This window comes from Saccopteryx leptura, chromosome 6, assembly GCF_036850995.1.
Source record: "Saccopteryx leptura isolate mSacLep1 chromosome 6, mSacLep1_pri_phased_curated, whole genome shotgun sequence".
NCBI lineage: Eukaryota > Metazoa > Chordata > Mammalia > Chiroptera > Emballonuridae > Saccopteryx > Saccopteryx leptura.
Window position 1 is genome coordinate 195,561,777 of NC_089508.1, and position 121,896 is coordinate 195,683,672.

The 121,896-nt window shown below is 59.5% G+C and overlaps 5 protein-coding genes across 14 annotated transcripts; 2 read left to right on the forward strand and 3 right to left on the reverse strand.

Annotated features, from left to right (window-relative positions):
• The first annotated feature begins 6,250 nt into the window (after nt 1-6,250).
• Nucleotides 6,251-102,204, forward strand: C6H7orf50 (chromosome 6 C7orf50 homolog). 4 transcript variants are annotated; one of them, XM_066343897.1, is made up of 5 exons: nt 6,251-6,291; nt 12,317-12,449; nt 93,863-94,044; nt 99,083-99,164; nt 101,425-102,204. In XM_066343897.1, the coding sequence occupies exons 2-5, from the start codon at nt 12,318-12,320 to the stop codon at nt 101,611-101,613; spliced, it is 585 nt and encodes a 194-aa protein (XP_066199994.1). In that variant the 5' UTR covers nt 6,251-6,291; nt 12,317; the 3' UTR covers nt 101,614-102,204. The 4 variants fall into 4 exon arrangements, with proteins under 4 accessions (XP_066199994.1, XP_066199993.1, XP_066199991.1 ...); XM_066343896.1 differs by lacking the exon at nt 6,251-6,291 and adding an exon at nt 6,311-6,524; XM_066343894.1 differs by lacking the exon at nt 6,251-6,291 and adding an exon at nt 6,673-6,783.
• Nucleotides 38,029-41,564, reverse strand: GPER1 (G protein-coupled estrogen receptor 1). The gene is made up of 2 exons (XM_066341839.1): nt 41,438-41,564; nt 38,029-39,547 (listed from the first exon to the last, which is right to left on the reverse strand). The coding sequence occupies exon 2, from the start codon at nt 39,289-39,291 to the stop codon at nt 38,179-38,181; it is 1,113 nt and encodes a 370-aa protein (XP_066197936.1). The 5' UTR covers nt 39,292-39,547; nt 41,438-41,564; the 3' UTR covers nt 38,029-38,178.
• GPR146 (G protein-coupled receptor 146) lies at nt 61,568-77,705 on the reverse strand. Of its 3 annotated transcripts, none has more exons than XM_066343893.1 (2): nt 77,058-77,705; nt 61,568-66,708 (listed from the first exon to the last, which is right to left on the reverse strand). In XM_066343893.1, exon 2 carries the CDS (start codon nt 66,687-66,689, stop codon nt 65,688-65,690), a length of 1,002 nt encoding a protein of 333 aa, XP_066199990.1. In that variant the 5' UTR covers nt 66,690-66,708; nt 77,058-77,705; the 3' UTR covers nt 61,568-65,687. The 3 variants fall into 3 exon arrangements, with proteins under 3 accessions (XP_066199990.1, XP_066199989.1, XP_066199988.1); XM_066343892.1 differs by lacking the exon at nt 77,058-77,705 and adding an exon at nt 70,692-70,853; XM_066343891.1 differs by lacking the exon at nt 77,058-77,705 and adding an exon at nt 68,367-68,843.
• A 2,103-nt stretch (nt 102,205-104,307) lies between the features above and the next one.
• CYP2W1 (cytochrome P450 family 2 subfamily W member 1) lies at nt 104,308-114,082 on the reverse strand. 5 transcript variants are annotated; one of them, XM_066342262.1, is made up of 9 exons: nt 113,783-114,082; nt 107,801-107,963; nt 107,440-107,589; nt 107,213-107,370; nt 105,931-106,104; nt 105,543-105,681; nt 105,265-105,449; nt 104,811-104,952; nt 104,308-104,587 (listed from the first exon to the last, which is right to left on the reverse strand). In XM_066342262.1, the coding sequence occupies exons 2-9, from the start codon at nt 107,925-107,927 to the stop codon at nt 104,352-104,354; spliced, it is 1,311 nt and encodes a 436-aa protein (XP_066198359.1). In that variant the 5' UTR covers nt 107,928-107,963; nt 113,783-114,082; the 3' UTR covers nt 104,308-104,351. The 5 variants fall into 5 exon arrangements, with proteins under 5 accessions (XP_066198359.1, XP_066198358.1, XP_066198357.1 ...); XM_066342261.1 differs by lacking the exon at nt 113,783-114,082 and adding an exon at nt 109,566-109,767 and having other exon boundaries at nt 107,213-107,299; nt 107,440-107,522; XM_066342260.1 differs by lacking the exon at nt 113,783-114,082 and adding an exon at nt 109,566-109,767 and having other exon boundaries at nt 107,440-107,565.
• A 2-nt stretch (nt 114,083-114,084) lies between these two features.
• On the forward strand, nt 114,085-120,467 carry COX19 (cytochrome c oxidase assembly factor COX19). The gene is made up of 3 exons (XM_066342264.1): nt 114,085-114,306; nt 114,618-114,729; nt 118,247-120,467. Exons 1-3 carry the CDS (start codon nt 114,225-114,227, stop codon nt 118,320-118,322), a joined length of 270 nt encoding a protein of 89 aa, XP_066198361.1. The 5' UTR covers nt 114,085-114,224; the 3' UTR covers nt 118,323-120,467.
• The last annotated feature ends 1,429 nt before the right edge of the window (nt 120,468-121,896 follow it).

The following is a 121,896-nucleotide window of genomic DNA, read 5'->3' on the forward strand; positions in this document are numbered from 1 at the left end:
TAGAATAACAAACACTGGGCCCTGAAAACAAATGTTATAGTGATCCCATCGGTGACTTCTGGCTGTTGCGTGAGGTGCAGAGTGGATTAGAAGGGCGGGTGGAAGTGGGGTCAGTTACAGGCTGTCCAGGTGACCCCGTGAGAGACCTCCCCTCAGCCAGGCGGCAGGAGGGGAGTGGTGCGTCCACTGCACCGTCTGCTGTCGGATGAATAACATGCGCGGGATGAGGGACAGAGGACGGCGGAGGACACCTGGCTTTCCTTGGTGCTGCCTGTGAGGATGGGGAGGGCGGGGTGGGGCGTGAGGAGGAGAGGAGCAGGTCTGGAGGGAGCCCCGGGAGCTGGACGTGAGCACGTTGAGTTGAGACGTCGATGAGGCTGCCGCGTAGGGAAGCCAGGCAGGCAGGGGCACGTGCAGGCCCAGCGCCCAGTGGCAGCCGTCTCAACCAGAAATGGAACATGCAGTCATGAGCATGTAGTTGGATGGAAAGCCGTGACAACAGATGAAATCACAGGAGAGGGAGAGAGACGGGCAGACAAGGAGAGCTAGTCCCGGGCCCGAGGCTGAGCTCTACGGAAAGTTAACGCCGAGGACGGAAACCAGGAGGGCAGTGGCTCCTGAACAACTCGGCTACATACGCAGGTTTTTCTCCGTAAATACTATAAATGTATTTTCCTTGTGGTTTTCTTCATAATGTTTTCTCTAGCTTAGTTTATTGTAAGAATTTGGTGTAATGTACAAAGTATGTGTTAACCAGCTGCGTATGTTATTGCTAAGGCTTCCAGTCACCATAAGTTATCAGTAGCTAAGTTCTGGGGAGTCAAGTTGATTGCAGTGTTAGGACTGAGCAGGATCCCCTAACGCCTTGCTGTTCGGGGTCACCTTGTGCAGTATCTCAGGTATCAGTGTCACAATGTTCAGTAAAGTAGGAGGTGAGAGCGAGTTCCTTACGATCATGGAATGTGCTCACCTCCTCAAACCACACAAGAATGTCATAAGGTAGGCCCTGGCCGGGTCTGGTTCCGTGGGTAAAGCACCACCCCGCACACCAAGGTCATGGGTTCAGTTCCCAGTCAGGGCACAACTAAATGGAACAACTGAGTGGAACAACAAGTTGATGTGCCCCTCTCTCTCTCACCAATGGAAATTTGAAAAAAAAATTTTTCATAAGGTGATGATATAAAACTAGTACACAGGCATCAACAGCCTTCATTCCCATACACGATGATCAGAAGATATAATGGAAGAGAAAATTCCCATTTACAATGGCAATAAAGATAAAATATTCAGGAATAAACCAGATATACAGAGGTGGGCAAACGTAGGTTTACAGTTGGGAGTACATGAAACAGTTTATTCTTGTATTATTATTATTAACCTACTTTTTTCCCACCCCTGTATGCCTCAGGCAAAACTTAAACACACTCATGAAAGACACAAAAGCCCTGGCGGGGTAGCTCAGCTGGTTAGAGCATCATCCTGATACACAAAGGTTGTGGGTTCAATCCAGGTCAGGGCACATACAGAAACAGATCGATGTTTCTGTCTTTCTCTCCCTTCCTCTCTAAAACCAATACATTAAAAATAATAAAGATATTATAAAAGTAGACACAAGTGCAAAAAAAAAAAAAAAAAGTAGACACAAGTGCATGAAAAGACAGCTTGTACTTAGAAAAGATCCAGTATCATAAACATGAACATTTTGTTTAAGGTAATTTTAAATTGGAGAGGATTCTAATAGAAATACCAACAAGCTTTTCTTCTGAAACTGGACAAGCTGTTACTCGAGTTCATCTGGAAAACTAAGCATGAAATAATAGCAGAGGGAACACGAAGAAAGGGCTGCGGAGAGCTGGCCCTACCTGATGTGCCAGCATACCACGGGACCTCTGTCGTTACAGCAGTGTTGTGCTGCACAGGGGCAGAGGGGCCCGAAGGGGATGGAAAATTCAGAAACAGACCAGGTGCTTGGGAACTTAGTACATGACGAAAGGCATATCAGCAGTGGTCCAAGAGAGACTGGTGTTGCTTCATCTGGTAGCCATTTAAAAAACGGTAAGATTGGATCTAGACCTGAGATCATCGAGTTTCCGTCTTCATACGTCAGGGTGGTTAATTCTTTCGTGAACTGGTGTGCAGGTTCTATGGCAGATTGACACCCGTCTGGGGCTGGCAATTGAGAAACACTGCCTTAGCTCACACACAGAAAAGGACTCATATCAGAAACCTGAATGTAAGAAATGAAACCCAGTGCTCTGGTCAGATAGCTCAGTTGGTTGGAGCGTTGTCCTGATAACGCCAGAGTTGCAGGTTCGATCCCCGGTCAGGGCACATACAGACACAGATTGATGTTTCTGTCTCTCTCCCAAATCAAATTTTAAAAAAGTGAAAACCCAGTAAGTACTAGAAGAAAACACGGGTTGAGTTTCTATAACTGGGGATGGAGAATGGTTTTGCAGCAAAGAAGCATCATAAGCAACATCAAAGGACAAGCTTGGAGAAAGTGTTGCAACATACACCACAGATAAAGGTTGATGTCTCTGATGTATAAAGAGCTTAAACCCCAAGGGAAAAAGATCAGACATCAATAGAAAGACGGGTGAAGGGCATGAGCTGAGACACTAAAGTATCTAAGGATGACCCTTTGATATAAAGGCATGTTGAAGCCTCACTCATGTTAGCAGAGATGCAAAATACAGTGTGTTCGTAAAGTCATGGTGCACTTTTGACCGGTCACAGGAAAGCAACAAAAGACGATAGAAACGTGAAATCTGTACCAAATAAAAGGAAAACTCTCCCAGTTTCATACTTGTTCAGTGCAGTTTGATGTGGGCTCACGCATAGATTTTTTTTAGAGCTCCCTAGGTAGCTATCCCGTATAGCCTCTACAGACTCATCACTGACTGATGGCCTACCAGAATGGGGTTTCTCCACCAAACTGCCGGTTTCCTTCAACTGCTTATCCCACCGAGTCATGTTATTCCTATGTGGTGGCGCTTCGTTATAAACGCGCCGATATTCACGTTGCACTTTGGTCACGGATTCGAATTTAGTGAGCCACAGAACACACTGAACTTTCCTCTGTACCGTCCACATCTCGACTGGCATGGCCGTGGGCTGCTCCGCTGTATACACGGTGTTACATCATCATCTGCGCATGCGCACATGCTGCCACATCATCCTACAGAAACTGGGAGGGTTTTCCTTTAATTTGGTGCAGATTTCACATTTCTATCGTCTTTTGTTGCTTTCCTGTGACCAGTCAAAAGTGCACCATGACTTTACGGACACACTGTATAATCACGCCGAGTTCCCATTTCTGGGGTAGACGAGCAGCAATGCAGATGTGGACAGCCTAACCTGTGGGCGAGGCTGTGCGATCAGGGTCCAACTTCATTCTTCTGTATGTGGGAGGCCAGTTGTCCCAGCGCCGTTCCTCTGTTCCTATGTCACAATCGCTTCCTTTATAACTGGCCAGAGGACCTCTGCCAAGCACGTCTTGCACTTTCTCTGCCCCAGCCCTGGAATCAGCCATCTCTCCCAGGAGCCCTGGTTTTTGTCTGCAGGGGTGCTATTTAGAAACCAGGATCTCGCTGACCTGAGGTGGTCCAGTGGATAAAGCATCGACCTGGAACGCTGAGGTCGCCAGTTCAAATCCCTGGGCTTGCCTGGTCAAGGCACATACAGGAAGCAACTACTAATTGTAGATGCTTCCTGCTTCTCCCCTATCTTTCTCACTCTCCCACTCTTTCTCTCTCTGTCTCCCTCCTCTATCCAAAAATCAATAAATAAAATCTAAAAAATAAAATAAAATAAAGAAAGAAACTAGGATCTCTCTGGGTACTAGGAGTGCTCAGTGCTACCAAATATCATTGCCTCTAAGCCTTTCAGCATTCAGAGATACTTTACACTCCTACATCCTCCCTCAGTTACTTGAGATGACTTTTGGGGGGCTTGGATGTAATGGTGGTCATCAAAAAATAAGTGGAGCCCTGGCCGGTTGGCTCAGCGGTAGAGCGTCGGCCTAGCGTGCGGAGGACCCGGGTTCGATTCCCGGCCAGGGCACACAGGAGAAGCGCCCATTTGCTTCTCCACCCCTCCGCCGCGCTTTCCTCTCTGTCTCTCTCTTCCCCTCCTGCAGCTAAGGCTCCATTGGAGCAAAGATGGCCCGGGCGCTGGGGATGGCTCTGTGGCCTCTGCCTCAGGCGCTAGAGTGGCTCTGGTCGCAACATGGCGACGCCCAGGATGGGCAGAGCATCGCCCCCTGGTGGGCAGAGCGTAGCCCCTGGTGGGCGTGCCGGGTAGGATCCCGGTCGGGCGCATGCGGGAGTCTGTCTGACTGTCTCTCCCTGTTTCCAGCTTCAGAAAAATGAAAAAAGAAAAAATAAGTGGAGATGCCAGATCTGCCTTGATAGGGGCCAGGATGCATGGAGAGGTGAGCTTGTTAGTACACATTTATTACCAAGAGAGCAGAGGACCCATCACTGATTATGATCCTTAGAGGGCCCAAAGGACCTGCTTTTCACTAGTGGTAAGGGACATGCTGGCGAGGGAAACCTTGCCTAGTTGAGCAGCTCAGTGGTGGCTGTCCTCTGTGGGAGGGAGCAGCAGAAGACACTCACTGCCTTGGGGCTGAGCTGAGCAGTGTCGAATGGGACATTAGAGTTTGGAATAGCAGAGACTGGCAAGTGGCACCTTCCTGTCACAGGCACAGTGGATGATCTGGCCTTGCAGGTTTTCGACATTTACAAGTACCTTCTGCCTTAGCCACAAAGCTGTCAAAACCTCTGTTCAGGTTCTCAGCCTTGCAGTTGCTTCTTCTAGAACTAACTGATCCCTGAGTAAAAAATAGCCCTGAATGTAAGGCTTACTTCTTTGGGTTTCCCTTTTTTTTCCTTCCTGTTTATCGGTCCCATATATCATTTCACTGTCATACTAATGCCATAGAACAGGATTTAAAAAAATATATTTTGACCAGCTTTTAAAAATCGGCTCTCAATAGGAGGGTGATCTGAATCACCTATTCCTGCATTACCAGAGCTAAAATGAAAAGCACAAGTAAATTATATTATTTGAGTTTATGGATGGATAAAACCTTTTTTTTTTCTTTTTCTTATTTGTGTGTGTGTGTGTGTGTGTGTGTGTGTGTGTGTAGTCGTGAGGCCCAGTGGAACCAGTTTGAATAGTTTCTCCTACAGTCAGTAAAGTTGGACATGCTCATACCTGGGGCCCAGAAATTCTGAGTACCTGCCTTGCAGAAACTCTCACATATGTGGCCAAGAGACAGGCAGAATGTTTTTTTTTTTTAAGATTTTATTTATTTATTATAGAGAGGGAAGAGAGAGAGAGAGAGAGAGAGAGAAGGAAGAGGGGAGGAGCAGGAAGCATCAACTCCCATATGTGCCTTGACCAGGCAAACCCAGGGTTTTGAACCATCAACCTCAGCGTTTCCAGGTTGACGCCTTTATCCACTGCGCCACCACAGATCAGGCCAGGATGTTTATTGTAAATTGTAACACCTCACAATTAGGAACAAGCTAGTTAATTATCCACAGAGAGTGACACTAGAGAATACTACTAGCTTGCTATCATTTCCCATCTAAGCACCTCCCCACGAGCTGCTGCCTCGCTTCACTGTCCTCACCTTAGCAGTGAGCCACAGAGGCTATCCTCTCCACCCGGCCCAGTTCCCTAAGTGTCACGACTGTTAAATATCTCTAAGAACCGAACACGGATTTAACTCAGGTATCTGCCACTCATCTGGTTAATTTTACCAGTTTTGAATCAGAGACACCTCTATCCTTTACCTCCAACCTGAGGTGACCACTAGTCTGAATTTACAAAATTCTTGAAGATAGGACTCTAGAAAACCTTCGTACACGTGTAACGTTGGTGACATTTAAACATCGTGAGCAGTTTAAATTACAGCATTTATAATTTATATAAATTTATTACGTTTGAGACGAATCCTCGTAGATCACAAGAGGCGTCGTCCATTCAAGCCCACCGAACCCCAGAATAGCAGCCTCAGCCAAGGCCAGAAACCTCGGTGTGGGGCTGGAACCCTGACGGCCACACGTGAGGAGGGGTTGCCTGGCAACCGGCGGCTCTCAGCGACTGGCGGCATCTAGAGATGACGTCACTTTCCGGCCCCGCGCAACCGCTGCTTGTTATTGGTCATTAGGGAGACGGAGGCGGTCCCCGGCCAATGGGCGGCGCCGCTCCGGAGGGCGGGACGGCGTTACCTGGGCACCGCCCCTGCCGGAAGCCGGAGTTGGCGGCCACGCGCAGGTAGGCGAGCGCGGTGGAGTCTGTGAGTGGCGGGGTGGCGGCGGTGCAGGAGCGTCGGCGGGGCTGGAGGCCCTCCGGGGGCGGCGGGAGGGACACGCGGAGGGCCTTGGCGTCCTTCGCCTCCGGGCAGCCCTGCGGAACCCCAGGACTGAGCCATCGGCCGCCTGGATCTTCCTGTCACCGCGCTTCGCGGGCTCCCAGCGCTCCAGGCCCCGCGCGACTGCCGTGCACAGGTCTGGCGCGCGTGCATGCACCAGGGAAGGACCCGGCGGGGCCGAAGGGGCGGTGATGAGCACCGGGGAGAAACATCCCGCGTGGTAGCTGGCGGAGCAGCGGGTGCGGGAGCACGCGTGCGGGGGACCTGCAGGAGCGCGGCGTGGCCCGGCCACGTGGGCACAGGGGCGGGATGGGGAGGACACGGACCCGGAGCGCCGCGGCGGGCGGCCGTGGCTGGGACCTGCAGGCCCGGGGGAGGACGCCCGCTTTCCCCTGGTGAGTGGGGGCCGGGGGCCGGGCGGGGCCGTGGAACGGGGCTGGGAGACCGGCCCTGTCTTTAGGGGTCGGCTGGGTTATTTTTGGCGGCCTTGAGTTTTCTCCGGCAGGCGGTTTTAGGGGGGATTGGGGTCATTATAAAGGTGTGGCCTTGAGCTGTTAGAAACTGTGTGCTTTATTCAGGTCTTTGCAGGGAAAAGGCTGAGGTCTAGGTGGGGAGAGGGCTCAGAGGGGCCTGGCCGCCGTGTGGCCAGGAGAGGACCTTTGTTATGAGAACACATTTGGTAGCGTGGTTGGAAGCGGGGACAAGGGGGAATGGCAGGAGGGGAATTCGACAGTGCAAGTGGACCCCTCTTGAGGGTTTTTCCAGAGATGGAAGCGGGCGCGGGGTGAGGAGCGCATGGAATGAGGAGTTTGCAAGATGTGGGACCTTGTGGTTGATTCGCTGGAAGGGATGGAGAAATGATTTTAGGAAGGGAAGGGCCTAGTGCGCTGCCGCGGGGTAGGCAGGGGGGATGGGCCCCAGCGCACAAGAAAAGGGTTTGGCCTTGATGTGGGAGTGTGGACAGTTGCCATCGCAACAGCGGAGAAGGACAGATGATCCGTGGGTGTGGGAGCTTGTGAAAGTTCAGTGATCGGGAATTGAAGTCTTCCGCGGAGAATGGAGAAGGGGAGGCGATGCTGGAGCTTGAGGGATGAGGAGAAGTGAAAGAAGGGCGGGTGGTCGGTCGTCCAGACGAGAGGCTGCAGGTGGGAAGAGTGGTGGAACTACTGGTCAGCCCTAGAGATCCCCCTTGAGGCTAGTGAGACCAATCACCCTGGTCCTGAGGGTTTCTCGCCAGCAGGAGCAGGTAGGAGAGTTGGGGTTTTGCCAGAGAAGGAGCTGAGAGTGTGTGTAAAGGTGAGTTGAACTAATGGACCATGGACATGAAGTGCATGAAGAGGGGTGAGGGTCTTGGTGAAGTTGGGTTATTGGACCCCACGGTGCCAAGAGGTGGTGAGCAAGAAAGAGCTAGAAGGATGGGAGGTGGGCTTGGAGGTAGGATGCTTCTTGTAACAGAGTTCAGAGTTTGGTGTGTGTGTGGTGGAGTAGGGTCAGGGAGCGGAGGAGCAGAAGCTGGAGGCTGTTTGTCCAGGTGGGCAGGTCAGCCCTGGAATAGTCCTGCATCAAAGTGGACAGGAGCAAAGCACAGCCCTGGGTCCAGGAACTGGGACTCCGCTCATGTGCTGCTGGGACTGGTCTCCTAGAGGGCTGTGGATTGTGAGGGCCCAGACCCTCCTTCTGGGGGGGCTCTGCCCAGTGAGTCGGGAGGTGCCTTTCCCTATTACCTGCCGAGACATCAGAAGTAACTTCGATACACTGGGTGAGAGGGGCCATCTGGACTAGAAGGGATTATTTTCAGATTTTAAAAAAAGATTTTTCTTCCTAGAGCTGATTTTAATTTTTTACGGTCCTGTGCTGTGGCTCTTCAGCTGTGGCTCTCTGGCAGCCTGCTGGCTTTGACTTGTCCTGATCGGTAATTGCAGCCCAGACCAGCCCAGCCCAGACCTTTAGCAGCCTCTCCTGTCTGTCTGACCTGGGCTGTCAGCTTTGTGCTGATGGAATGGTTTCCTTCACTGAGCATTTTTTTTCTCTTATTGCAGAAATTACAAGAAAATATAAGGGGGGGGGGTATTTTATATGTCTAATTTCTTTTCTTTTCTTTTTTTTTTTTGTATTTTTCTGAAGCTGGAAACGGGGAGAGACAGTCAGACAGACTCCCGCATGCGCCCGACCGGGATCCACCCGGCTCACCCACCAGGGGCGACGCTCTGCCCACCAGGGGGCGATGCTCTGCCCCTCCGGGGCGTCGCTCTGTCGCGACCAGAGCCACTCTAGGGCCTGGGGCAGAGGCCAAGGAGCCATCCCCAGCGCCCGGGCCATCTTTGCTCCAGTGGAGCCTTGGCTGCGGGAGGGGAAGAAAGAGACAGAGAGGAAGGAGAGGGGGAGGAGTGGAGAAGCAGATGGGTGCTTCTCCTATGTGCCCTGGCCGGGAATCGAACCTGGGTCCCCCGCACACCAGGCCGACACTCTACCGCTGAGCCAACTGGCCAGGGCCTATATGTCTAATTTCTAAAAATGCATTTCCTTCTAGTTTTTTCCTGTGTACATATTTGTATAGAATTTTTCTTACAACATAAGGGTTATATTGTATCTAGTCCATCCTTTTTTTTTTTTTAATTTTTTTTCTTTTTCTTTTATTTATTCATTTTAGAAAGGAGGGAGAGAGGGAGAGAGAGGAGAGACAGAGAGGGAGAGAGAGAGAAGGGGGAGGAGCAGGAAGCATCAACTCCCATATGTGCCTTGACCAGGCAAGCCCAGGGTTTCGAGCCGGCGACCTCAGCATTTCCAGGTCGACGCTTTATCCACTGCACCACCACAGGTCAGGCCATGTGTGTATCTTCTTTAGAAAAATGTATATTCAGATCTCTGCCCATTTTAAAATGAGGTTATTTGTCTTTTTTTTTTTTTTTGGTTGAGTTGCAAAGGCTGATACATTCTGTGTACAAGCCTCTTGTCAGATGCAGACTTGCAGGTGTTGCTCCAGGTCTGTGTGCAGGATGCCTTTTTACTTTCTTGCTGGCGTCATTTGTAGTACAGACATTTGTTGTTGTTTGTATTTTTCCAAAGTGAGAAGCGGGGTGGGGAGGTTGGGGGGAGAGGCAAACACTCTCACATGCAACCGACCAGGATCCACTTGGCACGCCCACCAGGGCGTGCTCTGCCCATCTGGGGCGTTGTTCCGTTGCAAGTGGGGCCATTCTAGCGCCTGAGGCGGAGGCCATGGAGCCATCCCCAGCGCCCGGGCCAACTTTGCTCCAGTGGAGCCTCGGCTGCGGGAGGGGAAGAGAGAGACAGAGAGGAAGGAGAGGGGGAGGGGTGGAGAAGCAGATGGGCGCTTCTCCTGTGTGGCCTGGCCGGGAATCAAACCCGGGACTTCTGCACGCTGGGCTGACGCTCTACCGCTGAGCCATCCGGCCAGGGCCAGCTCAGACATTTTTAATTATGATGAGTCAAATTTGCCTGCTCTTTTGCTGCTTATGTTTTTGGTGTATAGCTGAGAAACCATTGTCTAATGCAAGGGCATGAAGAGTTACTGCAGTGTTTTCTTCTTAGACTTTCATAGTTCAGCTCTGACATTTAGGTTTTTTATCCTTTCTGAGTTAAGTTTGTGTATGGTGTGAGGTGGGGTTCCAATGCGGATGTTCAGTTGTCCCAGCTCCATTCTTGAAAAGACTGCTCTTTTCAATCAGGTGGTCTCAGCCTCTTGTCAATAGTCAATTAACTATAAATGTAAGGAATGGTCTTCTATACAAACATTGCCTCGAAATTAGAAGTCACCATCCCTTGGAACTGTTAAAAGCAACCTTTTTATAATTTGGCAGTCTCACTACCCCCCCCCCCCCCCTTTAGCAAGCAGGCTTAGTGATTAAACTTTTAAATAACTTACAGAGCGAATATAGATTTAACTTAATTTTTATGGTAACTGTTAGGTAAATAATAAGCTTTTATTATTTCTCCAAGGTAATTTGCTGGCAGAGTTCTCTGTCTTTTCAAAGTCTTGAAAAAAGCAAAATAAAACTGAGCTATGAAAAATAGTTTCTTGAAATACCACCCCCTTACGTAAAGGCTTTGTTTGTATCCTTCAGACGTTGTTATATGTGTGTGACTGTGTGTACACAAATGGAACTTTCTCTGTTATTCTCTTAAAAATAAAATTGGATAACAGTACACATAGTGTTGTGTATTTTTCATCCTCTGTCTGTATGTAGCACAGTCTCATTTGTTGGAATTATTGAATGGGTCCCCTTGTGTTGGTTTGCCCTGGTTTTTCTATGTCGCCTTTTGTTTGTGTGTGATGGGTTGTGCCTTACAAGAACAGAAAGCAGCCTGACCAGGCGTTGGCGCAGTGGATAGAATGTCGGACTGGGATGCAGAGGACCCAGGTTCGAGACCCCGAGGTCACCAGCTTGAGCGCGGGCTCATCTGGTTTGAGCAAGAGCCCACCAGCTTGAACCCAAGGTCGCTGGCTCCAGCAAGGGGTCACTCGGTCTGCTGAAGGCCTGCGGTCAAGGCACATATGAAAAAGCAATCAATGAACAACTAAGGTGTTGCAACACGCAATGAAAAACTAATGATTGATGCTTCTCATCTCTCTCCGTTCCTGTCTATCCCTCTCTCTGACTCTCGCTGTCTCTGTAAAAAAAACAAAAACAAAACAGAAAGCAATGTGTGTTTGCACACACTGGTCATCACACTGTCTCAGTCCAGGGGCACCATTTCCTTCCGCATGGGGGTGCCCGCATGGCCACTTCTGGGACTATGGGAAATGCTCTTCTGTTTCCAGCTCCCTGTTAGGCTCCACCCAGAGGGGCTGGAGCCGTCCAGGGGTGGGCTTCAGCCTGCTCCTGCCGTTCTGCCAGGGCCAGCCTGGCCTGCACTGCCGCAGCTGGAGTCGATTCCCTTCCTGCTCCTCCCGCCAAGGGTCGGCCTGGCCCCCTCAGATGGCCGCCCCGAGCCCTCCGACCTGCCTTCAGGACCCTGACCTCCATCTTGTCTCTGGGTTCCCCATCACATGGTCCCACGAAGGCACTTGGTATTAGAATTCGTGGGCTTTTCTGTTACCACACTCGGAGCTCTAGCTCCTCAGGTTACGTGGCAGCCCGTCGTGTGGCCCCAGCTGCTGCTGCTCCTCCCTCCAAGGAGGCCACCCCAGACACACTGTGAGCCTCCAGTGTTGGCAACCCAGCACCCTGCTGACGGTGCGTGTGGCCAAGGGCAGCCTCCCTCGCTGGTGGGGAAGCGTGAGTCAGTCCATAAGAGCAGAAAATAAAAATAACCTCAAATTGTCAAAAATTAGGAAATAGACAAATTTTTATAATTTTCACTTCGGGAAAATTTTGACGGTCATTAAGCTGATGTTTCTGCTTTGGCTCAAATAAAACCATAAAAAAATTTTAAAATTATATTTCTCTTAATGTTCAACAGCTTCCTGTTGATGTTTTGTTAGAAATACAGAGTGTACAGTGTGCTAAAACACTCAGAAAAGAGAAGACATTCAGTTGTCTAAGGCAATGGTCCCCAACCCCCGGGCTGCGGACCGGTACTGGTCTGGGGGCCATTTGGTACCAGTCCGCAGAGAAAGAATAAGTAACTTACATTATTTCCGTTTTATTTATATTTAAGTCTGAACGATGTTTTATTTTTTTTAAATGACCAGATTCCCTCTGTTACATCCGTCTAAGACTCACTCTGGACGCTTGTCTCGATCACGTGATACATTTATCCGTCCCACCCTAAAGGCCGGTCCGTGGCCCAAAAAAGGTTGGGGATCACCTGGCCTAAGGTGATGAGCCTAGAGGTCTGAGTCTTCCCACCTTTTATGTAGTCTCCTAGTTTCTGAGACACCTTTGTGTTTCTCTCACGCGGGAGAATACGAAAAGACTGTGGCTCAAGACCTCTCATTCCCCGCTCGCCGTCTGTCTGTTGCAGGATGGCGAAGCAGAAGAGGGCCACCCGCGTGCCCGAGAGAAGGGACAAAAAGGTGAAGACCGCATCCGCTTCGGAGCCAAGGCCGCTGCCGGCGCCTGACTCCGCGCAGGGCTCCACGGAGGAGCGTCCTGAGGTAGGTGCTGCGCTCCCGCGGGCCTCCCCTCGTGTCCTGGCCTGGAGGGACAGTGAAGGGTCACATCGCCGCGTCTGTCCGCGTGATGCAGAGGGTGGAACGAGTCACACGTGGACATACTCAGTGCTCACCAAAGCAGCTTAGGACAAATAAGCATTTCACCACTCTTGGGTGGGAACACCATGGCTGTCTTTCTTCAGCCACCCAATCTATGATTTCAAGGGGCTGTTCATGGCTCGGGAGGTGCCAGGGTGGCGACGGCTGGAGCTGGGCCTCTAGGCTGTGCCCTGGGGAATGGGTGGCCTGGCGCACAGAGGGAGGCGGAGAAATGCCGCCCGGGAACTGCACTGATGTGTGTGGAAGTTCGCATCTAAAAATCTCATCTCGAGCTTAACGTAAATTCACCACAAAAATACCTGTACAGGCCCTGGCCGGTTGGCTCAGCGGTAGAGCGTCGGCCTAGCGTGCGGAGGACCCGGGTTCGATTCCCGGCCAGGGCACACAGGAGAAGCGCCCATTTGCTTCTCCACCCCTCCGCCGCGCCTTCCTCTCTGTCTCTCTCTTCCCCTCCCGCAGCCAAGGCTCCATTGGAGCAAAGATGGCCCAGGCGCTGGGGATGGCTCCTTGGCCTCTGCCTCAGGCGCTAGAGTGGCTCTGGTCACAACATGGCGACGCCCAGGATGGGCAGAGCATCGCCCCCTGGTGGGCAGAGCATCGCCCCTGGTGGGCGTGCCGGGTGGATCCCGGTCGGGCGCATGCGGGAGTCTGTCTGACTGTCTCTCCGTTTCCAGCTTCAGAAAAATGCAAAAAAAAAAAAAAAAAAAAAATACCTGTACACATTTCAGTTTGTCGTCTGTTACCACCAAGTTCTGAGCATTAACGTTTTTCTCTGTCTCAAGCTCTTTGTAATTCCTGGTGTGCGGCAGTCAGAGCAGCAGAAGACAGTACACACTGTTCACCGTGTAGTCAGGTGGGACGAGGCGTGCAGCACTGGCTGCGCTGGGGAGACGGGGATCAGCACTGCTCTGTCCCGTCCCCCCACTTCTCGTGCCTGCAGCAAGCCCTCCTGAGCCTCTCAGAGCAGGTGTGAGCTTGAGTACGTGTGGCAGCAGGGTCCAGGAGTGGGATCCCTGAGACCACCATGTTGGGGACACCTTGAGAGTCTGGAGGTCCCACCCGGCCTGATGGCTGCTGGTCCGGACCACTCCAGGCCTCCATCCAGGAAGGCAGCTCTGCTCTTGGGAGGCGGCATGCACTGATTCATCTGTCTGGCTGGGCAGACAAGTGCAGGGTGTGTGTACAGAGGGCACTCACTGTGTCGGGGCACCTCCTCTCAGCTGCCACTGCCCAGGGCTTGGGGGAGGAAGCCCCCTAGTCCTGGGCACTGCAAGAACCTGCAAGGTTTGGGGGGTGCACAAGAGCCCAGGCACCTTTCCTCCTGTTTCCGTGGCTCCTAGGTCAGGAGGCCCCGCCGATGCGGCCGCCTGCCTTTCTGTGAACGCAGACTCTCGCAAACCTGTCCCCGGCTGACTCCCTGCTCTCCCTTTCTCCACCGCTTGTCCCGGGCGTCTGCTCTGTGGCCCGTATTCCTGCTGAAGCTGGTTTGTAGAGTGACCAGCGCTCCCATGGTCCAGAGCCGCGCAGGCCCTGCGGAGCCTCGGCCGCACGTGGTTTCCTCGGACCGTTTCTCTCGGCCGCACGTGGTTTCCTCGGACCGTTTCTCTCGGCCGCACGTGGTTTCCTCGGACCGTTTCTCTCGGCCGCACGTGGTTTCCTCGGACCGTTTCTCTCGGCGGCACGTGTTTCCTCGGACCGTTTCTCTCGGCCGCACGTGGTTTCCTTGGCCGCACGAGGTTTCCTCGGCCGCACGAGGTTTCCTCCGACCGTTTCTCTCTGCCGCACGTGGTTTCCTTGGCCGCACGTGGTTTCTCTCGGCCGCACGTGTTTCCTCGGACCGTTTCTCTCGGCCGCACGTGGTTTCCTCGGACCGTTTCTCTCGCACTTCCCTGCTTTCTAGACTCGCCAGTTTCTTCAGAGTGAACTCGACACGATCACCTCGGTGACTTTTAATTTTGTCATTAACTCACAATTTTCCTTTCTTCGTGATCTCTGCTTATTGCTGCTGGTCTCTGGTGGGACCACAGAGCAGTGTGGCCTAATGGGAAATACTGGCACAGTCTTTTTTGTTAAAAGTGATTGTTTTTTGTTATTAAAATACATGTTGATTAAAAGAAATTTGGAAAACAAAGGGGAAAAGCAAGCCTTTGGCTGTTTCTCTCCAGGCTGCTGTGTTGCCCAGGAGCGCATTAGGTCTGGGTCAGTGGACGGGTCCCTAGAGAGTCCCGTGCACTTCTGGTCAGTGTTCTTTCTGCCCAGGTGCTGAGCTAGGAGGGGCAGGACCTGCCCTGCGAGCCCCGGCACCGCCCTGACTGGCCAGCAGGGGGCGCTCTGGTTTCCTTTCAGGTGCTGGGAAGCCCAGACAGTCGGGGACTTCCAGGGTTTTCAGGTGGGTCTTGGTGAGTTGGGTGCTGACTTGTGTTCCCAAGATCCCTCTTGTCTTGTGGGGTCAGTCTCCCGTGGAAGAGGAGAGGCTCTTCCTGGGAGCACAGCCTGCTCTCTGCTGGTACAGGGTTTCCTCACTCACACTCTTGTTCTCACGGGAAACAGGAAAAGAGGTGCCAGTGTCATAAAGGACAGAGTGTTGACCACCGCGCCTCAACTCACTGAGGGTGGGCCTGCTGGGCCGGAGCATTGTCCTGCCCCAGGAGCTGTGGAAAAGTACTGTGCTGTCCTCGCCACCCCAGCTTGCAGGAGCCTCTGGAACCCAGTGGAGAGTGGAGACGCCTCTGTCCCCTGGGGGTCACTGTGTTGTCCTCCCGGAAATGTCCGTCTGGGGAGGCCTGCAGGTCCCTGTGTGGTCATATCCCATAGCACAAGCTTGTGCCAGGATGGCTGAAGTATCCCCAACCAGTGACCCTTCGACTCCCCAGGGGGTGTCCCCAAGTTAGAGTCCCCACCCCCGCTAGGGCCCGGCTGTGTCTGCTGTCTCTCTGGTCCAGCTTCCGCCATGTTCCATTCAGGGGCCATTTGTGCTGCTCGGGGGTCGTGAGGGCCCCTGGCCACTCCTCACCGCTGGGTGTGCCTCGCTCACTAGCCGTCAGCCTGTGCTGACCCTGTGGGCCTGACTCTGGGGTCGTGAGAGCCCTGGCCACTCCTCACCGCTGGGTGTGCCTTGCTCACTAGCCGTCAGCCTGTGCTGACCCTGTGGGCCTGACTCTGGGGTCGTGAGAGCCCTGGCCACTCCTCACCGCTGGGTGTGCCTTGCTCACTAGCCGTCAGCCTGTGCTGACCCTGTGGGCCTGAACTGGTGGAGAAGAAGGGTGCTTTGTGAAGTCCCGCGTCCACCGCGTGGTTGTCATGGTGACCGCTTAGCGAGGACCCCGGTGGGATAGAGAGGGCATTCAGAGATGGGCTTCCAGGTCTCTCCTCTGAGGGTGATGCCCTCCACCAGGGGCTCAGTGTGCCCTGTCCCTGCCCTTCTCATTTATAGCTTCTTGAACCTTCCTCATGAGCCTGTGCTTCGGGGCTGGACGAACCAGGTCCCGTCCTGTTTCTTCTAAGACCAGTTTCTTACTTGAAAGAAGGGGTTGCGAGGAGTTAATGTTAGATCAGTGCGTGTTCAGACAGGGCTGCTGGCTCTGGTGCACGTGGCTGGTTGGAAGGGCAAGCTGGGCTGTGGGTTCTGCAGGCCTCTGCGTCCCCTCTGCCCTTGCTGGGGGCGGGGTCTCTGTTCCGCCCTCGACCCCCAGCCCCACGAGGCACACTGCCACCACAGCCTGGCCTATCAGGTGTCTGCACGCTTTGGAGGGCACCTGGGCTGGCTGGCCGCCTCTCTGCTGCTGTAAGTGCACGTCAGCTGCCTGCAGACGGGAGGGGCTCTCGGCCACGGTTCCGGAGCTTGCCTCACTGGTCTCCGTCGGAGGCTCCCTGTGTGCAGAGCACTCCTCCATCACAGATCACCTCAGTCCTGGGTGCTCGGGGGCCTTGAGGTCTCGTGGCCAAGTGCACGTGCTGGGCTTCACAGACGAGTCCATCAGAGAGGCTGGGTCACCCGCAGTCACCTCCGTCCAACTGGTGGTGGAGAAGACTCACTCGACGGGTTTCCAGTCTCTGGCTACCTTCCGGGCCACACGCGGAGGGACAGTACGGCGCATTGCCTGCCCTGGTTCCTGGTGTACTGCTGAGCACTGTCAGCGAGTGGCGTGGCTCCTGGGTCAGCCTTGCAAGCCCCATATAAGGAACTCACATACCTCATTTATCTTCTTGATGGTAGTGTTGGGAGAAAGGCCTGTCATGTGCTGACCACACTGTCCTTCTCAGGGGGGAGTCTGGAGTGCACAGTGACAGGTCACCTCTGGAAGGGTCATGACCCCTTTTCTTCCTTCAGAGTATCACGTGTGCTCTCCATAGGCAGTTGGTCCCAAGTGCCCAGTGTAGTCTCGGTTCATGGGCTTGGCTGACATGCGACCAGTGGACAGCTGTGCTGGGAAGCCAGTGCTTTGCCCGTGGACTCCTTGGATCCTGGGTGCGGTTTATTCGGGGAAGAAGCAAAGCTGCCTCCTGCAGACCATCTTTTCCTTTGTAATCGTGACAGCCCACCAGGAACCTCCAGCGTCTGCTCCGAGCCAGGGTGCTCCACAGCAGTGCTGTTCGCCTGGTCCGGCAGCGGACTGCTTGTCCTTACACCAGTGGGGGCGGGCCGCTCATCTTGCAAGCAGTTCCCTGGGAGCCTGGGTGGTTTTTCTCCGTAGAATGTCCCCTCTTGCATTGTTCTTGCTTTCTCCTCTGTGACTGCTGAGAGCTGGGTTGCCAGCACTGGAATTGTAGTTGATGGACTGGTGGGCTGAACGGGAACCGGAGACAGTGATCAAGTACATATGAGAGACCAGAGATGCTCAGCGACTTCCCGGAGGTCCCAGCAGCTCCCCGGGAGAGTTCGTGTGTCGCTGCGCTCCTGTGTGACCGTGCTCTGGGACGCCCCTGGGAAGGGAGGGCTGGCAGGGCAGGGGCCGTGCGGAGTTGAAAGGAGGTGCCCCGGGCCCCACTCGACTTCCCAGGGTGCCTATTTATTTGCCTTTTGTCTTTTTCCCATAAGTTTTCTCGTCGCATCTTTTGCCTATTTTCTTGTTGAAATACCTTTTTTCAATAAGGACTTGAGCCCTGGCTGGACAGCTCAGTTGGTTAGAGCATTATCCTGAAGCACAGAGGTTGCCGGTTCAATCCCCGATCAAGAACATCAATCTGTTTCTCTGTCTCTGCTCTCTCTTTTCCTCTCTCTAAAAATCAATAAAACATTTAAAAAAAAAGAGACAAAAATGATTTTTTGGTGTGTATCTTTTTTTTTTCTTCTTTTGTATTTTTCTGAAGCTGGAAATGGGGAGACAGTCAGACAGACTCCCGCATGCGCCCGACCGGGATCCACCCGGCACGCCCACCAGGGGCAACGCTCTGCCCACCAGGGGGCGATGCTCTACCCCTCCGGGGCGTCACTCTGCCGCGACCAGAGCCACTCCAGCGCCTGGGGCAGAGGCCAAGGAGCCATCCCCAGCGCCCGGGCCATCCTTGCTCCAATGGAGCCCTGGCTGCGGGAGGGGAAGAGAGAGACAGAGAGGAAGGGGCGGGGGAGAGAAGCAAATGGGCGCTTCTCCTATGTGCCCTGGCCGGGAATCGAACCCGGGTCCCCCGCACGCCAGGCCGACGCTCCACCGCTGAGCCAACCGGCCAGGGCCTTGGTGTATATCTTATGCATACATTTTTCCAATTTGTTTCATGGTTTTTGATGATATTAATTTTAAATTTTTAACTTTTTTTAAAACTGAAGTTTGACATATGACATTAGTTTCATGTGTACAACAATTATTAACAAGTCTTTTTTCCAGTTAATTAAAAACATTTTCTTATATACTTTTCTCCAAATTTGGAGTCTTGATTTTTATATCTTGCTTTCTAAACTAATTGAAATATATGTCTGTGTTTCATGTAAGGTAGCAGTCTGACTTAATTTTTTTCGAAAGGAAAGATACAGTTATCCCGTGGCACTTAGTGGACGTTCTGCCCTTGTTAAACATTTTTAACCCTTCTCTGGGCTTGCATTCCATTCCAGTGGTTGGTCTGTTCTTCTGTTTTGTGTACAGTGCTTAAAAGTTGTGCTTTGATTAGGTAACACGGGCGTGATGGCAGAGTCCAAAGATATCGAAGGGTCCCGGGGAGATGCCGGAGCTCACCCTTCCGGCACCGGCACACGGCCCCAGGGCTCAGTGCCTGCCTGTCTGTTCTGGGCGCCCACAGTCTGGGCCTGAAGTGTCCTGCCCCCGTCAGCTGTCATGTTTTATGAAGTAGTTGTTTACAGTTCGGTCAGTGTTTTTGGTCACTATCCATCTCCCCCCTCATCAGAGAGCTGGTCCTAATCACATGCGTGTTTGGTAGATTTCTCCTGTCAGGCCAGCTCGGAAGGGCCTTGGGCTTGGTGGGCCACGGGGTCTCCGTCACACGGCTCAGGGCTGCAGACGTGCATAAGCGAGTGGACGTGGTTGTGCCGACAAGTGTGTTTACCGAAGCTGCTGGTGGCGGGGCAGGGGCTGTGGTTTGCTGTCTCCTGGTCTGAGCCGCCCAGCCCACCAGAGTGGAACGGGAATTGGCTGGGCTCACAGCTGTGGCGGTGTGGCCTCCAGTCAGTCTGGCCCCGAGTCTGGACTGTCAGCTTCAACCAGCCCCCCCGGCGAGCTCTGGTCGCTCAGGCAGCAGACCCCGTGCCCCACCTTGCTGGGAGTCCTTTCCTCCTGAAAGAAAGCCGGGGTTGTACTTGGAGTCAAGGACACAAGCCCTCTCCTGGGCCCGTGGCCTTCCTGAGCGGATGCTGGGTTTGTGGCAGGCGCTGGTGAGGCATGTGTCATCGCTGCAGTGACACAGGTTGCCATGGGCACCGCTGCATGGAGGGCTAATTAGGGAAAGAGTACGGCTTCTGTGAGCTGCAAGAGAACATTTGGTTTGAAATATAAAATTAGCATCTAGATAGATGGGAAGTTCAACCACCAGAGATTTGTGCTGTGGTCACTTTTTCCTGAGCTTGGGCTCGTACGTGCTGTCTCAGGACAGAGGCCCCCGTGTCCCGAGCCTAGGTGAGGGCCCCCAGCTCTCCTGTCTTACAGGAGGCTGTTGAGGGGCGTCGCTGCAGTGGCCAGGCCTGGCAGGCACACACACAGAGCTGCAGTGGACAGGACTGGCAGGCACACACACAGAGCTGCAGTGGACAGGCCTGGCAGGCACACACACAGAGCTGCAGTGGCCAGGCCTGGCAGGCACACACACGGAGCTGCAGTGGACAGGACTGGCAGGCACACACACGGAGCTGCAGTGGACAGGCCTGGCAGGCACACACACGGAGCTGCAGTGGACAGGACTGGCAGGCACACACACGGAGCTGCAGTGGACAGGCCTGGCAGGCACACACACGGAGCTGCAGTGGACAGGCCTGGCAGGCACACACACAGAGCTGCAGTGGACAGGCCTGGCAGGCACACACACAGAGCTGCAGTGGACAGGACTGGCAGGCACACACACAGAGCTGCAGTGGACAGGACTGGCAGGCACACACACAGAGCTGCAGTGGACAGGACTGGCAGGCACACACACAGAGCTGCAGTGGACAGGACTGGCAGGCACACACACGGAGCTGCAGTGGACAGGACTGGCAGGCACACACACGGAGCTGCAGTGGCCAGGCCTGGCAGGCACACACACGGAGCTGCAGTGGACAGGCCTGGCAGGCACACACACGGAGCTGCAGTGGACAGGACTGGCAGGCACACACACGGAGCTGCAGTGGACAGGACTGGCAGGCACACACACGGAGCTGCAGTGGACAGGACTGGCAGGCACACACACGGAGCTGCAGTGGACAGGACTGGCAGGCACACACACAGAGCTGCAGTGGACAGGACTGGCAGGCACACACACGGAGCTGCAGTGGACAGGCCTGGCAGGCACACACACGGAGCTGCAGTGGACAGGACTGGCAGGCACACACACGGAGCTGCAGTGGCCAGGCCTGGCAGGCACACACACGGAGCTGCAGTGGACAGGACTGGCAGGCACACACACGGAGCTGCAGTGGACAGGCCTGGCAGGCACACACACGGAGCTGCAGTGGACAGGCCTGGCAGGCACACACACGGAGCTGCAGTGGACAGGACTGGCAGGCACACACACGGAGCTGCAGTGGACAGGACTGGCAGGCACACACACGGAGCTGCAGTGGACAGGACTGGCAGGCACACACACGGAGCTGCAGTGGACAGGACTGGCAGGCACACACACGGAGCTGCAGTGGCCAGGCCTGGCAGGCACACACACAGAGCTGCAGTGGACAGGACTGGCAGGCACACACACAGAGCTGCAGTGGACAGGACTGGCAGGCACACACACGGAGCTGCAGTGGACAGGACTGGCAGGCACACACACGGAGCTGCAGTGGACAGGCCTGGCAGGCACACACACAGAGCTGCAGTGGACAGGACTGGCAGGCACACACACAGAGCTGCAGTGGACAGGACTGGCAGGCACACACACAGAGCTGCAGTGGACAGGACTGGCAGGCACACACACGGAGCTGCAGTGGACAGGCCTGGCAGGCACACACACGGAGCTGCAGTGGACAGGACTGGCAGGCACACACACGGAGCTGCAGTGGCCAGGCCTGGCAGGCACACACACGGAGCTGCAGTGGACAGGACTGGCAGGCACACACACGGAGCTGCAGTGGACAGGCCTGGCAGGCACACACACGGAGCTGCAGTGGACAGGACTGGCAGGCACACACACGGAGCTGCAGTGGACAGGACTGGCAGGCACACACACAGAGCTGCAGTGGACAGGCCTGGCAGGCACACACACAGAGCTGCAGTGGCCAGGCCTGGCAGGCACACACACAGAGCTGCAGTGGACAGGACTGGCAGGCACACACACAGAGCTGCAGTGGACAGGACTGGCAGGCACACACACAGAGCTGCAGTGGACAGGACTGGCAGGCACACACACAGAGCTGCAGTGGACAGGACTGGCAGGCACACACACGGAGCTGCAGTGGACAGGACTGGCAGGCACACACACGGAGCTGCAGTGGACAGGCCTGGCAGGCACACACACGGAGCTGCAGTGGACAGGACTGGCAGGCACACACACGGAGCTGCAGTGGCCAGGCCTGGCAGGCACACACACGGAGCTGCAGTGGACAGGACTGGCAGGCACACACACGGAGCTGCAGTGGACAGGCCTGGCAGGCACACACACAGAGCTGCAGTGGACAGGACTGGCAGGCACACACACAGAGCTGCAGTGGACAGGACTGGCAGGCACACACACAGAGCTGCAGTGGACAGGCCTGGCAGGCACACACACGGAGCTGCAGTGGACAGGACTGGCAGGCACACACACGGAGCTGCAGTGGCCAGGCCTGGCAGGCACACACACGGAGCACAGAAGCCCTGACGGGGACTCCAGACGGAGCCTTGTTCCAGGACTCAGGCTGATGTGCTGGGGTCACCCCGGCCCTGCTGCCAGGCTCCACGTGGGGACGGCCAGCGCAGGGCTGAACTCGGTGGGGAGAGCTGTGTGCTGTGTCCCAGGCATGGCCATTTAGTTCTCGAGGGGCCGTGTTGTCTGGTGGGCTCTGCACTGCTCTCTCTGGAGGTGTCAGAACCAGGAGCAGTGAGAAGTCACAGGGAGGAAGTGCTGGCTTGCAGCAAGGTGGCGCTTCCTAAAACCCAGCCTCTGGGACAAGTGGAAGAGGGTTTGCCTGTGCCGGAGTTGCTCTGCTGAGACAGGGACGGTGTTTCTGGGGTGCACAGACGGATTCAGGCGTGTGTGGGAAGTGGGTGACTTCTGAGCCCCCTCACCCCCACCCCCGCACTCCACATTCTGTCCCATCCACTGTGGTCCCCTAGGCGTGACAGAGACGGGTCTCACGAGCCGTGTGTCGAGCTTCTGTGTTCTGAACGTTGGTCTAAGCGCTTGGCCTGCACCTGGAGCCCCTGGGCCGGTGGACGTGGTGGGCGGAGCCTTTGGGTAAACAGGTCACCCTGTGACAGCGCACATAGGAAGGGGCTGGGGGACGTGTCACCCTGTGACAGCGCGCACAGGAAGGGCTGGGGACGTGTGCCATGGTGTACTTGCTTTTGTTTCCTTAAAGAAATTTATTTTTGAAATTATTGTAGATACATAGTAAGTTGTAAAACAGTTATAAGGAGGTCTTTGCCTGTGTGTCCTTTGCCTGGTTCCATGTTGATAACAGGCTATGGTGTCAGAATCGGAAAGTGTCCTGACCAGGTGGTGGCGCAGTGGATAGAGCGTCGGACTGGGATGCAGAGGACCCAGGTTTGCGACCCCGAGGTCGCCAGCTTGAGCGCGGGCTCATCTGGTTTGAGCAAAAGCCCACCAGCTTGGAATCCAAGGTCACTGGCTCCAGCAAGGGGTTACTCGGTCTGCTGAAGGCCCATGGTCAAGGCACATATGACAAAGCAATCAATGAACAAGTAAGGTGTTGCAACGCACAATGAAAAACTGATTGATGCTTCTCATCTCTCTCCGTTCCTGTCTGTCTGTCCCTGTCTATCCCTCTCTCTGACTCACTCTCTGTAAAAAATAAATAAATTAAAAAAAAAAAAAAGAGCCGGAAAGTGGACACGGTGCTACCCCAGCCCTCATTCCGAGGTCACTGGCTTTGCATGCACCTGTGTGTGTGTGTGTGTGTGTGTGTGGGGGGGGTTCTGTGACCACCATCACAGTCAAGATACAGAAATGTTCAGTCAGCACAGGGCTCCCTCAGGCCCCACCCCAGCCTCTCGCCCGGGGATGAAGGACATTTGGGTTGTTTTCAGGGCTCTGCTTTAACGAATAAAGTGGTGAGAAGCATCCTGCCTCGCGAGAATGCCTAGGAGTCGCGCTGCTGGGTGACTTCGTATGTGCCTGTTTCGTTTCTTAAGAAACTTCCAGATTCCAGAGTGGCTGTCCCGTCTTACCTCCTGCCGTCCTTGTGTGAGAGAGCCAGCCTCCAGCCTCCCTGCCTCCTCACCAGCACTGGTGTCTCACTGTTTTGTATGTTAGTCATCTGATCACAGGGCTCACATTTGGAAGAAGGTAGCCAAAATTGTCCTCGGAATCTGGAGAAGCATAATTGGAACTCTGCTGTTCCGGGCCCTGGGGATGTGCGATTGGCTCTTTTGACTGGGGTGGGCTGGTGTTGGGGAATTTCCTGGCTTTGTGGCAGGGCTGTCCTGCTGGGTCCATGTTTGCTGTGGCCTTCGTGGGCCCTGCCTGTGTGTGACATCCGTGTCTTTCTCCAGGAGCTTTTGGGGCATCGTTCAGAAGCAGAGGTGGAGGCTGGGGCCCATGCTTTGTGAGCAGGCGGGCCACGCGCGCGTGTGCCGCTCAGACTCCGGAAGGGCGCTCAGCTCCCGTTAACCCTGCAGACCTGTAGGAGCACTGGGAGCCGAGCTGCTTTTTCCCACTGCTGCAGGGACCCGGTGTCCCCATCGGGCCAAAGAAAACAGGCTCCTCCAGCTGTCCTCATGCCGACATCTGAGGCTGTAATTGCTGCTGCGGTCAGCCGGGGAGATATTTGTGAGCTTTGCTTCCTTGTGGTAAGCAGAAAATAACTCGGCAAAATATAATTTTAAAAGAGTGATGTTTTTGTTTTTCCTGAGCTATACATGACCAGTGTTGAGAGAGAGAGAGAGAGAGAGAACAGAGAGAGAGAGAGAGAGAGAGAGAACACGGAGAGACATCCGGAAGGAGCCACCGCGCACATCTCACTCCATCCGTGAGGGTGCCCACGTCGACCTGCGCACAGTGTTCTTCGTGTCTTCCAGGGTGGCAGAGAAAGTGGCTCACGGTTGTTCTAATGCAGTTTCCTTGATTCCCACCGTGAACAGTCCTTCTCCACACGCGTGTGCTGGTCATCTGTGTGCTTTTCATCTGTGACTGTCATCTGTTTCATGGGTTCTGGTGCAAAGCTGGTCCTCTGGGGTGACATGCAGACACACCTTTACACTAACAGCTCTTTGTCTTTCTTTATGAATCAAGCATTTCCCCAGTCAGGTTATTTTTGTTTGTGGCTTTGCACTAAACAGCTCCCAGGCTGTGGGGCCCTCTGCTCACTCGGGGCCCTGCCCCAAGAGCCAGGAGCCACTGTCTTCAAGTGTGAATTAGAAAATCCTGTCCTCTGGGCAGACAGAGCAGGAAGCTGGTCAGCAGTGTGATAGTCACTCAGGGCAGCAGGCCCAGGTTCACGCCAACCCACTGTGGGAGCCCCAGTCAAGAAATTAGCCCACAGTGTTGTTCGATTGTTTGGACCGGTGAGTTCATGGGCTCTCCAGCAGAGACAAACACAGAACCACCCACAGGGACTCCTGAGAGTGACCGTCACGGTGTCAGGGTGGTTAACTTGTTCCCAGCCGGCACGGCATTTCTGGCCGACTGTCACTGGCCCAGAGACCGGTGGTGGAAAGACCTCGCTGTAGGGCCCAGCTGGAAGTTAGAGGGTGCAGTGTCTCTGTTTGAGTCCGGCAGCAGGCTCTGCGCTGGGGCCCAGGCCCGTCACACTGAGGATTAAAGAGATTGTCAACAACATGTCAGTTCCGTGCAGTTTGGAGAGAGCATTTCATCTGAGTTTCCTGGGGGCGTGCCTGTGGGCCTGGGGCTGTGGACGGCCAGCAGGAGGCTCTGCTCCACAGTTGTGTCCTCTGTGAGGTGGACACAGAGCCTCCCTCCTGGTGTGGGAGGCTCAGGCACAGCTCCCAGGTCAGAGCTCAGTGCCGTCCACTTCTGCACCTCAGGCTCTGAGGAAACAGCCCTCCCTTTGTTTCTGTGGGTGGCTGTGACCATCCATGGAGCCCCGCGGTCAGGGCAGCCTCCCGGGGACGTGCACCCAGGGCCCCCACAGCAGCTGCTCTCCTCCTGGTTCTGTGTGCCCCCCTCTCCCCTGACGACGGGGCTGCCTCCCCCAGGCGTCTCGGCAGAGCCGACACCAGTGCCACGTGGGTGCTGGGCTCCTGCCCTGCTCCTCCTGGGGCAGAGGCAAACGTCTCAGCCGTCCTGTACGGGGAACTCGTGTTTCTGTAAGGACTCGACATGTGAGTGCTCACCGCTAACATCACGGTCAATTTAATTCTTTTTTTTTTTACAGAGACAGAAAGAGAGAGGGATAGATAAGGATAGACAGACAGGAGTGGAGAGAGATGAGAAGCATCAATCTTTAATTTTTTGTTGCAACACCTTAGTTGTTCATTGATTGCTTTCTCATATGTGCCTTGACCGGGGGGCTACAGCAGACCGAGTAACCCCTTGCTCTAGCCAGCGACCTTGGGTCCAAGCTGGTGAACTTTTGCTCAAACCAGATGAGCCCGCGCTCAAGCTGGAGACCTCGGGGTCTCGAACCTGGGTCCTCTGTGTCCCAGTCTGACACTCTATCCACTGCACCACCGTCTGGTCAGGCTCGATTTAATTCTTGAAAACAAAGCTCCCCCTTCGTGGAGTAAACATACCATTGTGAAAAATCCAGAAAACGCGGGAAGCCTGGCGAGAGGAACGTGTGGCCGTTGGCACGTGTGCCGTTTTTCCCTGTTTTTAAGAGCATGTTTGGCTCTCAGCCCTCACATGTCTGTCGCCTTCTCTTAAATAACTTTGAACTAATGAATGAGGAACTCACTTTTTTTAGTCCCTTTGCCATTTTTGAGATTGAACTGGGTTTGGGAGGTCCATCCTTCCCAGGCGTTCCCAGAGGCCAGGGGCCGGGACTGTCCTCTTCCGCCCCGAGCTGAGTCCCTCACGTGGCCGACGGAGGAGCCGGCCAGGACCCCTGCCCTCTGGAGTGAGTCTGTTTCAGTGGTCTGCTTTTTCTCTTTCTTTAGAAGAGGGAGGTGGTGTCGTCTGGGTCTCGAGATTGTGGGTCATGGTCGAATTTGGGCATTTTAAAGCTTACAGGAAATTTTGCCCCAGAAGTGCCAGGAGCTGACTTGGGGTTTGTGTAGGTCCTCTCCCAGGTAGTTCTGCCCTGTGCCATCCAGTGTGTCCTCGATTGTGACTGCTGAGTGTTTCCCTGCCACTGGACAGGACATGCTCATGAGACACAGACACAGCGAGCTCCCTGTCGCATCCATTCTTCTGTGAGGTTGTCTCCACTTCTGAGCCATTCAAAGGAGCCCCAGAATTGGCTATTCCCGTGGAGGGGAGCAGACACCACGTTTATGTAGGGAAGCTTATGTCATTGTAACAGTCACTCTGACGGTCATGAGGAGCATTAGTCACTGCCTGATCAGACAGTAGACACAAGAAACCTCCAGTTCAGGGTCTAAAATACCAGAATGGGCAGATCAGGCTGAATATTTGTTCAGTCTCTTCAGAATTATTTTTGTAATGATATGAAAAGATTTCCCAGGATGGAGTCTTCACAGCTGGGAAAACAGTTGCTGCTTTGAAGCTGTTTTCCCAGGCACAGAGCTCGTCTCCTGCTGTTCACAGCGTAAACAGTGGCTAGTTTAGCTCCCCGTTCTTGTGGTCAGTTGCAGTGGCACGGAGCCTTTCTCGTCTGCCTGGTCCCCTCAGGACGCCACTCTGGTTGGCCCCACACACCCGAGCGGCTCGGACGGTGTGGCCGCTGGGGCATGAGCAGCAGAGGCCCCTCTGCAGAACACTAAAGGCTGAAGATAACTGAGGTGGAGGGCCTGCTCACCACTGACCGTCCGGCGCTGTGTGAACAGTGCTGCCCACCAGGATCGCTGTGGCAGGCCCCCACCAGTGCAGTTCTGGGGCAGGGACTGCGTCAGCCATGACCAGGAACGTGGCAGATGACCAGCACGGGGCCCCACGTAGAACGTGCACTCAGCAGACGTGTGGGAATGAACCAAATAGGGTCTGAGACCCAGGTCTACAGACACCTCCAGTTAGGGCAGGGGCCAGCCACTGGAACATGGATATAGAGCCTGACGTCCAGAGCCTCACGTCGGGGGAACATTACTTCACAGTCCAGAGGGAGAGGAGGGCTCAGACAGCTGTTGTGGGTTGTTGAGGGGCCTGGCTGTGTGGTCAGAGCCCCCCTTCCCCATGTGATTTGTTGTTGCTGTTCTGGGGCAGGGGACAGACCAAGTGATGGCCAACGGCTGCACCTTGATGGTGACCGGCACCCACAGACATGCCCTTCGTGCATGCCCACTGACCTCACCTTAGTGTTGGTCATTTCTGGCTGCAGATGCAGCCTGGGTAGCAAGAGTACAGTCAAAACCTGGGGGCGCCTCTGTCCCTGTGAGCAGGGGGAGCAGGCACGGGGACGGGTCTTTGTCTGAGGTGAGATTGCCCTGCTATCCCATCCGGAGAAGGTCTCGCGAGCAGGTAGATGCTCCAACAGGGCAGCTGGAGGGGTGGTGGCTTCTCTCTGAGACTGCCAGTGGGGGCAGTGTGTACTTCCCACGTAGGGTGACGTAGGGTGCCATGAGGGACTGTGCTGCAGTGGGTGGTAGTGACAGCTGTGCCCCCTTGGTGGTTAGACATATGGATGGGAGCTTGGGTGTGTGGCACAGAAACTTACTGGAGTGAACTGCTATGTCCAGAGCTAGCAGTTTTATTAAGTAGTCTTTGTTTACATTGTTACTGTAAAAACTGGTGAATTCTTAGTAGCGCCCTTGCTTGGGGTTAGAACCCACCCCACAGAAGTCTCCTGCCCCCCTGTGCTAGCTCTGTGGTCACCTCTGTGGAGTGGAGGTGACCACCGACCCACCACGGGCACCAGTAAGAGCACGTGAGGTAACGCACGAGACCCAGTGCTCGATGGGGGCGGCACCGGACGTGTCCCTGTGCTGTCTGCAATCAGGTCGCAGGTGGGAGCGTGGCTCCAGTGTTGGAGCTCTGGGATCTCATGCCGGGACCAGCGCCTGCACAGCTTATCAGAGATGTCTGCACCCAGGCAGCTGTGGGGACGCACAGCTCATCAGAGATGTCTGCACCCAGGCAGCTGTAGGGACGCACAGCTCATCAGAGATGTCTGAGCCAGGGCAGCCGTGGGGACGCACGGCTCATCAGAGATGTCTGAGCCAGGGCAGCCGTAGGGACGCACGGCTCATCAGAGATGTCTGAGCCAGGGCAGCCGTGGGGACGCACGGCTCCATCAGAGATGTCTGAGCCAGGACAGCTGTAGGGACGCACAGCCCATCAGAGATGTCTGAGCCAGGGCAGCCGTGGGGACGCACGGCTCCATCAGAGATGTCTGAGCCAGGACAGCTGTAGGGACGCACAGCCCATCAGAGATGTCTGAGCCAGGGCAGCCGTGGGGACGCACGGCTCCATCAGAGATGTCTGAGCCAGGACAGCTGTAGGGACGCACAGCCCATCAGAGATGTCTGAGCCAGGACAGCTGTAGGGACGCACAGCCCATCAGAGATGTCTGAGCCAGGGCAGCCGTGGGGACGCACGGCTCCATCAGAGATGTCTGAGCCAGGACAGCTGTAGGGACGCACAGCCCATCAGAGATGTCTGAGCCAGGGCAGCCGTGGGGACGCACGGCTCCATCAGAGATGTCTGAGCCAGGACAGCTGTAGGGACGCACAGCCCATCAGAGATGTCTGAGCCAGGGCAGCCGTGGGGACGCACGGCTCCATCAGAGATGTCTGAGCCAGGGCAGCCGTGGGGACGCACAGCTCATCAGAGATGTCTGAGCCAGGGCAGCCGTGGGGACGCACAGCTCATCAGAGATGTCTGAGCCAGGGCAGCTGTAGGGACGCACAGCTCATCAGAGATGTCTGAGCCAGGGCAGCCGTGGGGACGCACAGCCCATCAGAGATGTCTGAGCCAGGGCAGCTGTGGGGACGCACAGCTCATCAGAGATGTCTGAGCCAGGGCAGCCGTGGGGACGCACAGCTCATCAGAGATGTCTGAGCCAGGGCAGCCGTGGGGACGCACAGCTCATCAGAGATGTCTGAGCCAGGGCAGCCGTGGGGACGCACAGCCCATCAGAGATGTCTGAGCCAGGGCAGCCGTGGGGACGCACAGCTCATCAGAGATGTCTGAGCCAGGGCAGCCGTGGGGACGCATAGCTCATCAGAGATGTCTGAGCCAGGGCAGCCGTGGGGACGCACGGCTCCATCAGAGATGTCTGAGCCAGGACAGCTGTGGGGACGCACAGCCCATCAGAGATGTCTGAGCCAGGGCAGCCGTGGGGACGCACAGCTCATCAGAGATGTCTGAGCCAGGGCAGCCGTGGGGACGCACAGCCCATCAGAGATGTCTGAGTCAGGACAGCTGTGGGGACGCACAGCGCAGACGTTCCCACTGCCCGTGTGCTTCTGTGTGCTCCTGTCACCCTGATGGTCCCTGCTGTCCCCGAGAGCCCAGGGTGATTGTCACAGGGCTGTCTGCTTCTCCACTCTGACCTGGGAGAGGTCTCAGCCCAGAGGAGGCGCTGCTCCTGGCCCCACGTGGACTCTGGGTTTTGCCACACAGGCTGAAATGTCATCATTACTCTGACGCCTGAGTGCAAGTCAGTTGTGAGTACAGTCGGCATAGAGACCGCTGGTGCTGGGCTGTCTGAGCTGACAGCACCTTCCTGAGGACTCGCGACAGGCTTTTGGGGCGTGTCACTTTGGCAGTGACTTGAGTGCCTCCCTTTTGTGTATACAGGTGTCTGCCACCTCCAGACGGAACAGGCTGGGTGGTCCCAGTCTGGCTCGGGTAGGCCAGGCCAGCCAAGACGTGAGGGCACGCGGGGAGTGTGTGTGAGCACATGTATGAGTGTGCGTGCACGTGTACGAGTGCGCGAGCACGTGTATGAGTGCACGCACGTGTGTGTGTGCGAGCACGTGTATGAGTGTGTGAGCCCGTGTATGAGTGTGTGTGAGCACATGTGTGAGTGTGCGTGCCCATCTGTCCCCTCCCCCCCAGTGGCCTGGCACTTGGTGGCGTCCTCAGGCTTGAGTCTGCGTCCTGCCCCCTCTCACTGAGCCTGGCTTCCTGGACCGAGATCCCGTCAGAACATGTCCTCGCTGTCGAAGTCCAGCCCCAACCAGGCTGAAAAGCAAGTGTTGCTAAGCGGTTAGTTTTCTGTCCCTGGGTCTGCTGGTGCTGGACACACGAGCCTCCCAGAGCGCCCGTGCTGTCTTCCCTTGCGACATGGTTGACGCCAGCATGTCTGAGGAGGGAGCAGGAACTTGTGATGAGGGTGGAGGTTGGAGATGTGCCCGTGCATCCAGATGAAGTCTCTCCGTCGTGTGTTGTGTGGGAAAGAAGCCCAGATGCCCGTTTTCTTCCTTCCTCACCACCTGCCCCTCTGGGCCTGGCAGCCCGGCCTGGGTCTCAGCTGCCTGTCTGTGCTCACGGCCTCAGCGACCTGGGTCTCGGCCCTCCTTGCCCCGCTGCCCACTCTGCTGTGGTCAGGAGTGGGATGACTGGGATTCCGAGAGGCCACAGTGGGCTTTCTGGTGGATTTGGGGGTTGCTCTGAACGCGGGTCTCCCAGTTCAGGGACACACACGGCTGCCCTGGGAGAGAGTTCAGTGCTGGGACTTCAAGGGGAGGACCTTCTGCATTGCAGCTGCTGAGGGATGGGGCCAGCTGGGCCCTCACCCTTGTTTCTTGGAAGGAAGAGGCTGAAACCAATGTCCTCCCTGAGACAGTGGCCTGGTGGGGTTTTCATTCCTGTGTGATGGACATTTTTGAGTCGGCAAAGAAAAATGCCATGTTGGCTAAGCACAGAGTGTCTGAGCGGGCCGCTCCGTGGAGGGATGTGCGCTGCTGCTGGTGGGTCACAGCCCTGACTTCCCTGGAAGAGCCTGAGTCTCCTGGCGCTCTGGGCCACTCACCTGTGCTCCAGCTGATGGCTCAGGTCGAGACAGGTGTGAGTGCTGGCTGCCCAGCTCCAGGAAACGGGCTTCCTGCCGAGCCTGCGGCCGGGGCCACAGAACTCAAGACTGGCTCAGGACAGCACTGGATGGGGACTCCCGGGTGGCGGAGGGGGTGGGACTCATTCACAGCTGTGCAGGTGGGGGGGGAGGGGAGCTACGCTTCCCATCCGCGGTGTTCCTGCTCAACAGAACCACGCCTCGGAGGATGGCACACTGCCTTTTCTTGTGATAACTGGACGCCTTCCAGGACTCCCACAGCCGACGCCACATGATAAGGTTCACGCGGAGTCCGCCCGGTAGAAACCCTTAGAATTAGTCAAGTTTGTGGACTCTTGTTTTCTGTTCCTTTGGCTTTTAAAACCGTTGTTCTCAGACGAGATCCCCCACCCACTGGACAACGGCAGAGGTCAGATCACTTGGAGAGCAGACGTCTTTCTGGATGTGTGATGGCTAAGGCTGCAGGCCTGTGCGCACATGCTCGCTCACCCACCGGCCTGCCCGCGTGGTCTGTGTGTGGGCCCAGGAGCGTTGCGGGAAGCCTGAGACTTCTACGGGCTCTCCCAGGCCTCGGGCCTCTGGAAGCGGGTGCTGTCTGTCTCAGTGCACCCGGGCAGCCTGGCTGTCACAGGACCCGTCCTGCTCTGATGGACAGGGCTGCCCCACTTCTCTGGGCACCCCGTCTGCGGGCTCGCTGACTGACTGGGCTGCAGCTGTCCTTTCAGGGCTGTGGGCTGTGCCTGTGGTGAGAGGGGTCTGGTGCTCCCAGGGCTTTGAACAGGAGGCTGCAGGCGCACAGCCCGGGACACGCTGAGTGTGTGGTAGACAAGGCCCTTCCTCCCTCCTTCCCTTTCTCTCTGCCGTGGCTGGGCTAGCTGACTCCCTGCCCACCGAGAAACTGGGACGGCAAAGAGCTGGTTTAGTCTGCAGACGGGCCCCAGGGATGGCCTCTGGGAAGGTGCTCAGCAGTAGTTATGTCTCAGTTGACCAATCGGTTCAAGAACCTAAACCTTTCTTCCCTGGTCTCTTGTCAGTGACCACGGACGAGGGACGATAAAGTGCAGGGGACGCCTCAGCTGTTCCGACGTCTCCCCCGACCTGGGCGGAGGGCTGGGGACACCAGTGTGTTAGCAGAGCCTTGCTCTCCTTGCTGAGAGCAGGTCAGCACAGGAAGTGGCCAGGGTAAAGCTCATCCGCATCATGGGGACAGTGCCTGGGCTGCTGCACCTGCCAGCGTGTGCGGTGTCCTCAGGCCTGGGGGGTGGCTTCCTGAGCATGCCGGTCCGCTCACCTGTAATGGTCACTGAAGTTTTTTGGTTATTTTTTTCCAACTTTTAATTTAAAAGCTTATCAAAAGACACCCCAGATAATTAGTTCCCACTGTGGAAAAGAAAATAAAGTTTGAATTTCTCAGCAGTAAATAAGAAGAGAGACTTTAATTAGGAGACACAAAGTAACTGTTAGCGGCAGCTTCTAGGCCTCCATCTTCAGGGTGTAGCTGCCAGGGAAGGCCCCCGCCCCCACTCCCCTGCGTGGGGAAAATTGACAGCCTGTCTACAGTGGCGTCTATGGTAGGAAAAGTGTGCCTGGGTGTTTTCTTTTTAAATCACAGCTCCACTGAGATGTGTACCATACAATCATCCCTTCAAAGTGTGCGCTTCCGTGGTTCTCGGTACATTCACAGTAATGTCACCGTCACTGCTTTCCAGTTTTAGGAGATTTTCTCACCCCGTGCCCACTAGCCGATACTCCCGTCCCTCCCCTGACCCCTGGGGACCCCGTTTGCTTTCTGTGTCTGTGGAAGTGCCTGCTCTGTGCATTGCGTACAGATGGAGTCCCACAGCCTAGGGTCCTTTGTGTGTGGCTGTCACTCAGCATCAAGCTTTCAGGGTTCCCCCGTGTCATTCATGCACACCTGCATACTATGTCCCCTTTCCTGGCCGAGTAATATTCCACCGTGTGTGTGGACCACACTTGGTGTCTCCATTCGTCCGCTAGTGGGCATTGGGCTCGCTCCCTCTGTGCCCGTCGTGAGTGGCGCTCATGAGCATTCGTGTACAAGTGTCTGTTGGACACCTGTTCTGGGTCCCTGGGGTCGGTACCTGGGCACACAGTTGGCCTTCCGTATGTTTTGTCCCGTGTGCTCTGACATTTCTGTGAGTGCTTGAAGCATCCCCACCCTGCCTCTGTGTGCCCAGTCCCACGGGCACTGTGAGCGTGTCCCCCAGACAGAGCTTGCCCCCCGTGGCCCGGTGCTGCCCCTCCTCTGTGTGCCCAGTCCCACGGGCACTGTGAGTGTGTCCCCCAGACAGAGCTTGCCCCCCGTGGCCCGGTGCTGCCCTGCCTCTGTGTGCCCAGTCCCACGGGCACTGTGAGCGTGTCCCCCAGACAGAGCTTGCCCCCCGTGGCCCGGTGCTGCCCTGCCTCTGTGTGCCCAGTCCCACGGGCACTGTGAGCGTGTCCCCCAGACAGAGCTTGCCCCCCGTGGCCCGGTGCTGCCCCTCCTCTGTGTGCCCAGTCCCACGGGCACTGTGAGCGTGTCCCCCAGACAGAGCTTGCCCCCCCGTGGCCCGGTGCTACCCTGCCTCTGTGTGCCCAGTCCCACGGGCACTGTGAGCGTGTCCCCCAGACAGAGCTTGCCCCCCCATGGCCCGGTGTTGCCCTGCCTCTGTGTGCCCAGTCCCACGGGCACTGTGAGTGTGTCCCCCAGACAGAGCTTGCCCCCCGTGGCCCGGTGCTGCCCTGCCTCTGTGTGCCCAGTCCCACGGGCACTGTGAGTGTGTCCCCCAGACAGAGCTTGCCCCCCGTGGCCCGGTGCTGCCCTGCCTCTGTGTGCCCAGTCCCACGGGCACTGTGAGTGTGTCCCCCAGACAGAGCTTGCCCCCCGTGGCCCGGTGCTGCCCTGCCTCTGTGTGCCCAGTCCCACGGGCACTGTGAGTGTGTCCCCCAGACAGAGCTTGCCCCCCGTGGCCCGGTGCTGCCCTGCCTCTGTGTGCCCAGTCCCACGGGCAGTGTGAGTGTGTCCCCCAGACAGAGCTTGCCCCCCGTGGCCTGGGGCTGCCCTGCCTCTGTGTGCCCAGTCCCACGGGCACTGTGAGTGTGTCTCCCAGACAGAGCTTGCCCCCCCGTGGCCCGGTGTTGCCCTGCCTCTGTGTGCCCAGTCCCACGGGCACTGTGAGTGTGTCCCCCAGACAGAGCTTGCCCCCCGTGGCCTGGTGCTGCCCTGCCTCTGTGTGCCCAGTCCCACGGGCACTGTGAGTGTGTCCCCCAGACAGAGCTTGCCCCCCGTGGCCTGGGGCTGCCTGCTTCTGTCCTTTAGGACGTCGACATTTTCTGTGAGTCTCTTGGCTCCCTGTCCCCACATAGGGATTCCCGGTGTTCGCCTGATTAGATGCAGGTTTTACCCCAGAATGGGACGTGATGGCACCTCCTGGCGTCCACATCTGGACTCCCCTTCTTTCCGGGGGACTCCTCCCCAGCTCAGTTAAGAGCCATCCTCTCTCTCTGCTGTGTGGTCACTGTCCCCAGTGTGACAGCAGAGGGGAGATACAAGGCTCTGCAGGTGTCCTGTCCCTTGTCGGTGTCCCTGGGTGAGCCTGCATTCGGGTGCCTGCCTGCCCCCACGTCACAGGGGCAGTGGCAGGTCACTCTGTCCCAGTATCCTCCAGCTACGGTCAGCACCGGCCCCTCCCGTTCACGCGTCCACTGATCCAGTCCTGTGAGTTGTAAATAAATGTATGTACACCTGTTTATTTTTGGAATGGACTCCTAGATTCTTGTTTTTCAGTGCTGTATAATTACTATTCCTTATTATCTTAATGCTCAAACTGCCCCAGATCTGGCCAGGGAGCCCTTCCAAGCAGACAAGTCCCAAGGCTCATCCTGCCCCTTCTGCCCCAGCCGGTTGGCCATTTCTCCCAGGAGCCTGTTTCTTTTGAGGGCAAGGGTGTTAAAGACCAAGGGCTGGGCACAGGGGTGGGTGGGCATGGCCACTCGGGTCCTGCAGCCCTGTGAGCAGACGCAGCTGTGGGCACTGTCAGTCACGCACACGCTCCTGCACATGCTGTTGTTGGGGAAGGCTTGCATTGAGACCGATACCTTCTGTTCCGTCCGTCCCCACGGCCTCTCTGGCCGCCCTCTCCTGCGTCTGCACCAACGTCGCCCCTGTGAGGGCTTGCACACGCTCACTGGGGTGCTCAGTTCATACTCTGCCTGAACTGGTTCAGAAGTGCCCCCTGCCACAACCCCGGAGAGGCCGTGCACTGCTCCCCCGCCCTGCCCTGGACAGAGGGTCCCTGCACTGCTCCCCCGCCCTGCCCTGGACTGAGGGTCCCTGCACTGCTCCCCCGCCCTGCCCTGGACGGAGGGTCCCTGCACAGGGGCCCGGAGAGGCCGTGCACTGCTCCCCCGCCCTGCCCTGGACAGAGGGTCCCTGCACAGGGGCCCGGAGAGGCCGTGCACTGCTCCCCCGCCCTGCCCTGGACAGAGGGTCCCTGCACTGCTCCCCCGCCCTGCCCTGGACAGAGGGTCCCTGCACAGGGGTCCGGAGAGGCCGTGCACTGCTCCCCCGCCCTGCCCTGGACAGAGGGTCCCTGCACAGGGGTCCGGAGAGGCCGTGCACTGCTCCCCCGCCCTGCCCTGGACAGAGGGTCCCTGCACTGCTCCCCCTCCCTGCCCTGGACAGAGGGTCCCTGCACTGCTCCCCCGCCCTGCCCTGGACAGAGGGTCCCTGCACTGCTCCCCCACCCTGCCCTGGACAGAGGGTCCCTGCACAGGGGCCCGGAGAGGCCGTGCACTGCTCCCCCGCCCTGCCCTGGACGGAGGGTCTCTGCTCAGGGGCCCGGAGAGGCCGTGCACTGCTCCCCCGCTCTGCCCTGGACAGAGGGTCTCTGCTCAGGGGAGGTTTAGTGAGCCCAGCACCCCACTCCTGGAATAGGCAGCTCTCACAGCTGCCCCATGAGTGCTCTGACCAGTGTGATGCCACAGCCTGTGCTGACAGCCGGCCTGCTGGAGTCACACTCCTGCTCAGAGACAGAGCAGCGGTCAGATGCCTCAGATGCTGCCACATCGGCAGCTGCGTTCAGACGCTGGCCTCTGAGGTCTCTCAGGAGGGGAGGGGGCGAGCCCTGCTGCACCTGTCCTTTGTGAGGAAGCAGTGATTCTGTGGCTGAAGCTCTGAGGGCCACCCCCACCTCCTGCCCTCACCCTCACCACCCCTACCCAGGAGGGAATTGCTCAGAAAGAATCTAGAATCCACACACGCAGTTTACTGACAAATGCAGAACATTGCTGGCAACCCGTAGCTGTTATTTCTTTACATTTTAATGGGAACTGTTTACATGGTCATGTCATTGTTCCCACTGTCACCACACGTACCAGGGCATGTTGCTGGGCCATCCTCGGTGTCACTCCACACTGACATAGTGCAGAGACGCTGTGAGCAAACACAGCCCCCAGATGGGCATCTCAGAGAGACGTGGCCGACCTGTCAATGGAGAAGAGCCCCCTCGCCCAGGCAGCCTGGCACACAAGCGTCACTCACCAGGTGTGGGCAGGGCGGCCACCGGAGACAGCAGGTGTGGGAGCTCAGACGTGGAGGTGGGCACAGTGACCAGGCCCCTTTTCCCAGAGTGACAGGTTCACAGCAGATCCACCTCGGAGCTGAGACACTGCATCCAGAGCGCCCTCCCGTTGCTCTCAGTGGCCAACCTCAGAAGTGCCCTCTGCTGTGAGGTGCAGTCTGTGCAGAGAGGACGTGAGGGCCATGCCGGTCATCCTGGGGCCTGCCGTTGGGAACATGGTGGGTGGGCACAGCTCTGCGCTGGAGCCATGCGGCAGTGGGCGCTGGTGGTGTGCCCAAGCCTGACGGTGCTGAGGCCCAGGGAGGCCCCAGGGGTGCTCTGACCAGCCCTGTGCCCCTGGCCCAGGAGCGGTGCTGAGGCCCAGGGAGGCCCCCGGGGTGCTCTGACCAGCCCTGTGCCCCTGGCCCAGGAGCGGTGCTGAGGCCCAGGGAGGCCCCAGGGGTGCTCTGACCGGCCCTGTGCCCCTGGCCCAGGAGGGGTGCTGAGGCCCAGGGAGGCCCCAGGGGTGCTCTGACCGGCCCTGTGCCCCTGGCCCAGGAGCGGTGCTGAGGCCCAGGGAGGCCCCAGGGGTGCTCTGACCGGCCCTGTGCCCCTGGCCCAGGAGCGGTGCTGAGGCCCAGGGAGGCCCCAGGGGTGCTCTGACCGGCCCTGTGCCCCTGGCCCAGGAGCGGTGCTGAGGCCCAGGGAGGCCCCAGGGGTGCTCTGACCAGCCCTGTGCCCCTGGCCCAGGAGCGGTGCTGAGGCCCAGGGAGGCCCCAGGGGTGCTCTGACCGGCCCTGTGCCCCTGGCCCAGGAGCGGTGCTGAGGCCCAGGGAGGCCCCAGGGGTGCTCTGACCGGCCCTGTGCCCCCGGCCCAGGAGCAGTGCTGAGGCCCAGGGAGGCCCCCGTGGTGCTCTGACCGGCCCTGTGCCCCTGGCCCAGGAGCGGTGCTGAGGCCCAGGGAGGCCCCAGGGGTGCTCTGTCCGGCCCTGTGCCCCAGCCTGGCTGACGGTGCTGAGGCCCAGGGAGGCCCCCGTAGTGCTCTGACCAGCCCTGTGCCCCTGGCCCAGGAGCAGTGCTGAGGCCCAGGGAGGCCCCAGGGGTGCTCTGACCGGCCCTGTGCCCCTGGCCCAGGAGCAGTGCTGAGGCCCAGGGAGGCCCCCGTAGTGCTCTGACCAGCCCTGTGCCCCTGGCCCAGGAGCACTGCTGAGTCGCTGGAGCAGCTTGCTGTCTAGGCCGCGCTGCTGAACTTCACCTCTGGCTGCTCCGCGCTGTCTGGGATGACTGCCTTGAGGGCCGAGTGGCAGAAGCGGTTCAGAGCCGACATGTTTGTTTTCTGCGCGATGTACAGCCTCAGCTTGTCCCTGAAGGTCTCCCCGAGGAAGCTGTAGATGAGGGGGTTCAGGCAGCTGTTGGAGAAGGCCGCGAGGTTGACGATGTGGCCGGTGAGGGGGTAGGCGTGGCGGAAGGACTGCTGGCAGGGCGCGGCCCCTGGCTGGGTGCGCCGCAGCAGGTGCACGCTGATGAAGACGTTCTCGGGCAGCCAGCAGACGAAGAAGACGAGGACGACGGCCAGGATCATCCGCAGGGCCTTCTGCCGGCGGGGGCGCAGGCCCCGGTGCCGGTGGGCCGTGACCAGCGCCCGCACGATGAGCGAGTAGCAGAGGCCAATGATGGCGAAGGGGATGACGAAGCCCAGGGTGACCTCCAGCCACTGGATCTCCTTGACGTCCGCGAAGCAGAAGCAGACGTCCCCCGTGTGCTGCAGGTGCACCGCGGTGAAGGGCACCAGCGTGGCGGAGACCGAGGCCATCCAGATGAGGCCGCAGCTGAGCCTGGCGTGCTGCTTGGTGCGGAACAGGCTGCAGCGCATGGCCCTCGCCAGCGCCAGGTAGCGGTCGAAGCTCATCCAGGTGAGGAAGAAGACGCTGCTGTACATGTTGATCTGCAGGAAGAGGGACATGAAGGTGCACAGCACGGCGATGTCGTAGTACTGCTCGTCCAGGTTGAACACCTCGATCAGGGAGTCAGCCACCAGGATGAGGTCCGCCGCCGCCAGGTTGATGAAGTACAGGTCGGGGATGGTCATCTTCTCCCGGAAGCTGATGTTCACCACCAGGATCAGCAGGTTCCCCACGAAGCCGATGGGGAAGAGGAAGACGGTGTAGAGGCAGGACAGGAAGAGCCCGATGGCGTACTGCTGGTGCGCCGAGAGCTCGCCCGTCTGGTTCGCCAGCGCCCAGCTGGCCAGGGTGTGGGACAGGTTGAGTGCCGCTGGGGTGCCGTTGTAGGTGGTAGTGCTCATCTCCATGCCGAAGACGGGCTCTGGAGAATTCACACCCATACCTCCACACGCGTGACCTTCAGGATCTGCCGCGGGGCTCCCGGAAACCCGTGCTGAACAGCAAGCCCGTCCTTAGGAAGAAAGCTGCTGCCTTTGGAAGTGAGCTGGACATTTGTCCAGGTGGAGCCGGTCCCCAGCAGCCCTTGCAGCAGCAGTGTCTGTTTTGCACAGAGAGCGCGGGGGATGAGGTGAGCGTCCTCTCCACGTAGCCCCAGCCCGAGCTCCGACGCCTGCCCGACGCCCCTCTGCGGGGCACCTGGAGAAACAGAGAGGAATAGTCGTCATTGACACTCAGACGCCAGGCCAGGTGGCCGCAGAGCTACGGGGCGGCACCTGCGTGTGCCGGGAAGGGCCACCCTGGAGGGACCGCGGTCGCTGACGGGGGCAGAGTTAAATGTGGAAACTGCCTGTTTCCTCCGCACGGGCTCCCGGAGACGCAGAGTCCGTGTTGCAGACGGACGTGAGTCCCCCTCACCCCTGGCTGCCCGTGTGTTTAATTGTCGAGTGGCTGCTGGTGGCCACGGGGACGGGAAAGCCGCTGTGTCAGGAGGGGAAAGGAGGTCCTCTCAGCGGCTGTGGGAGGAGGACTGCGCGGGGAGGGGGAGCCAGTGCCCGACGCCCTCGGGAGACCAGGCAGGACTGTTCCTGACCCCAGGGATCGAGGAAATCTAGCTTCTCTGCTAATTCCAGTACCAAGCTTAGATACTGAAATGAAAATGTTTTCATGTGGCAAAAAAAGACTAAGGAATAAAAAATGGTAATTGTCTTATGAAGTACTATTGATATTTTGTTTAATATTTTGACAAATATTGTCAAACCTAATATATTTTTGTAGTGCTGTTTGTCGCCTAGAAACTCGGTGACCAGGAAGGGGAAAGGAAGCCGTCCTCGCGGCTTGCTTCTGCGGGGCTGGCGTCCGCGCTGCTCGCCCCGGACGGGCGCTGCTCTGCTGGACGGGGCCTCTGTCCTGCTGCTTGTCACCATGCTCCCAGTTCCATGTGGCCTCAGCCAGGGGCACATGTGTGCTGAGGCATCTGGGTCTCCACAGTGGGGAGGGTGCCCCTGGCCCTGAGGACTTCCCGCAGGCACGGGACGGCCCTGCCCAGGAGGGAGCCGGCCGTGGGACAGCAGCACAGGGCTCAGAAGCCCAGGGGCCCGGCGACTGGACAGGTCGCATGGCAGTGGATTTGATTTGGTTTTTAAGAGTTTTCTTTTCACCCCATGAGGTCATTAGTAACCATTTTTGAAGTGCTGCCAACCAGTGGCTGTGGCTTGAGAATACCACTTAAAAAAAAAAAAAGGAAAAGATTGATCATGACTGGGGTGATTATTCTAACGTGTTCAATACCCTTTGCTTAGCTGGGGTGGATAAATTTGACTTGAGTAGCATTTTCTTTAAAGCCTCTGTATTTTATTTCTCTGTAAAAACTGCCCAGACTCTTTGTTGTGCCCTGGAAAGTTCTAGATTGGCCACATTTAGAGGAAAACTTAGAGGTGAGAGAACACACAGTTCCGCCTGGTCTTGTGCCCGTAGTGGCTACACAGGCTGCAAGGGAGGACCTCCGTCTGCGTCCCTTACTTCTCTCCGAGTGGCTGGAGTCTCTGGTCCGTGATGAGTGTTGTCCGTGGTCTCATGGGAAGATGCAGGGACTCAGGGTTAAACCCTCTGCTGACCCGGCATCCTTGTGAGAACTGACCGCGGATGTATCAGCGTAAAGGTGAGCATTGAACAGCCCGCAGGTGTTTTGTGTCAGATGCCCACTGCTTGTCCAGATCTAGAGAAGTACGACCGCATTTCTGGCCGCTCCACTAGGCGTGTGCCTCCGCGCAGGAGCGTGACCGTCTGCACTTCCTGGGCCGGGCGGGCGTTTTTGCTGGAAGAGGACAAGGGCTGTGCCCGAGGGCAGAGCGGGTGGCCTTGCTGCCCGTAGCGCACAGTGTGGACACCGCATCGTGGGCACGCAGTGAGAGGCGAGCCTGCCGCTCCGCCTCCCTCCTCCAGCCGCGCCGCGTGTGAGAGCTGAGCCGGGTCCCCCCTGAGAGCAGCTCAGCCCGCGGTGCCGTCTCCCCGTGTCTGCGTCTGCACCCTCTGCCACAGGGTGCTGGCACGGCCCAAAGGCAGAGCCAGGAACCCCGACACACTTACCTGGGCTGCACGGGTGTCCCAGCCTGCTGTCCTCCTGGGCTCATGGCGGGCTGGCTGGGTGGATGGAGGCATGCTGGGGCCTTCTTGGGCGTGGAGACTTGCCTGTCATTGTCACTGGGAGCCGGCTGTCCCCGCAGCAGCAGCAGCAGCAGCAGCAGCAGCAGCAGCGCAGGGAGCAGAGGGAGCAGAGGGAGCAGGGGGAGCTGGCTTTATAGGCTTCCCGGTGCCCCTCCTGCTCTGGGCGCTGCTGCGTCCCTAGAAGGCCAGTGTTAACCATTTTTTTGCTGGTCCTTTTTCTCCCACACGGGCAGTGAGCTCCGTCACACTAATGGAAGTTTCCAGTTCAACTGCTTTCTTCACCCACTGATAGAATTGTTTTTAAGTTTGGAGGCTTTGTAAGTAAGTCTTTTTTATCATTTAGGTAATAACCTACCATCATTTGTTGAAACTTTAAATATTCTTGCTTGTTTTAGCAACTGAGTAGACTTAAAACTAAACACTAAATTTTCTCAGTTTAGAGAATAGCATGTGACTATAGAGACTTTAACCTAGGAGTTTCAGGCATTCACAGAAAGAAATTGAAACCCAAGAAATAGCAGGTATTTGACAAGTAAATTAGAAACTAGAGTCACTTTTCTGCCCCCAACGTTAGTCCTGTTTCAGCTCCCCCTGTCCTTTGCTCCGGAGGCCACCTGCGTGCACTTGCCTTGCAGATGTTGGTGACAGACCTCAGAGGCTTCCCACCGAGCCCCTTGTTGCTCACTGCCTGCCTGTGTGGTCAGGATAAACTCAGTCCCGGTTCCTGGCGCCCACCTCCTGGTGGTCAGCACTGTACCACCGGCCTGGATAAGGGCTCAGAGCCCGGGCAGAGGGCCCAGGCTCCCAGACGTCCCGGCCGCGTGCGGTTCAGGACCGCAGGGACCGCGGGGCCCACGTGCCGGCTGCTCGCGCCAAGTCGCACAGTTTCACAAACAGTACATTTTAACGGATCTCGTGTTTTCTCCTCGGAGTCTTTTTTTACCTTTTCAGTTTGTTGAAACCGTGGGGTTGAACTCTGAGTGATCTTTTGTATTCCTGAATAAGCAGGTTGCTCCCTTCCGGGGGACAAGGTCGTTCCCAGCTTGAAGTCACGGCTCCTGGAGGGGCCCGGGCTCGAGGGGCGTGGGAGCACCTCAGGGCCCGCAGCCCCGGTGGCCAGAGTGGGTGCCACGAGCTTCCTGTTTTGTATGAGTCATTCGCAGAGGAGCCTGGAGATGTTCTGAGTGATAACAATTACTATCTTTCAGAGATATGTTTCGGGAAATACACACATTTTTCAACAGAGAATTCTGAATAAATTTTTTATGGAAAAACACTACGTTCAGGGTTCCTTCCAGCTCTCGAATTCCAGCCATGGCCCTAGCGCGTCAGCCTCCTAAACATCTGAGTGACGCGGGGCGTGAGCAGGGTGCCGAGATTCCAGACATGCTCTGGCCAGCTGCACACAAGTTGGCTTCAGTTCCGACAGGACTGAGCCACCGTTTTGAAAGAAATGAGCCATGAGAAAGTCCAGCTTCCTCATCAGCTAAATAAATAAGACGAAGTCCTGACCTTAAATAGTCAAACATGTCACTTAAAAATAGCCGCTCATGCCTGACCAAGCAGTGGTGCAGTGGATCGAGCGTTGACCTGTGGATGAAGAGGACTCAGTTTCGAAACCCCAAGGTTGCCAGCTTGAGCGTGGAGTCGCTGGCTTGAGCGTGGGATTACAGACATGACCCCATGGTCACTGGCTTGAGCAATGGGTCACTTGCTCTGCTGTAGCCTCCCCCCTCCCCACAGTCAAGGCACATATGAGAAAGCAATCAGTGAACAACTGAAGTGCTGCAATGAAAAACTGATGCTTCTCATCTCTCCCTTTGTGTGTGTGTGTGTGTGTGTGTGTGTGTGTGTCTCTCTCTCTCTCTCTCTCTCTCTCTCAATAACAGTTGCTCACCCCTGGCACGCCCTGGCCTGTCCCACTGTCACCCCGGTGGCAGCTCTGGAGTAGCTGCCGTATCTTTGTGTTTGCTGCTGGGTTTGCTCTGAGACAGCGGTATCTTTGTGTTTGCTGCTGGGTCTGCTCAGAGACCGCGGTGCTGTGGCTGGTCCCCCAGGTTTGTGCTGTGGCTTATTCTTCGCTGAACGGGGCTGCCGGGTCTCGGGCCCCTCCATCTCTCGCTGGGTGGCCAGTGACTCGTCAGCCCGCACAGCAGTGTCAGCGTGCGGTACAGGACCCTTGTTGCAGGGGGTTCAGTCCAGTGAAACCTGGTTCCGTTGGCGTGAGTGCGCACAGCGGCACACACCAGGCTCTGCCCTGGGGAGGGCCACCGAGTTCCCAGGGGGGGAGTGTGGGAGGAATGTTCTGAATGTCAGGCTGAACAGGGTCCTTGTCCCAGCCCACGTTACAGGATCTGCAAGCTGTGTCCTCAGGGAGAGGCGAGGCTCAGGAGCCACAGGAAATGGCCTCCCCCTCTCCCAGGCAGATCTGATTTGTGCCTTTACAGTTAAGTTTTCTCGCCCCCGTTCTTCGGGACTGAAGGGTCCTCCCATGCTGAAGAGCCCGCTCCTGCCTGTTCTTGGTTCCCTGTCGGCTCCACCGCTTGCTCTTGGCTCTGTGCTCAGTGTGTCCGGTCTGCGCAGGGTGAGGGGTCACTGGACCGGAGTCCCTCGGTGCTCCCGGCAGCAGCCCCAGGCCCACAGGCCTACCGCGGGGCTGGTGGCTGGGGTCCTAGAGCCTGGATGTGCTGGCTGTCGGCCCCCCACCCGTCGGTCCATTCCAGTCAGCAGTGCCTCCTGTGGGGCTCAGTGTAAAGAAAGGACCCCCCCCCCCCCCCCGCCAAAGGGAAAAGTTTGAGAGCATACCTTTCCATTCTTTTTTTTTTAATATTTTATTTATTGATTTTTTAGAGAGAGAGGAGTGAGAGAGAGAGACAGAGAGAGAGAGAAGGGGGAGGAGCAGGAAGCATCAACTCCCATGTGCCTTGACCAGGCAAGTCCAAGTACCTTTCCATTCTTGCAGTTGGTTTTGAAAGTTACTTCTTTAGCTGAAATACGTACTTAGAAACTCTGGGATCCGTTCTCCAGGCTCAGCTTGCACGTCTGCTGTCCCGTTCCTGGAGTCGGCCGTTCCCGGGCGGCCTGCGTGCCCGTGAGTTGGCAGTCACCTTCACTTCTGAAACTGCCAAGTTGTTGGCATCTGCTGTTGTGTTTTTATAAGTTAACTTAGGCCCTCTGCTTCCAGCCATGCATGAGATGCGGAGGGCAGCTTGCACTCTTGCTGTAAATTGTTAAGTCAGATAAAACACAGGAGACAATGGTTTCAGACATTGGAGCGATAGACAGCCGGGAGCTCTGTGCCACCTGGGCCTGTCCCAGCCCTGGAGAGGAAGGGGCCACCTCGCAGAAGAGCTCCCGAGATCAGTGGCCGTCCCTGGAGCCTTGGGCTGAGTCTGTGGGTCTGTGCTCACACAGCATGAAGATGCTTCTGGCGGGGCCGAGCTGCGGTGTGGCCTGCTGTGAGCAGGGCAACCCCAGAGCTTACAGGAGGCTGGCCCGAGATTCAGGTCCGTCAGCCGGACAGCAGGACACTCTGAGGCCCCAGAACAGGGAGGCGACAGCAAAGCCTAACGGCAGCTCAGAAGGACCGCGCTGCCCCCAGGCCGCCTGCCGCGTGGGCTTCAGGAGACTCACAGTTCAGACGCGAGCCGGGAGCCTCTGCACCCAGCCTGACACAGTGTGACTCTGTCGTGTGAAGAAGTGGCTCCACGTGTCGACCCGGCTGCTGCTGGTCCGCGCTGGACCACCCTGGCGGGAGGGCGTCCTCGCCACCAGGCCCCAGCCTGACACAGCGTGACTGTCGTGTGAAGAAGGGAGGGCGTCCTCGCCACCAGGCCCCAGCCTGACACAGCGTGACTCTGTCATATGAGGAAGTGGCTCCACGTGTCGACCCGGCTGCTGCTGGTCCGCGCTGGACCACCCTGGTGGGGGGGCGTCCTCGCCACCAGGCCCCAGCCTGACAAAGCGTGACTCTGTTGTGTGAAGAAGTGGCTCCATGTGTCGACCTTGCTGCTGCTGGTCCGCGCTGGACCACCCTGGCGGGAGGGCGTCCTCGCCACCAGGCCCCAGCCTGACACAGCGTGACTGTCGTGTGAAGAAGGGAGGGCGTCCTCGCCACCAGGCCCCAGCCTGTCCCGCTCCTTCTCAGCCGGCGCAGGCACGCGGGGCGCAGACTCGCTCCTGCTCACGACTCACGGGGAGGTTTTGTGGGTGTGTGAGGGAATGAAGGAGAGCACATGGGAGCTGTGGGGGCCTTTCCACATGTCTGTGTAGATGGGTTTGGATTTTGGTTTTTTAGTGAGAGGCGAGAAGGAAGAGAGATAAGAAGCAGTAACTCATAGTTGGGGCACTCTAGTTGTTCATGGATAGCTTCTCATATGGACCTTGTTGAGGGGCGGGAGGCTACCTGAGCCAGTGACCCCTTGCTCAAGCAGGTGACCTTGGGCATGAAGCCAGCGCCCATGGGATCATGTCGATGATCTCACACTCAAGCTGGCAACCTTGGGGTTTGAACCTGGGACCTCAGCGTCCCAGGTCAACACTCTTTATCCACCGTGCCACCACTGGCCAGGCAGGAAGCATTTGTATTTTAACGTATGTTACAGAGCCACTTAAATGACTGAGATCCAAATCCTTCTTCAACAGAAATAATGCAGACACACAGATGTGGAAACAGTGGGCATGCAGAGGCACACCCTTGTCTGTATTTTTCAGGTTGATATTAACATAGACAGCCCAGACAGGGGAATACTGTTCAGCGGTGAAAAGGCACAAGCTGTCAAGCCATGAAAAGACGTGGAAGAACCCAAAATGCATACAACCGAGTCACAAGCCCGTCTGACAAGGCGACATGCTGTGTGATTCCACCTCTGACGCTGGACTGGGAGGGTGGGGGTGGGGGTGGGGGGTAGACAAGTGGAGAACAGAGACAGGGCTGCGAGTACCTGTGTGACATCGGGCTGGTGGACGCGTGTCACTGCACATCAGTCTGAACCTGTGGAAGTTCAGCACCGAGGGTGGCCACATGCAGCTCTGGACTCTGGGTGATAGTGCGAGCTCACGGACCACCACAGACGCACCATCTGGTGGAGGTGCATGTCAGGGCAGGAAGTACCTGGGGATTCTCCCAATTCCTCTTAATTTTATTGTGAACCTAAAAATCCTCTGATAAGGTCGTCTTTTTTTGTGTGACAGAGACAGAAAGATGGACAGGGTCAGACAGACAGGAAGGGAGAGAGATGAGAAGCATCAGTTCTTTGTTGTGGCACCTTAGTTCATTGATTGATTTCTCATATGTGCCTTGACCGTGACCCCTTGCTCAAGCCAGCGACCTTGGGCTCAAGCTGGTGACCTCGGATTTCGAACCCAGGTCCTCCACGTCCCAGTCCAACGCTCTATGTACTGCACTACTGCCTAGTCAGGCGATAAAGTCATAATTTTTTTTAAAATAAAGAAGCTCTGAAGGCAGGTCTCACAGAGCCAGAGAGACGCTGTTTCTGGCTTTTCTCTTCTCTGTTCAACCAAGTCAGTTTCAAAATATTGTAAATGCAGTGGGAATGACGAGTGTATTTTGGAGTAAGACTGGCTGCTGAGCCTTGTGTTTCCACATGTCCTCTGGCCTGGCCCTCCTGCCGATGCGGTCACGCCCCCAGGTGGGCTTCCGGGGCAGAGCTCCTCCCTGGCCAGCCTGGAGCGCCCGGGAAGAGGGGGGCGGGGGGGCAGAGGGGGCAGCGTCAGACCTGCAGGGGGGGGCGTCAGACCGGCAGTGATGGCGGCAGCCTGCGTGGGTCTTGGCCTGGTCGATGTGCCCAAACCCCAGGCGCTGGGAATCAACCAGCGACGACGTTGAAGACAAGATTCTAATGTGGGCATGAGCTTATGTGAAGAATGTCTTTATCTTCAAGATTCCTTCTTTGTCGTTGGCTGGGGCCAGGGCGGAGGGCGGTGCCAGCGGCAGCGGACGACGCGTGGGTCCCTGTCACCGTTGAGAACACGGCCACCCACTCACACCTGGGCTGCACCAGCTTCCCCCACGTTCACCGTGTCCCAGACTCGCAGGGTGTCAGTGCTGGTTTGGGTCAAGGTGTCGTACTTTTGCACAGATCGGCTTGAATGCCAGGAAGCTCGTTTCTAGTAAGTGCTTCCTAAGCAGTCCCATCAGCTCTCCACTGGCAGACCGGAGTTTCGGCAGGCGCCTGGTGTCCCGTCCCTGCCAGGAAGGCATCCGCTCGAGTCCGGCGGCCCCCAGCAGGCAGGACTCGCCTCAGCTCCCTACCCGCTGTAAGGAGAAGCCACCACGGGCCTCTCCTCTGTGGCAGCTCCGGGCGAGCCGCCCGGGGAGGGTCCGCAGTGCCAGCCTGCAGGGTTGGTGCAGCAGCAGGGTGGCCAGGGCGTTCACACAGCCCTCCCCCCCCAGCACCAGCTCCGCCAGGCTCATGAGCAGCTCGTCCCTGGGGGAGCCGATGTCCTGCTGCAGCTTCAGCCGGGCCCGCCGCAGGAGCGCCGCGTTGTAGAGGAGACGGCAGGTGAACGTGGTCAGGGCGATGGCCAGCACTGCTGGGTGGGCAGAGCCCGGGCCCCTCTGGGGTGGGGCGGCCCGCCGGGTTCGCCAAATGACCAGCAGGGCAGAGAACGCCAGCTCCAGGATGAGCGCAAACCCAAAGCCCAGGCTGACCTTCACGATTTCGTACTCGGGCCAGGCGGTCAGCGGGTCCAGCTGGCACAGGATGGTTCTGTGCAGCTCCCCGGACATGCCCAGCAGGACCACCACGGCCAGGGAGCTGCAGAGGGCGCAGGCTGCAAGGGCAGCCAGGCCCAGCGCGGGCCCCCAGGCCCCTGTGGTCGCCGGGCACAAGCAGGACGGGGGGCCCTGCGGCAGGAACACGGAGAGCGTGGCCAGCTGCACGTACTGACCGTTGAAGTAGCAGAGGTTGGACAGGAAGGAGAGCGCCGTGCAGCTCAGGTGGGTGGTGGCCAGGTAGTCGGGGCGGCTGGCGGCGGAGAGCGAGAGCAGTGTCCCCAGCAGGTTGGTGACGGTGAGGTCTAAGAGGAGGGCATCCAGGCCCCCTAGCCTGGCGCAGCCCCGTAGGAAGATGCTCAGGTTGAAGAGTCCAGCCACCAAGCTCAGCGGGACAAACAGGGCCACGTAGACGTGCACGCACCTGGCGATGACGCTCTGTGCTGCAATGACGTCCTCCACGGCCGGGGAGACACGGCTCGGGTACTGCACCCAGGACATGTTGTGGGGGGCCATCTCGGGCAGTGTGGCTGCAACAATACCGCAGGGTTACCAGGGTCACGTGGCTGGGTCACCCTCTGCTGGGGGTCCACCGCCCCCCACACCCCTGAGCATATGGCTCAGAAGCTGAGACCCGTCCCAGCGCGCGTGGTGTCTAGGTGCTGCCCCGGAGTGTGTGTAGAGGCCTTGCCCCCCTCCCAGGCTTGGTGAGGGATTGGTGGGGGTGGGGTTCTAGGTGCCCCCCCGCAGGCTTGGTGAGGGATTGGTGGGGGTGGGGTTCTAGGTGCCCCCCCCGCAGGCTTGGTGAGGGATTGGTGGGGGTGGGGTTCTAGGTGCCCCCCCCCGCAGGCTTGGTGGGGGTGGGGTTCTAGGTGCCCCCCCCCGCAGGCTTGGTGAGGGATTGGTGGGGGTGGGGTTCTAGGTGCCCCCCCCGCAGGCTTGGTGAGGGATTGGTGGGGGTGGGGTTCTAGGTGCCCCCCCCGCAGGCTTGGTGAGGGATTGGTGGGGGTGGGGTTCTAGGTGCCCCCCCCGCAGGCTTGGTGAGGGATTGGTGGGGGTGGGGTTCTAGGTGCCCCCCCCCGCAGGCTTGGTGAGGGATTGGTGGGGGTGGGGTTCTAGGTGCCCCCCCCCCCGCAGGCTTGGTGGGGGTAGGGTTCCAGGACCCGGACTGTGAGCCCGTCCGGTGTGCCTGCTCCTTTCAGTCGGGCCTCTGCTGCGTGAGGGAACAGCTGGACCCCCGTTGCTGGGGGCTGGGCAGAGTCCAGTTTGCACACATTGTCAGCTTCAGACCCAGAGAGATTCTGACCGACTGGCCCGTGCGAGGGAGGCGCCCATGGGGGGTGGTGTTGCAGCCGAGCTGGGGCGTCCCAGGCCAGGGCGGACAGGCTCATACTTCCCGGCCCTTCTTGTCTCACAGCACTCAGGTCCTCGCTGTGGAGACGTCCCTGCTCCCTTAGATCTGAACTGAGGGGCAGGTGAGACTGGGCCATAGCTTCGCTGTTGATCAGAGAAAACGGAAGCCTGGATAGGAGGCTTAACTTGAAGGGAATGCTCAGAGGTGGCCTGACCCACAGCTCCTTCATCTGGGCTGCTGGGCAGCGGCGGTTCCCTGTGTCCGGTGGTCTGTAAGGGGCGCGAGGGCCCGTCCAGTGTTGAAGTGCGTTTTTGCTTTAGGCAGGCTGGCCGAGTCACACAGTGACCACAGATCACAAACATGTAATTCATAGGTAGCAGAAGTGAAAGGCCTTTCTTCCCGACATGACAACAAGAAGGGTTTGGCCACGTGTGTGTCACACACACAGACTGACCTCGTCGTGGGCTCTCCTCACTGAATTGTGGGAAATGACATTGGGGCCAGAGTGGCCATCCCAGGGGACGACCTCGAGCCTTTGGACTGGGCCAAACCTGATGGTCTCACAGTTGTATGTCAAGTGAACGGAGCCTAGCACGAGGGACTTCTGTCTGAGGACGGCAGACAGTCAGTGGCCGTTTGTGGCGGAGAGCAGCCCAGCTCGTTGGCACAGTGGGAACCTGCCCTCCTCTCGTGCCGCGTCCTTCCCCCGTCCTCAGAGCACCCGGTCTCCTCCGAGTCGGGGCATGGTTCGTTTCTGCCCGGATCTGTGCTCCCACATTGCACGTTGGTCCCAGTGACAAAGACTGACAGCGTCACAGGCAGCGCCTGGTCGACATGCACCGTGGGGTGTGGCTGTGTGTGCGTTGCTGGCACAAGAGCCGCTCCTGCCCCACAGCCCGCGGGGGCCTGGGGACCTCGTGCTCCAGGTGCTCTGGGCACTCACGCTGACGCTTCCCAGCTGCCGGCGCCCGTGGCGGTGAGCAATGGCCCGGACACCAGGCGACAGCGAAATGAAGAGTAGTGACTGGGCCAGAGGAAGTGACTCGTGACGTCTCATTAATTACAGCAAATTGGAAGGAGGCTTTTGTGAACATTCACAGCCGGTCAGGAAATAGCATCAGGCTCCCCCGGAACCCTGCGGCAGCAGAGCTGCAGGCGCCTCCTGGGGCATCCACATCAGCCACCCTGCCTGTGGCGGTCAACTCTGCCATCTGATGTGTCCAGGTGCTGGTCACCTGGCCAGTGGAGGGAAGCATGTGTCCCAACCTGGCCTCAAGGCTCTCGCCTTTCTCCAGAGGCGAGTTGGGGGCCTTTCTGGGGTGGAGGAGGTCCAGCTGTCCTGTCTCCCCTCCCCTAACTCCCCACCCCCCAGTCATGAGCCTCATGGCTCCACAGATGGGACTGGTGTTCTGGCAGAAACCTCCTGGCCACACACGGGCTCCCTAACCTCTGGGCTCTCAGCCCCCCTAGATAGTGGGCGCCAGGACGAGCACGCTGACCCAGGGTAGGTCCCGGGCGCGGTGGGCACCGGGCGCGGCTGCTGACCCGGGGTGGGCACCGGGCGCGGCTGCTGACCCAGGGTGGGCGCCAGGACGAGCACGCTGACCCAGGGTAGGTCCCGGGCGCGGTGGGCACCGGGCGCGGCTGCTGGCCCAGGGTAGGTCCCGGGGGCAGTGGGCACCGGGCGCGGCTGCTGACCCAGGGTGGGCACCGGGCGCGGCTGCTGACCCAGGGTGGGCACCGGGCGCGGCTGCTGACCCGGGGTGGGCACCGGGCGCGGCTGCTGACCCAGGGTAGGTCCCGGGCACGGTGGGCACCGGGCGCGGCTGCTGGCCCGGGGTGGGCACCGGGCGCGGCTGCAGCAGGGCTCAGCTTTCTGCTTGCCTTGCGCACCTGGCCCTGCTGTGGCCTCTTCCACCCATGTAGCCGGGCCCCTCAGAGGTGGGGTGACGCCCGGGGGTGGGCTTGGCCAGCACCTCATCTGCTGTGCCAACCACCACTTTGGGGTTTTATTTGGCAAGATAACATAACAAAGCGTAGACGACGTTCCTTGTGAAACTGGCTCCAGTCCTGGCTCTTCGCTCCAGCTCTCACCCCCGATTCCTGGCTCCTTCACGACCGGGGCTTCTCTTTGGCCTCGACAGACTCCCCTCCGGCCCCAGCGAGGGGCAGGCAGCGCACAGAGACGAGGTTGAGATGGGCTCTCGGAAGTCGGGGCCTTAGTGTTCCCCACGTGCCAGGCCCTGTGGAAGCACGTCCTGTGAGAAATCCACCCAGACTTGAGGGCTGCCCCATGAGGCAGTGCAGCTGGAAGCCACCTCGCAGCTGGGGCAGCTCAGTCACCACGCCCAGTTCCACACAAAGCAAATGACGGGGTCCAGGAGGCCCAGGGACCTAGGCACTTTAAAATTCACACACAGTAAAACGTGCTGGTCTGAGTGTGTCCCACACATGCCTCTGGTTGTGGAAACGCCAGCGCCTCCGCCCTAGCCCTGCGCACTGCCTCCTGTCCCCGTGCTCGGCTCCTCCGGGGTCCACACGTGGGGCCCTGGGTCTGGAGCTGTTCTCTCGGCGTCCTAGCCCTGCGCACTGCCTCCTGTCCCCGTGCTCGGCTCCTCCAGGGTCCACACGTGGGGCCCTGGGTCTGGAGCTGTTCTCTCGGCGTCCTAGCCCGGCACACTGCCTCCTGTCCCCGTGCTCGGCTCCTCCAGGGTCCACACGTGGGGCCCTGGGTCTGGAGCTGTTCTCTCGGCGTCCTAGCCCTGCGCACTGCCTCCTGTCCCCGTGCTCGGCTCCTCCAGGGTCCACACGTGGGGCCCTGGGTCTGGAGCTGTTCTCTCGGCGTCCTAGCCCTGCGCACTGCCTCCTGTCCCCGTGCTCGGCTCCTCCAGGGTCCACACGTGGGGCCCTGGGTCTGGAGCTGTTCTCTCGGCGTCCTAGCCCTGCGCACTGCCTCCTGTCCCCGTGCTCGGCTCCTCCGGGGTCCACACGTGGGGCCCTGGGTCTGGAGCGGTTCTCTCGGCGTCCTAGCCCTGCGCACTGCCTCCTGTCCCCGTGCTCGGCTCCTCCGGGGTCCACACGTGGGGCCCTGGGTCTGGAGCTGTTCTCTCGGGGTCCTAGCCCTGCGCACTGCCTCCTGTCCCCATGCTCGGCTCCTCCAGGGTCCACACGTGGGGCCCTGGGTCTGGAGCTGTTCTCCCGGGGTCCTAGCCCTGCGCACTGCCTCCTGTCCCCATGCTCGGCTCCTCCAGGGTCCACACGTGGGGCCCTGGGTCTGGAGCTGTTCTCTCGGCGTCCTAGCCCTGCGCACTGCCTCCTGTCCCCGTGCTCGGCTCCTCCGGGGTCCACACGTGGGGCCCTGGGTCTGGAGCTGTTCTCTCGGCGTTCTGCACGGAGACTTGCCCATGACAGGTGGGCTGAGCCTCAGTGCCCAGCAGACTGGACGGTGTGGATGTACCAGTCAGTTTGTCTGTCTGTCCTGTGAGTGACGTCTGGGTCGTTTCCAGGTCTGGGCTGTTATAAAGGAAGCTGCTTCAAGTATTTGCACACCGCTCTTACGTGAGTGTCTCCTTTTCTCGGGTCCACACGAGAGGGGCGTGTTGGCTCCTGGGTACGTGTGTGTGCTTCCCGGGGTGCATAGCCGTGCGGTGTGCGTCCCTCCCGACCAGCCCTCTGGGCCTGTGCTGTGCACGCCGGCAGAGGCTCTTACCCGAGGCTCGGGCCCGCCCGTGGCTCCTCTGGTGCCGATTGCAGGCCAAGATCCAGGGCATCTGGGGCCTCCCCTGAGCCACGCAGGGGCTGCCGGCGTCCGGCCCCAGGCTCCCCGGGGGTTCCGCAGCAGGAGCGCTGAGATTCCGTGTTCCTCGCGGCAGCTCTGGGCTGCGGCTCCTCGGTCTTTCAGGACAGGTCTAAGGGAGCGTGGCCCCTTCCCCGGGACTGCTTCCCCCACTTAGAGGGCACGGAGAGCTGTGGGCCCCGTGAGGGGTGGAGGCTGGGGGGAGGGACCCAGGCCGGGCCTTGTCCCCTGGGCCCTCCACTGTCTGGGACGGGCCTGTGTGTCCGTGGTCGAGTGTTGCAGTGTTCCTCGTGCCTCCACAGTTGTGTTGTCATCAGGAGGGGCAGGTGACTGCCTGGTGCTGAGACAGCAACTCACTCAGCACTCCCACTCTGGACCTTAGTCCTATGGTTTGTCCTTATGGTTCCTTTCCAGTCCTGTGCTGGACCTCAGGCTCACAGGTGGTGGTTTTTGTGCAAAAAGAGGTCAGGATTCTCCTTAGCGACTCTGACATGTCCTCCACTGCTGGACGGGTGCAGGCCCCCGCCAAGATCCCCTGGACACCCCGTGTCTCCGACTTGGGGCCCCGGGGGCTGTCGCCCTCACTCCTTCACCTGAGGGTCCTCAGCACACGGCCCGGGCTGGGTTTGCCACTGTGCCACCCACTCGTAGCGAAGCAGATGCGGGCGTGGTGACCGCATGGAGCACTCCCACTCAGCTGGCGGGAGTCCCAGGGACAGGGCCATGGGCGGGGCAGCCAGCTTCCTGGGCACCAGCCCTTCCTTCTGGCCAGCGCTCCCACCCCCACTCCTGGTCCCTGGCTGGACTCGGCTCTGTTAGCGCCTCTGGTCTTGGCTGTGTAAATGTTTTCAGTCCTCCCGGAGACCAGGAGCCAAACCTGATGAGTCACCACGTCAGCCATATGTGGCTGGCCCTGCGTCCTCCAGTCCTGGCGGGCTTCCTGGCCCTGCAGTGTGGGGCGTGACCTGGGCGGAGGTCATGGTCGTGTCTGGTGCTTTTCTCAGTGTCACGGACAGCGGCTCGCCCGTGACGTGCTAAGCAGTGTGGGACTATGTGGATTACACACAGCCTGTTCACCGTTTGAGTGATTTGAATTTCTTCCAAGTTTGGGCTCCATGCATCCCCACCCCATAGCCTCAGGTCTCAGGTCTGATGCCCTGAACGCAGGGCACCCATCTGTGCCTCCTTGTCACCTGTCTGCAGTCGTGCCCGAGGGTGAGAGCAGTGGTGTAAGTCATCTGCCACAGGTGACAAACCTTTTCTGGCCCCGTATTCGTGAGACAGAGCTAGGGCTACTGGTCACCCTTTCTGAGTGCGGACCCGAGCTGGCTGCCGGGGACCAGCCTGCAGCACAAACTGACTGCGTTTCAGGGGCTCAGGTCTCCCCCAGCCCCCGTTAAATACCACAAATAGAGGGGTGGGGCCGCTGTGTCCTGCGGACCACGCTCACCTGGGCTCCCTGCGCCGTCCTGTGAGGGGCTCAGGTCTCCCCCAGCCACCGTTAAATACCACAAATAGAGCGGAGGGGCACGGGGCAGGGTGGGGCCCGCTGCGTCCTGCGGACCACGCTCACCTGGGCTCCCTGTGCCGTCCTGTGAGGGGCTCAGGTCTCCCCCAGCCACCGTTAAATACCACAAATAGAGCGGAGGGGCACGGGGCAGGGTGGGGCCCGCTGCGTCCTGCGGACCACGCTCACCTGGGCTCCCTGCGCCGTCCTGTGAGGGGCTCAGGTCTCCCCCAGCCACCGTTAAATACCACAAATAGAGCGGAGGGGCACGGGGCAGGGTGGGGCCGCTGCGTCCTGCGGACCACGCTCACCTGGGCTCCCTGCGCCGTCCTGTGAGGGGCTCAGGTCTCCCCCAGCCACCGTTAAATACCACAAATAGAGCAGAGGGGCGCGGGGCAGGGGGGGGGCCGCTGCGTCCTGCGGACCACGCTCACCTGGGCTCCCTGCGCCGTCCTGTGAGGGGCTCAGGTCTCCCCCAGCCACCGTTAAATACCACAAATAGAGCAGAGGGGCGCGGGGCAGGGTGGGGCCTGCTGCGTCCTGCGGACCACGCTCATCTGGGCTCCCTGCGCCGTCCTGTGAGGGGTCTCAGGTCTCCCCCAGCCACCGTTAAATACCACAAATAGAGCAGAGGGGCACGGGGCAGGGGTGGGGCCGCTGCGTCCTGCGGACCACGCTCACCTGGGCTCCCTGCGCGGTCCTGTGAGGGGTCTCCCAGGCCTGTCTCTTCTGCTTCCAGTCTCGGCCTCTTTCAGCGGCTCTGTGCCCGGGGAAGGCTGGCAGGCACGGAAACCTTACAGTTCCGTAAGGAAAACAGGGATTCGGCCTTAATTCAAACCACACACTGTGTTTTAAGCAGAGTATGGTCTTGCCACGTGACCCAGAGGCGTGCAGACGGACCCGGGAGGGAGGTCGCTGCGCGGAGACAGGAAAGGCAGTCTCTCCCAGAGAGCGGGCTCCGTCTGAACTTAAAATAGGACCGCACACCCCACCCAGCACACAGGAGAAGTGCTCACAACCTGTCGAGCCACGCACAACCCCCAGACGCTCCCCGAGCACACCAGCTCCAGGGCCCCCACTGGCGCCACCCAGACCAGGGCTCTGCCCGCTGCCGTTCACAAGGGGTGGAGGTCGGGGCACTGGCATCCTGCACTCAGGACTGGGAGGCTCCTCCCCACCCCGGCCCTGCAGGCCTGTGCCCAGCACCCTGCTCTGTGGTTGCCTGAAGGACCGTTGGGAACCAGGTCCCCTGCGTCTGGTCACCAGCACATCCTCTCCGCACCTGGCAGGAGGCCGGGCACTGGGCAGGTAAGACTTTTGGAGGCAGTCACGAGGACAGGGTCAGTGAAGTCCCAAGCAGCGGGGAAACTGGGCACAGCCCAGAGCCCTCGGTCCCTGGAGGAGGGAGGCCCTGCCAGGCGGAGCCAAGAGCTCCCACGGTGGCTTTCTCTGGCTGGCTGGGAACTTGGAGTGCGATCGATTCCCCTTGAAGTGCCTCGCCGCTTGGCAGCCGTGTCCCGTCTGTGAAGCTAGCCCTGTGTGAGATGTGTGAGCCTGGGGGCACTTTCTGAGCAGTGCCCAGCCCCCCCCCTGCGGTCCCTGCCGGTGGCAGCACAGCCGGTGGGAGCTCTGTGGGCCGAGTCTGGGCCCAGGAGCTGCATTGGAGCTTGCTTGGGAGTGGGAAGGCCTTGCAGGGGTTTGACAACCACGAGGGTTCACCCCCCTGGGGGTGAGAGGCCTGAGGCTGGAGGGGCAGCTGGGCTCTTGTCAGTCTCTCTGTCCTGGGTATTCCCAGCTTCCAGAGGTGAGGTGCCTTGTCGTTGGGCCCCGTGGCCATCAATCTCGCCCCGACCTGTGTGCCCCAGAAGGACCCAGCCACAGGCAGGCCCTGAGAGCAAGCTCAGCCAGTGTAGGAGGAAGGGCCTCCCGCTTGACTGGCAGTCAGCCCCAGGTCTGACTGGGGGAGCCCGTCTGGGACAGGCACTCAGGAGCCCTGGGCCCCGAGCTGGCCCCTGACTCTGAGCCCAGGGCAGGAGAGGCAGGCACAGACCTGGCCAGGCTGCAGGGTTCTGCGTAGGACGTGCAGCTGCAGGCCTTGCCCTGAGCTCAGAAGCTGCTGCCTGGGGCCTCGCGTCCTCCTGTTGCTGTGCAGGCTTGCTGAGGGCGGGAGCCGGCCCGTGAGGAAGACCAGGGCACTGCCCTAGGCAGGACCTTCCTGGGGACGGGGAGGGTGGGGTCATGAGATGAGAGCGCTGCCCTGCTGCATGGTGGTGCCCGCTCTGCTCATGTCCGCTCCTGCTCGGTGGTGTGGGCCTTGTTGTGCCCCAGGAGCACGGGGCACCTGGGCTTCTGTGGGAGGAATGTGGCTTCCTGCCCTGTAGGGGTGACCCGCCCCCGCTCCTGGAGCTCAGGCCCAGGGCTTTCTTCCCTGAGCCCCGGTTCACCCTGCAGCTCCCCCTGGGACCTCTGCAGGGCTTTCTTCCCTGAGCCCCGGTTCACCCTGCAGCTCCCCCTGGGACCTCTCCAGCTTTGCAGGAGGTTTCTGGCTGGGCAGCTGCCTTTCCCCCGCCCAGCCCCCGTCTCGCTTGGTGTGTCCTGCGGCTCCTCTGGTCTCGAAGGGTGGGGGATCGGCTTCACTGGTGCTGTAGCTGCCGCCGGTGGAAGTGGAGGCTCTCCAGGCCGCCAGCTGGGCCAGCCATGGCTGTGAGGTCTCGGCCTTCCCGAGTGAAGGGGAGTGTGTACTTAGGCGCTAGGATCAGGCGGGCAGGTGCTCCTCCACCCGTGACACATCCTCTGTCCTTACTGGTGTGGTCTCCCTCCTGTGGTCGCTGCGCCCTGGGGCTGTCAGCCCTGGATGGGACGGGCTGCAGGATGACAGGTGTGCTGTGGGCCTTGTCCTGCCTGCAAAGCCCCTGTCGTGGCCCAGGCTCCCTTGACCCCAGCACAGCGTCAGGCAAGGACTCTGCAGACACCCCTGGCAGGCGGAGGCACGCAGGAGCCCCCCACATGCGACTGCACCTCGTGTCCGGAGCAGTGACGGGAGTGGACAGAAGCTGAGTTCATCCTCACTCCTGGAGCCCAGCCTGTCCTGGGACTTGGCAATGGAGCGGGCGGCACCCAGGGACCTGGTTTCCTCGGTTCTCCACTACCTGGTCTGAGCCCTGTGTCGAGAGGGCAGTGGACACCTTGTCCTAAGGAACAGGGACTCCCCTTCTGCCCACCCTTTTCCAGGACACACTGTTGGCATCTTGGCAGGAGCTCTGTACAACCAGGCTTCCTGTTCTCTGGCTCGTCCTGCGGGCACCACGCAGGCTGGGGACAGCTGCTGTGCTGTCCTGTGCGGGTCCCTAAACGGCCCTCTTCCACACAAACACTGGTGCACATGGCGCAGCAGCCAGAGTGTGGAAGCAACCCCATGCCTAGCGGCGGGTGGCGTACGGCACACACAGTGTGGTCCACGTGCACCACGGGGACGTGGTCCTGCCAGGAAAAGGGGCAAAGCCTGGCACAACCTCGCCCCGGATGGACCTGCAGACTGCTCAGTGAGAGGAGCCGACACACAAGGCCCCACGTGGCTCCACTTGCAGGAGAGGCCGTGCGAACGAAGCCAGTGCGGAGACGGGAAGCACGGTGGTTGCCAGGTGGGGGCGTTTCGTGTCAGTTGTTGTAACACCAGCACCCGTGACCTCTGTCTGTGTTGGCTTTGTCCCTTGGACGTGTTTAACAAAAGCCTTATTTGAAGTATACTCTACGTACCATATTATCCACCTGTTTTAAAAACATTATTCAGACCCGGTCCGGTTTGGTCAATGGATAGAGTGTTGGTCCAGCGTGTGGATGTCCCAGGCTTGATCAGCAGTCAGGACACACAGGAGAAGTGACCATCTGCTTCTCTGTCCCTTCTCTCCCTTTTCTCTGTCTCAGCCAGTGGCTCAGTTGGTGGAGTGTCAGCCCCAGACAGGTCTTGCCGGGTGGATTCGTTGGGGTGCATGTGGGAGTCTGTCTTCACTCCTTTCAAAATAAAAATACAGTTCAGTGTCTTTCAATAAAAATGTACACCAGGAGCACAACACACTTTAGGAACATTGCCACCATCTCAGAAGGCTCTGCCTGCCCCTCCGGCCCCTGTCACCACGTGTCACAGGCTTCTGCCCCCTCCCCCACACACACGCATTCCCGGGTCCTGCTGGAGGCCGTGGTGGAGGAAGCTGGCAGCTGGCCGTGGGTTGGCGGGCCGGGCGGGGCGGGGCGTGGGCAGGTTAGGGTCCCGCCCGGCTGGCCACAAAGCTCTGCTGCAGACTGGGATGGGCCTCTGGGTGGCGCTGGCCACGGTGCTGACAGGCCCTGCAGGTCTCCTGCTCCCAGGGAATCAAAAGGGCCCCGGAAACGGGGGCCTGCCGGAGGTCCCACAGCCCCGTGTCTTCGGCCTCATCCTGGCCTCGAGGGACCTGTGGAATCGCAGACCTGGGGGCTCTTTGGATGGACCTGTGGCGGGGAGCTGGCTGGTCCCTCGGGAGTGGGGTCTGTGCACTGCTCAAGGGGTTTTGGGGTTCTTGGACAGATGTCTTTATGAAGAGAACACTTGAGTGTTGTTGTGTGGCTCCTCCCTCCTCTTCTAGCAGCAAGCTAACAGCAGCAGCCCCAGCGCAGCAGACCCGCCAGGTCTTCCTGCGGCGTTGCCAGTGCCCGCTGCTGGGCACCTCCGAGCTGCTCCCCTCCCCGTCGAGCACAGTGCTCACAGCCCCACGCGAGCTGCACGCACCAGGCGTCTGTGGGAACCAGAGACTTGCCCTCCTCTCACTAAGCAGAAGTCGTGTGCATGTCCCTCTGCTCCTGACCTGAGGGTGTGCGGTCCTCACATGGGCAGCATGTGTATGTGCCTGTGTGTCTCTGCATCGTGTGTGTGCGTGCATTCATACATGCAGAACAGCACCGGGCGGCTGTGCATGTGTTTGTAAAAGCAGAATTCACTGAGACTTCTGAGAGTCCGTGTGGATTCTGGGCTAAGTGTCCGCAGGGGACAGTTTCTGAACAACTCGCACTTCCTCCTCCCAGTACCTCAGGAGTCCGGGATGGGTGTTCCCTTTGCTCTCCGCAGGCAGGGGAGGTGCGGTGGGGATGAAAGCCTCCTGAAGTCGTTGAATTGTGCACTGAGGCCTCATCGCCTCCATGGGCCGCTGTGAAGCCTGTGAGCAGCCTGCCTGTGGCACAGACAGGGTCTCCTCCCTCCTGCTCCGCCCCCGGGGCCGTGGGGGGCAGCTCCCTCTGCCTGTGGGTCCTGGTTGCCCCGCCCATGCTCCTGGGCTCTGAAGAGATTCCGCCCACGGCCACTGGGGGGAGCTCCACAAACGCCTGCTCAGGCTGGAAGCAGGGGACCTGGGAGGCGGCTCTCCATCACCTCCTGCTCAGAGCTTCAGGACTCACAGCTCTCAAGTCTGCAGCGTTTGGGACGTTCTTATGTTGTAGGCTCACTCAGCTCCTGAGCATGGGGTCCCCCTCATTCAGCAGAGACGCAGCCCCAGCCCTTCCAGCTGTGGCTCTGAGGGGGATCCTGGCCCTTATCACAGTTCACGGTGAGCACAGGCCATCTCCGGGAACAGAAGTCACCCTAGGTCAGCGAGGACCTTTCTTCCTCGCTGCGGCTCTAGCTTCCCGCAGAGCCAAGGGCGGAATGGTCCCCGCAGTCCGGGCACTCAGCAGCCAGGCTGCCTGGTCAGGGGAGGGCTGACCTAGGGTGCTGACCTAGGGTAGGGTGGGCTCTGGGGCAGGCCCTCAGCTTTGCGCTTCCGTCTCGTCTATGAAAAGAGGTGACAGTACCCACCCCTTGGGGAAGTTGGGGTGTTGCATTTAGGGTTATGAGAAGCTTGGGTGCAGGGCCAGGAACCTAGTGCACACTCCAAGCCCCATGCCCCTTCCTCCCTCCCCTCCCCTCCCCTCTCCCCTCCCCTCCCCTTCCTCCCTCCCCTTCCTCCCTCCCCTCCCCTCCCCTCCCCTCCCCTTCCTCCCTCCCCTCCCTTCCCCTTCCTCCCTCCCCTCCCCTCCCCTCCCCTCCCCTCCCCTCCCCTCCCCTCCTCTCCTCTCCCCAGAGCTCGGTGCTGGCTGGCTGGTTCCTGCACCTACAGCTACTCTGACTGACGTTCCCTTTGAGGGCCTGGCGTGTTGGTGCCTTGGGAGGGGGGACGATGCCTGGTTTATTCCAGAGCACATACTTTGTCAGTCTGCATTCTTGGCAGGCCTGCTCTGGGACCCTGTCTCTTCCTATGAGCAGCAGAGTTCTTAGGGCCTAGAAGTCACTCAGGATATGTGTTTGTTCCCTCCGGCAGCATGTGGCACCCACCTGCCAGGTGCCCCGTCCCCTGCAGCCTCAGCAGCTCCCAGAACCCCATGAGAGAGAGCATGAGGTGGTCCCCGTAGAGCAGTGGTCCCCAACCTTTTTTGGGCCACAGACCATTTTAATGTCAAAATATTTTCACGGGCCGGCCTTTGGGGTGGGACGGATAAATGTATCACGTGACCAAGACAAGTGTCAAGAGTGAGTCTTTTTTTTTCATTGTTGATGATTATTTATTTTTAATTAATTTTAATGGGGTGACATTGATAAATCAGGGAAGAGTGAGTCTTAGACGGATGTAACAGGGAACCATGTCATTTAAAAAAAATAAAACATCATTCAGACTTAAATATAAATAAAACAGAAATAATGTAGGTTATTTATTCTTTCTCTGCAGACCGGTACCAAATGGCCCACGGACCGGTTCCGGTCTGCGGCCGGGGGTTGGGGACCACTGCCATAGAGAGTCACTAAGCTGAGCTCAGGCTCACAGAGCAGGTGCGAGTGTCTGGCTCTCTGCCTCGTGCTTCCCAGAGTCGCCCACGTGCTCGGCAGAGGAGGGAAGGGGCAGAGCAGCGGCCGAGGCAGGTCTGGGCGCGGGGCGTCCCTGCATCTTCACCGCACAGCCTGTCCTCCAGGGCCTGGCGGGCTGAGGCAGGCAGCGTGGGCCACACAGGTGAAAAGACAAACCGTGAAGGTTCTCTGGGGTAGTAGCCTCACCTTAAGTCCAGTGGCGTCTGGAATGTAGATCTCCCAGGCCCGGGCCTCGCTTCCTGAAAGCAGACTGCACTGAGCAGGGTGGACACAGAGGGCGCTCAGCCAGGGTCCTGTGGGCACCTGTTCTGTACACACCTGGTCAGCCAAGCACAGCAAGCTCACAGAGTCCTTTGAGCTGCCCACTCTCTATTATTGTGAAATGGGTGCTTCGGGTTATCTTGTCCCTGGATGATTTGCTTCTTCACCCAGCTCTGAAATACTGAGTGCTATGCGCAGAGTGATGCTGGGCTCTGGTGAGACAGGCCCCTTGCAGAGGGGTGGGGGACACTCGGCTCCCACCCACGCTGGCTGGGGGCACCGTAGAGCTGCTGGGGTCATGGGGATGCCCTCAGTTCTGTCACACTCAGTGTGTGCAGCCAATAAGCTTCAAATTGCATCTGGAGAGGCCCTGGTCGGGTAGCTCAGGTAAGAATGTCATCCCAAAACAACAAGGTTGAGGGTTCGATCCCGGGACAAGACACATACATGAAGCAACCAATGAATGCACATCTAAGTGGAACAACAAATCTATGTTTCTCTCCCCCCGCCCCAATCAGTCAATTAAAAAAATTTAAATTGTATTCAAAGAGCTATAAGGCTCATGGATGCCATAGCCTCTGGCCAACTCTCCAGGCACATGTGGGCACTGTGTCCACATTGGAGGCTGTGGCCAAGCTGCTGTGGGTCTGACGCACAGGTTGGAGGAAGGAGGAACTGCAGAAAAGGAACTAAGGGTGAGCTTCCTGTTAGGAGAAATGCCAGCTCTCTCATACATATCACAGAACCCCGGAGATATAAAGTTAAACATTCAGGAAGTGGATAATAAGTATCAAACAATTTAAAGTCTTCAAATGTGTGGTGATTTCCTTCAGCAGTTTCTTCTTTCTTTCTTTGAGCTATAGAACTTGAGGCAAGCCCTTGGGGCAGGTGTCACAGATTACTGATGAGAAATCCCAAATTTCAACGACTTTCCATTCAAGAACTTGACATATAACTTAGCTTCTTAAATAATGAAGCATGGCAAGGCAAATGAGTTTTTGTTAACAAAAATAAGATAGCTAATTTAAAAATTACAACAGTTAAGTGTCAGCAACAGAATTAATGACCTTGGGACATAAAGTTGAGAACGCTATCCTGACAACTTGCAAACTCACAGCATGGGTCAGTTAAAAAAATAGGATTGAGCCCGGCCAGGGGTGGCACAATTCATAGAGCGTCGACCTGGGACGCTAAGGTCCGAGGCTCAAAACCCTGAAGTCGCCAGCTTGAGCCCAAAGGTCGCTGGCTAGAAGCCCAAGGTCACTGGCTTGAGCAAGGGGTCACTTGCTCGGCTAGAGCCCCTCCCTGGTCAAGGCATGTATGAGAAGCAATCAGTGAATAACTAAGGAGCTGCAACTATGAGTTGATGCTTCTCATCTCTCTCCCTTCCTGTGTCTCCTTTTCTCTCGCACACACAAAAATTAAATAGGATTTAGTTCACCAAACAGCTCCTCATTCTCCTGATAGCTCAGAATTCCTTCCATTTTTGGCAGTGCAGTGCCGGCCCTGGGAGTCAGGCATTCTGGGAGCCAGAGAAATGCACACCACTCAGACTCTTCCGGGAGGGGCAGGTGCCAAATGCAAAGTCGGTGCTGGGCGCCCTGGGAGAAGAGGAGGGCCGAGGTTTGCTCCTGCGCCAGGCAGACCTGCAGGGTTCCAGCGTGAGCAGCATAGAGGCTCTCTGTGAGAGGGGGGCGTCTGCAGGGGGGCCCAGTCTGTTGTGGTCTAGTGCCCCACCAGGAAGAGCTGCCCACATCCATGGACCTCTCTTGTCATCTGAGGTGGGCACCAGGAGAGGGCCAGGGGCCTTCCCAGACCCCCAGGAAGCCACCAAAATAGCCAGTTTGCAGCCAAAGCCTTTGAGAAATTGAAAAGGAAAAACAGTGATTCTCCCTCCCCCTCATCAGTTTGGGGACGACCAGCTGGGCTAAGGGTCGGGTTTGTTCGGGATTTCCCCTCACCCGGGCTCCTTGTGCTAGAGCAGGGGAGAAAGACGGCCAAGGGAAGGGGCTTTTATAACCCTGACACCAGCTCTCTGGCCAGCCCCGCTCTGCCCGGGGGACCTTGGCCCCAGGCTTCGGTGTCAAGAGAGCTCCCGCAGCTCTGTGCCAGGGCCTCGGGGGCTGCACTGTCACACAGCCGGCCTCAGGGTGCCCAGGTAGAGCGGGATGTGGGGTCCTTGCTGCCACCCAGGCCTGAGGCTTTGGGGACCTAGAAGCAGTGCTGGCACGGTGCAGCCCTGGGTGGCAGACAAGCTGCACCCTTGAGCAGAAGCAGCCAGTCAGCGAGGAGCTGCAGCCAGGGCCTGGTGCCCAGTGCATGTCTATGGAGCAGGCACACTGCATGCCATGGAAGAAGGGCAGCTAGCCCATGGACACTTCTGTCCTCGAGCCACGGCATCTGGGCTCCCTGGGGATAGCTTGCTGCTGGATACTGCAGAGTGCACTCTGCCTCCTGCACCACTTCCCATCAAGGTTTGCAACCGTGTGGGTTTGCTGCAAACAGAAAAATTCTGTTTATAGGGCCTTTGGGGTTTCAAAACTGGGACCAGAGGCTGGTGGGCATGTACTCAGGCCACAAGGACTTGGGGTGGGAGTTAGAGGACGAGGGAAGAGGCTCCCTCATTCCACGCGCAGCACTGCTTGTAAGCAGGCCTCCTCAGGTCACCGTGACCTGAGCTGATGGAGACCTGGGGGGTGGGGGAGGTGACCTCGGCTTGTGCTCAGGAGCAGTTACTCCTGCGTCCCTGCATCCGGACCACACGACTCTCCTGGTCGCTCCTGTGGGGAGGCCCTTCCAGCTGTATGTTGGGTTGGTTATAAGTCCTCACCGTGTTTTCTTGCCTTGTTTTTGTGCCCACTGTGGGGTCCGGTTTAGGACAGCTCTGCAGTGAACAGCGTTCCCTGTGAGGTGGCAGGGGCAATGGGCATATTTGGTGGGTAAGGGGGCACCTCAGTGCCACTCGGGCAGACCTTTCCTTGGTGATGCACTCTGTCAGCCTGCATGTGGCACAGGCACATGCCCACGTGGCTCTGGCCTCCTCCTCCGCGGACCCGTCAGTAGCCATGGCCACCCACCCCCATCAACATGTGCTCTTTGTCCTGTTTCCTTCATTTTAATACTTTGTGACTTTTCTTTCAAACATCTCTTTTTATAAACAAACATAAGAAGGGGAATCAAGTATTTAAAACAATACACACGAAGTATAAATACTGGCTTTAACTTCTATCACTTCATTTGGAAAACCCTGTCAGGGGCTGTGTGAGCAGGAGGAGGGCGTGGACCTGCAGGCTGTCCTGGGAGATGCACACGCCTCCAGGAGCCCCAGAGGGGCAGCTCTTCACAGGGGCTCCCGTGCTCTTTTCTGCACAAACACAGGAAAGGTCAAGAGCACAGGGCTTGAGCTGCTGCGCATCCTCGCCTTGGTGCGCCTCCCCTGGGGGCGAGGAGAGCAGGCCGGTGGCAAAGTGCTGTGCGTGCGGAGGCGCCTCCCTGTCCCCCAAGATAGGAGACCCAGCAGGGGACGTGCAGGCCCATACGCCCGCTGTGCGCTGTGCGTGGGCGGAGGCGCCGCCCTGTCCCCCAAGATAGGAGACCCAGGCAGGGGACGTGCAGGCCCATACGCCCGCTGTGCGCTGTGCGTGGGTGGACGCCTACGCCAGCACCTGCTGGACCCCTGCTGGGTCCGCGTGGCAGCCCCGGCGCCCACAGGGCGTCTTCTTGAGCAGCCGCCGCAGCTTGCTGGGGAAGCTTCTGTTGATGTAGCGGTACAGCAGCGGCGTCACGGAGCTGCTGGAGAAGGCCAGGCACCTTGACAGGTCCTTAGCAAAGAGCAGTATCCCCAGGGGCTGCCCGCCCACGGGCTCCTCCCGCAAGGCCAGGGAGGTGTGCCCCAGCAGGGTCAAGTAGTGCGGCGTCCAGAGCCCAAACTGCGTGCACACGGTGGCCACCAGGAGCCTGTGCACCGAGGGGTCCAGCCTCCCCGAGTCCTGGTCCAGGGGCGTGTCCTCCTTGCGGATCCGTGAGATGAGCAGGAGGGCGTAGAGCACGGCCAGGCCGGGCACCAGGTACCCGATGAACACCATGATGGCGTCGGCGGCCTCTGTGTGCTGCATCTTGGCGCACTCCACGATCCTGGCCGCCACGTGGCTGCAGATGTAGAAGAGCAGGGAGGAGAAGCTGGTGAGCAGCGCCCCGCCCCAGACGAAGCCGCACACGTGCCGGCTGTTGTAGACGCTGGACATGTAGGTGCGCGGCAGGGCCCGCTCGATGTAGTAGTCGAGGCTGAGCAGGGCCGTGGAGTACATGGTCACCAGGGAGCAGACGTTGAACAGGACCAGCAGCGTGACGTGGGCCTCGCTGCTGAAGCCCCACAGGGCCCACCCGGAGGCGCTGGGCCCCAGCAGGTACGCAGGCGCCAGGGCGCTGAGCACCAGGCCCGCGACGGCCATGTTCACGAAGTAGACATCGGGCATGGTCATGCTGCCCTGGTCATGCAGGTTGACCAGGACCAGCAGGGAGTTGTAGCCCAGGCCGACGGGGACGCCAATGACCAGGTAGAGCAGAGAGAAGACGGACAGGACCAGGTGGAAGTGCTGGCAGAGGGGCTGGTCCTCGCCCCGGCCTGTGCTGTTGAGCGAGCTGCAGCTCCACATGGCAGTGGGCTCCGCAGGGCTGGGGGGAGAGCAGAAGGTTAGCTGGGACCCGGAGCCAGAGCCCCGGGCGAGCTCAGGAACAGCCAGAGAACAGGGCCTGTTCAAACAGGAAGTTCTGTCCCCAGTTTTCTGTGACAGTGAACCTGCCATCACAGGCTGCTTATCCCAGGTTCTGAGTGCCCGGTGCCAGGAAGGTCACGGGCGACAGTGCTCCTAGTGGCCACGGCCAGTCTCCCTGACCCTGTTTCTGAGGGTGTCTGTGTCCCAGCCAGGGTGGGTATCCCTACCTGCTCACCCTCAGCAGTGGCTGGTGGGATTCAGGGGCTTCTCTCCACCAGGAGAGGGCGCTCTGCAGGGACCCTGCTGACCTGGGCCCAGAGCCCTCTGCAAGGTAGGGGCTGTGCCAGGACTCAGATCTGCTGCGTGAATGGCAGCATCTGCCCACCTGCCCCTCCCCAGCTTTCTTACTGAGGGGGGGTCACGAAGACCAAGTGCCCACAGGCCACAAGGGGGTCAGTCAGGGCAGACCTGCAGGCCACGTCAGGGACAGGTGGGACTCAGACAAGGTCAGAAGGGCCTCAGGCCTGCCCTCTCACTGCCAGCCCTGCCTCACCAGCCCCTCAGTGGCCACCTGGGGGTGGGGGGGAGCCGTCCTGCCAAGGAGGCGGCATGTGTGGGCATCGACAGCCCTTCTGCCCGCCCTCACACCTGTCCTCATGGCGCCCAGGTAGCACAGAACACCACACCCACCAAGCCCCCCTGTGGCTGGGCGTGCAGAGCCTGGTGTGCATGCCCCCAGTGCACTTGAGCCTAAGCCGTGCTGGTGAGAAGGGCCGCTTCTGGGGAGAGGCTGGGTCTGGGGACCCCCAGTGGGGAGGCCTGCAACGCTGCCCTGGTCTCCACGTGAGAGCCCTGGGTGAACCTGGGGTGCCCAGGCGGGGACGGCGAGCACCGTTGCTGGCAGCAGTGGGCGCATGCCCTGCACGCATGGAGTGCTTGGGTGGCCGGCCTGTCCTGGCGTCTGGGAGGCCTGAGCGTGGACTCGGCCTTCAGTCTGAGACTGACAGAACTAGCGCCACAGTTTAGAGGGAACCTTACGTTCAAAGTGCAGTTTGGTCCGAGCACATCTGCTCACAGACCAAGAAGAGGTCCTCTCAGCAAACGTGCGCAGAGCAGATGCCTGCTTCCCAGCCTCCAGCCACAGCGACAGGGGCGCTGGCCCCACCGCGGGAGACGGGCCAAGGGCTCTACGGCCTGTGGACAGCCTGGTCAGTCATGTCGTGTGCCCCACGGACCTCCCTGCTGTCTGCCACGTCCTGGCCCGTGGGCTGGTGTAACCAAGGAGACGGGGAGGCGGAGCTCTCCCCCACAGCAGGAGAGCGTCCTCTCCCTGCGCCCAACCAGCCGGCCACCAAGGGGCAGGCGGGAGGGGCACTGTGTCTGTGGCAATATCTTGCGACCCTTGTGAGGACCCCCCCGCAGCCCGAGACAGAGGGTGTCACAGCAAAGGGACTGGCCCAGGGCTCCACCCATGTGTCAGTGATGTCGCTATCAGGAGTGTCCACTCTGCACAGCCGGCAGACAGGTCCTGAAGTCTGGCCAGTGCTCTTCGCCTGTGGGGCCAGATTCCAGGGGAGAGGGTGCGCCAGGCAGGCAGGAAGGCGCTCCCAGACCCACGGGCAGTGCTGGTTGTCCACGGAGCTGCAGAAGCCAGGTATGGGGTCCTTCAGAGGCTCCTCCCGTGTTTCTCCCCCGGAACATCTTGGGGTGGCTGCAGGTGTTTCAGTGCCGTTGCTTCCTCCATCTCGAGGCTCCTGCTGCTGAGCCATGGGCACACAGGTTGTGGGGGTTCGTCCACCAGACCTCACTGGCCTCAAGTCCCCAGGAAACGGCATTCCTGTGGCCACTACAGACATTTTTACCTCAGGCTGTCCTGGTGTTGTCTGGCTCACATGGCCTCCAAAGACCCCTGGAGTCTACCCAGGATGTTCCTACCCATTCTCATCCACCTTCCTCCCCATGTAGGGTCAGGTGGGGCTGCGGCCCCTGAAAAGAAGGGGTGCCCTGCTGTCATCGGGACAGATGTCTTGTTGGGGGCACTTACGGGAGGGAGGCACAAGCCCTGCGCCTGCTGCCAGGAACCACGGACCTGGTCCGTCTCAGGCCTGCCCTGTCAACTTGCCTCTCACTCCGCTTGCTGACCTGGTGCCCGCTGACCCCGGGCGCAGGGCCTGCTCTCAGCTGTCCTCCCTCCTGACTTCTCAGCTTAGCCACCAGCTCCCAGCACAGCCCTGGCTTCACTGAGGTCTACACCCTCACCTTTACTCCGCACCCCTCGTGGCCTCGTGCAGGACAGAGGCTCGGGCGCCCCTGGACACCAGTCTCTTCAGCGTAGCCGTGCGGGCCTGCCAGTGCGGGCAGTGAGCTGTGCATGGGGAAGGGCACCATGCTTTCCTAGTAAATCACTCCCAGTTTCTGTCTCCCCTGGCAGGAGCCACGCCCTCCCTAGCTCTGTTCACGGCTGGGCTGGTCTCAGAGCTGGGCTGCAGGCTGTGCCTGTATAGCCAGTGCCTCAGGCTGCTGCCCTCCCCGCTGTGGCCCCGGCCCCCGCTCGCCCCGACGTTTCTCCTTGAGGAAGTAAACCCAGCAGACATTTGTGGATGGAAACTAAAGACAGACGGACATTGCAGGACTCATGTTGGACGTCAGGGGGTCCGGCGCTTTGCGGGGGGGGCGTGCACAGAGAATGCTGGCCAAGGGCAGCTCCAAACTCTTAAGGGTGTAAGGGTCACTCAAGTGACAGGAGCCAGCGGGAACGAGCTCCCCCTGCAGGCTGCGGGGCTCCCCAGCTGATGGCCGGCAGGCAGAGCCGCCGGGAGCTCCGGTGCTGGGCCCACCCTGGCTCTGTTCTCGGGAAAACATCACGTGGAACAAAATCCGCTAAGCGTTTCCTTGAGGCACTCACGTGCCTCCTGGCCCATCCTGCCGCGCGGGGGCGGGGACAGAGACTGCCCACGCCAGGCGTCGGAGCAGAAATGCAGCTTGCTGGCAGCACAGAACCAGGGCTCACAGACCGTGCTCCCGGCAGAGGCGGTGTGTGTGGCTTCCTGACATGTCCGCTGGGGGGATGACTGGTTTCTGGTGCCGGTCGCAGGCCCACAGCACGAGTGTTCATTCCCGTCCAGTCTGGAAAGGACGCACTTTGCCATGTGCCCAGCATCCTTCCTGGGGGACAGACCTCGACTCTCCAGGGATTCTTAGAGATAGGGGAGCAAGAGACAGCGGTCGGAGCTGCCTTGTGCTACAAGCACAGCTGTGTGTTTGTGGAATGGGGACCACTCACCCCCACCCCTGTGAAGTTGAGGGGTGAGGGGGGCAGGCAGGAAGTGAGAGGCAGGGCTGCTAGAATCAGCACCGACTCTCCGTGCCCGTTCCTGGTCCCCTGCAGCCACCCTCCTCCCACATCCCGGAAAGGGAGCAGTGTGGGAAGAGGGAGGGCCTGACGACCTTGCTGTGGCTCCTGCCCTCCTCCTGCCCTCCCCCCACCCCACCCCACCCCACCCCACCCCACCCCGGCACAGGCCTCTGGCACAGGCTTCCAGTTCCCGAGCTGCACCTTCCTGAGAAAGAGGAACTTGGAACTCAGCTGGGCAGACCTAGGGTTCCAGGAAGCGGCCCCCCCCCCCCCGCTTTTCTGTGCCCAGAGACACAGAACAGAAGAGGCAGCTACCTCAGCCCAGGGCTTTTCCTCCAGTGTGTTCTGTAAGTGTCCCTGCCACCTGCTATGTCCTCCGCTGAAGGAAGCCAGGTCAGCAAGGGCCCCCATGGTCCTCTCCTCTGGCCTGGCCTGAGGAACAGGATGGTGACCCGTCCTCACACACACCCCTGCCCACCTGCCTCCACCTGCCAGGCCCTCGGTGCTGCTGTGGCCTGGCAGCTGCTCCTCCCTCCCCACCCTCTTCCTCTCCTGCTGCCTCTGCAGCCACCTCCACACTCACTGACGGGTTCTCATCACTGCCTCGCCTGCTCGAGAAACTCCCCCACGATTCTTTAGGACTAGCGCCCACGTGAAATGTCCTCAGGTCCCATACCATGGTCCCAGCGACAGCCCAGTCCACGCCCCTTCCTCAGATGAGGCACCGGGAGTGGCCAGCCTGCTTGCTCTCTGTCCTGCCTCTCCCCAGGATGGCACCCCAGGGCCCCACGCTCCCCCCAGCTGTCTCACCTCGGCTGGATCCCAGCTGTTTCTGGACCTCTCCCTTCTGCCTGGTCAGGTTCTCCTTCTGACCTCACTGCACTGGAGCCTAGGGACACAGGAAGTGGCTGTGTGCTGGCTTGGGGTGCACGTGCCCCTCTCACTCTCCTCTGTCTCAGACCTTCATGGGGACACAGGAAGTGGCTGTGTGCTGGCTTGGGGTGCACGTGCCCCTCTCACTGCCCTCCGTCTCAGACCTTCATGGGGACACAGGAAGTGGCTGTGTGCTGGCTTGGGGTGCACGTGCCCCTCTCACTCCCCTCCGTCCAGACCTTCATGGGGACACAGGAAGTGGCTGTGTGCTGGCTTGGGGTGCACGTGCCCCTCTCACTCCCCTCCGTCCAGACCTTCATGGGGACCGGAGAGCAGCTCTACTGTGAGAGCGCTGCACCCCAGCTGGCCCCAGTGAGCTCCCCAATCAGGTGGGGGGCTCCTCTTTGTGATGTGACCGGGAAGTGCTCAGACCTCCTGCCATGTGCTGCCTGGGGGCCAGGGCTGTGGGCACCTTGAAAAGGAACAGAACTGTGGCATTTCCGCCGGGGGTTGGGGGTGCCTCACGGACCCCAGCAGCCCTACATTAGAGGAAAGCTAGGCGGAGGTTCGCGAGGCCAGAGTTCCACAGTCAGAAAAACTCGAGTCCCATTTGTGTCACCTGATGCCGAGGCACTGCTGTCCCGGCCTCTGCTGGCTTGCTGTGACCTTGGGTCAGCCTGTGTGAGGGGCATGATAACAGCAGCCCCTCTGACAGGGCAGGCTCAGACCGAGGCCAGTGCATGCACAGGCAGCTGCTTGTCTCTGAGCACCACTACAGGTCGTAGGGAATGGAGCCCTTCTGGGGTCCTGTGTCCTATCCCAGTGTCTAAGCACCCAGCTGTTTCCAGAGCCCACTGTCCTCCTAGACCCTCAGCTTGGGCCCTGTGCGGTCAGCTGGAGGGCCATGGCCTTGACAGATGCTCCTGAGCATGGAGGGAAAGTGGTGTTCTGCCAACACCCCCCTGGGCGCCAACCACTCCTTCCCAAAAAGGTTTGCCGCAGACCAGCAATTTCCGACCCCAGGCCTGCGCTCGCCCCTGGGCTGGCCGGGCTCTCTGGATAGGTTCTCGGGGCTCCAGGTCTGGGTGTGCAGAGTTGGAAGGGTCTGCCTCCAGAGCAGCCCAGTGCTGGCCTGCACCCCTCTGCCAGTGCCCAGGCTGGCTAGGGATTTGTGGCGGTGCTGCCCAGGTCACACGGTTCCCTGCTGGGCCCTGGGCCCTGAGCCCTGGGCAGGGACTGCTGTGCCTGTGGCTTCTCCCTCATGGGTACACGCAGGACCCTCGACCACGCAGCCTCTTTAGGAACCTCATCCTATCACACAGCCTGGAGGTCCGAGAGCAGCACACACCTGCGTGCCCGGACCCTGTACGGGCCCGCGCTGTGGCAGCAGGGGGACTGACGAGTCCGTGTGCGGGGCAGAAGGCCCTGCAGGACGTGAGTGTAGACGGGAAGCCTGCTGTGCCACGGGAAAGGTGAGCTGGCGGCCCAGGTCCCGAAAGACTGCGGGGCCAGTGTCCCGAGCAGCATGGGACACAGATGACAGCAGCCCTCCCTGAAACTGGGAGTGGGCGCCAGGTCGGCCATGGCCAGCAGGCCTGGGTGACAGTGGGACAGACAGGGCCAGGTGCACAGTGGCCAGCAGGGCCCGGGACCCACTGCATGAGGGTGTGTGAGCTGACACACCAGCACCAGGAAGCATCCTCACTGCGAGAAGGCAGCTCTGCCTCTGAGACACTTGACCCTGGGCCTACCTGCTCCTGCCCATGTGCAGGGAGCCAAGGTGACCGAGGCTGCTCTGTGAGGGCCACAGAGGCTGTCAGTGCCAGTGTGAACTGTCCCACTCCATGCTTTCAGCCTCACAGTGTCTCCACGTGGTTGAGCGTTTGGACTCTGTAGCCAGATGCTGAGACGGGCATCCAGACTCACAGCTTTGATGACGCTAGTCACTTCCTGCCTCAGTTTCCAGGTTTAGAAAAATCCTCACGAGATGGCCTGTTGGGAGGGTTTATAGACACACGCAGAGCACGGAGGATGGCCTGGCTGTCCTGGTGTGGGGAGGGGTTAGTGCAGACGCTCACCCTCCTTCCACTCAGGGAGCTGCTGTTAACCGACACCCGGAAAGGGAACCAGGGCAGGAGGGCTGTGAGCACCGTTAGAGCCATGTGTCAAGTTCTCCTGGGAGAGGACCCCCCCAAGAGAAAGGACGCGCTGGGACCCCTCCACGCGCACTGTTAGGCTGCAGAGGCTGTGCCTCTGATCTGTGGGTGCGTCAGATCAGGGCTCAGGTCATCACACAACAGCGACCTCCCGAGCGTGCCCTCGTCCAGAGGTCCTGGCCCAGTTCACAGTGGTCACAGGAATGGGACCGGGAGGGGCTGGGCTCAGGGCTGTCATTGGCCCCGTCATCAGACTCTCAGCCTGTTTTCTCCAGCCCTGGCAGGGCCACACGCCCTCAGGCTGAGGCCGCAGCTCAGGAGCTCTGGGCTTTCTTCCTGTGCCTTTCTGAACCAGCCGTTGCATATCCTTAAGCAGATAAAATGAACCTCGCTAAAATCCAGGACTAATGTAAATCGAGATCTCTATGGAAACAGTGCAGGCGTGGTCAGAGCAGCCGGCTGAGGGGATGGGGGAGCTGGGCCTGCCCCTAGGGAGGTGTGTGTGTGTGTGTGTGTGTGTGTGTGTGTGTGTGTGTGCAGGAGTGTGCAAGGCCAGCAGAAATGAGCAACCAGCAAAGACGGCCATCCTGCTCCCACGGAGCTGCACGAGCGTCACCAACCTCACCTTTCACCCCCTTGCCTCTGTGAGTCAGAGGTTCTGTCCTGTGTCCAGGGCCTCCACGGCCTCCCCGGCTGTCTGCACGCCCTTCCTCACTTCCCCTCCGTCACTCGGCCAACACAAACTCCCCCTCGAAGTTCTGCTCAGGCAGCGTCAGCACCCGGCCAGCGGGCTGGGAAGGGAAGGGAGGGCTTTCTTGGTTCGTGGCCTGCAGCCTCCTGGCGGGCTCTGTCCAAAAGGACATGCTTTGGGTGACACACAGGCTCTCCCCACGTGAGCCACAGGATATGCCGAGTACAAGGCAGAGGCCAGGAGACCCTCTGTGGTCCTGACAGCAATGTGCCCCTTGACACTTCAGAGACCTGGGAGTGGGCACAAGAGGCCAGGCCAGGCTGTGCCTCCTGAGGGGGCCGACGGCTCTGTCCGGCTGCTGGTCCTGTTGACCTGCTGTGCACCCTGAGACTCCACCTCACATGAATGTTCTGGAACAACCAAAATGCTTTGAAAATGACTCCTGAATGTTTATTTCCTTTGTACTAATGGGCAGGGAGGCGTTAGCTACAATTAGCACCCAGCTGGTAGGAGCCAGACGCTCCGGAAGGCTGGTGTTTTCATAGGTCTCTCGCTGGAGCCTACGCACACTGATTCCTATCACAAACGAGGTGCCTTCTCGGTGTGATAAGAAACGGTTCATTATATAGATGGGCTGTTTTGATTTTGTAACCCTTTTGCTTTTTACGGTTCCAGACTGCAGAGCAGTGAGAGTGAACCAGGCAGCCTGGCTCAGACGCACGAACAGAGGGCTGCGTCTCTCTTCACGGAGGACGGGCCTGTGTGCTGGCTCGGAGGGGGCTGCGGGGACTGAGGCCAGGCAGCTGGGTCCTGGCCAGTGGGTCAGCGGGTGCCTGTGCTGGCCACGGACTTCCTCTCCTTGGAGAAGATGGGACATACGCTCTTGTTTATGGAGCACTGGTTACTTGGGCTTTCTTGTTACCTGAGTACCTTGGTTTGAGGCTAAGGCGCCCCCCAGGTACACCAGGCCAAGGGGAACGGGAACAAAAAGAGGCTCAGACACTCGAGGGCCAGCTCAAGAACAGCTTGTCTCCATTTCTCTCTGGGCTCCCTGTCCACCCTGGCTTTTCACCAGGTGTGCTCTTACCTGGCCGAGTGCTCAGCCACTGTCACCACCTGTGGTTCTTTCCAAGGGCGGAGCCAGCCAGCTATTTTTACTTGAACTGTCGCTTCCTCAGTTTATGGAGCTTAATCAAACCCCGGAAGCTCCTAGGCATGCTCTGCTGATGTGTGGGAGGAGGGGGACCCAGGGTGGACCTTCTGGGGACACAGAGGACATCCGGCCCATGCCACCCTGCCCTCAGCCACTCGGGGCATTCTGTTTGCACTTGGAGGTTCCCAGTGTCGTCGCATTCCAGGGACTCAGATTAGAGAGAAGATTGCTTTTACCCTCTAAATGGCATCCTCTCTGCTCTCTGATGCCTGGGCCTGTGAGACCCCGTGAATGAATGCAGCCCGAGGCTGCCCAGTCACGCAGCAGCTTTAGCCTTAGGAGCTTAGGAGCCAGCAGTCAGCAAGAAGACAGGTTGGACCAAAGGAGCCGAGTCTCCAGGCGAAATCTCCCCACCCCAAAGACATGGCCGGCGGCAGTTCCTCTGTCAGGATTCCAGGGCTGTGCGATGGATGCAGCTTCCCCCAGAAAGCAGCAGGTCCCTCTTCCTGCCCATGAGCGTTCTTTGTAAGTTTGTCCCCTTTTCACTGTATGATAGGTACAACCAATGAGGACACTGTGACTCAAAATCTCATGTGCACCCGCAGGAGGTGGATGATCCTTGCCTTTCTCTCGTGGTCAGCCTAGCAAGGGCTTTTGAGTTACAGGGACAGCAGGTCACTGTTAATGTCTACATCCTCCCCAGAGCTGTGCACCTCTGTCCTTGGGGAATTTCTGCCACACTGGAGGCAGGACAACACGTGTGTGGACACAAGCAAGCGCCCCTCAGCAGCATGTGGCGCTGAGCGATGGGCCTCGCTGCTGTGGTGTCCTGTCTGTGCTGGTGGCACTCACAGACTAGAACCACGGTTGTTAAAAGCCAGTATCTTATCTTCAGAGGCCTCATCACTTGGGAAGATACCTGAGATTCTGGTTTGGAGAGCAGCCCGTGGAGAGTGTATTATTAGTAATAATGCCTCTCTTCACTCTCTGCGGTGCCCCAGCAGGGACCTGGTGAGGACAACAGCGGACCTGCTCACCATTATGCGTGAGCAGCCTGGGAAACATGGTCAGAGCTATTTTACTCATAGTCCGTGTGTGCAGAGGCTGTAAAACAAGCTTCTTGCCACCTGTGGGTCAATCTAGCATCCCCCAGATGCAGGAGAGGGGTGGGGGAGGGGTAGGCATCAGGCTGCTCAGTTAAGATAGGGTTATATACAGGTGGATCGGTGCCCATCAACAGACAAATGGATAAAAGTGGCTTATGCATACCATGGAATATTACTTGGCCATAACAAAGAGTGAAAGCTCACCATTTGTGACCCCATGGATGAACCTAGAGAGTATTGTGCTAGATGACAAGTCATTCAGATGAAGACAAATACGTATGGTCTCACTTATATGTGGAATCTGAAGAACAAAACTGACACGGGGTCCAGTGGGAAGGGGGAGCTGAGAGGGACGGGTGCTGTCAGGCCGTGCACCTGTGTGCCCTACAGACGAGTTAGATCCACACCGGATGGGGACCGAGCGCGGGTATGACAGTAGGGCCAGGCTGGGTCTCTGACCCCAGGGAGCCTGAGCGGCGGGCATGGCCGTCCTCGGACATCTGCAGAGCCTGTCCATGCCCAGAGAGTTAATACTTGTATCAAGTAGCAGAGACAGTTAACAACAGGCTTGATTCTCCTTTGGGCCCTAGTTCCAGAACTTACTAAACTGTTGTAATCATGAAGGGGACAAACTATTATAACCACGGTGACCCGGAGGACCCGGCCAGTCCACGAAACATGTGAGAACCAGCTGCCGCTGGCCTCCAGCTCGGGCAGAGCGCTCAGCTGCCCCTCGGCAGGTTAACGACCGCGGGGCGGCTGCCCGGCGCTGGCTGTCCTCCCGGCTCCGCGCGCAGCGTCCGGAGAGGATAGCGCCCCCACCCTGAAGGGACAGCGCAGGGCGGGGCCGCAGGACCCGGCAGTTGAGCGAAGCACCCGGACGGGGCCACCGCAACCCGGGATTCGCCCCCCGCGCGGGCCAGGACCCCCAGAGTGCCCGGCCGATCCCGACCCCACGCCCGGCCCCCACTCACCGGCTCGCTGGGCCGCGCAGTCGCCGCGGGTGGGCAGCTCGGGGCTCCGAGGAGGCGGCGGAGCTCACGGCGCGCACGCCGCGCGGGGCCTGTGTACACACGTGACCGCCGCCGGCCCCGCCCCCGCCCGCCCAGCGCGGCGCCGCCGGTCCCGCCCCCACGTGGCCCCGCCCCCTCGCGCGCGGGCCGCGGGGGGTGGCCGGGCGGGGTGGCCGGCGGGTCCGTGACGCGGGGTCAGCCGTGTGCAGGACGCAGGCCCAGTGGCGCTCCGTGCGCGGCGCCGGGGCCGTTGTGCTGAGTCAGGCGCGCTCTATCTGCAGGGGACAGACCTCCGCGCGCGGAAGGTTGTAATCTACTGCGTCCGGGCGCACCTGCTCCTCTTCCCCTGAGTGTGCGGCTCCCAGATGCCCGTAGCTCCCCGGAGTCAGGAATTTCTTTGTAAACTGAACTGGCCGCAGGAGACCGCTTAAAGAGACAGTACATCGTTTGCGGCCTGGTTAACGTAGCTGTTGCTGTAATTAAATGTTGGGAAAGTTTAAAGAACACGATCAGTCACTCTGCTATAATTCTTGCGGCGTAGTAGGGCGCATTGCAGCACGTTCACGCTCAGGATCTAAGAACCTTTTTCGAAAATCCAGGTACACAGGTTGTGGAATTTAATGCAGACTTACTCTGTGGCCAGGAGTTCAATAGAATAGGAATAATAATAGCCAAGACAGACCGGGACAGAATGGCTTCCTAACTCGGATTGGAGAGAGAATAAGGGCTCGGAACGAGGGAGGGGGCACACTCTGGTTGAAAGGCAGGGTGGAGTCTTACTCTTCCTGCAGGCCATTTGTAGACCCCTTAGGCCCCACCACCCCCATACCCCCATGCCCTGTTGTTAATACCTTAAAATATCTTAACTTGCTCCTTAGCCCAACACCAATGTTGGGGGAGGGGGGCAGACATTTACCCCAGGGCTAAGATTAGTGATTGCGAGCACTGATGTCTTGCAGATAGGGAGGACTTCTTTTCTAGTCTCTCAGAACAACCTTTCAAGGCACGTACGCCCATAATTTCTCAAATCTGCGTCCTCACTCACATAACATACACCATTATTATATGGACCTCTACAAAGAAAACAATTTGCCAGTTAAGTTCTGACACTGTCAGTTATTAGCAGCACCCTGACTTGAGAGCTGTTAAGATGAGAGATGAATGAAATGTGTTAGCATCAATGAGACGCAGTGTTTCATTTTTAATTATTTTGCATCAGAAACTTGAAGCAACTTGCCCACGGTCACAGAGTGGATAGCGGAGCAGGATATGAATCCAGATGGTCTTTGTCTTTCTAGATCAGAGTTGGGGATTTTGGCTTCTCCTAGCACGATGCCTGAACAATAGGGTTGTCTCCTTTGTATGAACTGGTTTCAGACCCTAGAATTCCTGGTTACAGTCCCTGGAATATCAGGCTGGCCAAGCCCTGCCCCACAGGGTGTCCTGTGGGAGGCACCTGACTTTTGGCTACATCAAGCCACTTAGATCTCAGGGTGCCCAGACCACCTTATCTGCAAAGAAAGACTTCCTCTGTGAGCAGGCAAACAAAGTCAGGGAGATTGGCAAGGTCGGTCTGTCTGCGAGTGTCCGGTCTGTGTGTGTCCGGAGATCTTCAAAGTCGGCCCACCCTCCCTCAGGCTGAGCTGGGATCGGCATCTCACAGTCAGGAGTACATGTGGCTCCAGAGTGCTGCAGCTGTGTACCTTGCTGCTTGCTGTCCCCCACCTGCTCAGGCCAACTCCTGAGTGAAACCCCAATGACTTCAGGGACAGCCGCACCGCCCTGGGCACACATGGACCGGGCTGTAGGAGACATGTGAAGCTGAACCTGCCTCTGGGGTGTGCGACGGCATCGTGGTCCAGTGCTGAATTTTGGAAACCACGTGAAGCTGGCATCCCCTGCCTTGCTGGTAACCCAGGAGATGGAGGCCCTCCTTGGGCACCATGCTCTGCTGTGAGAAGGGAGACTCCAGCAGGGCTCTGCTGAGGTGGCAGAGGTGCTGCTCCATGGGCTGTGGAAGCGTCACAGTTGCCATGCTGACCACAGTCCTGAGACTCGTCACCCTTCCTGTTTGTTCTGGATGACAGTTGACATGATTGGCTGCATTCCACACGGGGGATGGGAGGGTGGCTGGACGGCTGGTCAGGAACTTGAGAGAAGCCTGCTAGCCAGAGTGTTTGCATCCAGCCTTCCCCTTGGGGGGCTGGGAGGGTGACATGCGGGTTACAGCACCCTGGAGAAAAGGCAGGCTGGCTTTCCTTCTGAACGTGCACTCCAGTCACGTGCTTACTAGGTGAATGGGATCCTGTGTGTCATGTGCATCGGGGACAAGGAATGTTTAAAGTTGTTTTAGTAGCTCTGAGAGAATGGTCTGTAATAAGGCTACATTTTGACCTCTGGGTGGCCCCAGTAAGGTGTAAACTTGGGTAAAGGAAGTGCGCAGTCCCTCGCTGCTTTCCAGATTCTGTCCTTCCTGGCTTCTGCCAGCACCTCTCTGTCCTGTTAGTAACTGGGCAAGGACCCATGATGACTATGGGACTGTGTACCGAGCATTCTGGCCTAATAGTGACCTAGTGACATTTTTGTAGCTGGTGGCCATGAGACCTGCCTTTGGTTTTGTGGCCAGCAGCACCAGGTATCTATCTGCAGAGTGTTTCCCCTTCTTGGTCCTGGATGAGCCGCGCCTTCTGTGGTGTGGGTGAGCTGAGAGTACTAGAGACCAGCGGCTGTGTTTTGAGTGTTTGCTGTGACGCGGGCCCAGCCTCCAGGAGTCCCAGGCCAGGGCAGACAGGCAGGCGAGCAGGGGCTCTGGTTCCGCAGGGGCAGGGGCAGGGGTGGGGGCAGTACGGACACCAGGAGTCGGCCTGGGGGAGCAGGTGCTCCGGTTCCGCAGGGGCAGGGGTGGGGGCAGTACGGACACCAGGAGTCGGCCTGGGGAGTGTGAGTGGGAGCACACGGGGCTTTGGAGCCCATGAACCCGAAGCCATGGCTTCAGCAGTGCTCAGAGGCCTAGTTCCTCAAGGCCTCTCCCTCCCAGTACCCTTTCCAGCCCGAGGTGTCGCTCGCGTGCCAGCACCCCTGGCATGGCCTGTGGTGGTGTTGCGGGGGTCTGGGGAGCTGGCTCCTTCCTGCAGTCACCGGTGGCAGTTGGGACGTAGGGACAGGAGGCTTTCTGCTCACAGGGGGCTGTATGCCCAGCAACCCTCCCCCACCGCTGACCAGCTTCTCCCCTCCCGGTTTGCACGTGCCACTCCCCAGCAGGACCCAGAACAGGTCATGGTGTATCATTCCTTTTATATGTTGCTGAATAGGGATTTTGCATTTATAGTATATTCATGAGGGATTTGGGTTTATGCTGGTTTTGTCCTCACAGAATGCATTGGGAAGTGATCCCTCCGCTTCCATTTTCTAGAAGAGACTGTAGAGTTGGTGATGATTCTTCCTTAGGTGTTTCCTAGAATTCCAGTAAAACCACTGGGGCCATGAGGCCCTGGAGTCAGACATTGGGAGCTGGCCCTTCCTGAGGCCCTCCCCAAGTCCAGGGACAGTGAGGCCCTGCCATGCCAGTGAGAGGAAGGGGTCCAGCTGACGGAGAGAGGAGACAGCCTCGGCTCCGGACAGGTGGCCTTGTGAAGGCCTTAAGCACTGTCTTGCTTTGCTCCCTCCTGCCTGTGGCCAATAGCAGACCCCGCTCACCTGGGTCCAGGAGGCGCTTTGCTTCTGAGCAGGGCTGTTTCTGGCAGCAGGGCTGAGGGGCGGGGAGTGGTGTTGGAGGAGCCGTGTGGGCTGCGACCAGGTGTCTCTGTCCAGGCGGTGCTCCTGCAGTTTCCACAGTGACTGTTCCCCGGGAGGCAGCATGCCGGGAAAGGGGTTCAGCGTGTGTACGGAGGACACATTGAGTCTTTCAGCGGTGACTCAGAAGGCTCCACAGGACCTTGGGGTGCCAGGTGCCAGGTGTTGAAAGCTAATTCCTACTGCCCCTGGGAGGAGGTTTGGCAGCAATTCTGTGCTTCTAGAATGCCAGCCTGCCAGGTTTGCCCAACACCCCACGTGCATGTCCGCGGCCACCCTGACTTCTCCTGCCTCACAGGGGCCTCTGCACCCCTCCCCAGGACTTGGGTGGTAGTGACTCCCTCTGCCTAGATCGCCGCTCTCCCAGAGAGCCAGGTTGTGCCCTTACCTCCAGGTCTCGACTCAGGTGGCACCTTCCTGGCGCCCTTTTCTTTGACCTCCATCCTCCCACAACCATTTTAAGTTACAAAACATAAATAAACCTAACTCTGTCTAACATACCTCATTACTCTGCTCACTGTTATAGCCTTCCAGGGTAATCTCGCTGCCCGAGTCTGTTCAGGCCGCTGTGACAGACCACCACTGCCTGGGTGGCTTATAAGCCACAGACATTTATTCCTCTTGGGTGTGGAGGCTGGTGTCCTGCACCAAGGTGCCCACAGATCCCGTGTCTGCTGTGTCCTTCCATGCCAGAGGGGCCTCTTGTTATAAGGCACTAATGCCATTCATGAGGGCCCCACCCTGCCACCTAATCACCCTGTAGCCCACCTCCTGACACTGTCACAGTGGGGGCTGGGGTGCCACATGTCAGTCCGCACCAGCAACATTCGTTCTGTTCCCCACAGTATACTAGCACTCAGACAACCTAGTGAAGAGAAGATGCTTAACAAATATTTGTGCAGTGCATGCGGGTCCCTGTCATGTACCCACTCTTCCTGACTAGGAGCTGCTGAGTGAATTTGAGGTGTGGGGGTTCTAGGGTCTCTCAGTTCCCTTGGGGTGCACCTAGCCTCTGCCTCTAGGTTCATGCAGTAGGTAGGCTTCTTGGTCATGCCCTCTCATTCCACCAGCTGGACCTTGTCACCAAAGCTCTTGGGGTTGTATGAGGTACCATTCCTCTTGGGGCTCCCATACTGGAAATCCCAGGGGTACAGCGAGCAGCCCAGTGCCTTGGTCTGTGGCGTAGGGAGGGATAGAGCACATCCTGCTGACTGGTCCCAAATCAAAGGGGCCCAGGAGGGAACACTGGATCAGAAGTAGGCAGACCTGGTGCGCTTCATATCACACTCTCTCTGAGCCTCGGTTTTCTTCTCTGTAAAGTGTGGGTGACGGGGTGGCTGGGAGCATGAGTAAAAGCCCTCTCTGAGCTGCACTTCCCTGTATGTGGTGTCCGCCAGCACCTCTGTGCCTGTCCACCTGGCTGCCAAGCCAGCTATCTCCCTCATCCCCCAAGGCATCCCATTGAGCCACAGATACAGCAGTGAGGTTTAGAAAGCAAATGAGCTGGCCGGGCCCCTGGGTCAGAGGACTTGGCAGTGGAAAGGCACTAGGACGTCAGCACACGCATCCTCTGGCACTCTGAAGACCCAGAACTGAGTCCATCCCATGAAACCTGCATTCTTGGGAACTTTTAAAAACATTTCCGAATCTCAATCTTATCTGTAAAGTGGAGCCGCAGATGCCAGCGTCACAGGGATTAAACAAGGCACCAGTGAGCTCGCCTAGCAGGGAGACTGTTGCAGTGGGCAGGCGCCCACCCTGCCCTCGGTCTTCCTTGCGTCCATCTAGCTCTGGTCAAGGCCTTGGCAGTCCCTGGCTTGCCCCCGCCTCCGCCTCAGGATTGAGCAAGCCTCTGTGTGTGGCTCTCTGTGGGCAGCGGGAAATAGCCAAGAGGAAAAGCACAAAGAGACACCCGCTTGGCTCTGGACCTTGGAGATCCTTATCAGGTTGGGAAGCCTGGATACCCACACCCAAAGCGGGAAGCCCACACCCACTAGCATGCACAGCGGACAAAGGCAGAAAGGGCTTCTAGAGCTTGCTTCAGCAGCCCGAGAACAGGGTGTCCTGCGGCTGCTGGCATCTGACCTTTGCCAGAGAAGGGGTGGATGACACAGGCCCGGCCAGCCCTGGAACCCGCTTGTCCTCCAGAGCCTACTCTAGCCCTCGGGTGGGTTTGGCAGGTTCCTGGCTGCTGGAGTGTGGTTTTTCCTTGGATCACAATAATTGACGTACAGCCTTGCCTTAGGGGAGGGAACACAAGCTGTAGAAGAGGCTTAAGGTGCTCACATGGTGAGGAAACCTCATGACTCATTCGTTGGTTCCGTAAGCCTTTATTGATTGAGCGCCTGCTTTTTTGTGGGCAACGGCAGTGCAGTGGTGAGCAGCTTCCTACCCTTGTGGAACTCACAGTATGGGGGGCTGGACATTAATCAGAACTCTGGGAGGTTGTGTCGCTGCTCTGCGGAGTGCAGCGGTGACCATGGTATTGGATTGTGAGACTGGCTGTTCAGTGGGTGAAGCAGACATGTCCCAGAAGCTGTGGATGACCTGGAACCTGAAGTGATGAGGAGTTGTGAGGGTTGCAGGCACAACGGGATAATGCCCTCTGAACCCCTTTGTTAAGTAGGGAACCCGGCAGGGTGGGTGTCAGCCCGTGCCCATCACCCCCTCCGCCGTGCCTCCCCACGCTCCAGGGTAGGGTGTAGGAGTTCGTGCCCGCAAGCAGCGACTGACTCCGCCCACCGCTCTGGTCCCGCCCACCACGTGGGCCACGCCCACACCGTAAGCCACGCCCGCCTCCCGGCCCTACTCCGAGAGCGCCCGTCGGGGGCCCCGCCCACAGGCCGAGCGCGGGCGCACTGGCGTCACCTTCCAGCCGGTTGTATCTGGTTCCAGCCGCGCCGGGCTGGCCTGACATGCGCGGTGTGCGGGCGGCGCGGGCGGTGAGGGCGGGGGTGGGGCTGGGCAGACGTGAAGGCCCGGGACGCGGAGGTCAGTGCGCCGAGCGCGGGCGGGCGGCGGCGGGGGTCCGTCCTGCACCTGCGCGCGGGGGCGGGGGAGGCTCTCCCGGGGGCAGCAGGGGTCCTGGCCCGGGTGGACGTCGCAGGTGATGCCCAGACCGCGCCGGACCCGCGGCGTCACCAGGAGGGCGTGGCGCCCTTCCCCCGCGGGGTCACCGGTCCCCGTGTGCAGACGGGAGGGGTGCCTGCCCCGCGGGCTGCTGGGGAGGAAAGCAGCGGGCCTGTGACCAGCGGTCACGTCTGCCCCGCCCAGGTCGCCCGGCCATGCCGTCCCTCCCGGGAAGAGCCCGTGGTCGTGACCGGTGTCCGGGGGCCCGATTTGGAGCCCTCGCGTCTCACCTTTGGCACATTAAACCTCCGTGTTTTGGAACAAAATCCCACAAGGGTATTGACCATTTTGCTTGTGAAATTATTTGGCTGTGAGTCACTTGTTACTTAACAACGTGATCGGTTTTTTAAAAAGTTACTGTGTACACTTAACGTTGCAAGGAATTCTTGCAAAGTAAGAAAAAACCTAAGGCGCATAAATAGTTTTTGCACATGTGATGAAACCATTTTGAAAATTACATTCAACAATGAGTGAAGTTGACATAATGGTACACTTTATAGAAACTTAATGAAACATTTGATTTTGCTGTTTCTTTATCTTATAGAGCCGGTGGCCTGTTTTGTTCTGTTGTTTCCCGTAGCTCAGAGCTTCCGCAGGCCCTGGACGCCGGGAAGGCGGCAGCACAGCACCCCTTCCAGCCTGGAGTTAGGGTGGGGGAGGGCGGGGCCTGAGATGAGAACTTGTTTTGTGTGTTTGCTTTGCACTTGATCATTGCATTTTTCTCTCCTAACAGCACAGGTCACAAAAACCATTGAGGAGGAGCACAGTCCAGGGACTGCTGAGTAGAAACAGGGTGAAAATATATTTGACAATCTTATACAAATTTGTATTTTTTTGTGCGGGGGGGAGGGAGCAGCTGCTGTCAGCTTTCTTCCTGCACCTGCTCCTATAGCCACAGGTCCACCTTTGAGAGGTGGGGAGGTAGATGTCATTTCGCTTTGAGGTTATGTTTTGCCAAAATTTAGAATCAGACTGTCGCCCGACCAGGCGATGGCACAGAGGATAGAGCATCAGCCTGGTATGCAGAGGGCCCAGGTTTGAAACCCCAAAAGCGCCAACTTGAGCACGGGCTGATCTGGCCTGGGCTCGGGGTCGCTGGCTTGAGTGTAGGATCATAGACACAACCCCATGATCGCAGGACTGAGCCAAGGGTCGCTGGCTCAGCTGGAGCCCTTGGTCAAGTCACAGATGAGAAAGCGATCGATGAACGACTAAGGTGTTGCAGCAAAGAATTGATGCTTCTCATCTCTCTCCCTTTCTGTCTGTCTGTCCCTATCTGTCCTTCTCTCTGTCTCTCGTTCGCTCGCTAAAAAGAAAAAAATAATCAGATTGTTGTTAAAATGGCACAGTTAGCATTGACTCTGCTAGTTTTTGAAAGTTGAGAAGTGCGTTTTATGTCTGTTAGCTGTGATTTCTAGACTTGTTTACAGCTCTTGTGCTTCGTGCTGGCCAGCTCTGCCCATGCTGTCCGGCCAATGGCCTGCCAGAACTGCATGTCCAGATGAAGAACAAGTGCAGCCCTGGGATCCTGGTCAGTCACGTGTCTCCACAGAGGAAAGGGAGGAGGCGGGCCTGGCTGGGCCTGCAGAGCACAGCAGCCTTCAGTACAGGGAAGCAGGACGTGCCTGTGACCTTTGTCCTCCCGTATGGAGCCCTGTCACATTCCGCTTCGACTGTGGACCGTGCAGAGCTCAGATGGCTCCGGGCCTGCCTGGGCTCCTAGTAATGAAAGGAATGCCCGTGTATGTAAAGTCAGGCCGGCCACTGGGCAGCCCTGCGTGTGCGTGAATAAGACTCATGCGAAGGGGACCTCCAGGAGCCTGTTTGCTTGCCCCTGACATAGGGGAGGTCAGCCCAGCGTCCTAGCTAAGATCCCAGGGGACAGTGGGGACGTGGGGCTGGCAGCCCTGGAGACCTGGAAGTCCAGGAAGACCAAACTTGGAGCCAAGAGACTCAGCTTGGGTCCCTGCTGCTGCTGAGCATTTCGCTACCTGCTTCCCTCAGGGTGGCCGCAGTCTCTGTGCAGCTGTGAGGGGCTGCCAGGCCCGGGGCAGTGTCCTGGGGGTGTTGCCTGGTCTGCCAGGCCCGGGGCAGTGTCCTGGGGGTGTTGCCTGGTCTGCCAGGCCCGGGGCAGTGTCCTGGGGGTGTTGCCTGGTCTGCCAGGCCTGGGGCAGTGTCCTGGGGGTGTTGCCTCCTGTGCCTGGGCTGCAGAAGGGGACTCCTCCAGGGACCCCTCATGCTCTCAAGGCCTAAAGACTGGACATGAAGGAGTGGGTTTCTGCTAGAAATTGGCAAAGGAAAGGCATTCTTGCATGAATCTCTTGTAACAAGACCTGGGGCTCAGGAAAAGCAGGAGTCTCCCTAGAAGTGGAACCGCTACCAGGTGCTGAGTAGACCACGAGGCCCTCTTAGCATCTTTTTCTGTTGAGATGTGTTCTGTGGTCTCACCTAGGACCTCAGCAGAGGCCTCTCCGCAGCACCCATACTCCCTGCCTGCAGGCAGCACGGCTCCCATCTGAGCGCGGCTGTGAGCCATCCACAGCCACTGCTCCTCGTTCTTCCCCTGACCACGGTCTCCACTGTCAGAGTCACCGTCCGGGTCACCACCGTCCCGGTCACCAGCTCAGGCAGAGCCTCAGTCACAGCTCAGTGGGTTCACGTGTTGTGCCTCCAGGCCCACGCTGTGCCCTGGCCCCGGGCGGTTCTCCAAAACTGTTCTCGGGCTGTGTGCCCTTTAGTGATGATGCTGAGCTGTCCCTCCTGGGCAGGCCCACCACAGCCACCTGTGGGAGGAGCAGCGTGTTGCAATTTCTACGGGTGGGGTCTGAGCTGGCAGAGAGAGATCTGTCTGCTGACTGATGCTCCTGGGTTTACAGGGCTTAAAAGGGAGGTGCTGTGCTTTGCATTGTCGCTGACACCTGCCATTTGGCTCTCCCGGCCAGCCACAGGTCTCTGTGGGCACTCCTGCCACCTGCCCTGTCAGGGACGTGGGAGCTTTCCCCTGCTGCCCTCGTCAGCTTAGAGCTCTGAGGAGATACCTAGCCCATCTCTGGTCCTGTTCCATCTGTCCATATGTCTGTCTGCCTCCACTGGGGAGTGAGCCCTCTTAGGACAGGACCGGCATGCTGTGACTTTGAGGTGGTGAAATGTGCACTAATGAAAAATCACACCTTGCTGTACCGGAAAACTTTTTGTTTCCATAAACCCAGTTGGATCTTGGTGAAAAGCAGTCCCTTCTCAGTCAGACTAGGTTTGCCTCCTGCCCAGGGACATTCCTCATGGCTGTGGCTGAGGCACCTGCTGTGGCCAGGCTAAGGGGTGTGCTGGGTGCACTGAGTCCACACAGCCCTGTGCAGACCCTGCCCGCCTTGGCAGAGGGCAGAGCAGGTCCAGTCCAGCCCTTCTCTTGCAGGTGGGGGTGGGGTGGGAGCAGGGCCAAGCCCACCCAGTGAGCAGAGAAGTTGAGCACAGCCTTGGCAGAGCCATGGGCCCAGACGAGCGTTCCCGGCTGAAGCTCTGGGACATTGACAGGGTTGTGGAGTGCTGGTCCTCTCCCATCCAACTTTGGTACCAGAGCTGTTCATCCATGTGCCTCTGGCTTTCCCGGTGCATATTGGCAACCCTGTTTAATGGTTGGGTTAAAAGATGAGAATAAAGTTAAGATTTTGGTATTCTTTCTGAAATCCAGCCTGACTGCCAAAAGGGGGTCCTGGGGCCACCCCATCTGTAATGAGCTGGAAGCTGATGGGCTGTTTCAGGTCACCTACTGAGCACAGCTGTGCTGTGACACCCTGGGGGTGAATCTGGCCCCCCATGTGGCCTTTGTCCTAAAGCAGCTTCTGATAAGGGCCAGTGTGCCCAGTACCCGCAGGAGCTGAGACAAGGGCCCACGGGCCCACCACACTGCACAGGAGTCTCAGAGAAGCTGAGCTCTGCCAGGCAGGCCGCCCGCCTGCACAGCCCTGGACGGGGGCAGCCGCTCTCCCTGTCCTCCAGGAGCTCACTTAGGTCTGGCCGTGAGCTCCTCGGGGCCAGAGCCTGCGTCTGCCTCAGTGACTGCACCAGCCTGGGGCCCCTGAAGGGCGACATGCTTGTCCCGTGGAGTTGTCCAACTTGTGGGGGCCTGGCTGTGTTTCCATAGCAGCTTATATATGGTTCGTCAAAGCATCCTGAATTGTCCAAGTGCAGGTTCTCTGAAATAACATTTCTTTTAGTCAAGATACTAACAAATGAAGAGGGGAAAGTGTGCCATTGTTTCAACCTATAGCAGAAAGAAGGCTACTCAGTATCACTCAGTTTCCTTTAGCCATATGTTTTGGCTGAGTGAGGAAGTTAGGGGGAATTAGCCTTTAAAGAATGTAACAGTTTGTATCTGCAGATTTTGTATCATTCACTATAATAGATGTACTGAGTATTTACTGTGTATGCAATTCTGGCCTTTAAAAAGGGGGGTTATGCTGGTGGAGTCTTGGCTCTGGTTCTGCAGGTATTAGCACCAGGGAAGCTGGGTGCAGAGAACGTGGGGTGCATCTGGATATTTCTAAATAACATATATATATTTTTTTTATTTTTTTTTTCTTTAAATTTTGGGAGGCTGACCAAGTGGTGGCACAATGGATAGAGCGTCAGCCTGGGATGCAGAGGACCCAGGTTTGAAACCCCTTAGGTTGCTGGCTTGAGGCCCAAGGTCGCTGGCTTGAGCAAGGGGCCACTCACTTGGCTGTAGCGCCCCCCCACCCCCCCGCACATATGAGAAAGCAATCAATGAACAACTAAGGAGCTATCATGAAGAATTGATGCTTCTCAGCTCACTCCCTTCATGTCTGTCTGTCCTTACCTGTCCATCTCTCTGTCTCAGGAAAAATAAATATATTAGTTAAATAAAAATTGTGGGAAATGTTCTTTTTGTTCATTATTTTTAGAAAAGGAAAAAAGTAATTTGGTGCCGTGAGTTACCCTTTTGAATTTTAATACTTGGAAAATAAGTCTGGTCAAAGTTTATTCTCTGACGCACAGGTGGAGATGCAGGCTTACTACCTGCAGAACCTCTGGCTTCAAGAAGAAAAGCGGGCTTTTGAGCTGGGGAGGTGTGGTTCTGGGACCAGCCTCTCTGCTGTGGACCCCAGTCTCCAGTGTCCGTCTGTCCCTGAGCTCTGGGCTCCACGGGCTGGCTCCAGGACCCTTAGGACTCTAGGGTCAGCAGAGGACCCAGAGGCACGGCGGATGAACAGATGGTTGTGGTTAGGAACCCCTCTGCCCGAGGAGCCTCTGGCAAAGCTCTGGGGGCGGGGCTCTGTCCAGCTCAGGCCAGTGGCTGCCCTTTGGGACTGTCCACATCTGTAAACAAGGCTGAGCCCGGAGCTGTGCCTCTCCCACAGCGCAGGCGTCCACTGGCTGCCCCCCACCTCGCATCCCTTTCCTCCTCACCCCAGCCCTCGCGTGAGTGCCACATGTGCACAGCACGGTTTTGTCAGTTACTTTCTCTGCTCTTGTCTGACCCAGTAATGTCATGGGCAGTGGGTTACTGGGGTTTTTGCCTTGGTTTGGGGAGAAGGTGGGTGGAGTGCTCGGCACCCCTGCAGCAGCCCACCCCCCAGCCCTGGGCCTCCACTGTGGTCCAAGCTGTTGACAAGTAACAGGCCACCGCTCTGGGGACAGGCCCGCCGATACCACCGCAGGCCCTGCCCTCCTGGGGTAGGGTGGCCGGATGTGGCTGCGGAGCTGGCTCCAACCCCAGGCCCTCTGGCAAAGCAGCGTGCTCGCAGCCACCACCTCCTGGTGGCACTTTCTAGACGGAGGAGCAGACCCCAGAGTCCTGACACTTGTTTTGGTGTTCCTTAAGTAAAGTGTGGTTCTGCCACCATGATGAAAGGGTTCTGTGGGATAGAGAGTCTGGTCTTGGGTGGCGGGCCCTGGGCTCCCCACACCGGGTCAGCCCCTCTCCGCGCCCTCACTCCTGTGAGTGCAGGCTTTCTGGCTGCCCGTCCTGTCCCTGATCCCTCTGCCAGCATCCGGATTGTGCAAGTGGCGTGACTTCCAAGAGCTTCTAGAGCTTGCTGACTCCTGCCAAAGCCAAAGCGCTCGTCCTGGCGGGGCAGGCACCCGGCTACGGAGGAGCTCGCGAAAGCCGGTGTGCTCACAGTGTGGGTGTGCTCACGTGTGCCTGCGTGTGCCTGCACACGTGTGTGGGGTTCAGTCGGAATGTCGGAGGGTCTGGTTTGGTGGACCTTAGGGACAGCCCGGAGTCAAGGGTTTGGGTCATTATTTAAATTGGGACTAAGTTCTAGATTTCTCCTGCTGGAGTTCTTTTTCTTTTTCTTTTCTTTCTTTTTTTTTTTTTTTCTGAAGCTGGAAGCGGGGAGAGACAGGCAGACAGACTCCCGCATGCGCCCGACCGGGATCCACCCGGCACGCCCACCAGTGGCGACACTCTGCCCCTCCAGGGGGCGATGCTCTGCCCCTCCGGGGCGTTGCTCTGCCATGACCAGAGCCACTCTAGCGCCTGGGGCAGAGGCCAAGGAGCCATCCCCAGCGCCCGGGCCATCTTTGCTCCAATGGAGCCTTGGCTGCGGGAGGGGAAGAGAGAGACAGAGAGGAAGGGGGGGGGGCGGAGAAGCAAATGGGCGCTTCTCCTATGTGCCCTGGCTGGGAATCGAGCCCGGGTCCCCCGCACGCCAGGCCGACGCTCTACCGCTGAGCCAACCGGCCAGGGCCTTATTTTTCTTTTATACCACATTTTGGAAAATATGCCCAGCAAACGTGAGGCAGCGTCGCTCCAGCATGTAGACAGGCAGAGGGAGGTCCACCGTGCACCCTGGATGCTGGCCCCAGGGCTGCCTGCACCCGCCACCCACCAAGCTGTGGGCTTCCACACAGATCTCAGCAAGGAACCGCTTCTAAGTGGAAAACTCCAGAGGGTGCCATAGTTTGTCCCAGCTCTCTGCAGCTGGTGGCAGGGCCGGCATCCTGGGTTCTGACAGCGGGCACATCCAGGGACTGCAGCTTGGTCCCCTGACAGCCGGGCACATCCAGGGACTGCAGCTTGGTCCCCTGACAGCGGGCTCATCCAGGGACTGCAGCTTGGTCCCCTGTGTCCTCAGCAGGAAGCTCCTCTGCCCACGCGTCCAGGGCCAGGCTGGTGGCCTCCTTCCCCAGCTCTCCCTGTAAAGGAGAGCGCTTTATCTTTGCTCCAGGGAGCTCTGGGAAGGACAATGGGCCCTTTCTCTGGGACACACAGACCCACTGTTGACCCTCATGGAGCCTGAGCTTGGGCCAGAGGTGATTGCTGGCCAACTGCGGCTGGAGCGGCTGCTGTCCCCTCAGCCCAGGACCAGGGGCTCAGAGCCTCTCCTCCAGCCCTGTGGTTCAGAGCAGCTGGGCAGATAGTTCAGCAGGGGCACTGAGCACATTCTGTAAACTAATCCACTGGAACGCTGAGGTCGCCGGCTCAAAACCCCAGGCTTGCCCGGTCAAGGCACATAGGAGAAGCGACTATGAATCTATGAATGGATACTTCCTGCTCCTCCCCTCCTCCTCTCACTAAAATCAATAAATAAAATCTTAAAAAACAAAAAGAAAAATGTGAGGAGGGGGAAAAAATGGTAGAAACAATGTCATCCAGTGAGAAGGCACAAGGGGGTGGTGGGCAGTGTCCTGTCAGCCTGTGTCACCGAGCGTGAGCTGTGTATGACTGCAATGTGGGGAGGGGTGACAGCCCCCAGCCCCACTGAGTGAATGTGTGTGACGTCTCATGTCCCTCTCCCCAGGGGAAGCCAGGGTCCTTCTGGGGTACCCTACCTAGGCTACACTTAGAGCCACCCCCAAAAGAGGAGAGCAGAGAGATGGCACCCGGGGTGTCCTTGGTGCTGTGGGCAGCCCTCAGTCCCATTGCTACTTGACCTGAACAAGCCCGGGCCTCCCACAGATACCAGGGCCAAAGTCACAGGCCCTCAGAGCACAGACCTGGGATGGCCACACTGGGTGTGCACCAGCCAGTCACCTCCCCTCTGCCCTCAGCCACACTGCCCTCTCTGCTCCTGGTTGCCAGCAGGTGAGTGTGCTGACCCGAGCCCACCGGTGTGCTGCTTGTGACTGGCAGTCTGGCCACCCAGTGCAGAGAGTGAGTTGCAAACTGGGTGTCCCCAAAGGCTGGGAGGAAGAGTTGTGGGTGGGAGGTGCCGCCCTCCCTGCCCTGAGGGTCTGTTGCCCCCGGAGCTCCCTGGAGAACGGGCCCTGTCTGGGAACCAAAGGGCTGCACACAGCAGTGTGTCTGGAACAGCTTGGCTCACCCCTTCCCACCCCGTACAGCTTCCTTAAGCCCCTCCCATCCTTCCCACCCAGGCCCAGCCAAGCAGTGTCACTTTCTAGTCCTTTCTGCTGCCTGGTCTGCCCCCTGCAACCTTCTTCCTGTGCCCACCTCATCGGCTGGCTGGTGCTGGGCCTGCAAAGCACACAAGGAGTCCTTCGGGGAGCAGGCCAGGGCTCCCTTCTCTCATGTGACACGGCTCCTGCGGCCCTGGTAGCAGCAGCCAGTACCCTGCAGGGTCATGGGGCCAGTGGCAGGGGCTGTGTCCCGGGACAGCTGGAGCCATGGGTGGGGGCTGCCCCACTGTGGGGCAAGTGCTTCCCACTGTTCCCTGCCCCTCCCCCCCCCAGACCTTCCAACCTGCTGCCTCCCGCAGACTCAGTGTGGGCAGAGCCCAGGCAGCCCCGCCCACTACGAGTTTCTGTGCTGCCTGACTAGCTGGTCAGCCAGAGGCTTGCATGCTTGTCACCACTCCTCAGCTGCCCTGGACCTCAGCACAGCCCACTCCAAACAGATGCCCCTCAGAGCCCCTGCTGCCTCGTCCCCTGGGCCCTCTGGCCAGCAGCCAGGCTGTCTGCATCCGCCGCACGCGCACGGAGCTGTGGCCACTCCACCCAGACGGGGGAGTCCAGAGGCCCCGTCTGGACGCGCCTCCTGGGCTGGCAGGCGGTGGCTTAAGAGCCAGAGGTCGTGTTTCCTGTGCAGTCTGTCACCCGGCACAGCCCTGCTGCTGGTGAGGTCCAGCTGGTGTCCAGGGAGGAAGGGAAAGAGGACCCGGGCAGAGCTGGGTTCTGTTTGTTTGTGTAGAAGACTCCAGGAGGAGCCGGGTGTTAAGTGGGAGCACAAAGACTGTCAAAGGGGGCATGTGGGAGGGGGCAGAGGACGGGAGGGGAGAGGACGGGAGGGTCCCAGTGCGGGTCTCTGCAGGCCCCTGCCTGAATCAGACAAAAGGTGTTCTGCCTTCCTGAGGATGAAGTGTATGGCGTCACCCCCCAGAAACCCGCCCTCAAGCATGGCACTTGTTTGGTGGGTTAGTTGGGGAGGGGGCCGCAGTTGCGCTTTCTTGGCGAGGTGATTGGGGAAAGGTGGCTTCAGGGGGCCACAGCCCTGTCTGTTCCAGAGGAGAGCCGAAGGCCACCAGTGTGCCCCCTGCCCTGCAGCCCCCAGCCCAGGGAAGCGTGGGCACTCCTGCCATCCTCAGTCCAAGGGGCTCATGTGCAGAAGGGTCTCAGGAACCCTGGGCTGAAGAAACTCCGGACCCCCAGAGTGTGCTTCAGCCAGGACTGCACGCCTTGAGCGGGGGCTCCTCACGGAGCCCAGGGCGCTGGCTCTGCAGCCACTCAAGTTCGACCGTGCTGGGGTGGGTCAGCTACGCGGGTGCTGGGCTCTGGGTGCCCTGGAGCGTGGGGTCTGAGCAGCCTCTTCCTCCTCCTACCCTGGACCTCACCTAAGGGTCCTGGGGCGAGGGCGGGACCAGGAGCGCAGGGTGCAGCCTGCGGCGGCTTCCTCCAGCCCTGACAGGCCGGCCCGTGACTTTCAGGGAGGAGGAGAGACCTCAGACCCGGAGCTGTCCCCAGAGGAGAGGAGGGTCCTGGAGAGGAAGCTGAAGAAGGAACGGAAGAAAGAGGAGCGGAAGCGTCTGCGGGAGGCGGGCATGGCCACGGCCTCACACCCGCCGGCCAAGCGCTCGGGCGCCCAGCTGGCCCTGGACTACCTCTGTGGGTAAGAGGCCACAGCGGGGGGCTGGCTGGGCTGCACCCCCGGGTCCCCGGTGCCCTGGGAGGGGTGCAGGCTGTGGGCACCTGGCAGGAGTCCAGCATTCCTGGGACAGCCGGTTGTACGCCACTTCCCAGCATCACTGCGGGTGGACACAGGTGGCCTGAGACCCACAGAGGTGGAGCACCGCACGGGGACTGCCGACCCTCACCAGCACAGCGGGCAGGCAGGGAGGCCGCAGAGGACGCTGCAGCCGTGTAGGAATCTGCTGTCAAGGGGACAGGAAGGGCGTCCCAGGAGCCTTTGGCTGGGCCCCAGCATGGGTGCCTGGCATCTTCTCACCGGAACGCGGGCCCCGTGGTGGGCCCAGGGACTGGCCTGGTTGTCACATGCATGGCTGACGGCTTTGGACAAGGGTCCCAGAGGCACCCGGAGCTGGGGCCACTGTGAGATCACTAGTTCCCGTGTGCAGGGCAACATGGGAGATGTTCCAGCCAAGCCTCCTGGCTCCCTCCTGCTCTGCTGCTCGCAGAGCGAGACCAGACTCACTGCACGTGAGGTCGAGGTGGTCGCCTTCCCCGGGACGCCACCGTGGCCGCCTGCGTCACTGGTTTTGGGGGGCAGCATTGTTCCGGTGTTCGCATAGCACACATCTTGCCCATTCAGAGTGGGCAGTTCAGTGGTGGTTAGTGTGTTCAGTCACGATTCCATCATCATGGTCAGTTTTAGAACATTTTCCTCCTCCCCACCACCCCCAAGTCTGAGGCAGCCACTGATCTACCTCCCGTCTCTGGACCTTCCGTATGCACACACGGCTGGCAGCTGGCGTGCAGTGTGGCGGGGACAGAGGATTGTTCGCTCCTGGGCGGCAGGGCCCTGGGCGCCGTACAGGGCTGGGCACAGGTGTGAGCGGAAGCCCCACCTGCCGAGTGAACTGGCACACACGCTGTTCCGCTCTCCTTCCCCCCTGACGCAGGTGTCCTGTCCCGGCCACAGCACACCTGCCACGGCCCCACCCCACCCAGGTGCCCGTTGCGCCCACATTCAGGCTGACGGTGCCTCCGCCCGTGCCTGCCCCTGCCCACTGCCCTGGGTGCTGCGCTCTCGCTGGGCGCGGCCCCGAAGGGCCTGCACCTGCTCTGCTGCCGTCTCCAGCTGTGCTGGCCCCTCTGAGGGTGTGGGGCTCTGCTGCCGTCTCCAGCTGTGCTGGCCCCTCTGAGGGTGTGGGGCCTCTCCAGCTGTGCTGGCCCCTCTGAGGGTGTGGGGCTGTGCTGCCGTCTCCAGCTGTGCTGGCCCCTCTGAGGGTGTGGGGCTCTGCTGCCGTGTCCAGCTGTGCTGGCCCCTCTGAGGGTGTGGGGCTCTGCTGGCGTCTCCAGCTGTGCTGGCCCCTCTGAGGGTGTGGGGCTCTGCTGCCGTCTCCAGCTGTGCTGGCCCCTCTGAGGGTGTGGGGCTCTGCTGCCGTCTCCAGCTGTGCTGGCCCCTCTGAGGGTGTGGGGCCTCTCCAGCTGTGCTGGCCCCTCTGAGGGTGTGGGGCTGTGCTGCCGTCTCCAGCTGTGCTGGCCCCTCTGAGGGTGTGGGGCTCTGCTGCCGTGTCCAGCTGTGCTGGCCCCTCTGAGGGTGTGGGGCTCTGCTGGCGTCTCCAGCTGTGCTGGCCCCTCTGAGGGTGTGGGGCTCTGCTGCCGTCTCCAGCTGTGCTGGCCCCTCTGAGGGTGTGGGGCTCTGCTGGCCTCTCCAGCTGTGCCGGCCCCTCTGAGGGTGTGGGGCTCTGCTGCCGTGTCCAGCTGTGCTGGCCCCTCTGAGGGTGTGGGGCTCCGCTGGCATCTCCAGCTGTGCTGGCCCCTCTGAGGGTGTGGGGCTCTGCTGGCGTGTCCAGCTGTGCTGACCCCTCTGAGGGTGGGGCTCTGCTGGCGTCTCCAGCTGTGCTGGCCCCTCTGAGGGTGTGGGGCCTCTCCAGCTGTGCTGGCCCCTCTGAGGGTGTGGGGCTCTGCTGGCCTCTCCAGCTGTGCTGGCCCCTCTGAGGGTGTGGGGCTGTGCTGGCCTCTCCAGCTGTGCTGGCCTCTCCAGCTGTGCCGGCCCCTCTGAGGGCGTGGGGCTCTGCTGCCGTCTCCAGCTGTGCTGGCCCCTCTGAGGGTGTGGGGCTGTGCTGGCCTCTCCAGCTGTGCTGGCCTCTCCAGCTGTGCCGGCCCCTCTGAGGGTGTGGGGCTCTGCTGCCGTCTCCAGCTGTGCTGGCCCCTCTGAGGGTGTGGGGCTCTGCTGGCGTGTCCAGCTGTGCTGGCCCCTCTGAGGGTGTGGGGCTCTGCTGCCGTCTCCAGCTGTGCTGGCCCCTCTGAGGGCATGGGGCTCTGCTGGCGTGTCCAGCTGTGCTGACCCCTCTGAGGGTGTGGGGCTCTGCTGCCGTCTCCAGCTGTGCTGGCCCCTCTGAGGGTGTGGGGCTCTGCTGCCGTCTCCAGCTGTGCTGGCCTCTCCAGCTGTGCCGGCCCCTCTGAGGGTGTGGGGCTCTGCTGCCGTGTCCAGCTGTGCTGGCCCCTCTGAGGGTGTGGGGCTCCGCTGGCATCTCCAGCTGTGCTGGCCCCTCTGAGGGTGTGGGGCTCTGCTGGCGTGTCCAGCTGTGCTGACCCCTCTGAGGGTGGGGCTCTGCTGGCGTCTCCAGCTGTGCTGGCGTCTCCAGCTGTGCTGGCCCCTCTGAGGGTGTGGGGCTCTGCTGCCCTCTCCAGCTGTGCTGGCCCCTCTGAGGGTGTGGGGCTCTGCTGCCCTCTCCAGCTGTGCTGGCCCCTCCAGCTGTGCTGGCCCCTCTGAGGGTGGGGCTCTGCTGGTGTCTCCAGCTGTGCTGGCCCCTCTGAGGGTGTGGGGCTCTACTGGCGTCTCCAGCTGTGCTGACCCCTCTGAGGGTGTGGGGCTCTGCTGGTGTCTCCAGCTGTGCTGGCCCCTCTGAGGGTGTGGGGCCTCTCCAGCTGTGCTGGCCCCTCTGAGGGTGTGGGGCTCTGCTGCCGTCTCCAGCTGTGCTGGCCCCTCTGAGGGTGTGGAGCTCTGCTGCCCTCTCCAGCTGTGCTGGCCCCTCCAGCTGTGCTGGCCCCTCTGAGGGTGTGGGGCTCTGCTGCCGTGTCCAGCTGTGCTGGCCCCTCTGAGGGTGTGGGGCTGTGGGTGTGCACGAGTGAGGGCAGGTATTTCTCCTCAAAACCGACAATTTCCCTATAGGAAGGATGTTTTCAGATAGAGCAGGGGTAGTCAGCCTTTTTATACCTACCGGCCACTTTTGTATCTCTGTTATTAGTAAAATTTTCTAACTGCCCACTGGTTCCACAGTCATGATGATTTATAAAGTAGGGAAGTCACTTTACTTTATAAAATTTATAAAGCAAAGTTACAACATATAATAATAATTACTTACCAAGTACTTTATGTCAGATTTTCGCTAACTTTGGCAGAATAAATCTTTATAAAACAACGTACTATAGTTAAATCTATCTTTTTATTTATACTTTGGTTGCTCTGCTACCGCCCACCACGAAAGCTGGAGCGCCACTAGTGGGCGGTAGGGACCAGGCTGACCACCACCGAGTTAAAGTACGCCTTTCCTCATGGTGCAGTTCTGTGTGTCTGTCCCCAACCTGCAGAAGCCGGTTTGCCAGTTGGGCCAGATGGCAGCGGGCGCAGCATGAAGCCATCTTATGCACTGGGGTCACAGGCCTGCCCCTCAGAGGGTGGTATAAACAGACCCCAGCATGCTGTGGGGGGCCCTGTGTTTCTGGGTCAGGTCACTTTTAGGCACAATGAGGGACTCAGAACAGTGACACTGAGCCAGGGTGTCCGCTTGGGTCCTGACCTCAGAGGGACGCAGCCACCCGCCCACCACTGCCCAGGGCCCTGGCCCATTCCTCAGGCCCAGCCCAGGCACCAGGGAGGACCCGCCTGGTCTGTCAATGAGGGCACGTTCTGCAGTGACAGATGAACAAAATCGTTTCTGCCGTTGCCAGGAGAGGGAGGTCTTGCTGCAGCGGCCACGTCAGCACCCCGGGCCTCCTCTGGTGGAGACTGAAGCAGGAGCAGCCACGTATGAGGACAGCCGTGCAGGGAGGCAGAGTGGGAGACTCTGGTTAAAGGGAGTCACCCACAGCCACGCTGATAATTCCGGCTCGGGCCCTGGTGTTGGGTCCCTTGGGGGGACAGTGGTGGCTCGTTCTGGCCCAGGGCCTGCTCTGGAACTGCCAGTGAAGTGCCTGTGGTCCTGGGCAGACGGGTCTGCACTCGGTCAGCACACGTGACGAGCCATGTGCTGAGGGGCAGATGTGGCTGTGCTTCCCCCCAAGCCCCCGCCAGCTCTGGTGCAGAGCGGGTCAGTCAGGCCCTCTCCACACGTCTGAGTGTGGGCTGCAAGTCTGCAGCTCGAACAGTGCTGGGCACCCAGGCGCACGCCCCGCACCAGTCCCCCTTGACCATCCGCACCCCCGAGTCCCAGACACGCAGACCCCCCTTCACCTCAGGGGCCTCTGTCCCTGTGTTCAGGCTTCAACTCTGAGAGCCAGCCCCGCTGCCTGGGCCAGAGCACCGCCCAGCCTGGCCTTTCCTCCCCAGACTGGCACCTGGGTACCTGCTTCCTCACCCTTCAGCCCCTCCAGTGTGGGCCCACCTTGGGGTGGGTTAGCAAGGCCAGGGCATCTGAGCAGCCCAGACACGTGGCCCCTCCCAGCATCTCATCACCCTGCACGGGCGGCTCACGGTCTCTAGGTGGTGCCTGCTGCAGGGGGCGTTCTCTGCCACGGCGCCCAGCACACTTCCAGAGCAGTGACCGTTAACAAAGTTCAGGATGTTCACACAAAATCATCAAGCTGATAGGAAGTGGCCCTGGGCTTTCTAGCCCTTTCATCCTGGCCCCTCTGCTCCGTGTCTGCAGCCTTGGGCTGGGAGGGGCCCCCAGTATCCCCTGTGGACACCCAGGGGCCTGGCCAGCCCCCCAGCCAAGAAGAGGCCCCCCCACGTCAGTCAGTGCAGACAGACCCTCCTGCTCCCATCTGGTGCCTGACACATCATGTCCTCACTTTCCCAGCTGGGCCCAAAAGCACGAGAACTGGAGATTTCAGAAGACACGGCAGACCTGGCTCCTGCTGCACATGTATGACAGCGACCAGGTGTGTGCCCACGGGACGGGGTGGGGGCAGGGGTCTCGCAGCCCTGGCTGCACGGCCTGTCCAGTGCCTCTCTGGCCCCTGCAGACGGCGATGCATCCTTCCTTTCTGCCCTGGGAGCCCAGGTGAAATAGAACTGGGCGTGAAGGGCTGGCCTCCAGCAGATAAACTCTCAAACACCCCTCCCCTCCCTCACTGCACGTGGCCCAGACCTGACTCCCTGCCTCTGTCTCACTGTTTGGGAACCAGGGACAGTTGACCTGCTGATTCTAGCAGGTTAAGGTTCCACAGACCTAACCGCTCAGCTCTTAAAATTGAGATGTCATTCATATAGTGTAATACGCATCATGTTAAGTTATTAATTTGGATGAAGTCCAGTTTATCAGGGCTTTTCTAAGTTGCTTGTGCTTTTAGTGTGGAATGTAAGAAATCCTCGCCTCACCCAAGTTCACAAACGTTTTTCGTCTATGTTCTAACAATTTTATAGTTTTAACACTTGAGTTAATTTGTTTTCAATACGGTGTGAGGTAGGGGTCCCGCTTCATGCTTTTCTTTTTTTTTTTTTTACAGAGACAGAGTAAGTCAGAGAGAGGGATAGACAGGGACAGACAGACAGGAACGGAGAGAGATGAGAAGCATTAATCATTAGTTTTTCATTGCGCATTGCAACACCTTACTTGTTCATTGATTGCTTTGTCATATGTGCCTTGACCGTGGGCCTTCAGCAGACCAAGTAACCCCTTGCTGGAGCCAGAGACCTTGGGTTCAAGCTGGTGGGCTTTTCCTCAAACCAGATGAGCCTGTGCTCAAGCTGGCGACCTCAGGGTCTTGAACCTGGGTCCTCTGCATCCCAGTCCGACACTCTATCCACTGCACCACCGCCTGGTCAGGTGCTTCATGCTTTTCTACAGATGCTTTCCCCATCGAGTGGCCTTGCACCTCATGGGAAATAGCTGCCCGTAGACGAGAGGGTTTGTTCCTGGGCCCTCTGTTCTGTTCCTCGGCCTGTTGGTCTGTCTGTCTGTTTGTCCTTATGCCCGTGCCACACGTCTTCATTGCTGTAACCTTGTGGTAGGTTTTGAAACCAAGGAGTGTGAGGTACTAACTGTGTCCTAAGTGCACTTGCGGCCACTCTGGGTTTGGGGGGCGCCTGGGGCAGGGCTGGGGTGAGCGTGTCCTCAGGTCGGCTATGCAGGCGTCCTTAACCTCCCGACCCCAGGGCTGCACTGATCTCTTCTGCGCAGTTCTTCACCTTGCAGGTCTGTCTCCTTAAACATTCCTACGCAGCGTTGATTTACTGGCGTCCCAGGGGCCTGGAAACAGGGTGGTTCCAGCTCTGTAAGGCAAGCTGGAGCCTGACGGTTGGGAGGACACAGCCCCAGGCTAGTGGACTGCTCCCCGGCTGGTGGACTGCTCCCCCGGCTAGTGGACTGCTCCCCCGGCTAGTGGACTGCTCCCCCGGCTAGTGGACTGCTCCCCGGCTAGTGGACTGCCCCCCGGCTAGTGGACTGCTCCCCCGGCTAGTGGACTGCTCCCCCGGCTAGTGGACTGCTCCCCCACTAGTGGACTGCTCCCTGGCTAGTGGACTGCTCCCCCGCTAGTGGACTGCTCCCCGGCTAGTGGACTGCTCCCCCGGCTAGTGGACTGCTCCCCGGCTAGTGGACTGCTCCCCCGGCTAGTGGACTGCTCCCCCGGCTAGTGGACTGCTCCCCCACTAGTGGACTGCCCCCTGGCTAGTGGACTGCTCCCCCGGCTAGTGGACTGCTCCCCCGCTAGTGGACTGCCCCCCCGGCTAGTGGACTGCCCCCCGGCTAGTGGACTGCTCCCCCGGCTAGTGGACTGCTCCCTGGCTAGTGGACTGCTCCCCCGGCTAGTGGACTGCTCCCCCGGCTGGTGGACTGCTCCCCCGGCTAGTGGACTGCTCCCCCGGCTGGTGGACTGCTCCCCCGGCTAGTGGACTGCTCCCCCGGCTAGTGGATTGCTCCCCCGGCTAGTGGACTGCCCCCTGGCTAGTGGACTGCTCCCCCGGCTAGTGGACTGCTCCCCGGCCCTCCTCCTGTCCTGTCCTGCCCTGGAGCGAGGGGAGCAGGCAGCAGGTGTGGCGTGGGCTCTTTCCCGAGGCTGTGGGCTGGGCCTGGGACGCCGGCTGCGGGGCCAGGACCCTGGGCGCACACCGCAGGCGCCTCCTCTCCCCACTGCTCAGAGTCTACGTCCCCACGCCCCCCGCCTGGCCGCTGACCTGCGCTTGTCCCCTCCCGTCCAGGTTCCTGACGAGCACTTCTCCACCCTGCTGGCCTACCTGGAGGGGATGAGAGGCCAGGCCCGCGAGCTGACCGTGCAGAAGGCCGAAGCCCTGATGCAGGAGCTGGACAAGGCGGGTGCCGGCCACCTGGACCGCCCCCTGCGGGAGAAGACCCAGCGCATCCGGCAGGTGCTGCAGCTGCTCTCCTAGGGGCCAGGGCTGCAAGGGCCCCCTCCGGCCACAGTGCTCCTGCCGCTGACCGCCCCCTCCCGGTGTGGGGGGGGTGACTCAGGACAGCAGAGTTACAGCACCTGGGGCTCCCAGGTGCTGGGTCCGGTTCTTCCTGGTGCCAGGCCCCTGGGAGGACCACCTCTCTCTCCTGACCCTCCTCGGTCAGAGCTGCTCTCGGACAACGATGGGTTCTAACCCCTGTACAGCGGCCACGGTCACTCAGATAGCCTGGAGATGCCAGTGCCCTCGGGCCCTGCCGGGGGAGTTGCTGGGGAGGGGAATGTCTGTTTTTCTACCAGGGGATCTTAGAGATTAGCAGGAGACTGCTCCCCACCAGCTGTGGTCCATCTGTGTTAGGCTGCGGGGGACACCCCAGGTTTGGGTCCTGCACAGTGGTCTGGGCGCTCCTCCCGTGCAGGCCACGTGTTTCCTGGCCACCAGCCTGCCCTCACCGAGCTTCCCAGCTGTGGCTGTCCACCTCGCACCTCCCTCCTCAGGCCAAGCCACGCTTCACCACCTGGCTGCAGGGAAAACTGGTTACATTTTAATAAAGCGGCCTGTGCCAGCGTGTCTCTTGTCCTGTGGGGCTCGTCACCCTCACTTGTGGGTGGGGAGAGCTCTTCCTGCCTGGGACAGTGTGCAGGCCATGAGGCCATCTGCGGCCGTGGCCTCCCAGGACACAGGCGAGCTGTCAGCTGACCCTCACTCTGCAGGTGGAGGCACTGGCCACGCACAGCCCCTCCGGGTCACACCTGCCATCTGTCTGCACAGAGACAGGACCTGCTCTCCTGTTCTCAGAGCAGCGCACACATCGGACCCGTGGGACTCAGCGCTGAGTGCTGGGGGCTACACTCGGGGCGAGTGGACAAAGCCGCAGGCAGCAGGCCCTCGGGACCGTGGAGGGTTGGGAGGGTGGGTGCTGGACGCGTGGTCATTGTAACACTTGCTCACCAGGTCTCTGCACCCCCCCCCTTGAACGTGGTCAGCTGTTGGCATGGGAGGAGGCAGAAATGGGGCCCTGTGACTTCTGAGGGGAGGGCAGAGGACACCGCTGTCACCTGGTGCTCAGAACAGTCGCCTTTGGGTCACGGCCGCGTGGGGAGGTCATGTGTAGAGGTCACGTGGGGTCATGGCCATGTGGGGAGGTCACGTGGGGGTGCTTGGGTGGTGGTGAGCCCCGGATGGCTGCGGCCCCAGTCTCAAGCACCCCAGGTGACAGAGTGGAGCAGAGGGGACCTGTCCCCACTGAGTGTTGCTCACCTGTCAGGTCTATGAGCCACACTGTTGGGGTGCAGTGGGTCGCAGAACACAGACTGCATGATGTGAACTGGTCACATTGTTGGCAACAGTATGACAGGCCTGTGCATAAACTTTTTATTCCAGAGGACAGTCGGGCCTTCCTGCGGATGTTCTGAGCTGGGACAGGCCTCCCAGCGCAGAGCAGGGTCCCAGTCTTGGCTTGAGCCCTGCAGGCCCCTGTGCTCCAGCCTCGGTTGCCCTGAAACACCGTGCTGAGGGCGTGTCTGAGAGATGAGGGTAGGAGGGACCCTGAGGAGGCGTGACCCCAGCCCAGGCGGGGCCCAGCGTCCAGAGGGGTCTGGGCAGGTTCCTCGCTGACTACTTGGGGTCTTGGACTTCTACTCACCTGCAACCCAGAGCCCTCGTCTCTGAGGATCACAGCACCCCTCCCTCCGACATCCAGGTCTCGCCAGCACCCCCATGGCGCTGTGAGGCAACTTGGGAGGAGCCTCCCCTGCCTACTGGTGCAGCTGAAGTCCTGATGACACACACTCACAACATGCACACCTGCTCACACATGGTCACACGTGCACATACACGCCAGGCAGAGAACCAGAGGGGCTTTGGGACTGAGACAGCCGCTGCACCAGGCCCTGGAGGGTTTGTTCCCAGTCGGGGGGTGTGGTCACGGTGTTTGTGGGCTCAGGAGGCACCTGCAGTGTGGCTGGGCCAGGGCTGGAGCCAAAGGCAGCTCTGGGGCAGCAGCCACCCCCCAGCCTCGAAGGCCGTCCCCTCCAGGCCTGGAGCAGGAAGGGGTGTGAGCACAGACGCCCGGAGAGCCTGTCTGCCCACCGTCTCAGTCCTGCATCCAGCACTTCTGGCTCCTGACCCACAGTCAACGCCGTGGGGGGCCGTTTTGGTGCGCCTGGTCGGGGCCAGACCGCATGCCGTCCCGAGGGTTGGTGGGTGGCCGAGTCACGTCTGGCCGGTGGACGGCCTGCATCCCAGGTCTCGGTGGTGAGTGAGATGAAGCCCAGCACCTGCTCGCTGTTCTATTCAACTGTTCTGCACCTGAGGTGGCGCTTTGGTGCTGCGCTGGGGGCCCTGGCAGCCCCGCTCGGACGCCCCTGTGCCTCGACGGCCCTTTCTTCACGAGGGGAGATGGGGGGAGGGCACAGAGCCGGGCCAGTGGGGCCTGGGGTGGTGGGGGTGAGGGTTCTGTGGATCAGACACTTCAAGGAGGAGAGGTTGCCGACACCAGTGGGCCATGGGGGACCCGGACGGGGCTGGTGGGGGTCCTGGTGCAGACGCAGGCAGCAGCTGGAACCCAGGGGCTGGGGGTAGGAGGGGCAGATGAGAGGTGGGGACCTTGGCTGCCCTGGGGGGAAGGAGGGAGGGGTCGAGTACTGGGGTGCCGGAGCCTGCCTCCACGGGTCCACAGTCAGTCACACTTGTCCCTGGAACTGGCTAACATGAGGCTAGGGGCCTGGTGAGGGACCATCTGTCTTCAGGCTGCAAGCCAGGGTCCGGGGCCTGGGTACTGCACACAGGACTTGGGCCGGTGGCCGCATGGTGAAGGCAGGGGCTGGCCTAGTGTCCAGCCCACCAGGGCTGAGGCCAGGCGGGGGCAGCAGACGGAACCGGTAGAGGAGGCCGGCGAACAGCAGGAACAGCTCCGTCCTGGCCAGGCTCTCCCCAACGCAGACGCGGCGGCCTGTGGGAAAACCAAGGCCGGGCGGGATGTGTGCCCGGCGAGAGCGAGGGAGGGCAACTTGAGAGCAAGGCCTGAAGTGACCGGGACGGGGTCAGCTCCAAGCAGGCAGCAGCAGCGGAGGTGGGAGCTGGGAGGTCCCTGCAGGCCGGTGAGCCTGAGCTCCCGAGGCCCCTGGCGAGCAAGCCACCAGAGGGGGGTGAGACCCCAGTGAGGGCCGCCATACCTGCAGAGAAAGGCAGGAAGGCTTCCCGCTTCACGAAGTGCCCCTGGGCATCCAGGAAGTGTCCTGGGTTGAACTGGTGGGGGGTCTCCCACTGCGTCTTGTCCAGGAGCACAGAGCTCAGCAACGGGACCACAGGTGTGCCCTGTGCGGGGGGGAGGGGGGCAGCAGGTGGGCCCGGCTGGGGCACCCTGTCCACCTGGGCAGGCCCCAGGTCAGAGCACAGAGAGGGTCCCCGAGGAGGACAGGAAGGTGGTGGACACCCTCTTGGCCCTGCCTGGTGGAGACCTGCTCCAGGACGGATCCCCGGTGCACAGGTGACCCTCAGGCCACACAGCAAGGACTCAGGTCTGCTCCAACACCCCCTCCTGCATCAGCACGCCAGGGTCCCCCTCCCCCAAGCGAGAGGAAAGAGCCAGTGAGGGTCCAGGGCTGGGGCGAGGCCTGGCCACCCCACCTTGGGGAGCAGATAGCCGCCCAGCCGGGTGTCGGCCGCTGTGCAGCGGGGCACGTGGGGCAGGAGGGTGATGAACCTCTGCACCTCGTGCAGCACGGCGTTGGTGTAGGGCAGTGACCGCTGGTCCTCCGGCCGGGGTGGCCGCCCGGGCCCCAGCACACGGTCCAGCTCCTCCTGCACCCGGCCTGTGGGCAGGAGGGGGGGCACCAGCCAGCGTCCCCAGGAGCCTCCACCCCCCCACTGGGTGTGGAACGCGAGCGGCACAGCTGCACACTCACCCTGGACGTGCGGGTGCCTGCCCATCAGGAGGGCGGCCCACTGCAGGGTGGCGGAGGTGGTCTCCGTGCCAGCCATGACCATGTCCAGCACACAGGCCACCACGTTGTCCTCGCCAAACAAGCCATCAGGGTCTCCCCCCTGCAGAGGCAGGGGGGGCAGGGCTCAGTGGGAGGCTGTGCCCCGTGGGGTCCCCCACCAGCCCTGGGCTCAAGACAACGGGTAGAAGACAGACTTGGCGGAAAGGGCAGAGCCAGGGTCCACCGAGCCCCAGCTGTGTTCCGGCCTGAGGCAGGCAACATGAAGCCCCATTTTACAAGTGAGGAGACTAGAGGGATTTGTCCTGCAGCGGGGCCCCCAGACCTCTTAGGGGGTGGGTCTCGCCCACACCTGCCCTTGCTGGAGCAGGGCGTCCACGTAGCTGTGCACAGGGCCTGGCCCGGGGGCAGGGGGCCGCCGGGCCTCCAGTAGGGTCCTCAGGATGGCTCGCACCTCCTCGATCTTCCTCAGGACAGGCTGGTGCAGCTGGAGGAGGGCCCCGAGCCGGGGGTAGATGTTGAACAGCTGGGGGGCAGGGGGCAGGGGGAGGTCAGGCCCTACGACCCCACCTGGCAAGGGGGTGGGTCCAGCCTCCACGAGGTTGGTTTGCTTGTCAGGCTGGCACGAGTGCCACCTGCAGCCACAAGAGGGCACCAGGCATGAGGCCCCACAGCCCTACCAGGTGGGACCAGCTACCCAGGGCTCAGAGGAAACCCTCAGACTGAGGGCAGGAAGGAGGGGCCTGGGGACAGGTGACACACCGGGAGTTTCTTGCAGGTCACAGCAGGCCCTGCTCTCCATGGAGAAGGGGGAGGGTTGCTGCAGCTGGAATAACTGAGTGCTGCAGCTGTTAAAAAAAGAATTTGCCCACCTCTGTGAGTGGGCCAGCAGGGTTGGCATGCAGTCGGTGCTCAGGAGATGCTGGCTACACCTGCACAGCTGTGTCCCAGGGACGTGATTGACCCCTGGGAGCACCCTATGGGGCACCTTGGTGGTGAGGAGCCGGCACAGGGACAGAAGGCCGCGTAGAACATTTTGCTGCCCTGGGAGCTGCCAGCCCCCACCCTTCTGAGGCTCCCCCGTGGGACAGGGTCAGCCTGGCCTTCCAAGGGGACCGACTCCACCTGCCCAGGAGACACGGAGGCTCCTCCACCCGCTCCCCTGTCTCCAGGAATAGCAGCTGTGACTTATGTTGGAGGGGTGAGTATGGGAGGGACCTGTGAGCTGTGACCCCACTGTAAGCACATTCACACATAGACATGGGCTCACGTGAGGTATAGTCAGAAATGGTACTGACGTTTGCAAACATGAGGATCAGGACCTTTGTGATTCCTCTGACTATAAAGGACCCCCGGGCCTGGGAGGGCTGGTGGGGGGGAGGGCCTGGAGGCATCCAGCCCCAGATCCTGGCCCCTCTCCCTGACTCTGAGCTGATGGGAGGGTGTGGGGTGGAGGAGGACCCCTGCCCCAGACTCCCTCACTTCCCAGGTTGCTCAAGGGCCTGGTGATGTGGACACAGGACCCACATGGGTCCTGTGCCACCTTGGTAAGCCGGAGCTCACCTCTCCCAGCTGGGAGCCACTGAGACACCCCACCACCACCTGTCTCAGGCTGGGCAGCAGGGACCTCTCACCTGCAAGCCGGGAGTCCCCAGGAGGACCATGACCTCATCAATGAGGCCCAGCAGGGACACAAACACAGGGTCCCGGTAGTCAAACCGCTGGCCGAAGAGGAGCGTGAACGTGACGTTGGAGGGAGCCCAGCCGAGCAGGGCCAGGGGGAAGGGCTGGCCTGGGGGGAGGAGACAGGCCTCAGCGGGGAGGGGCCCCCAGGAAGGGGGCAGCCCTGGCCCCCACTCACCTCTGTACTGCTCCAGCTGGTCCACCAGGCACCTGAGCTCCTGCAGGGTTTTGTTGGCCATGGGCTCCCTGCCTGCCCCCAGGCTGTGGAGGGTGCGCACGGTGAACTGGCGGGCCCTCTTCCAGCCTGCCCCCGAGGAGAAGAAGATGCCTGTGGCCGACAGGGTGAGAGGGACCCCAGGAGATGCAGGAGGGCTGCTCACCTCGGTCCCAGGAGACTGGCCCCATGCCCTCCTGCTGTGCTGTGGTCCCCTGGGCACCCCCCACCACCACCACCAGCCACATGGACACCTTCCTTCTCCCCAAGAGCAGAGCCGGTGACTGCCCCTCCCCACCTGGTGGGACCCCTGCCACAAACCTACCCCTGCCTCCCTGGATGAGCTGGAAGATGGCGATGGGGGGCCGGTCAGCCAGCCGCTGCCCTGTGCCCACCAGGGCCTCCCTCACTGCCTCATAGCCGGTCAGCACCACTGTCTTCTGGAGTCCCATGTGGACAGTGAACACTGGCCCGTACTGTTCTGAGAGCTGGTGGGGGGGTAGTCAGGGATCACCCAGGGCCCCCCCCAGTCCAGCCCCTCAGGTCACCCAGGGCCCCCCCCAGTCCAGCCCTTCAGGTCACCCAGGGACCCCCCCAGTCCAGCCCCTCAGGTCACCCAGGGACCCCCCCAGTCCAGCCCTTCAGGTCACCCAGGGACCCCCCCAGTCCAGCCCCTCAGGTCACCCAGGGCCCCCCCAGTCCAGCCCTTCAGGTCACCCAGGGACCCCCCCAGTCCAGCCCCTCAGGTCACCCAGGGCCCCCCTCAGATCACCCAGGGCCTCCCCAGTCCAGCCCCTCAGGTCACCCAGGGCCCCCCTCAGATCACCCAGGGCCCCCCCAGTCCAGCCCCTCAGGTCACCCAGGGCCCCCCCAGTCCAGCCCCTCAGGTCACCCAGGGCCCCCCTCAGATCACCCAGGGCCCCCCCAGTCCAGCCCCTCAGGTCACCCAGGGCCCCCCTCAGATCACCCAGGGCCCCCCCAGTCCAGCCCCTCAGGGATCATCCAGGGCCCCCCCAGTCCAGCCCCTCAGGGATCACCCAGGGCCCCCCCCAGTCCAGCCCCTCAGGTCACCCAGGGCCCCCCCTCAGGTCATGCGTGCAGGTGGGGCCCAGGCAGGGCCTGTGGAAACCAGCGGGCAGTCAGGCAGGCGGAAGCAGTGTCCAGTAGGCCCCTAGGAGCCCTCCCTCCCAGTGGGGCACTGCCTCTGTGCTGGGTGTGGCTGTCATGGGCTCTATTTTTCAGAGCAAATACTCCAGGGGGCCACAGAGTTGGAGGGCCCTGTACTGGGGCAGCCACGCCAGAGCTTGGGTCTGCACAGGAGTGGTCTCCAGGCCTCATCCCTCGCAAGCCCAGTCTGTCTCACTCTGACCTCCCCTGGCCAGCCTGAGGGCCCAGAATGACAATGCCAGCAAGTGCTGGCCTTGGGGGTCTCCGTGTGTGCCTGTCCCCATCCCCTCCTGTCCCCACAGCATCCCTGCCCGAGGTGAGGAGGGCTGCCATCTCCCTACTGCTGTGCTCCAAGCTCAGCCAGCTGCTCCAGTCCATTGCCCACTGTGGCCGTAGGTGGAGTGGCCGTCTCCGGGACTGAGAACCCTGGTGCCTGCAGCCTGGTGAGCGGCTGCTTCAGTCCTGGCCACTCTGTGGGCCATCAGCAGCCCCCCCCCCACACACACACACCCCTGCAGACACCCCAGCTGCCCCTCTCGGGGGGGGGGGGGAATGGACAGGTCCTGTGCGTGCTGTCCTGCTGCTGCTGCGTGGTGCTGCGCCCTGGAGCACCTGTGCCCTCCCCTTCGCTGCCCGGAACCTGGCCCCTCAGGGTCTCTTCACCTCTGCCTTTTCCAGGGAGCCGCCCTGGCTCTGTGCTGCTTGGATACGGCCCATCTTCTTCATGTGCGGTGGGGTGTCTCTCTCCTCCCCAAGGGAGGTGGGCACTTGGGCCCCCTGTGTCCCCTGCCAGGCCAGTGCCTGACTGGACCGTGAACCTTCCTACCCACAGGGGTCCCAGAAAACTGGGGCTGTGCTTCCCCAGATGTGGGGTGGGGGGTGATGGCACAAGGGCTGCATGCAGGACGGCCTGCCCCTCTTACCTCCATCAGCGAGCGCTCCTGCTGGGACACCCGCAGCAAATGCAGGTTCCCGATGAGGGGCAGCGGGCGCGGCCCAGGGGGCCAGCCTGGGGCTGGGGTGCGGGCGCGGAGCAGCACCCAGAGTCCCAGCAGCCCCAGGAGCCCCAGGAGCAGCAGTGGGGCCATGAGGACGGCGGCAGTGGGGCCCCAGCTCCCTCCCTGGGCCCACCGTCCCGCCCTGTGCCTTATAGGCCTCCGGGAGGGCGTGCCGGCACCCCACCCACCCCACCACCCCGAGAATGTGGAACAAGCAGTTTGCAGGGGACAGCCAGGCGGCTTAAAGCGACAGGCGTGTGTGGAATGTGGGGTCGAGCCTGTGCAGGGACCGGGTGCTGTCTAGGGGGGCAGATATGCCAGCCCCGAGCTTGAGGCATCTCATCGTGCTGCTGGAAGGGACCTGCCGCCGTGGCCTGTCTGCCCCTCCTGGCCAGGCTCAGCCCTCTCTGCCTCTGTCTCCCGTCAGAGCTGACACTCCAGGGCTTAGGGCTCAGCTCTGCCCCCTCATGCGCTGACCTCCCTCTACGGGGCCCCACAGGTATGGGTACAAAGTCGCCACCTGTGCCCACCCAGCTCCTCTGATGGGCCGGGGGCAGGGTGCCAGGTGTGGAGAGCTCAGGGCTGGCCCTTGAGGGTCTGCACAGCAGATGCCCTCAACTCCCAGGGTCTTCAGAGGTCGCCAGCAGTGCCCACCCACCAAGGCTCTGAGGTGAGCTCACGCCGAGTGACAGTCTGTTCCTGGGTGGCTTTGTCACCTGGGGCAGGAGGCACCAGCCTGTGCCAGGACTGGGTGGGGCTGGCCCGCCAGAGGGCCCCACGCTGCAGCCCGGGTGGGGCTGAGGCCCGGCCCCGGGGTGACAGGTGGCCGGGTTTACGAGCCCTCTGTCTGTGCCACACGCTTGTCTTCTAACCCCTGGTGGCCCGGCTGGGAGGGGAGAAGACACCACTTTGGAAGTGAGCTGGGAGGGGCGTGAAGCTGTTGGCACCAGAAGTGGCTGGGCCTGCTCCAAGCCACCTGCCCCGACACGAGGCTCTGCAACCCTGTCCCCTCACTGTGGGGCCTGTCCCCCCAGGGTGCCATCCGTGCCCCTACACCAACCCCAGAGCCACCCACACCCTGCCTTGATTTGCACCCTTCCAGTGCTGGGTGCTCACTACCTCGCACGTAGCCTGTGCTATTGCACAGCTGTGAGGTGCAGGGGGAGAGGGTGGCTCTCTTAACTGTTGGGTCTTCGAGTCATTCGGGCTGAGTGCAGGGTACCAAGAGCATGCAGGCTGGGGGTCCGGTCTGCCCAGGAAAGTTCACTGAATGTGACAAGCATTTATGGAGCACCTGTGTGTGCTAGCCTCAGCCAGGAGATAGGGCTACAGAAACTGGGGGTGCAGGGGCCCTAAAAGGGCCCACACAGCCCAGTGGGAGGAGCTGATAGAGCAGTGACTTTGTGACCCCGAAAACCCTTCGGGTACAGTGGGGACACCAGGAGTCAAGAAGGCCAAGGGTCCTTAGAGGCCCAGCCTCCCAGCTGAGTCACGGAGGTCTCCCAGAGACAGCAGCCTATGCAAAGCCTGGAAGTGTGATAAGCGGGGGGCCAGGACGGGTGTTGCTGGGCAGGTGGAGCCCGAGCCCAGAATGTGCCTGGGGCGCGCTGCAATGGGTGGACGCAGCAGGCAGGAAGCTCCAGGTCCTGGGGTGGGGGGCTCTGTCCTGCACAGCCTCCTCCTTCAGGTAGGCGAGTCCTGGGTACCTGCAGGGTGTGCTGGGCTCCGGGTCCAGCTCTTGGCATAGCACCCACCCCTAGGAGCAGGCACCGTTCCCAGCACTTGTGCAGATAGCAGGCCTTCCGGAACCATCCAGCTGGGCCAGTTTCTGGCGCCACCTCTGCCTTTGCCGACGGAGCCAAGCTTGGACAGGTGTTTTACCTGCAGGACCCTTTAGCTACTGACAGCCTAGCAGGGTGGCCCTTGTGTCACAGAGGAGGAAGCAGTGGCTCAGCTGAGAGGTGCTGGGGGGGTACCCACAGGTGAGGCGGATTGGGGCACGACCCTGGTATTGACCACTTTGACCCCTGCTCCATGAGCAAGGATTCAAGAGGCAGAGGCCACAACCTATGACCCATGAGACTTGGAGTCATGTGGCTGTGTCGCCTCACGGGAGTCAGCCCAGATTCCAAGCCAAGGGAAGTGGGTGTGGGAGGGTCAAGGGTCTAGAATATTCTGTGAGATGAGGGAGGTGAACAACACCTTCCCCACGATCAGGATGGTGAGCATCTCCATCAATCCAAGTTCCTCTGCCCAACATCCCTCCCTCCCCCTGCCGGGATCAGACAGGAACCTGCTACTCTGTAACTGCTGCCTGCCTGGGGCTGTCAGGAGCATGCTGCTCAAAGTACCTGTGTGCCAATTCCTGTGTTCACAGTTGCAAAGGTTGCTACACAATAAATCTTTAGAAATGGGATCTCTGGGCCAAGGGAGTACTGCTTGTTAGATACCCGTAGACATCCCCACCGTGATGGGCGAGGTCGCGTTTCCCCCGCTGACCCACCCAGAGCCAAGCCAAGTATGAAGGTTGTCAGGAGAAACCTCCACCTCTTGGTCCCCAGCTCTGAGTGCCCCTGCCTGCATTTCCTCCGGCCAAGGTCATGGGTGTGCCCTATCTTAAAGCTGGGTGGGCTGTCTCCCCAAGACCTGCCTACACTGCAAATTCACAAGCAAAGCCAGTGATCACTACCCACCACCTCCAGTTTGGTAAGTAACCATACGCTGGCTCCTCCCTCGGCAGGAGTGAGACCTCTCTGTGCTTCGATGTGTGATGTGAGGACAGTGATAGGGACCGACTGGGTTCATTCTTCTAGGAATATCAGCCGAATACCTACCGCGTGCCAGGCACTGTGTTTGGCCCCAGGTGCCATGTGAAACAGCCTAGCACACAGGAGGGCTTCTAAAAACATTAGTTCCTCCTCCGCTTTTCCTATCTGTGCAGCTAAAAATACCCCACCCCTCCCACAGCTGAACACCTGAGAAAGCAATAATCATTTTCCAGGTGTGGAAGAGTCAATAAAAGCTGGCTGTCACCTTGAGGTCAATAATCCCTGGGGCCATGAGGTCAGAGGCTGTGGGCACCCTGCAGGGAGGGGCGGCCCCTTTTGCTGCTTTGTGGTTCCGTGTAGTCAAGTGTCAGAGTGCTACCTGCTGGGTAATAAAGCCACGATTGTTCACAGCCCTGGAAACTATTAGTGAATAACCGTGTGTGGCCCTGGGCTCCAGCCGTGTAAAACAGTTGTTTATGTGACAAGAACAAGGTGCAATTTTTCTTCCGTAGTTTTAAGTGGGCCCAGAGCCCCAGGCCAATCAAGGCCCAGATGACTGCAGTGTGTTCCCAGAGCCATCCCTGTGGAACCAACCCTGGGTGCCCCGGACATAGAACGGGTGCAGCCTCGGGCACAGTGGTCACTGCAGAGGGGACCCTGTGATGTGTGGGGAGCGTCCTGGAGTTGGGGGGCACCCATGTGAGGCTGCTCTGGCTGGTTGGCTGGCACCTCTCCAAGAGTCCCTCAGTGTCTGGAGCTGACTCCCCCTCCCGACCTGAGGGGGAGCGGAAGTGCTGGGTGACCCGTAGGGATGTCCGAGGGGCCAGCTGGTGGGTGAGCCCTCTCCTGCTGAGGACCCCTGTGCTTACTGCATGGCCCGGCACACACTGGTGCTCAGTGAATGGTCACCAGGTGGACGGGCCGTGAACAGAGCACCCAGCAGAACTGTAGGCGTTGGCCTGTGTCAGGAGACGGTGACCCAACTCCCTCGGGGGAGAGCTGGGGTCTCACTGTTGTCATTGTTGCCACACACAACAAGGAATGAATGCCAGGGCCTTAGAGACAGGGTCATGGCAGAAGCAAGCAGGTAAGGTGAGGTTATCAGGGTGGGCCCTGACTCAGGGTCCGGTGGAGAAATCTGGACACAGACACGCCCCCAGGGAGAAGCAGGTGATGATGGGTCACAATCCAAGGAGCGCCAAAGATTGCCTGCAAGCCACCAGAAAAGAGGGGAGAGACCCCGAACAGAGGGGACCAGTCCTGCCGGCATCCTGATCTTGGACTGCTGACCTCCAGACTGAGAGGTTAAATTGCTGTCGTCCTGAGCCGCCCCAGGAAGCTCATACACACGCCCTCCTTCACTGTGTTTCTCACCAGGTGAGCGCCAAGATCAGAGGCTGGGCGCCCTTGACACTTGGACGCAGAGAGGCTCTCCTCCACCGCGCACGCGCACAGCCAAGATGTGCCGGCGCCTGCCCTGCAGCTTGTGTGGATTGAAGCTGTGTGTCCTTGGGCAAGTTGCTGAACCCCTCTGAACTTCCGTTTCACTGCCACTGGGTTGCTGTGAGGGTCAGAGGGGCTGGGACAGGAGGAGGCCTGACGGAGCAAGCCGGATCCCACGCGGGGTCAGGGCCTTTCAGAGCCAGTTGAAGGACGAGCCTGCGCCGGGGGAGAGGGCGTGGCCCACGAGCCAGGGGCGTGGCCTGGCTGCCAGGACCGCTCGACGTGCTCGGCGCTCGCTCGGGGTCTGCTCGGCGCTCGGCCGGCTGGCCTGCGTAGTGCGAGCGTCGCTCTCCGAGACTCGGGTGCCACCATCATGTCGACGGCCATGAACTTCGGGACCAAGAGCTTCCAGCCGCGGCCCCCGGACAAGGGCAGCTTCCCGCTGGACCACTTTGGTGAGCGGCGGGAGGTCTCGGACCGTGAGAGGTGCCTCGTCGCGCGTCTCGCGAGACGTCAAATGCCGAAGTCTCTTCTCTGGTTTTGAAGGCTGCGGTTTGCTAAGCATAAGCCCGTGGAAGTCAAGGTTTCGGAAGAAGTTCGGTTACTTTTGTCCGCAGCATTTTTCGGAGGACGTCTCCAAGCACAGCCCGGGCCGCGCGACGGGTGGTCCTCGTGCTCCCGACGGCGAAGCGGTGCGCCGGCCGGCGGCTGTGTGAGCGCGTCCGGTGTGCGCTTCAGAGACGAAATGCTGTTTTCTCTTTCCCAGGTGAATGCAAAGTCTTCAAGGAGAAATTCATGAAGTGTCTCCGTGACAATAATTTTGAAAACGGCTTGTGCAGAAATGAATCAAAAGAATATTTAGAATGCAGAATGGAAAGGCAAGTACAACTGCCAGCGCCGCCCCTCGGCCCCGCCCCTCCTTGGACCCGGCTTCTTCGACCCCGCCCCTTCCCAGCTCCGCCCCCTCGGACCCAGCTTCTCCGGACCCGCCCCTTCTCAGCTCCGCTCCCTCCGGCCCCGCCCCCGCCCCTTCTCGGACCCGGCTTCTCCCTCGGACCCGGCTCCTCCGGGCCCGCCCCTTCCCAGCTCCGCCCCTCGGCCCCGCCCCTCCTTGGACCCGGCTTCTTAGGCCCCGCCCCTTCTCAGCTCCGCCCCCTCGGACCCACCCAGCTTCTCCGGACCCGCCCCTTCTCAGCTCCGCTCCCTCCGGCCCCGCCCCCGCCCCTTCTCGGACCCGGCTTCTCCGGCTCCTCCCCCTCCTCGGACCCGGCTTCTCCGGCTCCTCCCCCTCCTCTGCTCCAGCTTCTCCGGCCCCGCCCCTTCTCAGCTCCGCTCCCTCCGGCTCCGCCCCCTCCTCGGACCGGCTTCTCCGGCTCCTCCCCCTCCTCTGCTCAGGTATTCGCCGGCTCCGCCCCCTTCTCGGGCACCGCTGCCCCAGGCTCCGCCCCCTCCTCGGTGCCGTCTTCTCCGGCTCCGCCCCCTCCTCGGCTCCAGCTTCTGCCGCCCCGCCCCCTCCAGCGCCGCTCCCCCTCCGCCCAGCCCTGAGACCCGCAGCCTGTGAAAAGGGAGCCTTTCCCAGCGGGGTCGCGTTACACGGGGCTGCATTCTTCCCTGTAGTCTCTTTGCAGACTTGGGTGGGTGCTGTCATTAGGTGTCAGAATCATAAAAGTGCTGACGGAGCCAAAAGGTGGAAAGGTTGTGGGTGCGGTGGCTTCCCGTCCCCTTCGCAGACCGCACTGATAGGCACGGTGTCAGTTTTGTCGTTTGGAATGTGACGGGAAGACAATGGGCTACTTAAGAAACCATGAAAGGTGCGTGACTCTTCCTGACTTCGCCACAGTTCAGCTGAGCTCACTTAAAACACAACACGTGTCTTGTGTTCCATGGAGATTGTATTTAAAATGAGAGCCGTCCTGACCCATGGATGGGGAAAGCTGTAACTGCTGTTTTGCAGTGGGAGTGGGCAGTCATCGGCTCCCTGAGAGATCCGGCCTTCAGACAGCCTTGTCAGAGAGGGGGGACGTAAACCAACCCATGCGGCGCCCCATGTCCACTTTCCCAGGACAGATGCCGTGAAGGCGTTTCTCTCAAGGCAAAAATACGTCATGTGTTCAGGGCGTCCGGGGACATTTGGGATTTTGAGGGTGCGGCCATTTGCAGCGTGGTCCTCACGTGGGGCCCCTGTTCCACCTTCCGAGTTGCTCTGCTGACCACAGTGAAGTGTCAGACCACAGTTTTCAGAACTGCTGGCCAGGTGCCTTTACCAAGGCAAGAGACTCACTGTGCCTGCCTTGAGTGTCTTGTGAGTCCACTGCTCTACCAGGCTAAACTGTGCTGACCGGGCTTTGCTGTTCTTGGGACTTTTTCCTGAGGGGGTTTCGCTGGCCTGCTGCTCAGAGCCTGTGATGTGCTTTTCCTGCTACATGCGGGTGCTCACCGCCAGGTCCTGTATACGGGCCTTAGGGTCCTCAATGGGCTTTCTCTCTGCCAGCACGCAGAGTTCAGAGGCCACAGGAGAGGAGGTTGTTGCTGGGAGGACACATGCACCTGCTGTCTGAGCCTCAGCCCACCATGGCTTTGCAGCTGCCCGCCTGCAGGCATTTGCTGTTGAGGCTGACCTCTGCCCTTTAAGTCCTGTGTTCTGCCTCCCTGCCACCCCACCTTGTTTCCCAGCTGTGGGCCCCTCGCCACCTCCCCATGAAACTTCCTGCTGGGCGAGGCCTTTCTGGGGAGCTTCCCAGATGTAATCTGAAACCAGCTGAAGACCAGGCAGACAGGTCCACCTTGGTAGGTGGCAGGTGGTAAGCAAGGAACTTACCTCCCAGGCTGGTGGTGAAGGACAAGAGTTTTCCACACCCAACTGCCAGGATCTGCCAGGTTTTGATGAGGCCTGATGGGAGTCAGGTTCTAGTGTGGGAGAGGCAAACAGAGCAGGTATTGCAAGCACAGAGGACGGGTGGGGAGCCTCCAACTGCCCAGGTCCAACTGGAGGGTCAAACTGGCAGCCACGTCTTCCTGACGGCCACTCTACATGTTCTAATTTCCCCGACAGGAGAGGATCCTCCATCTCCTGAGATTATGTAAAGTGGGTGCTGGAGGCCTCATGCCTGCTGGGCTGCTGTTTGGTTTTTGTTGCACATGCGCTGCCTTCCCTGCCGATTGCTGGTGGCCTGAGGGCGGTGCCTGCTTCAGCTCTGGGTCTGCGTGGCACCCACAGGCTGTGAGACTGAATATGGCGCCTTCTGGCCAGACCCCAGCTCCTGGTGCAAAGATAGAGACCCAGGGGTGCAGGCCGCAAGGAGCATAGGGAGCCACTGCCCAGGCAACCCGTCCACTTGTCCAGCACTTTCTGACTTTTTACTTTTCAACAGATTCTGGCTTTTTAAATAGCGACAGAGAGAGAATCAGAGACAGGGATAGACAGGGACAGAAAGACGGGAACAGAGAGAGATGAGAAGCATCAATCATCAGTTTTTTGTTGCAACACCTTAGTTGTTCATTGATTGCTTTCTCATATGTACCCTGACCGTGGGGCTACAGCAGACAGAGTGACCCCTTGCTTGAGCCAGCGACCTTGGGTCCAAGCTGGTGAGCTTTTTGCTCAAATCAGATGAGCCCACGCTCAAGCTGGCGACCTCGGGGTCTCGAACCTGGGTCCTCCACATCCCAGACCGACGCTCTATCCACTGCGCCACCGCCCGGTCAGGCGATTCTGGTTTTTTGTAATGGAGATTGTCCGGCACAGTCCAGTGAGTCCCTGCTCTTGTCCCCTGGTGTCACTAATTGCCCACATTTCTTCGTCTTTCTCTCACCCCCTCTCCTCCTTCCACTTGTTCTTTCTTCTGCATAACCCTTTGAAAGCAAGTCCCAAACTTCCCGGCTGTATGGAGTGATTCCGGTTAGTTTTCCAAATGGGGACGGCCTGCTGAGAACTGGGGAAGCTTGGGAAACACGAGCTTTGTGTCCCCACAGAAGTGTGGCCAGCTTGCCCGGCCCTCAGAACTTTCAGGATCGTGGCTGTCTGAGCCCCACAGGTGTTCTTAGGTGCCCAGCGTGACCCCGGGCAGCTCATCCGCGGGGTTGTGGGGGTGCACGCGCTCAGTGCTGGAAGGTGGGTTGGCGATGACCGTAGCCAGCATGCGCTGGGGTACCGGCATGTATAGAAGGTGGCGGGGGCCCTCTGGAAGCTGAAACAATACAGAACTCGGCCCCAGCTCTTTCCCGGGAGTGTGAGCCGGGGGCAGGAGAGGCTCAGGCCCCGGCACAGAAGCCGTGGGAGGCTGGGGGACCTGTGTCCAGCACTGCCACTCAGGGCAGGATGGTAGCCAGGGAGCAGCCTGGACAGTGCTCCTCATTCTCCACCGTCACCTTGACAACTGTCTGTCTGTCTTTCAGGCAACTGATGGCACAAGAACCGCTGGAAAAGCTGGGGTTTGCAGATTTGATGGCTGGAAAAGCAGACAGACGCTAAGTTTTCATGGGAGACCGTCGGGCTGGGCGTCTGGGATGGAGCCGTGGCACCGACCTTCACCCTGACGGTCACTCCTGGGGGAGCGTGACTGAGAAAGGGGCGTCCGGATGCCCTGAAACACCTGGATGGGCTTGGCTCACAGCTAGAAGGGGGCTCATCCTCTGAGCCCACCTCCCTGACGTTTTTGGGGAAGTGTTTTTCCTGTAGCTTCTCCTTTCCCCCGAGGGTGTTAAGTTCCGTCTTTAAATCCACGTTTGTGATGGGGTCCCTGGGGAGACCCATGACGACCCGACAGGGTTTCGTCAGTGAGTGGACTCTCGGGCCTCCTGTGCGATGGTGGCTCTGTCTTGTGACACTGAATGTCTTGATACTGATGTCCTTTGTGTTTGTGAACTTCAGAAAGCTGTTCCCTAGCAAAATGGCTTTTTGGTTGTTTTTTTTAAATAAGTGGAAAAGCAAAATCCAAGAGTATCTTTAGTATGTTAGAAAGAGATATAGAAAACTCTAGAAATGTCTGTGCGTTGATACAAGAAGGAGACTCAGGAAGGACAAAGCAGAAACTAATGAGAATGGTCACCAACCAATAGTTTAGTTCTGACTCTGAACCGTATTTATGTTTCACACACTCGAAAAATAATCCGGGACGTGCTGGACCCCAACTGGAGCGCCAGTCCGTGTCACAGACGTGCACTTGGACCGCACCGAGGGGGTGGGAGACAGGAGGTTTGGGAAGGGGGCTGGGACGAAAGCCAGCGAGGAGAGACAGGAGTTTGAGCCCCACTCAGTTTGTTTTCCACGCAAAGGGCAGCTTTGCAGCTGTTCTCTCAGATCAAAAAGCTGGGGCTGGGGGTGTGAGCGGGTGACACGCGGCACCAGCTAGGTGTGCACAGGTGTGCGTGTGTGTGCACACCTCCGTGCAGATGTTCCAGCTCTGAGCACCGAGGGCCTGAAGCAGCAAGACCCAGCAGTGGGCACACCCAGCACCCAGACCCCAGGTTCCAGCACCGGCTGCAGCGCAGGGACAGGGCTCCTTGCAGGAGGGCGGCTCCAGGGCCGGAATGTCCAGGGTGAGTGCAGGCTGTCCCCTGTCAGAAAGTCAGGAGCTGCTGAGAAAATGGAGGGGGCTTTGTTCCAGGAGCACCCCCAAAGGAGAAATCTGAGATGGTTTGAGCAGCAGCCTCGTGGGTTACAGCCCTCAGAGTCCATCACGACCCAGGAGTCCCTACCGACATGAATAATCAGATGAGTATGTCAGCAGTGCAGGGGACAGGTCCTGCTGACTGTGACCGACATGGAAGGACAGGGGGACGGGTCACTGCAGACAAACACTGCGGTAGCCATGGTTGGTGGAGTTGAGGGTGGTGGGCGGAGCGCCCTCTGGATGGAATGCTGGCCTAGACTAAAGGACCAGGGCACCCAAATTTCTAGAACACTTCCCACGTGTCCCGAGGCAGGAGAGAAGCCAGGCTGCCATGGTCAGGCCTGTGTGTTCCCTCCACTCTGCTTTCAGGAACAAGCAGCACTCTCCCCTCCTTGGGGCGTCCTGTGTTCACCAGTCACCGTAAACTCAGTGGCTTAAACAGCACAAATGTATTACAATCTGGAGTCCCAAGTCTGAAATGCTCCTATAGGGGCCACGTGTCTTCGGGGGACTCGGGTAGCCCCCTGGCTTTCCCAGCATCTAGGTGCCCACGTGCTGAGGCCTGTGGGATTGTTCCTCCTCCTCCCTGACCTCTGCTTCTGACTCTGGCCCTCCTGTTACGAGGCCTCCCTCTTACAAGGGCCCTGTGACGCTGCTGGCCACCGGGTCCCGGTCGTGGATGGCGTTTCTCATGCTCTTCTGGGGTCTGTGGCATGTGCTTTGTTGGCAGATGACAGAGGCTAGGGCTGCTCTTTCAGTCAGAGGATCAGAGGGCCAGGAAGCCAGAGCCCACCACTGCGGGCAGGACGTGGCCGCTGGTCCTGTAGAGTGTCCACCTCGACGGTGCCTGAGTTGGTGTGGACAGGAGACCCATCTGGAGTCCTGCGCGCTGACGTTCGCGGCACCTGTTCACGTGGCTTTCTTCCTCACGTTTTTCTCTATGACTCGTTTAGAACAAGCATGTCTCGTTTTTATAGAAATAATAAACTCATTAGTTTAAAGGAGTTCGTTGTGTAATTTTATATGACCTATAAATGATGTATGTGCCTGTGGTTGTAATTTTATGTCGTCTATAAATGCAGCCTGGTTTGTTTTTCCTGGGTCACGTGTTGGAATGCATGGTGGCCCTTGCCGGCATCTGCAGAGCATGGGGCTGGCCGAGGGGCTCCTTGGGGCAGGGCCGTGGCGGTCAGCTCGTCTCCCCTGGAGGACTCCGGGAGCATGGTCACCTCGGTGGCTTCCCACAGAGGATTTCTGTCCAAAGCGCATCACATGCTTCATACTGGCCCACCCACCTGGTGCTGGGAGAAAGTGTAGCGAGGTGAGCTACTTACAGATGAGAAGGCAGGGGTGTTTCAAGAGAAATTAGAGCACCTTCTGCTGAGCCGAGTGCTCTTGTTGAGGGGTGGGTCTATGCTCGGGCCTGGCCCACGCCATGAGCTTCACCGGGAATGCTCGAGGTCCCTCCAGACCCTGGACTTGGGGAGGAGCCAACAGAATGGTCACCACCCCCAACCAACTGCAGGTGGGTCTCACTCATGTCTGAGCCACCGAAGTTATGAGAATTCTTAACCAGAGCGGCAGGCACCACTGGGCTGGGACCTGGGCCAGCACCTAGGGAGGCCTGGCCCCCAGTGGACAGCAGCAGACCTGAGCTCAGCGGGAAGACAGAGCTGTCCCCAGGCAGAGGGCATGCCCCAGGTGGCAGCTTCTAAGGGGCCCTGCTGTCCCCTCGTAAGCACGTGCTCATGCACACAGTTCATGGACCCAACGGTGCTGTGTCCCCTGTCGTGCCTGGGTGTGAGCCCCTGGCCGGGTCTCCTTCCCCTGTGGACGCCCTGGAGGGGGCTGTGGGGACGCAGGACAGAAGAGCCCCTCTGTTCGCAAGTCCCACTGGAACCTCAGGCTCTCAGGGTTTGAGCCAGCAGCTCCTGTCCCAGGCTGGCGGTGACACGAGGACTCCTGTCCCTGGGTGGTCTGGGGGTGGGCCGGGACACGCCCACGCCTGCTGCCCTCACATCCTTCTGAGCGCGCTGGGCTGGGGGCCGCTGTTGGGATGGGGCTGTTCTGCCCAGAAATCGGGGAGGGGAGGGGCCGGGCGCTCAGAAAACCCCTCTCCGTTCCCTTGTGCGCCTTGACCCCCTGCGCCTGGGGGTCAGAATGTGGTGGTGTGGCGGCCCCTGCTGGACAGCGGCGGCACCGCAGCTCCTGAGAAGGGTTACCCGGAGGGGTGTGTGCGCCACCAGGCACTCGGCCCTTGCACTCCGGGACCTGGGACCTGAAGATGGGACCAGGGCTGTGCATCCCTAAGACAACGGATCCTCCTGACACGCCAGGGGTTCCCTGGCTGAGGCTCGTCAACGCCTGCTGCTCCCTTCCCGTGGGCCAATACCGTGTTCACGTCAGCACGGGTCAGGGGGCCTGCTGCCTGGC

Excerpts from the sequence above, each read along its gene's own strand:
- C6H7orf50 (XM_066343894.1), top strand. The coding sequence starts at position 6,698 with ATGGGGAGGACACGGACCCGGAGCGCCGCGGCGGGCGGCCGTGGCTGG. Across the intron at positions 94,045-99,082 it reads GCCCTGGACTACCTCTGTGG|CTGGGCCCAAAAGCACGAGA; the intron begins GTAAGAGGCCAC and ends TCACTTTCCCAG. Across the intron at positions 99,165-101,424 it reads ACATGTATGACAGCGACCAG|GTTCCTGACGAGCACTTCTC; the intron begins GTGTGTGCCCAC and ends CCTCCCGTCCAG.
- GPER1 (XM_066341839.1), bottom strand. The coding sequence starts at position 39,291 with ATGGGTGTGAATTCTCCAGAGCCCGTCTTCGGCATGGAGATGAGCACT.
- GPR146 (XM_066343891.1), bottom strand. The coding sequence starts at position 68,605 with ATGTCTGTAGTGGCCACAGGAATGCCGTTTCCTGGGGACTTGAGGCCA. Across the intron at positions 66,709-68,366 it reads GTGGACAACCAGCACTGCCC|CCCTGCGGAGCCCACTGCCA; the intron begins GTGGGTCTGGGA and ends CTCTCCCCCCAG.
- CYP2W1 (XM_066342259.1), bottom strand. The coding sequence starts at position 109,730 with ATGGCCCCACTGCTGCTCCTGGGGCTCCTGGGGCTGCTGGGACTCTGG. Across the intron at positions 107,964-109,565 it reads AGGAGCGCTCGCTGATGGAG|CTCTCAGAACAGTACGGGCC; the intron begins GTAAGAGGGGCA and ends CCCCCCCACCAG. Across the intron at positions 107,371-107,439 it reads CCAGCTGGAGCAGTACAGAG|GCCAGCCCTTCCCCCTGGCC; the intron begins GTGAGTGGGGGC and ends TCCTCCCCCCAG.
- COX19 (XM_066342264.1), top strand. The coding sequence starts at position 114,225 with ATGTCGACGGCCATGAACTTCGGGACCAAGAGCTTCCAGCCGCGGCCC. Across the intron at positions 114,307-114,617 it reads CTTCCCGCTGGACCACTTTG|GTGAATGCAAAGTCTTCAAG; the intron begins GTGAGCGGCGGG and ends TCTCTTTCCCAG. Across the intron at positions 114,730-118,246 it reads TTAGAATGCAGAATGGAAAG|GCAACTGATGGCACAAGAAC; the intron begins GCAAGTACAACT and ends TCTGTCTTTCAG.